Source organism: Oncorhynchus clarkii, chromosome 20 (genome assembly GCF_045791955.1).
Source record: "Oncorhynchus clarkii lewisi isolate Uvic-CL-2024 chromosome 20, UVic_Ocla_1.0, whole genome shotgun sequence".
NCBI lineage: Eukaryota > Metazoa > Chordata > Actinopteri > Salmoniformes > Salmonidae > Oncorhynchus > Oncorhynchus clarkii.
In genome coordinates this window covers 6,827,091-6,966,512 of record NC_092166.1, presented here as the reverse complement: position 1 = coordinate 6,966,512, position 139,422 = coordinate 6,827,091, and the positions used below count along the sequence as shown (strand labels likewise).

Here is a 139,422-nt window from a genome sequence, read left to right as displayed (position 1 = left end):
TGGTAACTCTGTCATGATATAAACAGTGTACATCTAGGGTACAACCGGACATGCAGTTGAATACGAAGAAGAATGAGTGATTGACAGCAAAAGTGTATTGGGAAGTTTACAGCTGCTTACAGTGTTCTTGAAACGTTATAGCCCTAGAAAAGAGCAACATGTCCATCTAGTGTACACACTATGAATTGCTATATGTCAAATCAAATAAATCATCAAATCAAATGTTATTTGTCACATACACATGGTTAGCAGATGTTAATGCGAGTGTAGCGAAATGCTTGTACAAAGCTCCATGTGTCACATTTAAATAAGAACACATTTTCAGTCATTCTTCTCCAGAGGAACTTACAGGAGCAAGTAGGTTTAAGGGCCTTGCTCAAGGGCACATTGATAGATTTTCCACCGAGTCGGCTCGGGGATTTAAACCAGCCACTCTTGATTACTAGCCCAACGCTCTTAAACGCTAGTCCACCTGCTTAAAAGGCTCAATTGTTTTGTAAATGTTGCTGAAGGATGCGATGATTTGATATCATCAGTGAATGAGCACCCAATATAATGGAAACTATAGAGCAAATTGAATTTCTTAATAACACTTCTATATTTGTATTGACACCATGAGAGCAACATTTCTTTTAAAAAACAAAAACATGATTTGAAGCTATACAGCATTTGTTAACAAAGTCTCTTGGATGCACCAAGTTTAGCAAATCTCCTGAATATGCTTTACACATTATTATCCATTTCTAAATGCTTATTCACAAACATTGCAGTATTGTATGTCCTTGTTTTTTATTTATTTGTTATTTATTTATGATAATTTAAGTTGAGTTGTACCTATCTAATCTAACACGATTCCCTATTCTACCTAACAATCATAACGATTTTACTCAAACATACATGCTATACATGCATGCATGCATACATACATACATACATTCAGAAAGTATTCAGACCCCTTGACTTTTTCCACATTTTGTTATGTTACAGCCTTATTCTAAAATAGAATAAATCGTTTTTTCCCCTCATCGTTCTACACAAAATACCCCATAATGACACATTTTGCAAATGTGTGTGTATATATATATATATATATATATATATATATATATATATATATATATTTAAACAAAGACATTTTACATTTACATAAGTATTCTGACCCTTTACTCAGTACTTTGTTGAAGCACCTTTGGCAGCGATTACAGCATTGAGTCTTCTTGGGGGTGTTCATCAAGGATCTCTCTGTACTTTGCTCCATTCATCTATCTCTTGATCCCGACTAGTCTCCCAGTCCCTGCCTCTGGAAAACATCCCCAGAGCATGATGCTGCCACCACCATGCTTCAGAGTAGGGATGGCGCCACCACCATGCTTCAGAGTAGAAATGGTGCCACCACCATGCTTCAGAGTAGGGATGGTGCCACCACCATGCTTCAGAGTAGGGATGGTGCCAGGTTTCCTCCAGATGTGACGCTTGGCGTTCAGGCCAAAGAGTTCAGTCTTGGTTTCATCAGACCAGAGAATCTCGTTTCTCATGTTCTGAGAGTCCTTTAGGTATCTTTTGGCAAACTCCAAGCGGGCCGTCATGTGCCTTTTACTGAGGAGTGGCTTCCGTCTGGCCACTCTACCATAAAAGTCTCATTGGTTGAGTTCTGCAGAGATGGTTGTCTTTCTGGAAGGTTCTCCCATCTCCACAGAGGAACTCTGGAGCTTTGTCAGAGTGACCATCAGGTTATTGGTCACCTCCCTGACCAAGGCTCTTCTCCCCAATTGCTTAGTTTGGTCGGGCAGACAGCTCTAGGAAGAGTCTTGGTAGTTCCCAACTTCTCCATTTAAGAATGATGGAGGCCACTATGTTTTTAGGGACCTTCATTGCTGCAGAAATGTTTTGGTGCCTTTCCCCAGATCTGTGCCTCGACAGAATCCTGTCTCTGAGCGCTACGGATTATTGCTTCAACCTCATGGCTTGGTTTTAGCTCTGACATGGACTGTCAACTGCGAGACCTTATATAGACAGATGTGTGCCTTTCCAAATCATGTCCAATCAATTGAATTTACCGCAGGTGGACTCCAATCAAATTGTAGAAACATCTCAAGGATGATCAATGGAAACAGGATGCATCTGACCTCAATTTCTAGTCTCATAGCAAATGGTCTGAATACTTATGTCAATAAGGTATTTTATATATATATATATATATATATATATATATATATATATTTTATTCTAAAAACCTATTCTAGCTTTGTCATTATGGGGCATTTTGTAGATTGATGAGGAAAACAATATATTTAATACATTTTTTAATGTAACGTAACAAAATGTGTGAAAAAGGAAGGGGTCTGAATACTTTCCGTATGCACTGTCCATACATACATGCTGTACACGATAACGTAACTGCATCTGCTTTGAATGTACAGTTGTTTCCATGTACCAGTAGATGGCGGCACAACACAAGAGAACCCACAGATGAAGCAAAAACTAATATCAACACACATCAGTACGTTTTCTTTGTGCCTTTTTATTGTCTTTAATTGAAAATTACTCTGAAAAATAGTAGTAATTTCAGTGCTGCGTTTTAACTATTTTACTCTCGAAACAGTTCCAACAACTTTGACCCAATCACTAATTTAGACCAAAATAAATATAAATCCAAAAGGATAAATGAAATGGAAACTACTTCTCTAGAAAATGGTAACTGTTTCTCTCTAAATAGTAACTACTACTCTGGATAAGAGCGGCTGCTAAAAATGTAATTTAAAAATGTGAAATAGCAGTTTCAAAGTCATTTCCCCATGATGTATCCTCTGTGTCGGGTGTTACATTTGCAGCGTCCAATGTCCACTATGCTGTGGTTTTCGCATTCATGCAAAGAATAACTTACCTTTGATTAATTTACCTATGCCACTGACTTTGATGAATGAAGTTTACCTACTACCCAGCGAACTGTGTGCAATTCCCCTTTTTTCTAATGTCTAGCCCTGTGTGGCTGAGCACAGACAGAAACATGTTCCTCTATTGAATCCCGTGGCTTATTCAATACAGTGTTAATATATTCAATACAATGGTATTGAACATACTACCACATATGGGGTTCCATGTAGAACACTCTGTGGAAAGGGTTTTGCCTGGAACCCAAAAGGGTTCTACTTGGAACTGAGCAAAGTATAGAGAGAGATCCTTGACGAAAACCTGCTCCAGAGCGCTCAGGACCTCAGGCTGGGGTGAAGGTTCACTTTCCAACAGGACAACGACCCTAAGCACACAGCCAAGACAAAGCAGGATAATTCTCTGAATGCTCTTGAGGGGCCCACCCACTGCCCAGGCTTGGACCCGATTGAACATCTCTGGAGAGACCTGAAATAGCTGTCCAGCAACTCTCCTCATCCAACCTGACAGATCTTGAGTGGATCTGCAGAGAAGAGTGGGAGAAACTCCACAAATACAGGTGTGCCAAGCTTGTAGCAACATGCCCAAGAAGACTCGAGGATGTAATCGCTGCCAAAGGTGCTTCAACAAAGTACTGAGTAAAGGGTCTGAATACTTATGTAAATGTAGTATTTCAGTTTCTTCTTTTTAATAAAAGAGCAAACATTTCTAAAAAAACAGTTTTCGCTTTGTCATGATGGGGCATTGTGTGTAGATGGTTGAGATTATTATTATTATTTTTTAAATCAATTTTAGAATAAGGCTGTAACGTACATATTTTTTTGAAAAAAGTCAAGGGGTCTGAATACTTTCCGAAGGCCCTGTATATCTCAATGTAAGACCTCAGACTGGAATAGAACAGTTGGAGTTTCTAATGTATTCACATCAGACATGGGTTCAATTTAGAATTCCATAAAACTGTTTTGATAATTTATTGGGACAAGTTACTACAATCTTAGAAAAAAGGGTTCTAAAAGGAATCTTCGGCTGTCCCCATAGGAAAACCCTTTTTGATTCCAGGGAGAACCCTTTTTGATTCCAGGGAGAACCCTTTTTGGTTCCAGGGAGAACCCTTTTTGGTTCCAGGGAGAACCCTTTTTGATTCCAGGGAGAACCCTTTTTGGTTCCAGGTAGAACCCTTTTGGGTTCCATGTAGATCCCTCTGTGGAAAGGGCTTTACCTGGAACCCAAAGGGCTTCTACTTGTCTATTGAGACAATCCATCTGGCCGTGCGGTCTTGTGAATGTTGACCTGTTAAAGGTCTTACCCACATCGGCTGCGGAGAGCGTGATCACGCAGTCGTCGGGAACAGCTTATGCTCTCATGCATATTTCAGTGTTACTTGCCTCGAAGCGAGCATAGAAGTTATTTAGCTCATCTGGTAAGCTCGTGTCACTGGGCAGCTCTTTGTAGTCTGTAATAGTTTGCAAGCCCTGCCACATCCGACGAGTGTCAGAGCCGGTGTAGTACAATTTGATTTTAGTCCTGTATTGACGCTTCGCCTGTTTGATGGTCCGTCGGAGGGCATAGCAGGGTTTCTTATAAGCTTCCGGGTTAGAGTCCCACTCCTTGAAAGCGGCATCTCTACCCTTTAGCTCGGCGCGAATGTTGCCTGTAATCCATGGCTTCTGGTTGGGGTATGTAAGTATGGTCTCTGTGGGGACGACGTCCTCGATGCGCTTATTGATAAAGCCAGTGACTGATGTGGTGTATTCCTCAATGCCATCAGAATCCTGGAACATATTCCAGTCTGTGCTAGAAAAACAGTCCTGTAGTTTAGCATCTGCTTCATCTGTCCACTGTTTTATAGACCGTGTCACTGGTGCTTCCTGCTTTAATTTTTGCTTGAAAGCAGGAATCAGGAGGATATAATTATGGTCAGATTTTCCAAACGGAGGGCGAGGGAGAGATTTGCTCTGTGTGTGGAGTAAAGGTGGTCTAGATTTTTTTTCCATCTGGTTGCACATTTAGCATGCTGATAGAAATGAGGTAAAACTGATTTAAGTTTCCCTGCAATAAAGCACAGGCCCCCACCCCGTGTCTTAACCAGAGGCTGTTGTTATATCCTGCCGATAAGAGTGTATAACCCGCCAGCTGTATGTTCTTAATGTCGTCGTTCAGCCACGACTCGGTGAAACATAAGATATTACAGTTTTTAATGTCCCGTTAGTAGGATATACGTGCTTTCAGTTCGTCCCATTTATTTTCCAGCGATTGAACGTTAGCTAGCAGGGTGGAAGGCAAAGGCAGATTAGTCACTCGTCACCTGATCCTCACAAGGCACCCTGATCTCCTCCAGCGAATGACGGTGATCTGGGCCTGGTCGGGTATTCCCTCCCGTCCGACATTGAAGAAAAACTATTTGTTTAATCTGAGGTGAGTAATCGCAGTTCTGATGTCCAGAAGCTCTTTTCAGTCGTAAGAGACGGTAGCAGCAACATAACATGGTTGGTTAAGAGCCGATAAGACAGCTGCCATCCCCTCCGGCGCCATCTTTTCCATTTACATTACCTATAGTATGGTCAAACAAGTTAATGATTCTGACGTTTCTGGGCTACTAAACAACTATTGATTTAGAACCACGGAGAGTTACTGCATGTCGCAAAGAAAACATGAGCGGCCTCCACTATTCCAGCAACATTTCAACCTCAACATTTCAACATCACCAAATCATCTATTCTTAGTCTAATTACAGTGAAAACTAAAAGATACCAAAAACGAATTAGTCCAATCAACGTAAGCTAAATATGATGAGGCTTTCCATGGTACTGATTTCTGTTTAGCCATACTGGGACCTGGAATCATATTGGTTTCATACTTCATAATTCATACTTAAAAATGAACACCACTTGCTTGAGTATGGTGCAATACAACTGTTACCACCCTGTAACATTGACCTACCACCCCTGTCTGTTACCACCCTGTAACACTGACCTACCACCCCTGTCTGTTACCACCCTGTAACACTGACCTACCACCCTGTAACACTGACCTACCACCCCTGTCTGTTACCACCCTGTAACACTGACCTACCACCCCTGTCTGTTACCACCCTGTAACACTGACCTACCACCCCTGTCTGTTACCACCCTGTAACACTGACCTACCACCCCTGTCTGTTACCACCCTGTAACACTGACCTACCACCCCTGTCTGTTACCACCCTGTAACACTGACCTACCACCCCTGTCTGTTACCACCCTGTAACACTGACCTACCACCCCTGTCTGTTACCACCCTGTAACACTGACCTACCACCCCTGTCTGTTATCACCCTGTAACACTGACCTACCACCCCTGTCTGTTACCACCCTGTAACACTGACCTACCACCCCTGTCTGTTACCACCCTGTAACATTGACCTACCACCCCTGTCTGTTACCACCCTGTAACACTGACCTACCACCCCTGTCTGTTACCACCCTGTAACACTGACCTACCACCCCTGTCTGTTACCACCCTGTAACACTGACCTACCACCCCTGTCTGTTACCACCCTGTAACACTGACCTACCACCCCTGTCTGTTACCACCCTGTAACACTGACCTACCACCCCTGTCTGTTACCACCCTGTAACACTGACCTACCACCCCTGTCTGTTACCACCCTGTAACACTGACCTACCACCCCTGTCTGTTACCACCCTGTAACACTGACCTACCACCCCTGTCTGTTACCACCCTGTAACACTGACCTACCACCCCTGTCTGTTACCACCCTGTAACATTGACCTACCACCCCTGTCTGTTACCACCCTGTAACACTGACCTACCACCCCTGTCTGTTACCACCCTGTAACACTGACCTACCACCCCTGTCTGTTACCACCCTGTAACACTGACCTACCACCCCTGTCTGTTACCACCCTGTAACATTGACCTACCACCCCTGTCTGTTACCACCCTGTAACACTGACCTACCACCCCTGTCTGTTACCACCCTGTAACACTGACCTACCACCCCTGTCTGTTACCACCCTGTAACATTGACCTACCACCCCTTTCTGTTACCACCCTGTAACATTGAACTTCTAGCCCTGTCTGTTACCACCCTGTAACATTGACCTACCACCCTGTAACCTTGACCTACCACCCCTGTCTGTTACCACCCTGTAACATTGACCTACCACCCTGTAACATTGACCTACCACCCCTGTCTGTTACCACCCTGTAACATTGACCTACCACCCTGTAACATTGACCTACCACCCCTGTCTGTTACCACCCTGTAACATTGACCTACCACCCTGTAACCTTGACCTACCACCCCTGTCTGTTACCACCCTGTAACATTGACCTACCACCCTGTAACCTTGACCTACCACCCCTGTCTGTTACCACCCTGTAACATTGACCTACCGCCCTGTAACATTGACCTACCACCCCTGTCTGTTACCACCCTGTAACATTGACCTACCACCCCTGTCTGTTACCACCCTGTAACATTGACCTACCACCCCTGTCTGTTACCACCCTGTAACATTGACCTACCACCCTGTAACATTGACCTACCACCCTGTAACATTGACCTACTAGCCCTGTCTGTTACCATATTTAGGGCAGCCGGTAGCCTAGTGGTTAGAGCTTTGGGCCAGTAACCGAAAGGTTGCTAGATCGAATCCCCAAGCTGTCGTTCTACCCCTGACCAAGGCAGTTAACCCACTATCATTGTAAATAAGAATTTGTTCTTAACTGACTTGCCTAGTAAAATAAAGGTTTAATAAAGACATGTGTCATCTGGGAAATGTAGTCCACTCTAACCCAACACACTACACTGCTGAACAAGGGAGAGATTGAAAGCAACCTCAATCTAAGGGTTTCCACACATGGAACTCTCCTGGCTATTACTCAGGAACACTGCACATAGTTATTAGGAAGACACTTGCCCTCTACGTGACTTGCCACTGTCTGCACATTTCATCTCTACCACTTTCACATTGGATAAAGAGTGTAAAGATTGCCCTCCTCTTTGTTGGAAGAGAAGGTGTATAGCATGGATCGGACCAAGATGCGGCGTGGTAAGTGTCATGATGTTTATTTTAAAGACAAACTGAACACTAAAATACAAAAACAATAAACATAACATGAATAACCGAAAGCAAAAACAGTATCGTGTGGTGAACAAACACCCACAAACACACAGTGAAACCCAGGCTACCTAAGTATGATTCTCAATCAGAGATAACTAATGACACCTGCCTCTGATTGAGAACCATACTAGGCCGAAACATAGAAATCCCAAAATCATAGAAAAACAAACATAAACTGCCCACCCCAACTCACGCCCTGACCATACTAAATAACGACAAAACAAAGGAAATAAAGGTCAGAACGTGACAAAGAGGGTATCTGTTCCCCACACCCAAATCTGGTCCTCAGAACATGGATTACCTCTCGCCCCATTATCACCACAACCCTGACCCCTGAAACTCGCCCCTGTTGCCCCAAACCATCTTCAATCCAACCACCCATAATAAGACCCACATAATAAAAGTAAGAGCGACTCGAAGAGGGAATGTTGTGAGTAACATTGGTTACTCTTTCTCACCTTCTCTCTCTTTCTGTCATACTTTCTCTTATTATTTTCCGTCACCATGGGAACAGCTATGGGAAAGGAGGAGGTGCAACTGTACATGAACTTGACCTCAGAGACAATAGGGCTCTATGTTGGTTTATTGGGGAAAATGGAGCTCAATTGGGCTCTATTGGAGGAAATGGGACTCTATGGGGGGAAATAGGACTCTATGGGGCTTGGTGGGACTCTATGGGGGGATGGGACTCTAGGGGGGAGAAATGGGGCTCTATTGGGGCAATGGGACTCTATGCGGCTCTGTGGGACTCTATGGAAGGAAATGGGACTCATGGGGGGAAATGGGACTCTAAGGGGTGGGAAATGGGACTCTAGGGGGGGATATGGGACTCTAGGGGGGGAAATGGGACTCTATGGGGGAAATGTGGACTCTATCGGGAATGGGACTCTATGGGGCTCTATGGGGGGAAATGGGACTCCATGGGTGGAAATGGGACTATATGGGGGGAAATGGGACTCTAGGTGGGAATGGGACTTTATGGGGGGAAATGGGTCTCTATAGGGCTCTTTGGGGGAAATGTAGCTCCAGGCGGTTCTATGGGGCTCTATGGGAGGGAAGTGGGGCTCTACTGTGGGAAATGTGGCTCTATGGCGCTCCATGGGGGTAAATGTGGCTCTATAGGGCCCTATGGGGGGAAATGGGACTGTAGGATGTTTACATAGGATAATATCACATATTACATGGTACTTTTGTTTACCTGAATACATGATGTGCACGTGAATGGCTCAGAATTTGCCAGATCCATCAATTGACATTTGTGGCCCCAAACCCCAAACCGCACCAAAGTTGCCTGTCCCTGTGTGAATACATTTAGAATCCTCATCTTCATAAAATATACATAAAAAGTAGAGAAAAACTCACGGGTGTTCTAGGGCACTGCATCACAGTGCTAGCTGTGCCACCAGAGATCCTGGGTTCGAGTCCAGGATCTGTCGCAGCCGGCTGCGACCGGGAGGCCAATGGGACGGTGCACAATTGGCCCAGCGTCGTCCGGGTTAGGGAGGGTTTGGTCGGCATCCTTGTCTCATCGCGCACCAGCGACTCCTGTGGCGTGCCGGGACCACTCCTGTGGTCGCCAGGTGTACGGTGTTTCCTCCGACACATTGGTGCGGCTGGCTTCCGGGTTGCATGGGCATTGTGTCAAAAAAGCAGTGCAGGTTGGTTGGATTGTGTTTTGGAGGACGCATGGCTCTCGACCTTCGTCTCTCCCGAGTCCTTATGGGAGTTGCTGCAATGAGACAAGACTGTAACTACCAATTGGATACTACGAAATTGGGGAGAAAAGAGGAGTATCTGTCTCTAAGATGTCCCTGAGACGTGACAGAGCATCAGGCCCTAAGATGTCCCTGAGACATGACGGAGCATCAGTCCCTAAGATGTCCCTGAGACGTGACGGAGCATCAGTCCCTAAGATGTCCCTGAGACGTGACGGAGCATCAGGCCCTAAGATGTCCCTGAGACGTGACGGAGCATCAGGCCCTAAGATGTCCCTGAGACGTGACGGAGCATTAGTCCCTAAGATGTCCCTGAGACGTGACGGAGCATCAGTCCCTAAGATGTCCCTGAGACGTGACGGAGCATTAGTCCCTAAGATGTCCCTGAGACATGACGGAGCATTAGTCCCTAAGATGTCCCTGAGACATGACGGAGCATTAGTCCCTAAGATGTCCCTGAGACATGACGGAGCATTAGTCCCTAAGATGTCCCTGAGACGTGACGGAGCATTAGTCCCTAAGATGTCCCTGAGACGTGACGGAGCATCAGTCCCTAAGATGTCCCTGAGACATGACGGAGCATCAGTCCCTAAGATGTCCCTGAGACATGACGGAGCATCAGTCCCTAAGATGTCCCTGAGACATGACGGAGCATCAGTCCCTAAGATGTCCCTGAGACATGACGGAGCATCAGTCCCTAAGATGTCCCTGAGACATGACGGAGCATCAGTCCCTAAGATGTCCCTGAGACGTGACGGAGCATCAGTCCCTAAGATGTCCCTGAGACGTGACGGAGCATTAGTCCCTAAGATGTCCCTGAGACGTGACGGAGCATCAGTCCCTAAGATGTCCCTGAGACGTGACGGAGCATCAGTCCCTAAGATGTCCCTGAGATGTGACGGAGCATCAGTCCCTAAGATGTCCCTGAGACGTGACGGAGCATCAGTCCCTAAGATGTCCCTGAGACGTGACGGAGCATCAGTCCCTAAGATGTCCCTGAGACGTGACGGAGCATCAGTCCCTAAGATGTCCCTGAGACGTGACGGAGCATTAGTCCCTAAGATGTCCCTGAGACGTGACGGAGCATCAGGCCCTAAGATGTCCCTGAGACGTGACGGAGCATTAGTCCCTAAGATGTCCCTGAGACATGACGGAGCATCAGTCCCTAAGATGTCCCTGAGACATGACGGAGCATCAGTCCCTAAGATGTCCCTGAGACGTGACGGAGCATCAGTCCCTAAGATGTCCCTGAGACGTGACGGAGCATCAGTCCCTAAGATGTCCCTGAGACATGACGGAGCATCAGTCCCTAAGATGTCCCTGAGACGTGACGGAGCATCAGTCCCTAAGATGTCCCTGAGACGTGACGGAGCATCAGTCCCTAAGATGTCCCTGAGACGTGACGGAGCATCAGTCCCTAAGATGTCCCTGAGACGTGACGGAGCATCAGTCCCTAAGATGTCCCTGAGACGTGACGGAGCATCAGTCCCTAAGATGTCCCTGAGACGTGACGGAGCATCTGTCCCTAAGATGTCCCTGAGACGTGACGGAGCATCAGTCCCTAAGATGTCCCTGAGACGTGACGGAGCATTAGTCCCTAAGATGTCCCTGAGACGTGACAGAGCATTAGTCCCTAAGATGTCCCTGAGACGTGACGGAGCATCAGTCCCTAAGATGTCCCTGAGACGTGACGGAGCATTAGTCCCTAAGATGTCCCTGAGACGTGACGGAGCATTAGTCCCTAAGATGTCCCTGAGACGTGACGGAGCATCAGGCCCTAAGATGTCCCTGAGACGTGACGGAGCATCAGTCCCTAAGATGTCCCTGAGACGTGACGGAGCATTAGTCCCTAAGATGTCCCTGAGACGTGACGGAGCATCAGTCCCTAAGATGTCCCTGAGACGTGACGGAGCATCAGTCCCTAAGATGTCCCTGAGACATGACGGAGCATCAGTCCCTAAGATGTCCCTGAGACGTGACGGAGCATTAGTCCCTAAGATGCCCCTGAGACGTGACGGAGCATCAGTCCCTAAGATGTCCCTGAGACGTGACGGAGCATCAGGCCCTAAGATGTCCCTGAGACGTGACGGAGCATTAGTCCCTAAGATGTCCCTGAGACGTGACGGAGCATCAGTCCCTAAGATGTCCCTGAGACGTGATCTCTTTCGTAGGAATATTACACCAAGAGTTTCACATCTCTTCATGGGATAGCTAGGTGTTGTATAAGCTCACTAATAAACATTGTTGCTTAGAAATGTTATACATGCTCATTACATTGACATTTCAGTCATTTAGCAAATGCTCTTATCCAGAGCCATGTATAACAATACCAATTCTAATATGCAGTGGTAGCCTACTCAGAGGGAAAATAAATTGAATGATAAATAATTGTTATGACTGTTATAAATGTTATATTGCTTTATTATCATACATGTGTCTATGAACAAATTATGTCTCTTCATCTACAGTATGTCCCACTACGTCATATAGATCAATGGGGACAGAAGCAAATGATGTCATGATGATTTATTTGGTGGATGAATTTGCTAACCATCCAGGGGAGACAGTAACAGAGGCCTTTAGATTATTAAAACATGAGATGTGTTTTGATTCCTGGTCATTGCTTCATGTAGGAGTTTGTGGCGGCAATGTTGTCTTTTGACATTTCACATGTGAACATATTTATTTACATGTGAAAAGATTATAATTTTCTATAAGGGACACACATGTATACACACACGCACACGCATACACACACACACACCTACACACACACCTACACCTACACACACGCACACACACACGCATACACACACACACACACACACACACAATGACCAGAAAAACTCAGTCCCTTTGTGACATGGATTGATTAAAGAAATGACGCCTTTCATTAGAGAAACCTTAATATCCTTCCTGTCATTGTGTGACTACGACCCATGTCAAAGCCTTCCATCTCTGAACTATGCAGTAATGCTAGAGGGTCCACACAGTTGCCATTGGTAACATCAAAGCCTACTTATTAAATTATCCAACTGAATATCAACCAGGATCAGTTCCATGTTGAAGTCAGATACTTATTTTTATCAGGTGGCTTTGTAAAGTAACCGGGAGTAGAGAAACTATGATAAATATTCCTCATAATGGACTGGAAACTAATGAAGCATGAAAAGCTACTGATCTCTGCTGGGGGCCCTGTGGCCATCATCATCCCATTCTCCCTCTTTTTTTTCTCTCTCTCTCTCTCTCTTTCTTTCATTCTTCTCATCCTTCTTTCCCTCCTTCTCCAGATGTATTTCCACTCTCCCCCCGCCTCTCTCCATCTTTCTGTCTCTCTCTCTATCTCTTTGTATCTCTCTCTCTCTCTTTGTCTCTTTCTGTAGTGCGCTGCCAACCCACAGCTCTCTGCGTCCTCCCCCAACAGGACGGGTAGCCTATCCTCATCAGAGAGGTCTTTGAAACCTTTGGAAAATGACTCTCTCTAATTGTTTTATATATTTTTTTACATTTTGTCAGGAAATGCAGCTCCGTCTCGGGTTCTGCTGTGGTGCAGTGGTTGCACAGCCTTTCCTCTACAGGGAGCCAGGTTTTCCTATGTCTACCCAGAAAGGCTCTGCTCACTGAGCCTGTACTTTGTCAAGGTTTTTCTACGGTCTTGGATCAGTAACCATGGCCAAATAGTTTGCCATTGGTGTACTGTCGATTTAGGGCCAGCTAGCACTGCATTTTGCTTTGTGCTTGTGCTTCCCAATAGGTAATATAGTTTTGTTTAACTGTGTTGTAATTTGGTTTATTCTGATTGATTGAATGTTCTGTGTGTTAGGCTTCAGTGTGTTAGTAGAACGGGTTTGTGAACTCTGCCCCAGGACCAGCTGGATGAGGGGACTCTTTTCTTTGCCTAGCTCTCGGCATTGCAGGGCTTGGTAATGATATGAGATTTATGTATTTATGTTTCCAAAACGTAATCGCCCTTTCTTGAGTTTTTATTATTAGTGGATATAGGCTTAATTCTGCCCCTCTATGCATTCTTTGTAGTTTTCCTCTGTATGTAGGGGAATCTTTCAGAACTTTGCATGCATGGTTTCATTGGGGTGTTTGTCCCATTGGGTGAAATCTTGTTTTGCAAGTGGACCCCACACCTGCCATGAAGTGCATTTGGTTCAATGACACATTCAATTAGTTTTAGCCCAATTTTTATAGGCATTAAAAATAAAAAAAATCTTGCAGTTCTGTCCTCTGAGGGCCTCTGCGTAGCTGTGCTGGTCCTGCTTTTGGGCTCCATGGAGTGGAGGGGGGCCAGGTCTGGGCCGGGGGGGCTGCCTCTCTGGTTTGGGAGAAGTGGTGGTCTGGTGTGGGGTAGTAAGCTGGGCCCGGTCCAGTCTGGCTGAACCAATGGAGGTGGTGATGCTGTGGTGGTAGGTGGGACCTGGGGGTGCGCTGGGTCTCGTGTGGCATTGAGGGGGCCTGGGAGTGCGCTGGGTCTGGTGTGGCATTGAGGGGGCCTGTGAGTGCGCTGGGTCTGGTGTGGCATTGAGGAGGCCTGGGGATGCGCTGGGTCTGGTGTGGCATTGAGGGGGCCTGGGGGTGCGCTGGGTCTGGTGTGGCATTGAGGGGGCCTGGGGGTGCGCTGGGTCTGGTGTGGCATTGAGGGGGCCTGGGGGTGCGCTGGGTCTGGTGTGGCATTGAGGGGTCCTGGGGGTGCGCTGGGTCTGGTGTGGCATTGAGGGGTCCTGGGGCTCCTTGGTGGTGTGATGGTCTGGTGAGGGTCTCTGGGGTGGTCCTCTGTCCAGTGCGGAGTGGGGTGTTTGTCTACGAATTGACACGTCTTTTAGAGTCATTCTCTGTCTCTTTGTCTCTTTGTCTCTTTGTCTCTTTGTCTCTCTTTCTCTCTCTCTCTCTCTCTCTCTCTCTCTCTCTCTCTCTCACACACTCTATTGTATTATTACCATTCTTCTTTCTTTTTTTCCTTCGTTTCTCTTATTTCTATTCTCTCTCTGTCCCTCCCTCTTACAGATTTTTCTCTTTTCTGTGTGTCCCTGTGTGTTTTCTCATACCCCACTCACCTTGCCCCTTGCTCTATATCTCTCTCATCACTGCCTCTACTTCTCTCGTCCTTCTTTATTTTACTTTCTGTCTCTTCCTCTCCTCTCTCTTTCCGTCTCTTCCTCTCCTCTCTCTTTCCGTCTCTTCCCCTCCTCTCTCTTTCTGTCTCTTCCTCTCCTCTCTCTTTCCGTCTCTTCCTCTCCTCTCTCTTTCTGTCTCTTCCTATCCTCTCTCTTTCTGTCTCTTCCTCTCCTCTCTCTTTCCGTCTCTTCCCCTCCTCTCTCTTTCTGTCTCTTCCTATCCTCTCTCTTTCTGTCTCTTCCTCTCCTCTCTCTTTCCGTATCTTCCAAACCTCTCTCTTTCCGTCTCTTCCCCTCCTCTCTCTTTCTGTCTCTTCCTCTCCTCTCTTTTTCCGTATCTTCCTCTCCTCTCACTTTCCGTATCTTCCCCTCCTCTCTCTTTCCGTATCTTCCCCTCCTCTCTCTTTCCGTATCTTCCCCTCCTCTCTCTTTCCGTCTCTTCCTCTCCTCTTTCCGTCTCTTCCTCTCCTCTCTCTTTCCGTCTCTTCCTCTCCTCTCTCTTTCCGTCTCTTCCTCTCCTCTCTCTTTCCATCTCTTCCTCTTTCTTCTCTTTCCGTCTCTTCCTCTCCTCTCTCTTTCCGTCTCTTCCTCTCCTCTCTCTTTCTGTCTCTTCCTCTTCCTTCTCTTTCCGTCTCTTCCTCTCCTCTCTCTTTCCGTCTCTTCCCCTCCTCTCTCTTTCCGTCTCTTCCTCTCCTCTCTCTTTCCGTCTCTTCCTCTCCTCTCTCTTTCTGTCTCTTCCTCTCCTCTCTCTTTCCGTCTCTTCCCCTCCTCTCTCTTTCCGTCTCTTCCTCTCCTCTCTCTTTCCGTCTCTTCCTCTCCTCTCTCTTTCCGTCTCTTCCTCTCCTCTCTCTTTCCGTCTCTTCCTCTCCTCTTTCCGTCTCTTCCTCTCCTCTCTCTTTCCGTCTCTTCCTCTCCTCTCTCTTTCCGTCTCTTCCTCTCCTCTCTCTTTCCATCTCTTCCTCTTTCTTCTCTTTCCGTCTCTTCCTCTCCTCTCTCTTTCCGTCTCTTCCTCTCCTCTCTCTTTCTGTCTCTTCCTCTTCCTTCTCTTTCCGTCTCTTCCTCTCCTCTCTCTTTCCGTCTCTTCCCCTCCTCTCTCTTTCCGTCTCTTCCTCTCCTCTCTCTTTCCGTCTCTTCCTCTCCTCTCTCTTTCTGTCTCTTCCTCTCCTCTCTCTTTCCGTCTCTTCCCCTCCTCTCTCTTTCCGTCTCTTCCTCTCCTCTCTCTTTCCGTCTCTTCCTCTCCTCTCTCTTTCCGTCTCTTCCTCTTCCTTCTCTTTCCGTCTCTTCCCCTCCTCTCTCTTTCCGTCTCTTCCTCTCCTCTCTCTTTCCGTCTCTTCCTCTCCTCTCTCTTTCCGTCTCTTCCTCTTCCTTCTCTTTCCGTCTCTTCCTCTCCTCTCTCTTTCCGTCTCTTCCTCTCCTCTCTCTTTCCGTCTCTTCCCCTCCTCTCTCTTTCCGTCTCTTCCCCTCCTCTCTCTTTCCGTCTCTTCCCCTCCTCTCTCTTTCCGTCTCTTCCTCTCCTCTTTTGTTCCGTCTCTTCCCCTCCTCTCTCTTTCCGTCTCTTCCTCTCCTCTCTCTTTCCTTCTCTTCTCCTCCTCTCTCTTTCCGTCTCTTCCTCTCCTCTCTCTTTCCGTCTCTTCCCCTCCTCTCTCTTTCCGTCTCTTCCCCTCCTCTCTCTTTCCGTCTCTTCCTCTCCTCTCTCTTTCTGTCTCTTCCTCTCCTCTCTCTTTCCGTCTCTTCCCCTCCTCTCTCTTTCCGTCTCTTCCTCTCCTCTCTCTTTCCGTCTCTTCCTCTCCTCTCTCTTTCCGTCTCTTCCTCTTCCTTCTCTTTCCGTCTCTTCCTCTCCTCTCTCTTTCTGTCTCTTCCCCTCCTCTCTCTTTCCGTCTCTTCCCCTCCTCTCTCTTTCCGTCTCTTCCTCTCCTCTCTCTTTCCGTCTCTTCCCCTCCTCTCTCTTTCCGTCTCTTCCTCTCCTCTCTCTTTCCGTCTCTTCCCCTCCTCTCTCTTTCCGTCTCTTCCTCTCCTCTCTCTTTCCGTCTCTTCCTCTCCTCTCTCTTTCCGTCTCTTCCCCTCCTCTCTCTTTCCGTCTCTTCCCCTCCTCTCTTTTTCCGTCTCTCCCTCTCCTCTCTCTTTCCGTCTCTTCCTCTCCTCTCTCTTTCCGTCTCTTCCCCTCCTCTCTTTCTAGGGCTTCCCGTTTCATGCCCTTATACACCCCATTCTCTTCAGATCACATGGTTTATTTGACATCTATGTGCTCAGTCTTTGATTCCCACTGTTAGCCAGAGAGTGGGGAAGCCCTAGAAAGAGAGAGGAGGGGAAGCCCTAGAAAGAGAGAGGAGGGGATGCCCTAGAAAGAGAAAGAAGGGGAAGAGATGAGTAGCCCGACAACCACACAGAGATCACATGGAGACAATGAGTAGCCAGACAACCACACAGAGATCACGTGTAGACAATGTGTAGCCAGACAACCACAGAGAGATTACATGGAGACAATGAGTAGCCAGACAACCAGACAGAGATCACATGGAGACAATGAGTAGCCAGACAACCACACAGAGATCACATGGAGACAATGTGTAGCCAGACAACCACACAGAGATCACGTGTAGACAATGTGTAGCCAGACAACCACAAGAGAGATTACATGGAGACAATGAGTAGCCAGACAACCACACAGAGATCACATGGAGACAATGAGTAGCCAGACAAACACACAGAGATCACATGGAGACAATGTGTAGCCAGACAACCACACAGAGATCACATGGAGACAATGAGTAGCCAGACAACCACACAGAGATCACATGGAGACAATGAGTAGCCAGACAACCACACAGAGATCACATGGAGACAATGTGTAGCCAGACAACCACACAGAGATCACGTGTAGACAATGTGTAGCCAGACAACCACAGAGAGATTACATGGAGACAATGAGTAGCCAGAAAACCACAGAGAGATCACATGGAGACAATGAGTAGCCAGACAACCACACAGAGATCACATGGAGACAATGAGTAGCCAGACAACCACACAGAGATCACATGGAGACAATGAGTAGCCAGACAACCACACATAGATCACATGGAGACAATGAGTAGCCAGTCAACTACACAGAGATCACCTGGAGACAATAAGTAGCCAGACAACCACACAGAGATCACATGGAGACAATGAGTAGCCAGACAACCACACAGAGATCACATGGAGATAATGAGTAGCCAGACAACCACACAGAGATCACATGGAGACAATGAGTAGCCAGACAACCACACAGAGATCACATGGAGACAATGAGTAGCCAGACAACCACACAGAGATCACATGGAGACAATGAGTAGCCAGAGAATGTACAATACAAGAAGTTTACACCAATCTATTTAGAAATGCAGACTTATGTATAAAAAAAAACTCACTGAATGTGAATTAGCACTACTAACACAGCGTAGTGGTTTTCTGTTTGTTCAAATACGTGGTCTGAATATATGTGGGAATATGTATTAGATGTTCGCTCCGGTGCATGTCAAGAAAGGAGAGACTCTGGGCGTATGTGAACTCATAAGTTATTTATACGCCACTTCATATCCCATCTTGCTGGAAGCTCACCTATCACACTGCATTAGTGTGTTTGGATGTCTCTGCCCATCAAATTCCCCCTGGCTTGGGTTCAAATTCAAATGAGCTCCCTTCACCTCGCCGCCTGCATGTGCTGCGAAAAACAAAACAAAAAACATGGCAAAATACTTGTAGTACTAGCATAGCTACAACCATGGAAGGTTTACACAGAGTGCTGTTGCACTGCATTGACTTGGAGAAGTGATTCTCCTGTCTTATCTGGTGTCCTGTGTGAATTTATGTATGCTTCTTCTAATTCTCCCTCTCTCTCTCTTTACCTTTCTCTTCTCTCGGAGGACCTGTCCTAGGACAATGCCTCAGGACTACCTGGCCTGATGACTCCTTGCTGTCCCCAGTCCACCTGGTCGTGCTGCTGCTCCAGTTTCAACTGTTCTGCCTGCGGCTATGGAACCCTGACCTGTTCACCGGACGTGCTACCTTGTCCCGGACCTGCTGTTTTCAACTCTCTCTCTACTGCACCTGCTGTCTCTAACTGAATTATTGGTTATGAAAAGCCAACTGACATTTACTCCTGAGGTGCTGACCTGTTGCACCCTCTACAACTCCTGTGATTATTAATAATTTGACCCTGCTGGTCATCTGTGAACGTTTGAACATCTTGGCCATGTGCTGTTATAATCTCCACCCGTCACAGCCAGAAGAGGACTCAGAGCCCGGTTCCTCTCTAGGTTTCTTCCTAGGTTCTCGCCTTTCTAGGGGAGTTTTTCCTATCCACCGTGCTTCTACATCTGCATTGCTTGCTGTTTGGGGTTTTAGGCTGGGTTTCTGTACAGCACTTTGTGACATCGGCTGAAGTAGAAAGGGCTTTATAAAAACATTTGATTGATTGTGTAGTGACAGATGTTGGTAGGATAGCAAAGCATCATGTGGTCGGAGAGGAAGAGAGAGGCCCAACTCCATCCAGCAGGTGAGGTAAGAGAGAGGCCCAACTCCATCCAGCAGGTGAGGTAAGAGAGAGGCCCAACTCCATCCAGCAGGTGGTGTTTTTTGTTGTTTCTTCCACCAAGCAAGGAGGTTTTGTACAGAGGTCAATAAGAGAGTGTCGAATTTGGTCAACTACAAAAAAATGTATGATTCATTTGCTACGTGAGGTTTATTTGATCTAATAGAAGTTTCGTAATGCTTAAATTGTTGCACCCGCTACGCCCGAGTGGTTTAAGGCACTGCGTCTCAGTGGTTCAATTCCAGGCTGTATCACAACCGGCTGGGATTGGGAGTCCCATAGGGTGGTGCACAATTGAACCAGCATCTTCCGGGTTAGGGTTTGGCCTGGGTAGGCCGTCATTGAACCAGCATCTTCCGGGTTAGGGTTTGGCCTGGGTAGGCCGTCATTGAACCAGCATCTTCCGGGTTAGGGTTTGGCCTGGGTAGGCCGTCATTGAACCAGCATCTTCCGGGTTAGGGTTTGGCCTGGGTAGGCCGTCATTGAACCAGCATCTTCCGGGTTAGGGTTTGGCCTGGGTAGGCCGTCATTGAACCAGCATCTTCCAGGTTAGGGTTTGGCCTGGGTAGGCAGTCATTGAACCAGCATCTTCCGGGTTAGGGTTTGGCCTGGGTAGGCCGTCATTGCAAATACAAATTTGTTCTTAACTGACTTGACAAGTTAAATAAAAAAATAAGTAGGACATGTGACATCCCGGCAACTTTGAGAAACGGCTATGCATATTCATGACATGAGGCTAGTAGCATAGCATCTCTCTCTATTTAATATCAGCGGTTAATGTCAACAACCCTCATAGAATATTATTTAAAAAATGATTACAATAATGACATGTATCCACCAATCCAAAAGAAAGGATAGGCGGGAGATAGACATCCTCGCCGTGCCGCTTTGTGGACAAACAACTTCTATTGTTAGGGCGGAGAGACATCTTGTCAGTAGATCCATAATCTTCGATGTAGTGACGTCATCTTTCTGGAGATCTGAAGCTATACTACTATCTTCAGAGCATTAAGCTATTTTTTCTGTAGCGTCATATTGACACTGATACATCACTATAAACATCGTCCACAAGAACAGGTCATTTAATGGTACTTTAAAGTCTTTTAATTCAAACGATTTGCTCACATTGGTAAATTTGCATTATTGAAACCAGTTACTAACCGGTCTCCCCATGAATTTGTTAACCTTTTAATAAAGAATTCCTGTTGTGTAACTGAACTTATCACAAATTATAGCTCTTCTGACAACTCTGTCAGAATGACTTCACATTGGGAGTAAAAGCTCTATTCCTGGCTGTCGCAGGGATTTTGCGTCCCAAATAGCACCTTATTCCCTATGTAGTGCACTACTTTTGACCAGAGCGCATAGGGTATTGGTCAAAAGTAGAGCACTACATAGGGAATAGGGTGCTATTTGGTATGCAGTCAACATATTGATGAAGTGAGAGCCTGACCAAAGGTCACTATAAGGTGACAGCCGGGTGATAAAATATATGCTGGTCCAAAAGATGGATGTGACGCGTTGCTATTTGCCTTGGCACAAATGGGTCATGCATGCTACTGTAGGTCACTCGCACACAGCCAAGATCACCTACAGGGGCCCACCATTCTACTCACTGTTAGACCACCAAGGCCTTTAATATCACTCAAAGCACAGACCACGGTGTCACAGATTAGATTGCCAGATGCCGTGACAGTCTTAGTATTCTGGGTGTTTTATGAAATGCAATTGTATTACTTGGGTCCGGTCTCTTCAAAAAGTAATTAAATTAGCTAGAAAGACAAATAGAACATGGTACGTTATCCATTATTCATAATACTTCCTAGAAGCTCATTAGGTAAAAAGGGACCCTAAAACAATGGCTGTCGGTAGAAAACAATGGCTGCGTCCCCGACGGCATCCTATTCACTATATATTGCACTATTATTTAAACTGAGCCATTTGGGTTCCGTACGGGAGGGACCTGTACGAAAAAAACTAACAAAAAGAAGTACGAAAATGGTTAGTCGTTCTGGATAAAAGCGTCTGCCAAATGACTAAAATGCAAATGTTCAAATGTAAACTCCGGTCCAAAGTAGTGTACGTCGTAGGAAATAGGGAGTCACGGACGTTGTTAGAATGTAAACTCCGGTCCAAAGTAGTGTACGTTGTAGGAAATAGGGAGTCACGGACGTTGTTAAAATGTAAACTCCGGTCCAAAGTAGTGCACGTTGTAGGAAATAGGGAGTCACGGACGTTGTTAGAATATAAACTCCGGTCCAAAGAAGTGCACGTTGTAGGAAATAGGGAGTCACGGACGTTGTTAGAATATAAACTCCGGTCCAAAGAAGTGCACGTTGTAGGAAATAGGGAGTCACAGACGTTGTTAGAATGTAAACTCCGGTCCAAAGTAGTGCACGTTGTAGGAAATAGGGAGTCACGGACGTTGTTAAAATGTAAACTCCGGTCCAAAGTAGTGTACGTTGTAGGAAATAGGGAGTCACGGACGTTGTTAAAATGTAAACTCCGGTCCAAAGTAGTGTACGTTGTAGGAAATAGGGAGTCACGGACGTTGTTAAAATGTAAACTCCGGTCCAAAGTAGTGTACGTTGTAGGAAATAGGGAGTCACAGACGTTGTTAGAATGTAAACTCTGGTCCAAAGTAGTGCACGTTGTAGGAAATAGGGAGTCACGGACGTTGTTAAAATGTAAACTCCGGTCCAAAGTAGTGCACGTTGTAGGAAATAGGGAGTCACAGACGTTGTTAGAATGTAAACTCCGGTCCAAAGTAGTGCACGTTGTAGGAAATAGGGAGTCACGGACGTTGTTAAAATGTAAACTCCGGTCCAAAGTAGTGTACGTCGTAGGAAATAGGGAGTCACGGACGTTGTTAGAATGTAAACTCCGGTCCCAAAGTAGTGCAGTCGTAGGAAATAGGGAGTCACAGACGTTGTTAGCCACATTTGCGTCGTACCATTTTTTTTGTGTTGGGCCTCGGTATGGTTACGTCATATTGCTGAGTCTACCTTTAATTAACAACGCAATTATGACATTAGAAGCACTACTCTTACTATAAATGTGCTATTGGTTTTGAGATTAGAAGCACTACTCTTAGTATAAATGTGCTATTGGTTTTGAGAATATACATAACTACAATAGGCACAATACATTTCTACTAACTTTAAACTGATGCCGACAGTAGAATACATTTACTGTATACAGTGTGTACAGAGACGTGATGGCTGTACCCTGCAAATCACACAGGCATATTTACCTGCTGTACTCTGCAAATCACACAGGCACCTTTGCCATCAATATCAGTTTGACAACATTTTGGCAAAGCAACACTGTGAAGTCAAAAGTGGACCATTTTATCAATTCTGCTTTCCTATCATTATGAATCACTTTGTGAGGGTAAATAACACGTTGAACATATGTAGTATAATTTCAGAATGGGATATTCATTTTTTGCCATAATTAACAAGTACATTTGTTATCTTATACCTTTTTGTGATGGTTCATTGTTTAATGCTCTCCATCTGAGGTATAGTATACAAATGTGTTGTATAATAATAATAATAATAATACTAATAATATACTTATGGTAGAAAAAATCTAAATGTTAAATAAAAATTACTATAAAATCGCGATTGGGAACTACACATAGAGAAGGACTAACTTTCCAAAATTCTTTAGGGCATTGTGTTCACTATCTTAGGGCATTGTGTTCACTGTCTTAGGGCATTGTGTTCAGTATCTTAGGGCATTGTGTTCAGTATCTTAGGGCATTGTGTTCACTGTCTTAGGGCATTGTGTTCAGTATCTTAGGGCATTGTGTTCACTATCTTAGGGCACTTAGGGCATTGTGTTCACTATCTTAGGGCATTGTGTTCACTATCTTAGGGCATTGTGTTGACTATCTTGGGGCATTGTGTTCACTATATTAGGGCATTGTGTTCACTATCTTAGGGCATTGTGTTCACTATCTTAGGGCATTGTGTTCACTATCTTAGGGCATTGTGTTCAGTATCTTAGGGCATTGTGTTCACTATCTTGGGGCATTGTGTTCACTATCTTGGGGCATTGTGTTCACTATATTAGGGCATTGTGTTCACTATCTTAGGGCATTGTGTTCACTATCTTAGGGCACTTAGGGCATTCTGTTAACTATCTTAGGGCATTGTGTTCACTATCTTACGGCATTGTGTTCACTATCTTAGGGCATTGTGTTCACTATATTAGGGCATTGTGTTTACTATCTTAGGGCATTGTGTTCACTATCTTAGGGCATTGTGTTCACTATCTTAGGGCATTGTGTTCAGTATCTTAGGGCATTGTGTTCACTATCTTAGGGCATTGTGTTCACTATCTTAGGGCATTGTGTTCAGTATCTTAGGGCATTGTGTTCACTATCTTAGGGCATTGTGTTCACTATCTTAGGGCATTGTGTTCAGTATCTTAGGGCATTGTGTTCACTATCTTAGGGCATTGTGTTCACTATCTTAGGGCATTGTGTTCACTATATTAGGGCATTGTGTTCACTATCTTAGGGCATTGCGTTCACTATCTTAGGGCACTTAGGGCATTGTGTTCACTATCTTAGGGCATTGTGTTCACTATCTTAGGGCATTGTGTTGACTATCTTGGGGCATTGTGTTCACTATATTAGGGCATTGTGTTCACTATCTTAGGGCATTGTGTTCACTATCTTAGGGCATTGTGTTCACTATCTTAGGGCATTGTGTTCAGTATCTTAGGGCATTGTGTTCACTATATTAGGGCATTGTGTTCACTATCTTGGGGCATTGTGTTCACTATCTTGGGGCATTGTGTTCACTATATTAGGGCATTGTGTTAACTATCTTAGGGCATTGTGTTCACTATCTTACGGCATTGTGTTCACTATCTTAGGGCATTGTGTTCACTATATTAGGGCATTGTGTTTACTATCTTAGGGCATTGTGTTCACTATCTTAGGGCATTGTGTTCACTATCTTAGGGCATTGTGTTCAGTATCTTAGGGCATTGTGTTCACTATCTTAGGGCATTGTGTTCACTATCTTAGGGCATTGTGTTCAGTATCTTAGGGCATTGTGTTCACTATCTTAGGGCATTGTGTTCACTATCTTAGGGCATTGTGTTCACTATATTAGGGCATTGTGTTCACTATCTTAGGGCATTGCGTTCACTATCTTAGGGCACTTAGGGCATTGTGTTCATTATCTTAGGGCATTGTGTTCACTATCTTAGGGCATTGTGTTCACTATCTTGGGGCCTTGTGTTCACTATATTAGGGCATTGTGTTCACTATCTTAGGGCATTGTGTTCACTATCTTAGGGCATTGTGTTCACTATCTTAGGGCATTGTGTTCACTATATTAGGGCATTGTGTTCAGTATCTTAGGGCATTGTGTTCACTATCTTAGGGCATTGTGTTCACTATGTTAGGGCATTGTGTTCACTATCTTAGGACATTATGTTCACTATCTTAGGGCATTGTGTTCACTATCTTAGGGCATTGTGTTCACTATCTTAGGGCATGGTGTTCACTATCTTAGGACATTGTGTTCCGTATCTTAGGGCATTGCATTCACTATTTTAGGGAATTGACTTTAGAATTGACTTTAGTCAACCTACTCTATAACAAAATAACATATACTTCCGGCGCCGACAGAGATGGCCGCCTCGCTTCGCGTTCCTAGGAAACTATGCAGTTTTTTGTTTTTTTACGTGTTATTTCTTACATTAGTACCCCAGGTCATCTTAGGTTTCATCACATACAGTCGAGAAGAACTACTGAATATAAGATCAGCGTCAACTCACCATCAGTACGACCAAGAATACGCTTTTCGCGACGCGGATCCTGTGCTCTGCCTTACAAACAGGACAACGGAGTGGATCCCATGCAGCGACCCAAAAAAACGACTCCGAAAAAGAGGGAAACGAGGCGGTCTTCTGGTCAGACTCCGGAGACGGACACATCGTGCACCATTCCCTAGCATTCTTCTTGCCAATGTCCAGTCTCTTGACAACAAGGTTGATGAAATCCGAGCAAGGGTAGCATTCCAGAGGGACATCAGAGACTGTAACGTTCTTTGCTTCACGGAAACGTGGCTTACTGGAGAGACGCTATCCGAAGCGGTGCAGCCAACAGGTTTCTCCACGCATCGCGCAGACAGGAAAAAACATCTTTCTGGTAAAAAGAGGGGCGGGGGCGTATGCCTTATGACTAACGTGACATGGTGTGATGAAAGAAACATACAGGAACTCAAATCCTTCTGTTCACCTGATTTAGAATTCCTCACAATCAAATGTAGACCGCATTATCTACCAAGAGAATTCTCTTCGATTATAATCACAGCCGTATATATCCCCCCCCAAGCAGACACATCGTTGGCTCTGAATGAACTTTATTTGACTCTTTGCAAACTGGAAACCATTTATCCGGAGGCTGCATTCATTGTAGCTGGGGATTTTAACAAGGCTAATCTGAAAACAAGACTCCCCAAATTTTATCAGCATATCGATTGCGCAACCAGGGGTGGAAAGACCTTGGATCATTGTTACTCTAACTTCCGCGAAGCATATAAGGCCCTGCCCCGCCCCCCTTTCGGAAAAGCTGACCACGACTCCATTTTGTTGATCCCTGCCTACAGACAGAAACTAAAACAAGAGGCTCCCACGCTGAGGTCTGTCCAACGCTGGTCCGACCAAGCTGACTCCACACTCCAAGATTGCTTCCATCACGTGGACTGGGACATGTTTCGTATTGCGTCAGACAACAACATTGACGAATACGCTGATTCGGTGTGCGAGTTCATTAGAACGTGCGTTGAAGATGTCGTTCCCATAGCAACGATTAAAACATTCCCTAACCAGAAACCGTGGATTGATGGCAGCATTCGTGTGAAACTGAAAGCGCGAACCACTGCTTTTAATCAGGGCAAGGTGTCTGGTAACATGACCGAATACAAACAGTGCAGCTATTCCCTCCGCAAGGCTATCAAACAAGCTAAGCGTCAGTACAGAGACAAAGTAAAATCTCAATTCAACGGCTCAGACACAAGAGGCATGTGGCAGGGTCTACAGTCAATCACGGACTACAGGAAGAAATCCAGCCCAGTCACAGACCAGGATGTCCTGCTCCCAGGCAGACTAAATAACTTTTTTGCCCGCTTTGAGGACAATACAGTGCCACTGACACGGCCTGCAACGAAAACTTGCGGTCTCTCCTTCACTGCAGCCGAGGTGAGTAAGACATTTAAACGTGTTAACCCTCGCAAGGCTGCAGGCCCAGACGGCATCCCCAGCCGCGCCCTCAGAGCATGCGCAGACCAGCTGGCCGGTGTGTTTACGGACATATTCAATCAATCCCTATACCAGTCTGCTGTTCCCACATGCTTCAAGAGGGCCACCATTGTTCCTGTTCCCAAGAAAGCTAAGGTAACTGAGCTAAACGACTACCGCCCCGTAGCACTCACTTCCGTCATCATGAAGTGCTTTGAGAGACTAGTCAAGGACCATATCACCTCCACCCTACCTGACACCCTAGACCCACTCCAATTTGCTTACCGCCCAAATAGGTCCACAGACGATGCAATCTCAACCACACTGCACACTGCCCTAACCCATCTGGACAAGAGGAATACCTATGTGAGAATGCTGTTAATTGACTACAGCTCGGCATTCAACACCATAGTACCCTCCAAGCTCGTCATCAAGCTCGAGACCCTGGGTCTCGACCCCGCCCTGTGCAACTGGGTACTGGACTTCCTGACGGGCCGCCCCCAGGTGGTGAGGGTAGGCAACAACATCTCCTCCCCGCTGATCCTCAACACTGGGGCCCCACAAGGGTGCGTTCTGAGCCCTCTCCTGTACTCCCTGTTCACCCACGACTGCGTGGCCACGCACGCCTCCAACTCAATCATCAAGTTTGCGGACGACACAACAGTGGTAGGCTTGATTACCAACAACGACGAGACGGCCTACAGGGAGGAGGTGAGGGCCCTCGGAGTGTGGTGTCAGGAAAATAACCTCACACTCAACGTCAACAAAACTAAGGAGATGATTGTGGACTTCAGGAAACAGCAGAGGGAACACCCCCCTATCCACATCGATGGAACAGTAGTGGAGAGGGTAGCAAGTTTTAAGTTCCTCGGCATACACATCACAGACAAACTGAATTGGTCCACTCACACAGACAGCATTGTGAAGAAGGCGCAGCAGCGCCTCTTCAACCTCAGGAGGCTGAAGAAATTTGGCTTGTCACCAAAAGCACTCACAAACTTCTACAGATGCACAATCGAGAGCATCCTGGCGGGCTGTATCACCGCCTGGTACGGCAACTGCTCCGCCCTCAACCGTAAGGCCCTCCAGAGGGTAGTGAGGTCTGCACAACGCATCACCGGGGGCAAACTACCTGCCCTCCAGGACACCTACACCACCCGATGTCACAGGAAGGCCATAAAGATCATCAAGGACATCAACCACCCAAGCCACTGCCTGTTCACCCCGCTATCATCCAGAAGGCGAGGTCAGTACAGGTGCATCAAAGCTGGGACCGAGAGACTGAAAAACAGCTTCTATCTCAAGGCTATCAGACTGTTAAACAGCCACCACTAACATTGAGTGGCTGCTGCCAACACACTGACACTGACTCAACTCCAGCCACTTTAATAATGGGAATTGATGGGAAATGATGTAAATATATCACTAGCCACTTTAAACAATGCTACCTTATATAATGTTACTTACCCTACATTATTCATCTCATAGGCATACGTATATACTGTACTCTATATCATCGACTGTATCCTTATGTAATACATGTATCACTAGCCACTTTAACTATGCCACTTTGTTTACATACTCATCTCATATGTATATACTGTACTCGATACAATCTACTGTATCTGCCTATGCTGCTCTGTACCATCACGCATTCATATATCCTTATGTACATATTCTTTATCCCCTCACACTGTGTACAAGACAGTAGTTTTGGAATTGTTAGTTAGATTACTTGTTGGTTATTACTGCATTGTCGGAACTAGAAGCACAAGCATTTCGCTACACTCGCATTAACATCTGCTAACCATGTGTATGTGACAAATAAAATTTGATTTGATTTGATTTGATAAATAACAAATATGCAAATGTTTGATGTCTTATATCTGGTATAGTATTAAATCCCACTGCCAGGAACTGAGAATTCCTCTACTGGAAATGTGAGAGATCCATCATCAACCTCTGATCAATGGAACTAACCTAAGATGAGCCAGAATCTTACTCTGTATTGTTGCTATTTGTTTACCGAGTAAGAGGAGAAATTATGAGAACATGTTAACCCATAAGAGTCTAAGCCCTGTCTAAACTGGGATTGGGGGTTCTACTAAACTATATGGAATTGTTTTAAGAAGGTCATACGAAGGATCATTTTGCTATTTGAAGAACCCTTGAAGTATAAAAAATATTTATAACGAAATTATTTGATTACCATTTTTATTTTGCCTTACTGCTATTACCCCATACAAACGCATTGAATAACAGACTCCCTACATGGATCAACAGATATTCCTTACTGCTATTAACCGATACAAACACATTGAAGAAACAGATTCACCACATGGAACAACAGATAATCCTTACTGCTATTAGCCAATACAAACACATTGAAGAAACAGATTCCCTACATGGAACAACAAATAATCCCCCGAAAATATCAAAAGGAAATTTGTTCTGAAGCATCTCTCCTATACCTGAGAAAGATCAGAAAACATTTGTTATTTTGTTGATATGTAAACTCACGCAGTCCACCAATCAGGCCTTTATGGTATAGTGGCCAGACGGAAGCCACTCCTGAGTAAAAGGCACATGACAGCCCACTTCACCTAAAGACTCTCAGACCAGGAGAAACATGATTCTCTGGCCTGAATGCCAAGCGTCACGTCTGGAAGAAACCTGTCACCATCCCTATGGTGAAGCATGGTGGTGGCAGCATCATTCTGTGGGGATGTTTTTCAGCAGCAGGGACTGCGAGACTAGACAGGATCGAGGGAAAGAAGATCGGAGCAAAGTACAGAGAGATCCTTGATGAAAACCTGCTCCAGAGCGCTCAGGACCTCAGACTGGGGTGAAGGTTCACCTTCCAACAGGACAACGACCCTAAGCACCCAGCCAAGACAATGCAGGAGTGGCTTCGGGACAAGTCTCTGAATGTTCTTGAGTGGCCCAGACAGAATCCGGACTTGAACCCGATCGAACATCTCTGGAGAGACCTGAAAATAGCTGTGCAGTGACGCTCCACATCAAACCTGACAGAGCTTGAGAGGATCTGCAGAGAAGATTGGGAGAAACTCCCCAAATACAGGTGTGGCAAGCTTGTGGCAAGCGTATACTGTACCCAAGAAGATTTGAGGCTGTAAATGCTGACAAAGGTGCTTTAACAAAGTACTAAGTAAAGAGTTTGAATAGTTATGTAAATGTCATATTTCCATTTTTTTTGTTTCATAAATTTGCAAAAATTCATAACCTGTAATGTAACAAAATGTGGAAAAAGTCAAGGGGTCTGAATACTTTCCGAATGCACTGTATGTGTTTGTGAGAGTCTTTCAACAGAGGGGTCATATTAGTGTGTAGCCCAAACTGTTCGGACGTTATAGACAGAAGTTGGCAGATGGGCTGTACCGACTGCAGACGAGTCCCAAGACGCTTGTAGGGGTTGTAGAGTAAAACAGAGAACACCATCATGTTCGTAAGAGTCTCATCCATTTTAGGCCAAACCCGTTTGGACACTACAGACGTTTTCGTGAGAAGACCAATTTTATAGTTGTCTCATGGTCTGCCAAACACCGCTCTCTAGCTCTGACCTTTCATCACAGATGTCTAATGGTCTGACAAACACCTCTCTAGCTCTGACCTTTCACCACAGATGTCTCATGGTCTGACAAACACCTCTCTAGCTCTGACCTTTCACCACAGATGTCTCATGGTCTGACAAACACCAATCTCTAGCTCTACATTTCACCACAGATGTCTCATGGTCTGACAAACACCTCTCTGGCTCTGACCTTTCACCACAGATGTCTCATGGTCTGACAAACACCAATCTCTAGCTCTGACCTTTCACCACAGGTGTCTCATGGTCTGACAAACACCAATCTCAAGCTCTGACCTTTAATCACAGATGTCTCATGGTCTGACAAACACCTCTCTGGCTCTGACCTTTCACCACAGATGTCTCATGGTCTGACAAACACCTCTCTGGATCTGACCTTTCACCACAGGTGTGGAAGTGCGACATAGACGGATGCGTTGGATTGAGATGCATCTAGTGCAGAAAAACAGATATCTCTAACTTAAACTGACAGACTTTTATGGGGATTTTTTAAAATGATGCTAATTAGATTTCCCCCGGAGGCACAGACATCAACCTTGTTAACTCAGGACTGCCCCGAATAGAGCTTTTCAAAAGTAGAGACCTAGTTTAGTCCATAAAAAAACACATTTCCAGATAACTCCAGCAGAAGGTGTTCGATTTTGACCACAACATGCTTCCGAATTTGCCAAGCATTAGGTGATGGGATTTTTTTTTTGTGGTAAGATTTCGAATGCAAAATGTCAGCTCATTTTTAGTAGGTTATACAGGACTGCCGAAGGCCACGCATTCATTCATGCTCTCACATATCAACCCAATTCATATTTCCCCTCCTCTGTCTTTGGAAATGTTAAGTCTCATTTGTGTGCTGTTATTAAGCAATAAGGCCCGAGGGGGTGTGGTATATGGCCAATATACCATGGCTAAGGGCTGTTCTTAGGCACGACTCAAAACCCTTTGCCGTGGTATATTGGCCATATACTCCAAACCCCCGAGGTGCCTTATTGCTATTATAAACTGGTTACCAACGTAATTAGAGCAATACAAATGTATATGTCAGCCAATCAGAATTCAGGCCTCGAACCACCCAGTTTATAATGGCAGTTAGAAAAACTTTCAAATTCTCTCTGGCATTCCTTTGCGGAGTTTGTTGACATTACATTTTTTTTATTTAATAAGGGAAGTAAGAACTCTTATTTACAATGACAGCCTACACCAGCCAAACCCAGTTGACAGTAGGCCAATTAAGCAGCACCCTATGAGACTCCCCAAATACAGCCGGTTGTGATAGAGCCTGGATTTGAACCTGGGCATCTGTAGCCTCTAGCACTGAGATACAGTGCCTTAGACCACCGCACCACTCAGGAGCACAAAATCAACTTCCAGCTACAGCTTATTTTACTAAAGCATCTAGAGAGAAATGTGGCATAGTCCTTCACTTGAAATATTGACCTTTTTTTACAAAAAAGTTATACACAAAGAATATACTTCCTATAGACATCGGCTGTAGGATAGCCCTCCAAGAGAAATGATCTGCAGTCTGCTACGATTCCCATTACACAATAGATATTGTCTTGATAAAATGATTTTTTGTTCTGATAGTGTTCACTCAGACACCGCGGGATATTCAGTGGAAAGCAGCACTGTATTGTCATGGTACAATGCCAACGAGCAGAAGCTAAAAGGCTCTTTGGGTTTATCGGGCTGGCTTCGGGCCTGGGACATGCTACTATTTCCTTTAGAGCTAATGGCTTAGCCAAAGATAGCCCTTTCTGAATGGGACGTAAAGGAATGCCAGTCCAAAGAGAATGCAGGAGGGAAGCTACAGTATCTGTTCAATCTCTCCTTTCATCAGGAATCGATTACCCGCTCCAATAAAAATTAATTACCTCCAGACTTGAGTGTAATAACTGACATGATGGCTGTCGCCTGAAATCGGGATTACATTTCGCTGCAGGACAAAGAGACATCAATGTTGGCGAAAGTTCTGCAATGGAATGAAATGGGGGGGAATGATTTTCTAAGAAAGGTGACAAATTCCACCCAATACTTCAATATGAAATAGGGCCTTCGAGTGACTGCCACTCATCTTGATTAAGTCCCATATAGAGTAATGTACATGAACCAATGCCCTCATAATTAAGATTCCATTGCTATATGTTTTTCCCTGACCTGTCTTTATTCCCAACTAGTTTTAATAATATATCTTTAAAACTCCCGGTTACCCTGCACACAGATTAATTAAGCCTAGAGCTTTGGGCCAGTAACCACTGGTTTGAATCCTTGAGCTGAACAGTTGAAATAATCTGTTGCTGTGCCGCTTAACCCCAATTGCTCCAGGGGCACTGGGCATTGGTGACCTCCCTCCCTGTGGGTGTCTCAGGCGGAGATGGGTTATGCAAGAAACATTTCCATTACACTCTTGTACAGTTTGTAACAGGATCAATATAAGCACCCCCTAAATTATTAGTATTGGACTAAACAGCTATTTCAGTTGAGATTCACCACTGAAATAACATTTTAGTACAGGACTGGGCTTTATCTGTGTCTCTGAAACAGGCCCTAATAGATTTAACATACTTATTTGATACAGCTGCATTATGTCTACCATAGCTACCTGGTCCTATGTATTTTACTACTTAGATTTTGGTTCCATAAAGAGAGCTGTCCCCTGCCTGTTTCTCGCCCATGCATCACTCATACACAATGCCCCGAGTTACTGCCCATTACGGTGAGTGAATTATACATATAATCACATCTCCCATTCCACCTCATTAGCTTCCTCACCTAACCCCCTGATTCACTGGCTGGAGAGTACTAATTCAAAACCACGAGTCGCCGTGTTCAGGCGGATGTCCTGTCAGAGTGCAAGTTTAACCGCGGGAAAAATGGTTGCGGACATTGGCTCCGAGACCTGTTAATTAGATTTATCACTGCAGAAGCCTAGGAGCCTAGCCACAAAATGAAATTAATGTGTTGTGGGGGACTCAGGGGTGGAAATAGAATATGTCTCCTTCGATTTGCGAAACAATTCTTGCTGAACCTGAAATATGTAGGCTGCCCCATGGTATGAATAAATAATTGACGGTGTGGAAAGTGCGTCGGCTGAGTAGAAAGGGTTTCCATTTGTTTCTCAGTGGATATTTGTAATACTGACACGTATTCCTAAGAGCATACTCCTTTGTTTCTGTCACTGTAGGCCTATACAATGTATGTACAATGCCAAGTTATACAGTATCTTTGCTTACCTTCCATACAACCTACAGAATGCCAGCCTAAACCAGCGGTTCCCAAACTAGGGGAAGTGGCCCCATGTGGGGTCGCCTGATATGAAAATGGGAGAATTTCCAAACTCGTGAAGAAGAAAAAATATATATTTCTACAAACATTACAATATCATCTTTGCATCTCAAAACCATTGTAATGTGGTTAACCTTAAAAATCTAAATGAAAATGATTCAAACATAAAAATATGAAATCACACGCTATTGCAGAGACTTTGGCACCAAAATGGCATCCTGTTTCCTATGTAGGGCACAATTTATGACCAGAGCTTTATGGTCCCTGGTCAAAAATAGTGCACTACATAACTTTTACAAGGAACTCTCGAGATTTAGTTATTCTCAACCACACCTCTAAAGAGGCCTCTCTAAGTTGTCGTTTTGATGTTGAGGACCCTCTTTAGCATTCAAACAGTGAGGGGCACATCACACAACAATCTCATGCATTGTAATTTAGGGTTATCATTGTGTTATTATGTCTGAACAATTCTACTTTCTGTCTTGGGCTGGCAAACTCTGCCTTTAAGGCAGATAAGAAAGTAATTGAAAACAAGGAAAGTACATTTCCTGAAGAAAATATGGTGTGCTTGCTAGCTTGTTTTAAAGTATTTATCGTTTGTGAAATAAATTATTGTTGTGGTAGTGACTGCACTAGTAATGGTACTGGTTATAGTTTAAATAGTGTGTAGATGTAGATGTAAAGATTGATTGATTGGTTGATTGGATATGATAAGATAGGACAGCCTGAACATGTGAAAGTTGGTTCGGTGTCTCAAGCTTGAAGAGTTACTGTTCAAAAGTTACTGTTGCTGATTTATAGTTGATACAAGTTTTTAAGAACTTGAAGTTGGGTTTGCCTGAACATGTGAATGTTTGTTAGTGAGTTAATTTATGCTAATGTATGCAAATTTATATAGTTCTAGTGGATACAAATATTTTTAAGAATTTGAAGTTAGGATTGCTTGAACATTTGAAAGTTGGTTTGGTGTCTCTAGCTTGAACAGCTCAAGAGTTTATGGAACAGTTTATGCAAATGTATGCAAATGTACAATACCAGTCAGAAGTTTAAACACACCAAAATAAACTCCCACTAAGTGTAACAGTATATGTTGAGATGTGTCTGTTACTTTTTTTGGGCTGCAATCTGATCTGCTAGAGCTGCCCCGGTCAACTGTAAGTGCTGTTATTGTAAAGTGGAAACGTCTAGGAGCAGCAACGGCTCGAATTGGTAGGCCAGACAAACTCACAGAACGAGACTGCCGAGTGGTGAAGTGCGTAGCCCGTAAAAAGTCCTCAGTTGTAACACTCATTACCGAGTTCCAAATTGCAACGTCAGCACAATAACCGTTTGTCCAGATCTTCATGAAATGGGTTTCCATGGCCGAGCACAAGCCTAAGAAATATTCCTGATTTTAGCTCCCCATATGATTTCTGTTTGTTGGCCAACTAGCCACCTTGCCATTGGCATAAAGAGTAAATATATTAATTAGATGTGTGTGGCAAAAGCTAACTAGCTATCACATTTTATTGCCACTAGATAGGCTGGATAAGCTATCTAAGTAGCTGCAGTGTCAACTATATAGCTAGCTAACTTTAGCTAAACCAACCGGTCAGTCCAGTGCAGTATCCTCCCATTCCATTGCTCTCTCTCATTCTGGATTTGTGTGTCTAAATGTCATTCTGTTTTTATGACAAGGCCTATAAGTACATCTGTCATACTGTCAGTGTACAATCTCAGTAAGCGTTTTGTGCCACATACTAAAAATCAACAAAAAAATTGTGTGTGTCTCTTTTTAGTTACAGCTTGTAGCTACACAACTGAGGGGGAGGGGAATGGGCGGCTAAGAAAATAAAACACCCTTCAAAGTGGAAAGGAGAGGTTCAGAAGAGAAGGAGGATGGAATGTAAATCTGGTTTTGTCTAGAAGGGATACAGCTTTTGTCAAAAATGGCTTTTCGTAGCAGGTTAGGTGATTTAAGTCAGGAGGAGTAGGTTAAGGTTAGGAAAAGGGTCAAATTAGCTAAAATTCGACAACAAAAAAATGTACTTTTGACGTCAATTACATTCTATGATGAAATGTGTCAGATTTGCATACTAGTATACTAGTACCATGATTGATAGTGAAATGTTGGTTGTTATTGTTCGACTGTTGGAACACTTACCTGTTCATTCTGAAACATTTGAGTCAATTGGAGGTGTACTTGAAGATGTATTTCAAGGCCTACCTTGACATCATGGGAAAATCAAAAGAAATCAGCCAAAAAAATGTAGACCTTCTCAAGTCTGGATCATCCTTGGGAGCAATTTCCAAACGCCTGAAGGTACCATGTTTATCTGTACAAACAATAGTACGCAAGTATACACACCATACCGCTCAGGAAGGAGACGTGTTCTGTCTCCTAGAGATTAACGTACTTTGGTGGAAAAGTGCAAATCAATCCCAGAAACAACAGCAAAGGACCTTGTGAAGATGCTGGAGGAAATAGGTACAAAGGTATCTATATTCACAGTAAAAACGAGTCCTATATCGACATAACATGAATGGCCACTCAGCAAGGAAGAAGCCACTGCTCCAAAACCGCCATAAAATAGCCAGACTACAGTTTGCAACTGCACATGGTGACAAAGATAGCACTTTTTGTAGAAATGCCCTCTGGTCTGATGAAACAAAAATAGAACTGTTTGGCTATAATGACCATCGTTATGTTTGGAGGAAAAATGGGGAGACTTGCAAGCCAAAGAACACCATCCCAACCGTGAAGCATGGAGGTGGCAGCATCATGTTGTGTAGGTGCTTTGCTGCAGGAGGGACTGGTGCACTTAAAAAATAGATGGCATCACGAGGGAGGAAAATTATGTGGATATATTGAAGCAACATCTCAAGACATCAGTCAGGAAGTTAAAGCTTGGTCGCAAATGGGTCTTCCAAATGGACAATGACCCCAAGCATACTTCCAAATGGCTTAAGGACAACAAAGTCAAGGTATTGGAGTGGCCATCACAAAGCCCTGACTTCAATCCTATAGAAAATGTGTGTGCAGAACTGAAAAAGCGTATGCGAGCAAGGAGGCCTACAAATCCGACTCAGTTTCACCAGCTCTGTCAGGAGGAATGGGCCAAAACTCACCCAACTTATTGTCGGAAGCTTGTGGAAGGCTACACGAAACGTTTGACCCACGTTAAACAATTTAAAGGCAATGCTACCAAATACTAATTGAGTGTATGTAAACTTCTGGCCCACTGGGAATGTGATGAAAGAAATAAAAGCTGAAATATTTCATTATCTCTACTATTATTCTGACGTTTCACATTCTTAAAATAAAGTGATGATCCTAACTGACCTAAGACAGGGAATTTTTTACTAGGATTAAATGTCAGAAATTGTGAAAAACTTAGTTTAAATGTAGTTTAAAAACAAGTTAAATGTATTTGGCTAAGGTGTATGCAAATTTCCGACTTCAACTTCATATATAACGATGGTTGTTGATGTGTATGGATGAATTTCAAAAACATTTTTTGCACATTTGAATGTTGCAGTATTAGGACCTTGGTCTATAGCGTTTGAGCGAGCGAGAGAGAACATTATTTTAAGATAGCGAGCCCTGATCCCAATGACTTAATTGCCCCTGAACGGAGAGAAAGAAAATGGGCACATTTTTGGCAAATCACATGGCTCATTTGAATTTCTTGATGCATCAGGAAAATTCTACGCAACAAAAAAGTGGTCAAGTTAAGATCTGACAACGGCACCTTCACACTGACAGTGAAAAGTTGAATTGGATGAAAATGCATTCATGCCAAGTCAATAGCCATTTCCGCACCTAAATTATATCTCCACAGCGGAAGACAGCGGCTCAACTTCAGGGTGTATGGGTTTGATGGATGAGTGTGTTTGTTTGTGCTCTCTGAAGGCCTCCCTTTGTCTGACACGGAATAACTCTGTTCAGGTTGACCTACTTAAATGTCCAATAAAACGGTATTATTAGTATTATCACATGCACCGCTATCATCCTTGTAAATCATGTGACGCAGGCCCTATGGTCATCATTGACACGCTCCCCACAGAGTGATGAAGTGCCCACAAAACAAAAACTCACAATGACCCAGTTACGAATTTAAGACTGTTGCTCCGACTGATTTTAAAAGTGAAGCTACTTTGGGGATTGCTGCACTTTGAGTTGAACGTGTGCATAGGAAGAGTTTATTATCTCTGTCTTTACTTCACAGATTTTCTCCTGTGGATGAGGTCAATTTACTACACAGATACTCTTCCAATATTTTTCCTCATTATTACCACGCTACGTAGTTTTACCTATTACTACAATCACTAGTATTATCACACAACTAGCACAGCAATACTGTCCTACCTAGCAAAAAGGCAGTAACTCCTCATTTGGTCGAAAATTAGTTAATGTCATTTTTTCTACATTAAATACATGCTAAATCATGTGGACAAGTATCCTGCCTCTATCGTATTGCGTTTTGGAGAAAATGTGGGTCATGTTAGCAGTAACTGTATAAAGTTACTGTGAAACCAAGGTAAATAAAAGCAATTTTTTCTCAGTTCCACGCTACGAGCAGTTACTGTCTTTTTGCTTGGTAGGGCAGAATAGTAATCCCACAATACCAGTTCAACCACTACTTCAGTATTGTATTTAATGAATAGAAGTATTAACATGTTTTAACAAGAGTTGCGACAGAGGTTGGAGTGGAATAATTGTGACTTGTCTGTCTCCAGCAAATCTTTGAGTGCACAGTGGGGACTATGGCTTCTAATGATTTCATTTCACACCCTGCCCATCATACCGGCTATCATCATATTGCAGAAATAATTGCTTGGGTTCCTGTGAAGACTAAGACATGATTTCCCTTTGCCTCTTATCATCAGTGAAACATTAAAAACATCCATCATAAAACTGTGCAAAACTGTATCCCTAGCACTTTGAAATTATTATTATTTTTTAAAAGCTGCTTACCTTGTACTTTGCACATCCATAGTGTGAGTTCAGTACATTCTCCGGTTAGGGGAGGCTGAGTTTAAGTAAAGAAATACTGTACCTCTGATATGTTAAGTCATAATTATTTAATTAAAGTTAGGATTATGGCATTTAATACAACAGGAACTGGGGATATGTTGGTGTGTTATGACAATTACAACAACAAAAACCATAAACCATTAAACTGATGATTCATAATACAAAAAAAGGTAAACAAAATAATAACTCGCACAGAATAAAAATGTATTTAGTCTTGTAATAGTATTTACTGAACATAATACCATTCTGTTTTCGACTGTGTGACTGGGGTTGCTATTTAGGAGGTGGGATTGAGGGGGAGATGAATGGTTGCTGACAGGCCTAACCTCAATCCTTGGCCGGACATGCTGACATTTGAGTTGTCTAGTTTGCAGGGTTTGATGAGTTAGCCAAGGTGCTTGTGTCCAGATGCAGCCACTTTGTCTCTGCAGGAGTTCAGCAAGCTTGAGGCGAGACTCCCCTAGGTGGTGGAAGATGGTTGTAATTCTGGGGGAGCAGTTGGTTTTCATTTCAGTAGCAATGTTTTTTACTCTCCAAGGTACAGATCTATCTGCCAAAGGGTAAGAAGCATAGGATGCGGGAAGACACTAGGTGTGTTCCAGGGGGTCTGTTGTGAAGGCACTGAGATTGTGATAAGGTCACATTGAGTTCACACAGAGTTCAAACCCGAAAAAGTGCCCCATTGTGATCCAAAGAATTGTAGATATAAAGTCACTGTCAATGTCTGAAAAATTGCAGGAATTCTGTGCAGTAGTGCATTAGTTTTGAGCACTTCTCCGTCAAGTTTCCAAATTTTCAGTGATTCAAGTCCAACACATGAACCATTCAGCCAACACAGCCAGTTGAAATATTTACCAAACAAGCTGCAATAACTGAATATCTAGAATGTAATTTTATGCTGCAGTGTTAAGATTTATCTTCACTGGAACTAAGGGGCCCGATCCATGAAAAACAGATCATTATTCCTCCTCCACCAAACTTTTCAAATGACACTATGCATTCAGGCAAGTTGAGTTATCCTGGCATCCGCCAAACCCAGATTCGTCCGTTGGACTGCCAGATGGTAAAGCGTGATTTATCACTCCAGATAATTAATTTCCACGGCTCCAGAGTCCAATGGCAGTGAGCTTTACACCACACCAGCCGATGCTTGGTATTGTGTATGGTGATCTTAAGCTTGTGTGCAGCTGCTCGGCCATGGAAACCCATTTCATGAAGCTCCCAACAAACAGTTATTGTCCTGAAATTGCTTTCAGAGGCAGTTTGGAACTCGGTAGTGAGTGTTACAGACAATTTTTATGCACTACGCGCTTCAGCACTTGGCGGTCACATTCTGTGAGCTTGTGTTGCCTACCACATCGCAGCTGAGGCGTTGTTGCTCCTAGATGTTTCCACTTCACAATAACAGGACATACGGTTGACAGCAGGGCAGAAATTTGACGAACTGAATTGTTGGAAAGGTGACATCCTGTGACGGTACCACGTTGAAAGTCACTGAGCTATTCAGTAAGCCATTCTATGACAAACCATTTTTTATTTTTAACATATCCTTGGTGACTTGATATTGATGAAGTGCTTAATGCATAGACTTGTCCTTTGATTCAAGTGCTCAGAATATATATTCCTTGAGAAACAGTTCAAATAGGCTCTTCAGTAGACAGTCTCGTCTTTACAGAAGTAAAATTGACAGAATGAGATAAACGGCTGGTTAATGCCTGGTAGTTAACATAGCAAGCTGCGATGGCCGAGTGGTTAAGGCGTTGGACTTGAAATCCAATGGGGTCTACCCACGCAGGTTTGAACACTGCTCCCAGAGCTTTGCCAAACCAGTATTTTGAACATATCCTTGGTGACTTGATATAGATAATCTCTTTAATGCATGGACTTGTCCAGTGATTCAAGTGCTCAGAATATATCTGCCTTGACAAACAGTTCAAATCGGCTCTTCAGTACAGATACTGTTGTTTGTGTTAGATTTGCGATGGAAAATCTGAGAGCCAGGTGGTTAAATCCTCAGACTTGAAACCCAATTGCGTCTCCCTGCTCTTTTTAAAATCTTATTCTCAGTAAATAGTCCACTTGTACGTAGCTTTTTGACTTGCACATTAAACTTCCAACATTCACAGCTTTGGAAAGGACCGAGGTTACTTGCCGCAATAAGGTCAATATGTCGTGCCATCAAGTTGATCATTTTGCACCAATGATGTCTGTTTCCAAATCCCAATCCCTTTACTTGCATTCCAACAGCTGCAATGGCCAAGTTCTTTAGACATTGGACCTGAATTTCAATGGGGTCTCCCCACCCATGTTCTTACCTTGCCCGAAGCGTATAGCCCACTTCTGCTTTCTCCTCAACACTTTCCTTAGATTCCTACTGCTGCGATGGCCAAGTGGTTTAAGCATTGGAATCAAAATCCAATATGTTCTCCCTGTACAGTTTTTACAGGGTGATGATAAAGTAGACCTTTAGTAATTGGATCTGTCTCCTCTGAATTTAAATTGTCCTTACTTTATGGGCTCGTCTAACGATTGAAGTGCTCAGAAAATAGCTCATTTTACTTGAAAAATATTTCAACTAGGCATTTGGATACTTTTGTCCTTGTGTGAGCTAACTCAGCAAGCTGTGATTGCAGACTGGTTAAATCGTTGACCTCGAAATCCATTGGGTTCGCCCAGTGCAGTTTTGAACAATCCAGTCTTTATTTGTTACTGATCATTGGGGACTTGATATGGATAATGCTTGGACATGTCCTTTGATTCAAGTGCTCAGAATTTATCTTCCATGACAAACATTTAAAGTAGGCTCTTCAATAGCGATAATATGGTCATTTTAGAGGTAAAATGGACAGAACGAGATAGCGGGCTGGTTAAGGCAGAGTAGCCAACAGGAGATGCTGTGATGGCCGAGAGGTTAAGGCGTTGGGTTTGAAATCCAATGGGGTCTCCCCGCGCAGGTTCGAACCCTGCTCACAGCGCTTTGACAAACAAGTCTTTATTTGCAACATGTCATTTGGGAGTTGATATGGATAATGTCCTTAATCCGTGGACTTGTCCTTTGATTCAGGTGCTCAGAATATATCTTCCAAGACAAAAAGGAGTTCAAATAGGCTCTTCAGAACAGATTGGTTGTGAGATAGTCGAGCTGTTAAGGACTGCAAGATAACAGAGTAAGTTTTGATGGCAGAGTGGACTTGAAATCCAATGTTGTCTTCCTGCGCAGGGTTGAAATCTGCTCGCAGTGCTATGACAAACCAGTATTTTGAACATATGACTTGATAGGAATCTAAGACATGGACTTGTCCAGTGATTCAAGTGCTCGGAATACTTTTTGTCTTTGTCTTTGTGTGAGCTAATTGAGAAAGTTGTGATGGCCGAGTGGTTAATACGTGATTTGGCGCAATAAGATCAATATGTCGTGCCATCAAGTTTACCATTTTACACCAATGATGTCTGTTTCCAAATCCCCAATCCCTTTACTTGTTCCAACAGCTGCAATGGCCGATTCTTTAGACGTTGGACCTGAATTTCACTGGGGTCTCCCCACCCATGTTCTTACCTTGCTCGAAGCGTATAGCCCACTTCTGCTTTCTCCTCATCACTTTCCTTAGATTCCTACTGCTGCGATGGCCAAGTGGTTTAAGCTTTGCAAATGAACTCCAGTGTTGTCAGCCTGTACAGTTTTTAAAACTGCTTGCATCGCATTGACAAACCAGTCTTTAATTGTAAAATAGCATTGGTGACTTGATATTGATGAAGTGCTTAATGCATAGACTTGTCCTTTGATTCAAGTGCTCAGAATATGTATTCCTTGAATAACAGTTCAAATAGGCTCTTCAGTAGACAGTCTCGTCTTTACAGAAGTAAAATTGACAGAATGAGATAAACGACTGGTTAAGGCCTGGTAGTTAACATAGAAAGCTGTGATGGCCGAGTGGTTAAGGCGTTGGACTTGAAATCCAATGGGGTCTCCCCGCGCAGGTTCGAACCCTGCTCACAGCGCTATGACAAACCATTTCTTTTTTTACATATCCTTGGTGACTTGATATTGATGAAGTGCTTAATGCATGGACTTGTCCTTTGATTCAAGTGCTCAGATTATATCTGCCTTGACAAACAGTTCAAATAGGCTCTTCAGTACAGATGCTGTTGTTTGTGTTAGATTTGCGATGGAAATTCTGAGAGCCAAGTGGTTAAGTCCTCAGACTTGAAACCCAATTGCGTCTCCCTGCTCTTTTTAAAATCTTATTCTCAGTGAATAGTCCACTTGTACTTTCTCTGCACATAGTTTTTTGACTTGCACATTAAACTTCCAACCTTCACAGCTTTGGAAAGGACCGAGGTTACTAAAAATATTTCAACTAGGCATTTGGATACTTTTGTCCTTGTGTGAGCTAACTCAGCAAGCTGTGATTGCAGACTGGTTAAATCGTTGACCTCAAAATCCATTGGGTTCGCCCAGTGCAGTTTTGAACAGTCCAGTCTTTATTTGTTACTGATCATTGGGGACTTGATATGGATAATGCTTGGACATGTCCTTTGATTCAAGTGCTCAGAATGTATCTTCCATGACAAACATTTAAAGTAGGCTCTTCAATAGCGATAATATGGTCATTTTAGAGGTAAAATGGACAGAACGAGATAGCGGGCTGGTTAAGGCAGAGTAGCCAACAGGAGAAGCTGTGATGGCCGAGAGGTTAAGGCGTTGGATTCGAAATCCAATGGGGTCTCCCCGCGCAGGTTCGAACCCTGCTCACAGCGCTTTGACAAACAAGTCTTTATTTGCAACATGTCATTTGGGAGTTGATATGGATAATGTCCTTAATCCGTGGACTTGTCCTTTGATTCAGGTGCTCAGAATATATCTTCCAAGACAAAAAGGAGTTCAAATAGGCTCTTCAGAACAGATCCTGTTGGTTGTGAGATAGTCGAGCTGTTAAGGACTGCAAGATAACAGAGTAAGTTTTGATGGCAGAGTGGACTTGAAATCCAATGTTGTCTTCCTGCGCAGGGTTGAAATGTGCTATGACAAACCAGTATTTTGAACATATGACTTGATAGGAATCTAAGACATGGACTTGTCCAGTGATTCAAGTGCTCGGAATACTTTTTGTCTTTGTCTTTGTGTGAGCTAATTGAGAAAGTTGTGATGGCCGAGTGGTTAATACGTGATTTGGCGCAATAAGATCAATATGTCGTGCCATCAAGTTTACCATTTTACACCAATGATGTCTGTTTCCAAATCCCCAATCCCTTTACTTGTTCCAACAGCTGCAATGGCCGATTCTTTAGACGTTGGACCTGAATTTCACTGGGGTCTCCCCACCCATGTTCTTACCTTGCTCGAAGCATATAGCCCACTTCTGCTTTCTCCTCATCACTTTCCTTAGATTCCTACTGCTGCGATGGCCAAGTGGTTTAAGCTTTGCAAATGAACTCCAGTGTTGTCAGCCTGTACAGTTTTTAAAACTGCTTGCATCGCATTGACAAACCAGTCTTTAATTGTAGAATAGCAATGGTGACTTGATATTGATGAAGTGCTTAATGCATAGACTTGTCCTTTGATTCAAGTGCTCAGAATATGTATTCCTTGAATAACAGTTCAAATAGGCTCTTCAGTAGACAGTCTCGTCTTTACAGAAGTAAAATTGACAGAATGAGATAAACGACTGGTTAAGGCCTGGTAGTTAACATAGCAAGCTGTGATGGCCGAGTGGTTAAGGCGTTGGACTTGAAATCCAATGGGGTCTCCCCGCGCAGGTTCGAACCCTGCTCACAGCGCTATGACAAACCATTTCTTTTTTTACATATCCTTGGTGACTTGATATTGATGAAGTGCTTAATGCATAGACTTGTCCTTTGATTCAAGTGCTCAGATTATATCTGCCTTGACAAACAGTTCAAATAGGCTCTTCAGTACAGATGCTGTTGTTTGTGTTAGATTTGCGATGGAAATTCTGAGAGCCAAGTGGTTAAGTCCTCAGACTTGAAACCCAATTGCGTCTCCCTGCTCTTTTTAAAATCTTATTCTCAGTGAATAGTCCACTTGTACTTTCTCTGCACATAGTTTTTTGACTTGCACATTAAACTTCCAACCTTCACAGCTTTGGAAAGGACCGAGGTTACTAAAAATATTTCAACTAGGCATTTGGATACTTTTGTCCTTGTGTGAGCTAACTCAGCAAGCTGTGATTGCAGACTGGTTAAATCGTTGACCTCAAAATCCATTGGGTTCGCCCAGTGCAGTTTTGAACAATCCAGTCTTTATTTGTTACTGATCATTGGGGACTTGATATGGATAATGCTTGGACATGTCCTTTGATTCAAGTGCTCAGAATGTATCTTCCATGACAAACATTTAAAGTAGGCTCTTCAATAGCGATAATATGGTCATTTTAGAGGTAAAATGGACAGAACGAGATAGCGGGCTGGTTAAGGCAGAGAAGCCAACAGGAGAAGCTGTGATGGCCGAGAGGTTAAGGCGTTGGATTCGAAATCCAATGGGGTCTCCCCGCGCAGGTTCGAACCCTGCTCACAGCGCTTTGACAAACAAGTCTTTATTTGCAACATGTCATTTGGGAGTTGATATGGATAATGTCCTTAATCCGTGGACTTGTCCTTTGATTCAGGTGCTCAGAATATATCTTCCAAGACAAAAAGGAGTTCAAATAGGCTCTTCAGAACAGATCCTGTTGGTTGTGAGATAGTCGAGCTGTTAAGGACTGCAAGATAACAGAGTAAGTTTTGATGGCAGAGTGGACTTGAAATCCAATGTTGTCTTCCTGCGCAGGGTTGAAATGTGCTATGACAAACCAGTATTTTGAACATATGACTTGATAGGAATCTAAGACATGGACTTGTCCAGTGATTCAAGTGCTCGGAATACTTTTTGTCTTTGTCTTTGTGTGAGCTAATTGAGAAAGTTGTGATGGCCGAGTGGTTAATACGTGATTTGGCGCAATAAGATCAATATGTCGTGCCATCAAGTTTACCATTTTACACCAATGATGTCTGTTTCCAAATCCCCAATCCCTTTACTTGTTCCAACAGCTGCAATGGCCGATTCTTTAGACGTTGGACCTGAATTTCACTGGGGTCTCCCCACCCATGTTCTTACCTTGCTCGAAGCATATAGCCCACTTCTGCTTTCTCCTCATCACTTTCCTTAGATTCCTACTGCTGCGATGGCCAAGTGGTTTAAGCTTTGCAAATGAACTCCAGTGTTGTCAGCCTGTACAGTTTTTAAAACTGCTTGCATCGCATTGACAAACCAGTCTTTAATTGTAGAATAGCAATGGTGACTTGATATTGATGAAGTGCTTAATGCATAGACTTGTCCTTTGATTCAAGTGCTCAGAATATGTATTCCTTGAATAACAGTTCAAATAGGCTCTTCAGTAGACAGTCTCGTCTTTACAGAAGTAAAATTGACAGAATGAGATAAACGACTGGTTAAGGCCTGGTAGTTAACATAGCAAGCTGTGATGGCCGAGTGGTTAAGGCGTTGGACTTGAAATCCAATGGGGTCTCCCCGCGCAGGTTCGAACCCTGCTCACAGCGCTATGACAAACCATTTCTTTTTTTACATATCCTTGGTGACTTGATATTGATGAAGTGCTTAATGCATAGACTTGTCCTTTGATTCAAGTGCTCAGATTATATCTGCCTTGACAAACAGTTCAAATAGGCTCTTCAGTACAGATGCTGTTGTTTGTGTTAGATTTGCGATGGAAATTCTGAGAGCCAAGTGGTTAAGTCCTCAGACTTGAAACCCAATTGCGTCTCCCTGCTCTTTTTAAAATCTTATTCTCAGTGAATAGTCCACTTGTACTTTCTCTGCACATAGTTTTTTGACTTGCACATTAAACTTCCAACCTTCACAGCTTTGGAAAGGACCGAGGTTACTAAAAATATTTCAACTAGGCATTTGGATACTTTTGTCCTTGTGTGAGCTAACTCAGCAAGCTGTGATTGCAGACTGGTTAAATCGTTGACCTCAAAATCCATTGGGTTCGCCCAGTGCAGTTTTGAACAATCCAGTCTTTATTTGTTACTGATCATTGGGGACTTGATATGGATAATGCTTGGACATGTCCTTTGATTCAAGTGCTCAGAATGTATCTTCCATGACAAACATTTAAAGTAGGCTCTTCAATAGCGATAATATGGTCATTTTAGAGGTAAAATGGACAGAACGAGATAGCGGGCTGGTTAAGGCAGAGTAGCCAACAGGAGAAGCTGTGATGGCCGAGAGGTTAAGGCGTTGGATTCGAAATCCAATGGGGTCTCCCCGCGCAGGTTCGAACCCTGCTCACAGCGCTTTGACAAACAAGTCTTTATTTGCAACATGTCATTTGGGAGTTGATATGGATAATGTCCTTAATCCGTGGACTTGTCCTTTGATTCAGGTGCTCAGAATATATCTTCCAAGACAAAAAGGAGTTCAAATAGGCTCTTCAGAACAGATCCTGTTGGTTGTGAGATAGTCGAGCTGTTAAGGACTGCAAGATAACAGAGTAAGTTTTGATGGCAGAGTGGACTTGAAATCCAATGTTGTCTTCCTGCGCAGGGTTGAAATGTGCTATGACAAACCAGTATTTTGAACATATGACTTGATAGGAATCTAAGACATGGACTTGTCCAGTGATTCAAGTGCTCGGAATACTTTTTGTCTTTGTCTTTGTGTGAGCTAATTGAGAAAGTTGTGATGGCCGAGTGGTTAATACGTGATTTGGCGCAATAAGATCAATATGTCGTGCCATCAAGTTTACCATTTTACACCAATGATGTCTGTTTCCAAATCCCCAATCCCTTTACTTGTTCCAACAGCTGCAATGGCCGATTCTTTAGACGTTGGACCTGAATTTCACTGGGGTCTCCCCACCCATGTTCTTACCTTGCTCGAAGCGTATAGCCCACTTCTGCTTTCTCCTCATCACTTTCCTTAGATTCCTACTGCTGCGATGGCCAAGTGGTTTAAGCTTTGCAAATGAACTCCAGTGTTGTCAGCCTGTACAGTTTTTAAAACTGCTTGCATCGCATTGACAAACCAGTCTTTAATTGTAAAATAGCATTGGTGACTTGATATTGATGAAGTGCTTAATGCATAGACTTGTCCTTTGATTCAAGTGCTCAGAATATGTATTCCTTGAATAACAGTTCAAATAGGCTCTTCAGTAGACAGTCTCGTCTTTACAGAAGTAAAATTGACAGAATGAGATAAACGACTGGTTAAGGCCTGGTAGTTAACATAGCAAGCTGTGATGGCCGAGTGGTTAAGGCGTTGGACTTGAAATCCAATGGGGTCTCCCCGCGCAGGTTCGAACCCTGCTCACAGCGCTATGACAAACCATTTCTTTTTTTACATATCCTTGGTGACTTGATATTGATGAAGTGCTTAATGCATGGACTTGTCCTTTGATTCAAGTGCTCAGATTATATCTGCCTTGACAAACAGTTCAAATAGGCTCTTCAGTACAGATGCTGTTGTTTGTGTTAGATTTGCGATGGAAATTCTGAGAGCCAAGTGGTTAAGTCCTCAGACTTGAAACCCAATTGCGTCTCCCTGCTCTTTTTAAAATCTTATTCTCAGTGAATAGTCCACTTGTACTTTCTCTGCACATAGTTTTTTGACTTGCACATTAAACTTCCAACCTTCACAGCTTTGGAAAGGACCGAGGTTACTAAAAATCTTTCAACTAGGCATTTGGATACTTTTGTCCTTGTGTGAGCTAACTCAGCAAGCTGTGATTGCAGACTGGTTAAATCGTTGACCTCAAAATCCATTGGGTTCGCCCAGTGCAGTTTTGAACAATCCAGTCTTTATTTGTTACTGATCATTGGGGACTTGATATGGATAATGCTTGGACATGTCCTTTGATTCAAGTGCTCAGAATGTATCTTCCATGACAAACATTTAAAGTAGGCTCTTCAATAGCGATAATATGGTCATTTTAGAGGTAAAATGGACAGAACGAGATAGCGGGCTGGTTAAGGCAGAGTAGCCAACGGGAGAAGCTGTGATGGCCGAGAGGTTAAGGCGTTGGATTCGAAATCCAATGGGGTCTCCCCGCGCAGGTTCGAACCCTGCTCACAGCGCTTTGACAAACAAGTCTTTATTTGCAACATGTCATTTGGGAGTTGATATGGATAATGTCCTTAATCCGTGGACTTGTCCTTTGATTCAGGTGCTCAGAATATATCTTCCAAGACAAAAAGGAGTTCAAATAGGCTCTTCAGAACAGATCCTGTTGGTTGTGAGATAGTCGAGCTGTTAAGGACTGCAAGATAACAGAGTAAGTTTTGATGGCAGAGTGGACTTGAAATCCAATGTTGTCTTCCTGCGCAGGGTTGAAATGTGCTATGACAAACCAGTATTTTGAACATATGACTTGATAGGAATCTAAGACATGGACTTGTCCAGTGATTCAAGTGCTCGGAATACTTTTTGTCTTTGTCTTTGTGTGAGCTAATTGAGAAAGTTGTGATGGCCGAGTGGTTAATACGTGATTTGGCGCAATAAGATCAATATGTCGTGCCATCAAGTTTACCATTTTACACCAATGATGTCTGTTTCCAAATCCCCAATCCCTTTACTTGTTCCAACAGCTGCAATGGCCGATTCTTTAGACGTTGGACCTGAATTTCACTGGGGTCTCCCCACCCATGTTCTTACCTTGCTCGAAGCGTATAGCCCACTTCTGCTTTCTCCTCATCACTTTCCTTAGATTCCTACTGCTGCGATGGCCAAGTGGTTTAAGCTTTGCAAATGAACTCCAGTGTTGTCAGCCTGTACAGTTTTTAAAACTGCTTGCATCGCATTGACAAACCAGTCTTTAATTGTAAAATAGCATTGGTGACTTGATATTGATGAAGTGCTTAATGCATAGACTTGTCCTTTGATTCAAGTGCTCAGAATATGTATTCCTTGAATAACAGTTCAAATAGGCTCTTCAGTAGACAGTCTCGTCTTTACAGAAGTAAAATTGACAGAATGAGATAAACGACTGGTTAAGGCCTGGTAGTTAACATAGCAAGCTGTGATGGCCGAGTGGTTAAGGCGTTGGACTTGAAATCCAATGGGGTCTCCCCGCGCAGGTTCGAACCCTGCTCACAGCGCTATGACAAACCATTTCTTTTTTTACATATCCTTGGTGACTTGATATTGATGAAGTGCTTAATGCATAGACTTGTCCTTTGATTCAAGTGCTCAGATTATATCTGCCTTGACAAACAGTTCAAATAGGCTCTTCAGTACAGATGCTGTTGTTTGTGTTAGATTTGCGATGGAAATTCTGAGAGCCAAGTGGTTAAGTCCTCAGACTTGAAACCCAATTGCGTCTCCCTGCTCTTTTTAAAATCTTATTCTCAGTGAATAGTCCACTTGTACTTTCTCTGCACATAGTTTTTTGACTTGCACATTAAACTTCCAACCTTCACAGCTTTGGAAAGGACCGAGGTTACTAAAAATATTTCAACTAGGCATTTGGATACTTTTGTCCTTGTGTGAGCTAACTCAGCAAGCTGTGATTGCAGACTGGTTAAATCGTTGACCTCAAAATCCATTGGGTTCGCCCAGTGCAGTTTTGAACAATCCAGTCTTTATTTGTTACTGATCATTGGGGACTTGATATGGATAATGCTTGGACATGTCCTTTGATTCAAGTGCTCAGAATGTATCTTCCATGACAAACATTTAAAGTAGGCTCTTCAATAGCGATAATATGGTCATTTTAGAGGTAAAATGGACAGAACGAGATAGCGGGCTGGTTAAGGCAGAGTAGCCAACAGGAGAAGCTGTGATGGCCGAGAGGTTAAGGCGTTGGATTCGAAATCCAATGGGGTCTCCCCGCGCAGGTTCGAACCCTGCTCACAGCGCTTTGACAAACAAGTCTTTATTTGCAACATGTCATTTGGGAGTTGATATGGATAATGTCCTTAATCCGTGGACTTGTCCTTTGATTCAGGTGCTCAGAATATATCTTCCAAGACAAAAAGGAGTTCAAATAGGCTCTTCAGAACAGATCCTGTTGGTTGTGAGATAGTCGAGCTGTTAAGGACTGCAAGATAACAGAGTAAGTTTTGATGGCAGAGTGGACTTGAAATCCAATGTTGTCTTCCTGCGCAGGGTTGAAATGTGCTATGACAAACCAGTATTTTGAACATATGACTTGATAGGAATCTAAGACATGGACTTGTCCAGTGATTCAAGTGCTCAGAATACTTTTTGTCTTTGTCTTTGTGTGAGCTAATTGAGAAAGTTGTGATGGCCGAGTGGTTAATACGTGATTTGGCGCAATAAGATCAATATGTCGTGCCATCAAGTTTACCATTTTACACCAATGATGTCTGTTTCCAAATCCCCAATCCCTTTACTTGTTCCAACAGCTGCAATGGCCGATTCTTTAGACGTTGGACCTGAATTTCACTGGGGTCTCCCCACCCATGTTCTTACCTTGCTCGAAGCGTATAGCCCACTTCTGCTTTCTCCTCATCACTTTCCTTAGATTCCTACTGCTGCGATGGCCAAGTGGTTTAAGCTTTGCAAATGAACTCCAGTGTTGTCAGCCTGTACAGTTTTTAAAACTGCTTGCATCGCATTGACAAACCAGTCTTTAATTGTAAAATAGCATTGGTGACTTGATATTGATGAAGTGCTTAATGCATAGACTTGTCCTTTGATTCAAGTGCTCAGAATATGTATTCCTTGAATAACAGTTCAAATAGGCTCTTCAGTAGACAGTCTCGTCTTTACAGAAGTAAAATTGACAGAATGAGATAAACGACTGGTTAAGGCCTGGTAGTTAACATAGCAAGCTGTGATGGCCGAGTGGTTAAGGCGTTGGACTTGAAATCCAATGGGGTCTCCCCGCGCAGGTTCGAACCCTGCTCACAGCGCTATGACAAACCATTTCTTTTTTTACATATCCTTGGTGACTTGATATTGATGAAGTGCTTAATGCATAGACTTGTCCTTTGATTCAAGTGCTCAGATTATATCTGCCTTGACAAACAGTTCAAATAGGCTCTTCAGTACAGATGCTGTTGTTTGTGTTAGATTTGCGATGGAAATTCTGAGAGCCAAGTGGTTAAGTCCTCAGACTTGAAACCCAATTGCTTCTCCCTGCTCTTTTTAAAATCTTATTCTCAGTGAATAGTCCACTTGTACTTTCTCTGCACATAGTTTTTTGACTTGCACATTAAACTTCCAACCTTCACAGCTTTGGAAAGGACCGAGGTTACTAAAAATATTTCAACTAGGCATTTGGATACTTTTGTCCTTGTGTGAGCTAACTCAGCAAGCTGTGATTGCAGACTGGTTAAATCGTTGACCTCAAAATCCATTGGGTTCGCCCAGTGCAGTTTTGAACAATCCAGTCTTTATTTGTTACTGATCATTGGGGACTTGATATGGATAATGCTTGGACATGTCCTTTGATTCAAGTGCTCAGAATGTATCTTCCATGACAAACATTTAAAGTAGGCTCTTCAATAGCGATAATATGGTCATTTTAGAGGTAAAATGGACAGAACGAGATAGCGGGCTGGTTAAGGCAGAGTAGCCAACAGGAGAAGCTGTGATGGCCGAGAGGTTAAGGCGTTGGATTCGAAATCCAATGGGGTCTCCCCGCGCAGGTTCGAACCCTGCTCACAGCGCTTTGACAAACAAGTCTTTATTTGCAACATGTCATTTGGGAGTTGATATGGATAATGTCCTTAATCCGTGGACTTGTCCTTTGATTCAGGTGCTCAGAATATATCTTCCAAGACAAAAAGGAGTTCAAATAGGCTCTTCAGAACAGATCCTGTTGGTTGTGAGATAGTCGAGCTGTTAAGGACTGCAAGATAACAGAGTAAGTTTTGATGGCAGAGTGGACTTGAAATCCAATGTTGTCTTCCTGCGCAGGGTTGAAATGTGCTATGACAAACCAGTATTTTGAACATATGACTTGATAGGAATCTAAGACATGGACTTGTCCAGTGATTCAAGTGCTCGGAATACTTTTTGTCTTTGTCTTTGTGTGAGCTAATTGAGAAAGTTGTGATGGCCGAGTGGTTAATACGTGATTTGGCGCAATAAGATCAATATGTCGTGCCATCAAGTTTACCATTTTACACCAATGATGTCTGTTTCCAAATCCCCAATCCCTTTACTTGTTCCAACAGCTGCAATGGCCGATTCTTTAGACGTTGGACCTGAATTTCACTGGGGTCTCCCCACCCATGTTCTTACCTTGCTCGAAGCGTATAGCCCACTTCTGCTTTCTCCTCATCACTTTCCTTAGATTCCTACTGCTGCGATGGCCAAGTGGTTTAAGCTTTGCAAATGAACTCCAGTGTTGTCAGCCTGTACAGTTTTTAAAACTGCTTGCATCGCATTGACAAACCAGTCTTTAATTGTAAAATAGCATTGGTGACTTGATATTGATGAAGTGCTTAATGCATAGACTTGTCCTTTGATTCAAGTGCTCAGAATATGTATTCCTTGAATAACAGTTCAAATAGGCTCTTCAGTAGACAGTCTCGTCTTTACAGAAGTAAAATTGACAGAATGAGATAAACGACTGGTTAAGGCCTGGTAGTTAACATAGCAAGCTGTGATGGCCGAGTGGTTAAGGCGTTGGACTTGAAATCCAATGGGGTCTCCCCGCGCAGGTTCGAACCCTGCTCACAGCGCTATGACAAACCATTTCTTTTTTTACATATCCTTGGTGACTTGATATTGATGAAGTGCTTAATGCATGGACTTGTCCTTTGATTCAAGTGCTCAGATTATATCTGCCTTGACAAACAGTTCAAATAGGCTCTTCAGTACAGATGCTGTTGTTTGTGTTAGATTTGCGATGGAAATTCTGAGAGCCAAGTGGTTAAGTCCTCAGACTTGAAACCCAATTGCGTCTCCCTGCTCTTTTTAAAATCTTATTCTCAGTGAATAGTCCACTTGTACTTTCTCTGCACATAGTTTTTTGACTTGCACATTAAACTTCCAACCTTCACAGCTTTGGAAAGGACCGAGGTTACTAAAAATCTTTCAACTAGGCATTTGGATACTTTTGTCCTTGTGTGAGCTAACTCAGCAAGCTGTGATTGCAGACTGGTTAAATCGTTGACCTCAAAATCCATTGGGTTCGCCCAGTGCAGTTTTGAACAATCCAGTCTTTATTTGTTACTGATCATTGGGGACTTGATATGGATAATGCTTGGACATGTCCTTTGATTCAAGTGCTCAGAATGTATCTTCCATGACAAACATTTAAAGTAGGCTCTTCAATAGCGATAATATGGTCATTTTAGAGGTAAAATGGACAGAACGAGATAGCGGGCTGGTTAAGGCAGAGTAGCCAACGGGAGAAGCTGTGATGGCCGAGAGGTTAAGGCGTTGGATTCGAAATCCAATGGGGTCTCCCCGCGCAGGTTCGAACCCTGCTCACAGCGCTTTGACAAACAAGTCTTTATTTGCAACATGTCATTTGGGAGTTGATATGGATAATGTCCTTAATCCGTGGACTTGTCCTTTGATTCAGGTGCTCAGAATATATCTTCCAAGACAAAAAGGAGTTCAAATAGGCTCTTCAGAACAGATCCTGTTGGTTGTGAGATAGTCGAGCTGTTAAGGACTGCAAGATAACAGAGTAAGTTTTGATGGCAGAGTGGACTTGAAATCCAATGTTGTCTTCCTGCGCAGGGTTGAAATGTGCTATGACAAACCAGTATTTTGAACATATGACTTGATAGGAATCTAAGACATGGACTTGTCCAGTGATTCAAGTGCTCGGAATACTTTTTGTCTTTGTCTTTGTGTGAGCTAATTGAGAAAGTTGTGATGGCCGAGTGGTTAATACGTGATTTGGCGCAATAAGATCAATATGTCGTGCCATCAAGTTTACCATTTTACACCAATGATGTCTGTTTCCAAATCCCCAATCCCTTTACTTGTTCCAACAGCTGCAATGGCCGATTCTTTAGACGTTGGACCTGAATTTCACTGGGGTCTCCCCACCCATGTTCTTACCTTGCTCGAAGCGTATAGCCCACTTCTGCTTTCTCCTCATCACTTTCCTTAGATTCCTACTGCTGCGATGGCCAAGTGGTTTAAGCTTTGCAAATGAACTCCAGTGTTGTCTCCCTGTACAGTTTTTAAAACTGCTTGCATCGCATTGACAAACCAGTCTTTATTTGTAAAATAGCATTGGTGACTTGATATTGATGAAGTGCTTAATGCATAGACTTGTCCTTTGATTCAAGTGCTCAGAATATGTATTCCTTGAATAACAGTTCAAATAGGCTCTTCAGTAGACAGTCTCGTCTTTACAGAAGTAAAATTGACAGAATGAGATAAACGACTGGTTAAGGCCTGGTAGTTAATATAGCAAGCTGTGATGGCCGAGTGGTTAAGGCGTTGGACTTGAAATCCAATGGGGTCTCCCCGCGCAGGTTCGAACCCTGCTCACAGCGCTATGACAAACCATTTCTTTTTTTACATATCCTTGGTGACTTGATATTGATGAAGTGCTTAATGCATGGACTTGTCCTTTGATTCAAGTGCTCAGATTATATCTGCCTTGACAAACAGTTCAAATAGGCTCTTCAGTACAGATACTGTTGTTTGTGTTAGATTTGCGATGGAAATTCTGAGAGCCAAGTGGTTAAATCCTCAGACTTGAAACCCAATTGCGTCTCCCTGCTCTTTTTAAAATCTTATTCTCAGTGAATAGTCCACTTGTACTTTCTCTGCACATAGTTTTTTGACTTGCACATTAAACTTCCAACCTTCACAGCTTTGGAAAGGACCGAGGTTACTAGATCAATATGTCGTGCCATCAAGTTGACCATTTTGCACCAATGATGTCTGTTTCCAAATCCCCAATCCCTTTACTTGTTCCAACAGCTGCAATGGCCGAGTTCTTTAGACATTGGACCTGAATTTCAATGGGGTCTCCCCACCCATGTTCTTACCTTGCTCGAAGCGTATAGCCCACTTCTGCTTTCTCCTCATCACTTTCCTTAGATTCCTACTGCTGCGATGGCCAAGTGTTTTAAGCATTGGAATCAAAATCCAATATGTTCTCCCTGTACAGTTTTTACAGGGTGATGATAAAGTAGACCTTTAGTAATTGGATCTGTCTCCTCTGAATTTAAATTGTCCTTACTTTATGGGCTCGTCTAACGATTGAAGTGCTCAGAAAATAGCTCATTTTACTTGAAAAATCTTTCAACTAGGCATTTGGATACTTTTGTCCTTGTGTGAGCTAACTCAGCAAGCTGTGATTGCAGACTGGTTAAATCGTTGACCTCGAAATCCATTGGGTTCGCCCAGTGCAGTTTTGAACAATCCAGTCTTTATTTGTTACTGATCATTGGGGACTTGATATGGATAATGCTTGGACATGTCCTTTGATTCAAGTGCTCAGAATGTATCTTCCATGACAAACATTTAAAGTAGGCTCTTCAATAGCGATAATATGGTCATTTTAGAGGTAAAATGGACAGAACGAGATAGCGGGCTGGTTAAGGCAGTGTAGCCAACAGGAGAAGCTGTGATGGCCGAGAGGTTAAGGCGTTGGATTCGAAATCCAATGGGGTCTCCCCCGCGCAGGTTCGAACCCTGCTCACAGCGCTTTGACAAACAAGTCTTTATTTGCAACATGTCATTTGGGAGTTGATATGGATAATGTCCTTAATCCGTGGACTTGTCCTTTGATTCAGGTGCTCAGAATATATCTTCCAAGACAAAAAGGAGTTCAAATAGGCTCTTCAGAACAGATCCTGTTGGTTGTGAGATAGTCGAGCTGTTAAGGACTGCAAGATAACAGAGTAAGTTTTGATGGCAGAGTGGACTTGAAATCCAATGTTGTCTTCCTGCGCAGGGTTGAAATCTGCTCGCTTGCTATGACAAACCAGTATTTTGAACATATCCTTGGTGACTTGATATAGATAATCTCTTTAAGACATGGACTTGTCCAGTGATTCAAGTGCTCAGAATATTTTTGTCTTTGTGTGAGCTAATTGAGAAAGTTGTGAGTGGTTAATACGTGATTTGGCGTAATAAGATCAATATGTCGGGCCATCAAGTTTACCATTTTATACCAATGATGTCTGTTTCCAAATCCCAATCCCTTTACTTGTTCCAACAGCTGCAATGGCCGATTCTTTAGACGTTGGACCTGAATTTCACTGGGGTCTCCCCACCCATGTTCTTACCTTGCTCGAAGCGTATAGCCCACTTCTGCTTTCTCCTCATCACTTTCCTTAGATTCCTACTGCTGCGATGGCCAAGTGGTTTAAGCTTTGCAAATGAACTCCAGTGTTGTCTCCCTGTACAGTTTTTAAAACTGCTTGCATCGCATTGACAAACCAGTCTTTATTTGTAAAATAGCATTGGTGACTTGATATTGATGAAGTGCTTAATGCATAGACTTGTCCTTTGATTCAACTGCTCAGAATATGTATTCCTTGAATAACAGTTCAAATAGGCTCTTCAGTAGACAGTCTCGTCTTTACAGAAGTAAAATTGACAGAATGAGATAAACGACTGGTTAAGGCCTGGTAGTTAACATAGCAAGCTGTGATGGCCGAGTGGTTAAGGCGTTGGACTTGAAATCCAATGGGGTCTCCCCGCGCAGGTTCGAACCCTGCTCACAGCGCAAGTCTTTATTTGCAACATGTCATTTGGGAGTTGATATGGATAACGTCCTTAATCCTTTGATTCAGGTGCTCAGAATATATCTTCCAAGACAAAAAGGAGTTCAAATAGGCTCTTCAGAACAGATCCTGTTGGTTGTGAGATAGTCGAGCTGTTAAGGACTGGAAGATAACAGAGTAAGCTTTGATGGCAGAGTGGACTTGAAATCCAATGTTGTCTTCCTGCGCAGGGTTGAAATCTGCTATGACAAACCAGTATTTTGAACATATGACTTGATAGGAATCTAAGACATGGACATGTCCAGTGATTCAAGTGCTCGGAATACTTTTTGTCTTTGTCTTTGTGTGAGCTAATTGAGAAAGTTGTGATGGCCGAGTGGTTAATACGTGATTTGGCGCAATAAGATCAATATGTCGTGCCATCAAGTTTACCATTTTACACCAATGATGTCTGTTTCCAAATCCCCAATCCCTTTACTTGTTCCAACAGCTGCAATGGCCGATTCTTTAGACGTTGGACCTGAATTTCACTGGGGTCTCCCCACCCATGTTCTTACCTTGCTCGAAGCGTATAGCCCACTTCTGCTTTCTCCTCATCACTTTCCTTAGATTCCTACTGCTGCGATGGCCAAGTGGTTTAAGCATTGGAATCAAAATCCAATATGTTCTCCCTGTACAGTTTTTACAGGGTGATGATAAAGTAGACCTTTAGTAATTGGATCTGTCTCCTCTGAATTTAAATTGTCCTTACTTTATGGGCTCGTCTAACGATTGAAGTGCTCAGAAAATAGCTCATTTTACTTGAAAAATATTTCAACTAGGCATTTGGATACTTTTGTCCTTGTGTGAGCTAACTCAGCAAGCTGTGATTGCAGACTGGTTAAATCGTTGACCTCGAAATCCATTGGGTTCGCCCAGTGCAGTTTTGAACAATCCAGTCTTTATTTGTTACTGATCATTGGGGACTTGATATGGATAATGCTTGGACATGTCCTTTGATTCAAGTGCTCAGAATTTATCTTCCATGACAAACATTTAAAGTAGGCTCTTCAATAGCGATAATCTGGTCATTTTAGAGGTAAAATGGATAGAACGAGATAGCGGGCTGGTTAAGGCAGTGTAGCCAACAGGAGAAGCTGTGATGGCCGAGAGGTTAAGGCGTTGGATTCGAAATCCAATGGGGTCTCCCCGCGCAGGTTCGAACCCTGCTCACAGCGCAAGTCTTTACTTGCAACATGTCATTTGGGAGTTGATATGGATAATGTCCTTAATCCTTTGATTCAGGTGCTCAGAATATATCTTCCAAGACAAAAAGGAGTTCAAATAGGCTCTTCAGAACAGATCCTGTTGGTTGTGAGATAGTCGAGCTGTTAGAGTAGGTTTTGATGGCAGAGTGGACTTGAAATCCAATGTTGTCTTCCTGCGCAGGGTTGAAATCTGCTATGACAAACCAGTATTTTGAACATATGACTTGATAGGAATCTAAGACATGGACTTGTCCAGTGATTCAAGTGCTCGGAATACTTTTTGTCTTTGTCTTTGTGTGAGCTAATTGAGAAAGTTGTGATGGCCGAGTGGTTAATACGTGATTTGGCGCAATAAGATCAATATGTCGTGCCATCAAGTTTACCATTTTACACCAATGATGTCTGTTTCCAAATCCCCAATCCCTTTACTTGTTCCAACAGCTGCAATGGCCGATTCTTTAGACGTTGGACCTGAATTTCACTGGGGTCTCCCCACCCATGTTCTTACCTTGCTCGAAGCGTATAGCCCACTTCTGCTTTCTCCTCATCACTTTCCTTAGATTCCTACTGCTGCGATGGCCAAGTGGTTTAAGCTTTGCAAATGAACTTCAGTGTTGTCTCCCTGTACAGTTTTTAAAACTGCTTGCATCGCATTGACAAACCAGTCTTTATTTGTAAAATAGCATTGGTGACTTGATATTGATGAAGTGCTTAATGCATAGACTTGTCCTTTGATTCAAGTGCTCAGAATATGTATTCCTTGAATAACAGTTCAAATAGGCTCTTCAGTAGACAGTCTAGTCTTTACAGAAGTAAAATTGACAGAATGAGATAAACGACTGGTTAAGGCCTGGTAGTTAATATAGCAAGCTGTGATGGCCGAGTGGTTAAGGCGTTGGACTTGAAATCCAATGGGGTCTCCCCGCGCAGGTTCGAACCCTGCTCACAGCGCTATGACAAACCATTTCTTTTTTTACATATCCTTTTTTACATATCCTTGGTGACTTGATATTGATGAAGTGCTTAATGCATAGACTTGTCCTTTGATTCAAGTGCTCAGATTATATCTGCCTTGACAAACAGTTCAAATAGGCTCTTCAGTACAGATGCTGTTGTTTGTGTTAGATTTGCGATGGAAATTCTGAGAGCCAAGTGGTTAAGTCCTCAGACTTGAAACCCAATTGCGTCTCCCTGCTCTTTTTAAAATCTTATTCTCAGTGAATAGTCCACTTGTACTTTCTCTGCACATAGTTTTTTGACTTGCACATTAAACTTCCAACCTTGACAGCTTTGGAAAGGACCGAGGTTACTAAAAATCTTTCAACTAGGCATTTGGATACTTTTGTCCTTGTGTGAGCTAACTCAGCAAGCTGTGATTGCAGACTGGTTAAATCGTTGACCTCAAAATCCATTGGGTTCGCCCAGTGCAGTTTTGAACAATCCAGTCTTTATTTGTTACTGATCATTGGGGACTTGATATGGATAATGCTTGGACATGTCCTTTGATTCAAGTGCTCAGAATGTATCTTCCATGACAAACATTTAAAGTAGGCTCTTCAATAGCGATAATATGGTCATTTTAGAGGTAAAATGGACAGAACGAGATAGCGGGCTGGTTAAGGCAGAGTAGCCAACAGGAGAAGCTGTGATGGCCGAGAGGTTAAGGCGTTGGATTCGAAATCCAATGGGGTCTCCCCGCGCAGGTTCGAACCCTGCTCACAGCGCTTTGACAAACAAGTCTTTATTTGCAACATGTCATTTGGGAGTTGATATGGATAATGTCCTTAATCCGTGGACTTGTCCTTTGATTCAGGTGCTCAGAATATATCTTCCAAGACAAAAAGGAGTTCAAATCGGTTCTTCAGAACAGATCCTGTTGGTTGTGAGATAGTCGAGCTGTTAAGGACTGCAAGATAACAGAGTAAGTTTTGATGGCAGAGTGGACTTGAAATCCAATGTTGTCTTCCTGCGCAGGGTTGAAATCTGCTATGACAAACCAGTATTTTGAACATATGACTTGATAGGAATCTAAGACATGGACTTGTCCAGTGATTCAAGTGCTCGGGATACTTTTTGTCTTTGTCTTTGTGTGAGCTAATTGAGAAAGTTGTGATGGCCAAGTGGTTAATACGTGATTTGGCGCAATAAGATCAATATGTCGTGCCATCAAGTTTACCATTTTACACCAATGATGTCTGTTTCCAAATCCCCAATCCCTTTACTTGTTCCAACAGCTGCAATGGCCGATTCTTTAGACGTTGGACCTGAATTTCACTGGGGTCTCCCCACCCATGTTCTTACCTTGCTCGAAGCGTATAGCCCACTTCTGCTTTCTCCTCATCACTTTCCTTAGATTCCTACTGCTGCGATGGCCAAGTGGTTTAAGCTTTGCAAATGAACTCCAGTGTTGTCAGCCTGTACAGTTTTTAAAACTGCTTGCATCGCATTGACAAACCAGTCTTTAATTGTAAAATAGCATTGGTGACTTGATATTGATGAAGTGCTTAATGCATAGACTTGTCCTTTGATTCAAGTGCTCAGAATATGTATTCCTTGAATAACAGTTCAAATAGGCTCTTCAGTAGACAGTCTCGTCTTTACAGAAGTAAAATTGACAGAATGAGATAAACGACTGGTTAAGGCCTGGTAGTTAACATAGCAAGCTGTGATGGCCGAGTGGTTAAGGCGTTGGACTTGAAATCCAATGGGGTCTCCCCGCGCAGGTTCGAACCCTGCTCACAGCACTATGACAAACCATTTCTTTTTTTACATATCCTTGGTGACTTGATATTGATGAAGTGCTTAATGCATGGACTTGTCCTTTGATTCAAGTGCTCAGATTATATCTGCCTTGACAAACAGTTCAAATAGGCTCTTCAGTACAGATGCTGTTGTTTGTGTTAGATTTGCGATGGAAATTCTGAGAGCCAAGTGGTTAAGTCCTCAGACTTGAAACCCAATTGCGTCTCCCTGCTCTTTTTAAAATCTTATTCTCAGTGAATAGTCCACTTGTACTTTCTCTGCACATAGTTTTTTGACTTGCACATTAAACTTCCAACCTTCACAGCTTTGGAAAGGACCGAGGTTACTAAAAATATTTCAACTAGGCATTTGGATACTTTTGTCCTTGTGTGAGCTAACTCAGCAAGCTGTGATTGCAGACTGGTTAAATCGTTGACCTCAAAATCCATTGGGTTCGCCCAGTGCAGTTTTGAACAATCCAGTCTTTATTTGTTACTGATCATTGGGGACTTGATATGGATAATGCTTGGACATGTCCTTTGATTCAAGTGCTCAGAATGTATCTTCCATGACAAACATTTAAAGTAGGCTCTTCAATAGCGATAATATGGTCATTTTAGAGGTAAAATGGACAGAACGAGATAGCGGGCTGGTTAAGGCAGAGTAGCCAACAGGAGAAGCTGTGATGGCCGAGAGGTTAAGGCGTTGGATTCGAAATCCAATGGGGTCTCCCCGCGCAGGTTCGAACCCTGCTCACAGCGCTTTGACAAACAAGTCTTTATTTGCAACATGTCATTTGGGAGTTGATATGGATAATGTCCTTAATCCGTGGACTTGTCCTTTGATTCAGGTGTTCAGAATATATCTTCCAAGACAAAAAGGAGTTCAAATAGGCTCTTCAGAACAGATCCTGTTGGTTGTGAGATAGTCGAGCTGTTAAGGACTGCAAGATAACAGAGTAAGTTTTGATGGCAGAGTGGACTTGAAATCCAATGTTGTCTTCCTGCGCAGGGTTGAAATGTGCTATGACAAACTAGTATTTTGAACATATGACTTGATAGGAATCTAAGACATGGACTTGTCCAGTGATTCAAGTGTCAATGGGGTCTCCCCGCGCAGGTTCGAACCCTGCTCACAGCGCTTTGACAAACAAGTCTTTATTTGCAACATGTCATTTGGGAGTTGATATGGATAATGTCCTTAATCCGTGGACTTGTCCTTTGATTCAGGTGCTCAGAATATATCTTCCAAGACAAAAAGGAGTTCAAATAGGCTCTTCAGAACAGATCCTGTTGGTTGTGAGATAGTCGAGCTGTTAAGGACTGCAAGATAACAGAGTAAGTTTTGATGGCAGAGTGGACTTGAAATCCAATGTTGTCTTCCTGCGCAGGGTTGAAATGTGCTATGACAAACCAGTATTTTGAACATATGACTTGATAGGAATCTAAGACATGGACTTGTCCAGTGATTCAAGTGCTCGGAATACTTTTTGTCTTTGTCTTTGTGCGAGCTAATTGAGAAAGTTGTGATGGCCGAGTGGTTAATACGTGATTTGGCGCAATAAGATCAATATGTCGTGCCATCAAGTTTACCATTTTACACCAATGATGTCTGTTTCCAAATCCCCAATCCCTTTACTTGTTCCAACAGCTGCAATGGCCGATTCTTTAGACGTTGGACCTGAATTTCACTGGGGTCTCCCCACCCATGTTCTTACCTTGCTCGAAGCGTATAGCCCACTTCTGCTTTCTCCTCATCACTTTCCTTAGATTCCTACTGCTGCGATGGCCAAGTGGTTTAAGCTTTGCAAATGAACTCCAGTGTTGTCAGCCTGTACAGTTTTTAAAACTGCTTGCATCGCATTGACAAACCAGTCTTTAATTGTAAAATAGCATTGGTGACTTGATATTGATGAAGTGCTTAATGCATAGACTTGTCCTTTGATTCAAGTGCTCAGAATATGTATTCCTTGAATAACAGTTCAAATAGGCTCTTCAGTAGACAGTCTCGTCTTTACAGAAGTAAAATTGACAGAATGAGATAAACGACTGGTTAAGGCCTGGTAGTTAATATAGCAAGCTGTGATGGCCGAGTGGTTAAGGCGTTGGACTTGAAATCCAATGGGGTCTCCCCGCGCAGGTTCGAACCCTGCTCACAGCGCTATGACAAACCATTTATTTTTTTACATATCCTTGGTGACTTGATATTGATGAAGTGCTTAATGCATAGACTTGTCCTTTGATTCAAGTGCTCAGATTATATCTGCCTTGACAAACAGTTCAAATAGGCTCTTCAGTACAGATACTGTTGTTTGTGTTAGATTTGCGATGGAAATTCTGAGAGCCAAGTGGTTAAATCCTCAGACTTGAAACCCAATTGCGTCTCCCTGCTCTTTTTAAAATCTTATTCTCAGTGAATAGTCCACTTGTACTTTCTCTGCACATAGTTTTTTGACTTGCACATTAAACTTCCAACCTTCACAGCTTTGGAAAGGACCGAGGTTACTAGATCAATATGTCGTGCCATCAAGTTGACCATTTTGCACCAATGATGTCTGTTTCCAAATCCCCAATCCCTTTACTTGTTCCAACAGCTGCAATGGCCGAGTTCTTTAGACATTGGACCTGAATTTCAATGGGGTCTCCCCACCCATGTTCTTACCTTGCTCGAAGCGTATAGCCCACTTCTGCTTTCTCCTCATCACTTTCCTTAGATTCCTACTGCTGCGATGGCCAAGTGGTTTAAGCATTGGAATCAAAATCCAATATGTTCTCCCTGTACAGTTTTTACAGGGTGATGATAAAGTAGACCTTTAGTAATTGGATCTGTCTCCTCTGAATTTAAATTGTCCTTACTTTATGGGCTCGTCTAACGATTGAAGTGCTCAGAAAATAGCTCATTTTACTTGAAAAATCTTTCAACTAGGCATTTGGATACTTTTGTCCTTGTGTGAGCTAACTCAGCAAGCTGTGATTGCAGACTGGTTAAATCGTTGACCTCGAAATCCATTGGGTTCGCCCAGTGCAGTTTTGAACAATCCAGTCTTTATTTGTTACTGATCATTGGGGACTTGATATGGATAATGCTTGGACATGTCCTTTGATTCAAGTGCTCAGAATGTATCTTCCATGACAAACATTTAAAGTAGGCTCTTCAATAGCGATAATATGGTCATTTTAGAGGTAAAATGGACAGAACGAGATAGCGGGCTGGTTAAGGCAGCGTAGCCAACAGGAGAAGCTGTGATGGCCGAGAGGTTAAGGCGTTGGATTCGAAATCCAATGGGGTCTCCCCCGCGCAGGTTCGAACCCTGCTCACAGCGCTTTGACAAACAAGTCTTTATTTGCAACATGTCATTTGGGAGTTGATATGGATAATGTCCTTAATCCGTGGACTTGTCCTTTGATTCAGGTGCTCAGAATATATCTTCCAAGACAAAAAGGAGTTCAAATAGGCTCTTCAGAACAGATCCTGTTGGTTGTGAGATAGTCGAGCTGTTAAGGACTGCAAGATAACAGAGTAAGTTTTGATGGCAGAGTGGACTTGAAATCCAATGTTGTCTTCCTGCGCAGGGTTGAAATCTGCTCGCTTGCTATGACAAACCAGTATTTTGAACATATCCTTGGTGACTTGATATAGATAATCTCTTTAAGACATGGACTTGTCCAGTGATTCAAGTGCTCAGAATATTTTTGTCTTTGTGTGAGCTAATTGAGAAAGTTGTGAGTGGTTAATACGTGATTTGGCGTAATAAGATCAATATGTCGGGCCATCAAGTTTACCATTTTATACCAATGATGTCTGTTTCCAAATCCCAATCCCTTTACTTGTTCCAACAGCTGCAATGGCCGATTCTTTAGACGTTGGACCTGAATTTCACTGGGGTCTCCCCACCCATGTTCTTACCTTGCTCGAAGCGTATAGCCCACTTCTGCTTTCTCCTCATCACTTTCCTTAGATTCCTACTGCTGCGATGGCCAAGTGGTTTAAGCTTTGCAAATGAACTCCAGTGTTGTCTCCCTGTACAGTTTTTAAAACTGCTTGCATCGCATTGACAAACCAGTCTTTATTTGTAAAATAGCATTGGTGACTTGATATTGATGAAGTGCTTAATGCATAGACTTGTCCTTTGATTCAACTGCTCAGAATATGTATTCCTTGAATAACAGTTCAAATAGGCTCTTCAGTAGACAGTCTCGTCTTTACAGAAGTAAAATTGACAGAATGAGATAAACGACTGGTTAAGGCCTGGTAGTTAACATAGCAAGCTGTGATGGCCGAGTGGTTAAGGCGTTGGACTTGAAATCCAATGGGGTCTCCCCGCGCAGGTTCGAACCCTGCTCACAGCGCAAGTCTTTATTTGCAACATGTCATTTGGGAGTTGATATGGATAACGTCCTTAATCCTTTGATTCAGGTGCTCAGAATATATCTTCCAAGACAAAAAGGAGTTCAAATAGGCTCTTCAGAACAGATCCTGTTGGTTGTGAGATAGTCGAGCTGTTAAGGACTGGAAGATAACAGAGTAAGCTTTGATGGCAGAGTGGACTTGAAATCCAATGTTGTCTTCCTGCGCAGGGTTGAAATCTGCTATGACAAACCAGTATTTTGAACATATGACTTGATAGGAATCTAAGACATGGACATGTCCAGTGATTCAAGTGCTCGGAATACTTTTTGTCTTTGTCTTTGTGTGAGCTAATTGAGAAAGTTGTGATGGCCGAGTGGTTAATACGTGATTTGGCGCAATAAGATCAATATGTCGTGCCATCAAGTTTACCATTTTACACCAATGATGTCTGTTTCCAAATCCCCAATCCCTTTACTTGTTCCAACAGCTGCAATGGCCGATTCTTTAGACGTTGGACCTGAATTTCACTGGGGTCTCCCCACCCATGTTCTTACCTTGCTCGAAGCGTATAGCCCACTTCTGCTTTCTCCTCATCACTTTCCTTAGATTCCTACTGCTGCGATGGCCAAGTGGTTTAAGCTTTGCAAATGAACTCCAGTGTTGTCTCCCTGTACAGTTTTTAAAACTGCTTGCATCGCATTGACAAACCAGTCTTTATTTGTAAAATAGCATTGGTGACTTGATATTGATGAAGTGCTTAATGCATAGACTTGTCCTTTGATTCAAGTGCTCAGAATATGTATTCCTTGAATAACAGTTCAAATAGGCTCTTCAGTAGACAGTCTAGTCTTTACAGAAGTAAAATTGACAGAATGAGATAAACGACTGGTTAAGGCCTGGTAGTTAATATAGCAAGCTGTGATGGCCGAGTGGTTAAGGCGTTGGACTTGAAATCCAATGGGGTCTCCCCGCGCAGGTTCGAACCCTGCTCACAGCGCTATGACAAACCATTTCTTTTTTTACATATCCTTTTTTACATATCCTTGGTGACTTGATATTGATGAAGTGCTTAATGCATAGACTTGTCCTTTGATTCAAGTGCTCAGATTATATCTGCCTTGACAAACAGTTCAAATAGGCTCTTCAGTACAGATACTGTTGTTTGTGTTAGATTTGCGATGGAAATTCTGAGAGCCAAGTGGTTAAATCCTCAGACTTGAAACCCAATTGCGTCTCCCTGCTCTTTTTAAAATCTTATTCTCAGTGAATAGTCCACTTGTACTTTCTCTGCACATAGTTTTTTGACTTGCACATTAAACTTCCAACCTTCACAGCTTTGGAAAGGACCGAGGTTACTAGATCAATATGTCGTGCCATCAAGTTGACCATTTTGCACCAATGATGTCTGTTTCCAAATCCCCAATCCCTTTACTTGTTCCAACAGCTGCAATGGCCGAGTTCTTTAGACATTGGACCTGAATTTCAATGGGGTCTCCCCACCCATGTTCTTACCTTGCTCGAAGCGTATAGCCCACTTCTGCTTTCTCCTCATCACTTTCCTTAGATTCCTACTGCTGCGATGGCCAAGTGGTTTAAGCATTGGAATCAAAATCCAATATGTTCTCCCTGTACAGTTTTTACAGGGTGATGATAAAGTAGACCTTTAGTAATTGGATCTGTCTCCTCTGAATTTAAATTGTCCTTACTTTATGGGCTCGTCTAACGATTGAAGTGCTCAGAAAATAGCTCATTTTACTTGAAAAATCTTTCAACTAGGCATTTGGATACTTTTGTCCTTGTGTGAGCTAACTCAGCAAGCTGTGATTGCAGACTGGTTAAATCGTTGACCTCGAAATCCATTGGGTTCGCCCAGTGCAGTTTTGAACAATCCAGTCTTTATTTGTTACTGATCATTGGGGACTTGATATGGATAATGCTTGGACATGTCCTTTGATTCAAGTGCTCAGAATGTATCTTCCATGACAAACATTTAAAGTATGCTCTTCAATAGCGATAATATGGTCATTTTAGAGGTAAAATGGACAGAACGAGATAGCGGGCTGGTTAAGGCAGTGTAGCCAACAGGAGAAGCTGTGATGGCCGAGAGGTTAAGGCGTTGGATTTGAAATCCAATGGGGTCTCCCCGCGCAGGTTCGAACCCTGCTCACAGCGCTTTGACAAACAAGTCTTTATTTGCAACATGTCATTTGGGAGTTGATATGGATAATGTCCTTAATCCGTGGACTTGTCCTTTGATTCAGGTGCTCAGAATATATCTTCCAAGACAAAAAGGAGTTCAAATAGGCTCTTCAGAACAGATTGGTTGTGAGATAGTCGAGCTGTTAAGGACTGCAAGATAACAGAGTAAGTTCTGATGGCAAAGTGGACTTGAAATCCAATGTTGTCTTCCTGCGCAGGGTTGAAATCTGCTCGCAGTGCTATGACAAACCAGTATTTTGAACATATCCTTGGTGACTTGATATAGATAATCTCTTTAAGACATGGACTTGTCCAGTGATTCAAGTGCTCAGAATATTTTTGTCTTTGTGTGAGCTAATTGAGAAAGTTGTGAGTGGTTAATAAGTGATTTGGCGTAATAAGATCAATATGTCGGGCCATCAAGTTTACCATTTTATACCAATGATGTCTGTTTCCAAATCCCAATCCCTTTACTTGTTCCAACAGCTGCAATGGCCGATTCTTTAGACGTTGGACCTGAATTTCACTGGGGTCTCCCCACCCATGTTCTTACCTTGCTCGAAGCGTATAGCCCACTTCTGCTTTCTCCTCATCACTTTCCTTAGATTCCTACTGCTGCGATGGCCAAGTGGTTTAAGCTTTGCAAATGAACTCCAGTGTTGTCTCCCTGTACAGTTTTTAAAACTGCTTGCATCGCATTGACAAACCAGTCTTTATTTGTAAAATAGCATTGGTGACTTGATATTGATGAAGTGCTTAATGCATAGACTTGTCCTTTGATTCAACTGCTCAGAATATGTATTCCTTGAATAACAGTTCAAATAGGCTCTTCAGTAGACAGTCTCGTCTTTACAGAAGTAAAATTGACAGAATGAGATAAACGACTGGTTAAGGCCTGGTAGTTAACATAGCAAGCTGTGATGGCCGAGTGGTTAAGGCGTTGGACTTGAAATCCAATGGGGTCTCCCCGCGCAGGTTCGAACCCTGCTCACAGCGCAAGTCTTTATTTGCAACATGTCATTTGGGAGTTGATATGGATAACGTCCTTAATCCTTTGATTCAGGTGCTCAGAATATATCTTCCAAGACAAAAAGGAGTTCAAATAGGCTCTTCAGAACAGATCCTGTTGGTTGTGAGATAGTCGAGCTGTTAAGGACTGGAAGATAACAGAGTAAGCTTTGATGGCAGAGTGGACTTGAAATCCAATGTTGTCTTCCTGCGCAGGGTTGAAATCTGCTATGACAAACCAGTATTTTGAACATATGACTTGATAGGAATCTAAGACATGGACATGTCCAGTGATTCAAGTGCTCGGAATACTTTTTGTCTTTGTCTTTGTGTGAGCTAATTGAGAAAGTTGTGATGGCCGAGTGGTTAATACGTGATTTGGCGCAATAAGATCAATATGTCGTGCCATCAAGTTTACCATTTTACACCAATGATGTCTGTTTCCAAATCCCCAATCCCTTTACTTGTTCCAACAGCTGCAATGGCCGATTCTTTAGACGTTGGACCTGAATTTCACTGGGGTCTCCCCACCCATGTTCTTACCTTGCTCGAAGCGTATAGCCCACTTCTGCTTTCTCCTCATCACTTTCCTTAGATTCCTACTGCTGCGATGGCCAAGTGGTTTAAGCATTGGAATCAAAATCCAATATGTTCTCCCTGTACAGTTTTTACAGGGTGATGATAAAGTAGACCTTTAGTAATTGGATCTGTCTCCTCTGAATTTAAATTGTCCTTACTTTATGGGCTCGTCTAACGATTGAAGTGCTCAGAAAATAGCTCATTTTACTTGAAAAATATTTCAACTAGGCATTTGGATACTTTTGTCCTTGTGTGAGCTAACTCAGCAAGCTGTGATTGCAGACTGGTTAAATCGTTGACCTCGAAATCCATTGGGTTCGCCCAGTGCAGTTTTGAACAATCCAGTCTTTATTTGTTACTGATCATTGGGGACTTGATATGGATAATGCTTGGACATGTCCTTTGATTCAAGTGCTCAGAATTTATCTTCCATGACAAACATTTAAAGTAGGCTCTTCAATAGCGATAACATGGTCATTTTAGAGGTAAAATGGATAGAACGAGATAGCGGGCTGGTTAAGGCAGTGTAGCCAACAGGAGAAGCTGTGATGGCCGAGAGGTTAAGGCGTTGGATTCGAAATCCAATGGGGTCTCCCCGCGCAGGTTCGAACCCTGCTCACAGCGCAAGTCTTTACTTGCAACATGTCATTTGGGAGTTGATATGGATAATGTCCTTAATCCTTTGATTCAGGTGCTCAGAATATATCTTCCAAGACAAAAAGGAGTTCAAATAGGCTCTTCAGAACAGATCCTGTTGGTTGTGAGATAGTCGAGCTGTTAAGGACTGGAAGATAACAGAGTAGGTTTTGATGGCAGAGTGGACTTGAAATCCAATGTTGTCTTCCTGCGCAGGGTTGAAATCTGCTATGACAAACCAGTATTTTGAACATATGACTTGATAGGAATCTAAGACATGGACTTGTCCAGTGATTCAAGTGCTCGGAATACTTTTTGTCTTTGTCTTTGTGTGAGCTAATTGAGAAAGTTGTGATGGCCGAGTGGTTAATACGTGATTTGGCGCAATAAGATCAATATGTCGTGCCATCAAGTTTACCATTTTACACCAATGATGTCTGTTTCCAAATCCCCAATCCCTTTACTTGTTCCAACAGCTGCAATGGCCGATTCTTTAGACGTTGGACCTGAATTTCACTGGGGTCTCCCCACCCATGTTCTTACCTTGCTCGAAGCGTATAGCCCACTTCTGCTTTCTCCTCATCACTTTCCTTAGATTCCTACTGCTGCGATGGCCAAGTGGTTTAAGCTTTGCAAATGAACTCCAGTGTTGTCTCCCTGTACAGTTTTTAAAACTGCTTGCATCGCATTGACAAACCAGTCTTTATTTGTAAAATAGCATTGGTGACTTGATATTGATGAAGTGCTTAATGCATAGACTTGTCCTTTGATTCAAGTGCTCAGAATATGTATTCCTTGAATAACAGTTCAAATAGGCTCTTCAGTAGACAGTCTCGTCTTTACAGAAGTAAAATTGACAGAATGAGATAAACGACTGGTAGTTAACATAGCAAGCTGTGATGGCCGAGTGGTTAAGGCGTTGGACTTGAAATCCAATGGGGTCTCCCCGCTCAGGTTCGAACCCTGCTCACAGCGCTTTGACAAGCCATTTATTTTTTTACATATTCTTGGTGACTTGATATTGATGAAGTGCTTAATGCATAGACTTGTCCTTTGATTCAAGTGCTCAGATTATATCTGCCTTGACAAACAGTTCAAATAGGCTCTTCAGTACAGATACTGTTGTTTGTGCTAGATTTGCGATGGAAATTCTGAGAGCCAAGTGGTTAAGTCCTCATACTTGAAACCCAATTGCGTCTCCCTGCTCTTTTTAAAATCTTATTCTCAGTGAATAGTCCACTTGTACTTTCTCTGCGCATAGTTTTTTGACTTGCACATTAAACTTCCAACCTTCACAGCTTTGGAAAGGACCGAGGTTACTAGATCAATATGTCGTGCCATCAAGTTTACCATTTTACACCAATGATGTCTGTTTCCAAATCCCAATCCCTTTACTTGCATTCCAACAGCTGCAATGGCCGAGGTCTTTAGACGTTGGACCTGAATTTCAATGGGGTCTCCCGACCCATGTTCTTACCTTGCTCGAAGCGTATAGCCCACTTCTGCTTTCTCCCCATCACTTTCCTTAGATTCCTACTGCTGCGATGGCCAAGTGGTTTAACTTCTTGACTATACTTGAGACGCAGATGTCTCAAGTAGACACCTGGAAATGCAAATGCGCTACGCTAAATGCTAAATGTACTCGTTACAACTCAAACCTTGATCAAAATTCACAAGCAGGGTATTGAATTAAAGCTACACTCGTTGTGAACCTAGCCAACAAGTCAGATTTTTAAAATGCTTTTCGGCGAAAGCATGAGAAGGTATTATCTGATAGCATGCACCACCTGAAAATGCCTGAATGCGACGTAAACAAAGACTCTGCTTATCCGACGCAGCACAAAACGCAGAAATAAAATATAAAACATTCATTACCTTTGACGAGCTTCTTTCTTGGCACTCCTATATGCCCCATAAACATCACTATTGGGTCTTTTTTTCGTTTAAATCGGTCCATATATACCCAAAATAGCTTTGTATGGAAGCTGTGTCATTCAGAAAAAAACATCGTTTTTAAACCTTGCGTAATTTTTAAAAATTAAAAAAGTCGACGATAAACTTTCACAAAACACTTCGAAATCCTTTTGTAATCCAACTTTAGGTATTAGTAAACGTTTATAATCTATCAAAATGATTACAGGGCGATGTATATTCAATAGCTCCTCGTTTGCAAATCAATGGCTGCCCATGTCCACATTAACAACATCCGGGTGAAGACTGGAAGAAACGGATGCCAGATAGATGGATTTTCCAACAATTAATTCAATTGAAAATGACGACAATGGCGACATCCTGTGGAATTTGTATGAATTGCATGCAGGTCGATATTAAATTTTGCCCTCTTTTAACAACTCATGGAAGTGACTTATGGAAATTATTTTTAGCTTTCAGAGAGCAGTTTTTCTTGCGTTTTTCAATGAAACACACGATCTGTTATAGTCACAGCCGTGATTTAACCAGTTTTAGAAACTTCAGTGTTTTCTATCCACACATACTAATCATATGCATATACTATATTCCTGGCATGAGTAGCAGGACGCTGAAAAGTTGCGCGATTTTTAACAGAATGTTCGAAAAAGGAAGGGGTAGACTTAAGAGGTTTTAAGCATTGGAATCAAAATCCAATATGTTCTCCCTGTACAGTTTTTACAGGGTGATGATAAAGTAGACCTTTAGTAATTGGATCTGTCTCCTCTGAATTTAAATTGTCCTTACTTTATGGGCTCGTCTAACGATTGAAGTGCTCAGAAAATAGCTCATTTTACTTGAAAAATATTTCAACTAGGCATTTGGATACTTTTGTCCTTGTGTGAGCTAACTCAGCAAGCTGTGATTGCAGACTGGTTAAATCGTTGACCTCGAAATCCATTGGGTTCGCCCAGTGCAGTTTTGAACAATCCAATCTTTATTTGTTACTGATCATTGGGGACTTGATTTGGATAATGCTTGGACATGTCCTTTGATTCAAGTGCTCAGAATTTATCTTCCATGACAAACATTTAAAGTAGGCTCTTCAATAGCGATAATATGGTCATTTTAGAGGTAAAATGGACAGAACGAGATAGCGGGCTGGTTAAGGCAGAGTAGCCAATAGGCGAAGCTGTGATGGCCGAGAGGTTAAGGCGTTGGATTCGAAATCCAATGGGGTCTCCCCGCGCAGGTTCGAACCCTGCTCACAGCGCTTTGACAAACAAGTCTATATTTGCAACATGTCATTTGGGAGTTGATATGGATAATGTCCTTAATCCGTGGACTTGTCCTTTGATTCAGGTGCTCAGAATATGTCTTCCAAGACAAAAAGGAGTTCAAATAGGCTCTTCAGAAGAGATCCTGTTGGTTGTGAGATAGTCGAGCTGTTAAGGACTGCAAGAGTAAGTTTTGATGGCAGAGTGGACTTGAAATCCAATGTTGTCTTCCTGCGCAGGGTTGAAATCTGCTCGCAGTGCTATGACAAACCAGTATTTTGAACATATGACTTGATAGGAATCTAAGACATGGACTTGTCCAGTGATTCAAGTGCTCGGAATACTTTTTGTCTTTGTCTTTGTGTGAGCTAATTGAGAAAGTTGTGATGGCCGAGTGGTTAATACGTGATTTGGCGCAATAAGATCAATATGTCGTGCCATCAAGTTTACCATTTTACACCAATGATGTCTGTTTCCAAATCCCCAATCCCTTTACTTGTTCCAACAGCTGCAATGGCCGATTCTTTAGACTTTGGACCTGAATTTCACTGGGGTCTCCCCACCCATGTTCTTACCTTGCTCGAAGCGTATAGCCCACTTCTGCTTTCTCCTCATCACTTTCCTTAGATTCCTACTGCTGCGATGGCCAAGTGGTTTAAGCTTTGCAAATGAACTCCAGTGTTGTCTCCCTGTACAGTTTTTAAAACTGCTTGCATCGCATTGACAAACCAGTCTTTATTTGTAAAATAGCATTGGTGACTTGATATTGATGAAGTGCTTAATGCATAGACTTGTCCTTTGATTTAAGTGCTCAGAATATGTATTCCTTGAATAACAGTTCAAATAGGCTCTTCAGTAGACAGTCTCGTCTTTACAGAAGTAAAATTGACAGAATGAGATAAACGACTGGTTAAGGCCTGGTAGTTAACATAGCAAGCTGTGATGGCCGAGTGGTTAAGGCGTTGGACTTGAAATCCAATGGGGTCTCCCCGCGCAGGTTCGAACCCTGCTTACAGCGCTATGACAAACCATTTCTTTTTTTACATATCCTTGGTGACTTGATATGGATAATGTGCTTAATGCATGGACTTGTCCTTTGATTCAAGTGCTCAGATTATATCTGCCTTGACAAACAGTTCAAATAGGCTCTTCAGTACAGATACTGTTTTTTTTTTTTTTTTAAACTCTGTTTATTAAGTTTTGAACATACACACATACAGACAAGACAAAGCAATATAAATAATATACTCAACTAGAAAAAAAAAAATACAAATAGAAATACAAATAAAAAAATAGCTTTAAAGATACCATACTTTAGACAAGTTAAACACACCAGGCAGAAGGCTACAGAGGTTAAAGGGCAATCTATAGTACAGGGACAGGGCTAACATCTCACCATTGTTCCTGTAAACAATCAAGGGATAAGGGTGGAGAAATGCAACCACTCACAGAGAGTCATGGCCACAGACCGACCATCCACTGGACAAAAAAAAAGTTTACAATGCTTTAAAATAAAATAAAAAAAAATGATTATTCATGTAGGTGTGAACAAAATGTAAAAATAACTGGGAAAAACAAGCTCACACTTCAGTCTCTGCCTGGGCAAGATGAACAAGGCATCTGCGGACCACAATCAATAAGCACATGGATCTTAGTCCCCCCCCAGCAAAAACACAGAGAGAGACTCCTCCAACCCTTAAGTCACAGACTTATTTTAGTATTAATTGGAATGCCATCAGAGGATGGACTGTTTAAAGTAAGACCGGAATGGAGACCAAGCCTCATCAAACAGTTTGGGGTTCCCACGTGAATTGAATTGAATTTTTTCTAGTTTCAGAGAGCACAACACATCCCTCACCCAATATTTATAAGATGGGGGAGCTGCCATCTTCCAGTTCTGTAGTATTAGCCGTCTAGCTAAAAGAGTTGTATAAGCAACAGTGTTCGACTGGATTCTTGATAGGGGGGTACCCATGGGCAGTACTCCAAAAAGGGCTGTAAGGGGAGACGGATCTATAACAGTGTCATATATATCAGAGAAACATTTAAATATTAATTCCCAGAAACCTGACAGTTTATGACAGCCCCAAAACATATGCAACAGTGTGGCTGGTTCCACCTTACATCTGACACAGGTAGGATCAAAATCAGAGAATATTCTTCCAAGTTTGGCCCCCGACCAGTGGATACGGTGAACCACCTTGAATTGAATGAGGCTGTGTCTAGTGCTAAAAGAGGACGAGTGCACCCTGTGCAGCACAGATTCCCAGGCGTCTTCCCCAAGTTCCTCCCCCAAATCCCTTTCCCATCGAGTCTTTAAAGGCACCAAAGAAGGGTTCTGTAAGTCATGAATGATTGCATATACATCTGAAATTGCACCCCTAGGAAGCTTGTTCAGCTCCAAGATGCTCTCTATAGCTGTATTCGCAGGCCTATTGGAAAATCCAGGTGTATTAGCCCTGACAAAGTTTCTAGTCTGGAGATAGCGGAAAAAGTGGGATTGGGGGAGATTGAACTTTTCCTGCAGCTGAGAAAAAGAGGCAAATGTACCATCAAAGAATAATTGGGCTAGCGAGGAAAGGCCTAGTGAGTGCCAAATGCCAAAAGCCCCATCATTCAAAGATGGAGGAAATAAAATGTTCTGATTGATTGGGCCTGATAGAGAAAAGCCTCGGAGGTTAAAGGCTAAACGGAACTGATTCCAAATTTTAAGAGACTGCTTTACAATTGGGTTGGCACACCTTTTGCCTAGGGACACTGGGAGAGACGAGCACAGCACAGAGGAAAGTGCTGCAGGTTTACACGATTCAGACTCCATCTGGACCCAGAGTGGTCTAGGGCCAGTAGGATCAGTCTGCAGCCAGTACAGAACGGCTCTAAAATTTGCAGCCCAGTAGTATGTCTGAAAATGTGGTAGAGCTAAACCCCCCAATGACCTAGGCTTCTGTAAATGCTTTCTACCAATCCGTGGTACCTTGCCATCCCAAATAAAATGCATGAATGTTTGATCCAGTGAAATAAAAAAAGATTTTGGAATAAAAATGGGTAAACATTGAAATAAATATAGATATTTGGGCAACACATTCATTTTAATGACATTAACCCTTCCGATAAGAGAAAGGGGTAGCGAATTCCAAAAAGTAAAAGATTGTTTCAATCTGTCTGCTAGAGCAACAAAGTTTTCCTGAAACAAATTTGAATATTTCCTTGTCACTTTTACTCCCAAGTAAGTGAATTGATCCCGGACAATCCTAAACTGAGAACTTGTGAAAGAGCACTTTAAAGCAGCCTTGTTTACCGGAAAAAGCTCACTCTTGCCTAGATTCAGCTTGTACCCTGAGATTGATCCAAACTTTTTAAGAACAGATAGGGCACGTGGCAATGAGGTATCGGGATTGGAGATAAACAAAAGGAGGTCGTCAGCATATAGCGAGACTTTCTGCTCCCAGCCAACCCTGATTATGCCTTGAATGGCATCATTAGAGCGTAGTGCAATGGCGAGAGGCTCGATTGCCAAAGCAAACAACAAGGGGGAGAGTGGGCAACCCTGTCTGGATCCGCGGTGCAAGGGAAAATAGTCAGAGGACAAGTTATTAGTCCGTACCGAAGCCATGGGGGAAAAATAAAGAATCTTTATCCACGCAATGAATTTGGGGCCAAAGCCAAATCTATAAAGGGCAGCTGTTAGGTAATCCCACTCAACGCGGTCAAACGCTTTTTCGGCATCAAGTGAGACCACCACCTCCGGGTCCTCCGACGCTGGGGAGTACAGTATATTCATAAGGCGCCTAATATTGAAAAATAAATGTCTATTTCTCACAAAGCCAGTCTGGTCAGAGTGTATTACTTGGTGCAGCAAGCCTTCCATACGGATGGCTAAAAGCTTAGCTAGGATTTTGTAATCACAGTTTAAAAGCGAGATTGGGCGATAGGATCCACATTCCAGGGGGTCTTTGTTTTTCTTTAGTAGTAATGAAATTGAAGCCTGATAAAGACTAGGCGGCAGCTTTGAAGTATTGAGGCACTCTGCAAATAGTCGGGACAAGAATGGGCAAAGCAGACCAGAAAACGTCCTGTAAAATTCGGTTGGAAAACCGTCCGGACCCGGTGATTTACCACTTTTCATTGCGGACACTGCTGTTACAATCTCCTCAAGCGTAAATTCTTCTTCTAGACAGTCATGGGAGTCTGTATCAATTGAAGGCATATTCAAGCCATTAAAGAAGGAGTCAATCAGCAAAGGGTCTTGAGGGGATTCAGAGGTGTATAGCGCAGAGTAAAATTGTTTAAATTGATCATTGATCTCTTTATGTATAACTGTGGTGGCACCAGACGGGGTCCTTATTTGTGGGATTAGCCGTGAGGCCTCAGATTTACGGATCTGATGTGCAAGGAGTTTACTGGCCTTGTCGCCTTGTTCATAGACTTTGTATCGAGCTCGCAAGAGTAACTGTTCAGCTTGCCTGGTAGAAAGCTCATCAAATTCAGATTGGAGTAGTTGGCGCTCTTTATGCAGATCAGAGGAAGGATCCGTAGCATACTTCTCATCCAATGTGGCTATGGACTCGCTCAGGTCCCGAAGTCGCTGGGAGCGAACTCTGTTTTGGTTGGCTGTATAAGAAATAATTTGGCCACGTAGGTATGCTTTGAGAGACTCCCATATGGTAGAGCAGGACATACCTGGTGTTGAATTAGTTTCTAGGAATAAGGCAATTTCAGAAGAAATGAAATTGACAAACTCCTTATCTGAGAGTAAAATGGGGTTGAGACGCCATTGATAACACCTAGGGGGTCGCTGGGGAAACTCTAGTTCAAGCACTAATGGTGAATGGTCAGAGATAACAATACTCTCGTAAGTACACTGCCGAAGGTTAGGCAGAAGTTTTTTGTCCAAAAAAAAGTAATCAATCCGGGAGTATGTTTTATGAACATGAGAATAAAAGGAATACTGTCTATCTGTAGGATGTAGGAAACGCCAGGCCTCAAACATAGCATATTTCTGAAGAAAGGATTGAATAAGTAGGGCACATTTAGATGGGCCTGTATTTATTTGTGAGGACTTGTCCAGAACTGGGGACATTTTACAGTTGAAATCCCCCCCTAAAATCAACAAATGAGAATCTAAATTGGGAATAGCAGACAGAAAGGAAGAAATGAAACTTGTGTCATCCCAATTGGGAGCATAAACACTAGCCAAAACAAGAGGGGTAGAAAACAGTTCACCAGTTACTATGACGTATCGTCCCTTAGGATCAGCAATAACCTCAGAAGCTACAAAGGGAGTAGCTTTATCAACCAGAATAGCAGCACCTCTTGATTTACTATGAAAGTTTGAGTGGAACACTTGACCAACCCAGTCCTTACGCATCCCTCGAATGCTCACCAGTCCTCAAGTGAGTCTCTTGTAGAAATGCAATATTTGCATTCAAACCCTTTAAGTGCGTCAACACCCTCTTACGCTTCACCGGGTTGTTAACCCCTTTCGTATTCCAAGAAATGTACTTGATCGTATTATTTCGGCCCCTCTGGGCATTCCCGTTATTCAACCCTGTCATCAGAGCATAGAATGGAAAAGCAATGAGCGCCCAAAACCCCCAGAATAACTTGTCCCAGAGTAATAATGTACGGTGGTAAATGTTTGGAAAAAGTACAGAAAAAAAACAGAAAAAAAACTAAAAAGACAGAATGACAACATTAGAACTGAACAATTCAACCTGCCCCCCCACCCCCTCCCCCTCCCCCCATCCCAGACAATACCTCCCCAAACGAGGTACAAGCCTAAATAGAACATGTTCTCTTCGCACAGTATGTCTGTGAGAGTGCGGTCTTAAACCTAAACCCACAGTCCCGCTCTTTAAAGTCGTGTTTTGTTAGTGGATCAAGCAGCAAAAAGAAAGATTTGTATGTATTTTTTCAAATAAAAAAAAGGCGAATCCCTTGTGTAAACGGAATGACAAAAGCACCACTTGTAGATGTATATAATTGTATTCACCCGTCTTATAACAGGCATTGAGAGAGAAAATAAATAAAATGTATAAAGGCTCTCAGCCAAAAATCTAATTTGAAGTAAGGAAATCGTAGTTAGACAATCAAAAATAATAGCAATTATAATAGTAGTCTAGTTGAAGCTGAGACAGCTTACAACCAATACCAAAAAACTACGTGTGCGCAACGTTGAACGTTTGCTGGGCATAAATGACGCTCAAAACTTTTAAAATGAAAGTGAGGCCCCAGAAACCGTGTAGCCTCAGGAGACATTTACTGTTTACTGGGTCAATGCAAACGGATGCAGTAAACAAATAACCAAAACTATTTTGAGTCACTGAGACAATGTGTAAACAAACTAAATAGGTGAGCGAGATAAGGCACGCACACTAGATAATCAAAACATTAGATCACATCAAATAAGCCTGAATAGTTTCACCAACTATACAAGACTAGCCTGTTATATCTAAACATAATTGTACCACAAGTGGGGTACTTACAATCCACACTGTGAGCATATTCAAGACTTCTTGATGTGACGTTGAATGTGAGCCATAGCCTCATCCGGAGATTCAAATGTGTGGTCTTTACCCTCATGAGATATCCATAAACGGGCCGGGAATCGCAGTCCATACTTCACACTTGGATGGTCCCGAAGTACTCGTTTGGCCTGTCCGAAAGCTGCGCGCTGCCTGGAAACAGTGGGGGAGTAGTCCTGGTAGATGGAGAAGCTCTGTCCTTGAAAGCTCAGAGTGGTATTGCGGGCTCGTCGGAGGATCTCCATCTTCTCATGAAAAAAGTGCACTCGAAGAATTATGTCACTTATGTCACGGGGCCTCTCCCCATCCCGGGGCTTTGGGCGCAGCGACCGGTGGGCTCGATCAATCAGGGGCTTTTCATCTAAGGCAAGAACATCCTTCAGCAGCCCTGAAACGAAATCTGTGGCGCGATGCATTTCAGCGGACTCTGGGACTGATACAAGTCTCAGATTATTGTGTCGAGAGAGTCCCTCTAAACTCACACAGCACTCCCTCACCTTTTTCAAATCCGCAGCTAGGCGTTTAACTTCAGTCTCCAGGGATGTAGTTAAATCGGAGACATTAGTAGCGGAGGCCTCCAGTGCTGCAATCGTTGTAGTGTGTGACGCAGTTGTTGTTTTGAGTAATGTAATTGCCGGCACAGTCTCGTTCCGCAGGATGGTTAAATCTGCTTTTAAAGTATCAGAAACCTCCTGTATTCTGGCCTCAATCGTAGCAACCACCTGTGTTTTCATTTCAACTATCTCAGAGCGTAGTAGCCTGATGGCCTCGAGAATGTTCATTTCAGCGCCGCCAGGCCAAGCCGCGCCCCCGGGTAAAGTGTGCGTCCCCGGGCCCTCAGACTCAGGGGAGGGCGGTGATGAGAGCGGGTCTTGTAGGCCGGGTTTTCTCAAAGTCATGCTCTTGGCCTTATGTTTGGTTGACATGCTGACATTCGGAAGAAAAGTAGTCTTGGTTTTTACGGAAAGGGATCACCAAATTAATATTTGAAAATAAATACGGTTCTGCTGCAGAATTCACATAAACTTTAAGAATACCACGGGAGCAAACGGAAAACACGTCAGTCACACATGGCGTCCCCTACCATCCCCTAAAGATAATAGATTGTGTTGTTTGTGTTAGATTTGTGATGGAAAATCTGAGAGCCAAGTGGTTAAGTCCTCAGACTTGAAACCCAATTGCGTCTCCCTGCTCTTTTTAAAATCTTATTCTCAGTGAATAGTCCACTTGTACTTTCTCTGCACATAGTTTTTTGACTTGCACATTAAACTTCCAACCTTCACAGCTTTGGAAAGGACCGAGGTTACTAGATCAATATGTCGTGCCATCAAGTTGACCATTTTGCACCAATGATGTCTGTTTCCAAATCTCAATCCCTTTACTTGCATTCCAACAGCTGCAATGGCCGAGTTCTTTAGACGTTGGACCTGAATTTCAATGGGGTCTCCCCACCCATGTTCTTACCTTGCTCGAAGCGTATAGCCCACTTCTGCTTTCTCCTCATCACTTTCCTTAGATTCCTACTGTTGCGATGGCCAAGTGGTTTAAGCATTGGAATCAAAATCCAATATGTTCTCCCTGTACAGTTTTTACAGGGTGATGATAAAGTAGACCTTTAGTAATTGGATCTGTCTCCTCTGAATTTAAATTGTCCTTACTTTATGGGCTCGTCTAACGATTGAAGTGCTCAGAAAATAGCTTATTTGACTTGAAAAATATTTCAACTAGGCATTTGGATACTTTTGTCCTTGTGTGAGCTAACTCAGCAAGCTGTGATTGCAGACTGGTTAAATCGTTGACCTCAAAATCCATTGGGTTCGCCCAGTGCAGTTTTGAACAATCCAGTCTTTATTTGTTACTGATCATTGGGGACTTGATATGGATAATGCTTGGACATGTCCTTTGATTCAAGTGCTCAGAATGTATCTTCCATGACAAACATTTAAAGTAGGCTCTTCAATAGCGATAATATGGTCATTTTAGAGGTAAAATGGACAGAACGAGATAGCGGGCTGGTTAAGGCAGTGTAGCCAACAGGAGAAGCTGTGATGGCCGAGAGGTTAAGGCGTTGGATTCGAAATCCAATGGGTTCTCCCCGCGCAGGTTCGAACCCTGCTCACAGCGCTTTGACAAACAAGTCTTTATTTGGGAGTTGATATGGATAATGTCCTTAATCCGTGGACTTGTCCTTTGATTCAGGTGCTCAGAATATATCTTCCAAGACAAAAAGGAGTTCAAATAGGCTCTTCAGAACAGATCCTGTTGGTTGTGAGATAGTCGAGCTGTTAAGGACTGCAAGATAACAGAGTAAATTTTGATGGCAGAGTGGACTTGAAATCCAATGTTGTCTTCCTGCGCAGGGTTGAAATCTGCTATGACAAACCAGTATTTTGAACATATGACTTGATAGGAATCTAAGACATGGACTTGTCCAGTGATTCAAGTGCTCGGAATACTTTTTGTCTTTGTCTTTGTGTGAGCTAATTGAGAAAGTTGTGATGGCCGAGTGGTTAATACGTGATTTGGCGCAATAAGATCAATATGTTGTGCCATCAAGTTTACCATTTTACACCAATGATGTCTGTTTCCAAATCCCCAATCCCTTTACTTGTTCCAACAGCTGCAATGGCCGATTCTTTAGACGTTGGACCTGAATTTCACTGGGGTCTCCCCACCCATGTTCTTACCTTGCTCGAAGCGTATAGCCCACTTCTGCTTTCTCCTCATCACTTTCCTTAGATTCCTACTGCTGCGATGGCCAAGTGGTTTAAGCTTTGCAAATGAACTCCAGTGTTGTCTCCCTGTACAGTTTTTAAAACTGCTTGCATCGCATTGACAAACCAGTCTTTATTTGTAAAATAGCATTGGTGACTTGATATTGATGAAGTGCTTAATGCATAGACTTGTCCTTTGATTCAAGTGCTCAGAATATGTATTCCTTGAATAACAGTTCAAATAGGCTCTTCAGTAGACAGTCTCGTCTTTACAGAAGTAAAATTGACAGAATGAGATAAACGACTGGTAGTTAACATAGCAAGCTGTGATGGCCGAGTGGTTAAGGCGTTGGACTTGAAATCCAATGGGGTCTCCCCGCTCAGGTTCGAACCCTGCTCACAGCGCTTTGACAAGCCATTTATTTTTTTACATATCCTTGGTGACTTGATATTGATGAAGTGCTTAATGCATAGACTTGTCCTTTGATTCAAGTGCTCAGATTATATCTGCCTTGACAAACAGTTCAAATAGGCTCTTCAGTACAGATACTGTTGTTTGTGCTAGATTTGCGATGGAAATTCTGAGAGCCAAGTGGTTAAGTCCTCAGACTTGAAACCCAATTGCGTCTCCCTGCTCTTTTTAAAATCTTATTCTCAGTGAATAGTCCACTTGTACTTTCTCTGCGCATAGTTTTTTGACTTGCACATTAAACTTCCAACCTTCACAGCTTTGGAAAGGACCGAGGTTACTAGATCAATATGTCGTGCCATCAAGTTGACCATTTTGCACCAATGATGTCTGTTTCCAAATCCCAATCCCTTTACTTGCATTCCAACAGCTGCAATGGCCGAGGTCTTTAGACGTTGGACCTGAATTTCAATGGGGTCTCCCGACCCATGTTCTTACCTTGCTCGAAGCGCATAGCCCACTTCTGCTTTCTCCCCATCACTTTCCTTAGATTCCTACTGCTGCGATGGCCAAGTGGTTTAACTTCTTGACTATACTTGAGACGCAGATGTCTCAAGTAGACACCTGGAAATGCAAATGCGCTACGCTAAATGCTAAATGTACTCGTTACAACTCAAACCTTGATCAAAATTAACAAGCAGGGTATTGAATTAAAGCTACACTCGTTGTGAACCTAGCCAACAAGTCAGATTTTTAAAATGCTTTTCGGCGAAAGCATGAGAAGGTATTATCTGATAGCATGCACCACCTGAAAATGCCTGAATGCGACGTAAACAAAGACTCTGCTTATCCGACGCAGCACAAAACGCAGAAATAAAATATAAAACATTCATTACCTTTGACGAGCTTCTTTCTTGGCACTCCTATATGCCCCATAAACATCACTATTGGGTCTTTTTTTTCGTTTAAATCGGTCCATATATACCCAAAATAGCTTTGTATGGAAGCTGTGTCATTCAGAAAAAAACATTGTTTTTAAACCTTGCGTAATTTTTAAAAATTAAAAAAGTCGACGATAAACTTTCACAAAACACTTCGAAATCCTTTTGTAATCCAACTTTAGGTATTAGTAAACGTTTATAATCTATCAAAATGATTACAGGGCGATGTATATTCAATAGCTCCTCGTTTGCAAATCAATGGCTGCCCATGTCCACATTAACAACATCCGGGTGAAGACTGGAAGAAACGGATGCCAGATAGATGGATTTTCCAACAATTAATTCAATTGAAAATGACGACAATGGCGACATCCTGTGGAATTTGTATGAATTGCATGCAGGTCGATATTAAATTTTGCCCTCTTTTAACAACTCATGGAAGTGACTTATGGAAATTATTTTTAGCTTTCAGAGAGCAGTTTTTCTTGCGTTTTTCAATGAAACACACGATCTGTTATAGTCACAGCCGTGATTTAACCAGTTTTAGAAACTTCAGTGTTTTCTATCCACACATACTAATCATATGCATATACTATATTCCTGGCATGAGTAGCAGGACGCTGAAAAGTTGCGCGATTTTTAAGAGAATGTTCGAAAAAGGAAGGGGTAGACTTAAGAGGTTTTAAGCATTGGAATCAAAATCCAATATGTTCTCCCTGTACAGTTTTTACAGGGTGATGATAAAGTAGACCTTTAGTAATTGGATCTGTCTCCTCTGAATTTAAATTGTCCTTACTTTATGGGCTCGTCTAACGATTGAAGTGCTCAGAAAATAGCTCATTTTACTTGAAAAATATTTCAACTAGGCATTTGGATACTTTTGTCCTTGTGTGAGCTAACTCAGCAAGCTGTGATTGCAGACTGGTTAAATCGTTGACCTCGAAATCCATTGGGTTCGCCCAGTGCAGTTTTGAACAATCCAATCTTTATTTGTTACTGATCATTGGGGACTTGATTTGGATAATGCTTGGACATGTCCTTTGATTCAAGTGCTCAGAATTTATCTTCCATGACAAACATTTAAAGTAGGCTCTTCAATAGCGATAATATGGTCATTTTAGAGGTAAAATGGACAGAACGAGATAGCGGGCTGGTTAAGGCAGAGTAGCCAATAGGCGAAGCTGTGATGGCCGAGAGGTTAAGGCGTTGGATTCGAAATCCAATGGGGTCTCCCCGCGCAGGTTCGAACCCTGCTCACAGCGCTTTGACAAACAAGTCTATATTTGCAACATGTCATTTGGGAGTTGATATGGATAATGTCCTTAATCTGTGGACTTGTCCTTTGATTCAGGTGCTCAGAATATGTCTTCCAAGACAAAAAGGAGTTCAAATAGGCTCTTCAGAAGAGATCCTGTTGGTTGTGAGATAGTCGAGCTGTTAAGGACTGCAAGAGTAAGTTTTGATGGCAGAGTGGACTTGAAATCCAATGTTGTCTTCCTGCGCAGGGTTGAAATCTGCTCGCAGTGCTATGACAAACCAGTATTTTGAACATATGACTTGATAGGAATCTAAGACATGGACTTGTCCAGTGATTCAAGTGCTCGGAATACTTTTTGTCTTTGTCTTTGTGTGAGCTAATTGAGAAAGTTGTGATGGCCGAGTGGTTAATACGTGATTTGGCGCAATAAGATCAATATGTTGTGCCATCAAGTTTACCATTTTACACCAATGATGTCTGTTTCCAAATCCCCAATCCCTTTACTTGTTCCAACAGCTGCAATGGCCGATTCTTTAGACGTTGGACCTGAATTTCACTGGGGTCTCCCCACCCATGTTCTTACCTTGCTCGAAGCGTATAGCCCACTTCTGCTTTCTCCTCATCACTTTCCTTAGATTCCTACTGCTGCGATGGCCAAGTGGTTTAAGCATTGGAATCAAAATCCAATATGTTCTCCCTGTACAGTTTTTACAGGGTGATGATAAAGTAGACCTTTAGTAATTGGATCTGTCTCCTCTGAATTTAAATTGTCCTTACTTTATGGGCTCGTCTAACGATTGAAGTGCTCAGAAAATAGCTCATTTTACTTGAAAAATATTTCAACTAGGCATTTGGATACTTTTGTCCTTGTGTGAGCTAACTCAGCAAGCTGTGATTGCAGACTGGTTAAATCGTTGACCTCGAAATCCATTGGGTTCGCCCAGTGCAGTTTTGAACAATCCAGTCTTTATTTGTTACTGATCATTGGGGACTTGATATGGATAATGCTTGGACATGTCCTTTGATTCAAGTGCTCAGAATTTATCTTCCATGACAAACATTTAAAGTAGGCTCTTCAATAGCGATAATATGGTCATTTTAAAGGTAAAATGGATAGAACGAGATAGCGGGCTGGTTAAGGCAGTGTAGCCAACAGGAGAAGCTGTGATGGCCGAGAGGTTAAGGCGTTGGATTCGAAATCCAATGGGGTCTCCCCGCGCAGGTTCGAACCCTGCTCACAGCGCAAGTCTTTACTTGCAACATGTCATTTGGGAGTTGATATGGATAATGTCCTTAATCCTTTGATTCAGGTGCTCAGAATATATCTTCCAAGACAAAAAGGAGTTCAAATAGGCTCTTCAGAACAGATCCTGTTGGTTGTGAGATAGTCGAGCTGTTAAGGACTGGAAGATAACAGAGTAGGTTTTGATGGCAGAGTGGACTTGAAATCCAATGTTGTCTTCCTGCGCAGGGTTGAAATCTGCTATGACAAACCAGTATTTTGAACATATGACTTGATAGGAATCTAACACATGGACTTGTCCAGTGATTCAAGTGCTCGGAATACTTTTTGTCTTTGTCTTTGTGTGAGCTAATTGAGAAAGTTGTGATGGCCGAGTGGTTAATACGTGATTTGGCGCAATAAGATCAATATGTCGTGCCATCAAGTTTACCATTTTACACCAATGATGTCTGTTTCCAAATCCCCAATCCCTTTACTTGTTCCAACAGCTGCAATGGCCGATTCTTTAGACGTTGGACCTGAATTTCACTGGGGTCTCCCCACCCATGTTCTTACCTTGCTCGAAGCGTATAGCCCACTTCTGCTTTCTCCTCATCACTTTCCTTAGATTCCTACTGCTGCGATGGCCAAGTGGTTTAAGCTTTGCAAATGAACTCCAGTGTTGTCTCCCTGTACAGTTTTTAAAACTGCTTGCATCGCATTGACAAACCAGTCTTTATTTGTAAAATAGCATTGGTGACTTGATATTGATGAAGTGCTTAATGCATAGACTTGTCCTTTGATTCAAGTGCTCAGAATATTTATTCCTTGAATAACAGTTCAAGTAGGCTCTTCAGTAGACAGTCTCGTCTTTACAGAAGTAAAATTGACAGAATGAGATAAACGCCTGGTAGTTAATATAGCAAGCTGTGATGGCCGAGTGGTTAAGGCGTTGGACTTGAAATCCAATGGGGTCTCCCCGCGCAGGTTCGAACCCTGCTCACAGCGCTATGACAAACCATTTCTTTTTTTACATATCCTTGGTGACTTGATATTGATGAAGTGCTTAATGCATAGACTTGTCCTTTGATTCAAGTGCTCAGATTATATCTGCCTTGACAAACAGTTCAAATAGGCTCTTCAGTACAGATACTGTTGTTTGTTAGATTTGCGATGGAAATTCTGAGAGCCAAGTGGTTAAGTCCTCAGACTTGAAACCCAATTGCGTCTCCCTGCTCTTTTTAAAATCTTATTCTCAGTGAATAGTCCACTTGTACTTTCTCTGCACATAGTTTTTTGACTTGCACATTAAACTTCCAACCTTCACAGCTTTGGAAAGGACCGAGGTTACTAGATCAATATGTCGTGCCATCAAGTTGACCATTTTGCACCAATGATGTCTGTTTCCAAATCTCAATCCCTTTACTTGCATTCCAACAGCTGCAATGGCCGAGTTCTTTAGACGTTGGACCTGAATTTCAATGGGGTCTCCCCACCCATGTTCTTACCTTGCTCGAAGCGTATAGCCCACTTCTGCTTTCTCCTCATCACTTTCCTTAGATTCCTACTGTTGCGATGGCCAAGTGGTTTAAGCATTGGAATCAAAATCCAATATGTTCTCCCTGTACAGTTTTTACAGGGTGATGATAAAGTAGACCTTTAGTAATTGGATCTGTCTCCTCTGAATTTAAATTGTCCTTACTTTATGGGCTCGTCTAACGATTGAAGTGCTCAGAAAATAGCTTATTTGACTTGAAAAATATTTCAACTAGGCATTTGGATACTTTTGTCCTTGTGTGAGCTAACTCAGCAAGCTGTGATTGCAGACTGGTTAAATCGTTGACCTCAAAATCCATTGGGTTCGCCCAGTGCAGTTTTGAACAATCCAGTCTTTATTTGTTACTGATCATTGGGGACTTGATATGGATAATGCTTGGACATGTCCTTTGATTCAAGTGCTCAGAATGTATCTTCCATGACAAACATTTAAAGTAGGCTCTTCAATAGCGATAATATGGTCATTTTAGAGGTAAAATGGACAGAACGAGATAGCGGGCTGGTTAAGGCAGTGTAGCCAACAGGAGAAGCTGTGATGGCCGAGAGGTTAAGGCGTTGGATTCGAAATCCAATGGGGTCTCCCCGCGCAGGTTCGAACCCTGCTCACAGCGCAAGTCTTTACTTGCAACATGTCATTTGGGAGTTGATATGGATAATGTCCTTAATCCTTTGATTCAGGTGCTCAGAATATATCTTCCAAGACAAAAAGGAGTTCAAATAGGCTCTTCAGAACAGATCCTGTTGGTTGTGAGATAGTCGAGCTGTTAAGGACTGGAAGATAACAGAGTAGGTTTTGATGGCAGAGTGGACTTGAAATCCAATGTTGTCTTCCTGCGCAGGGTTGAAATCTGCTATGACAAACCAGTATTTTGAACATATGACTTGATAGGAATCTAACACATGGACTTGTCCAGTGATTCAAGTGCTCGGAATACTTTTTGTCTTTGTCTTTGTGTGAGCTAATTGAGAAAGTTGTGATGGCCGAGTGGTTAATACGTGATTTGGCGCAATAAGATCAATATGTCGTGCCATCAAGTTTACCATTTTACACCAATGATGTCTGTTTCCAAATCCCCAATCCCTTTACTTGTTCCAACAGCTGCAATGGCCGATTCTTTAGACGTTGGACCTGAATTTCACTGGGGTCTCCCCACCCATGTTCTTACCTTGCTCGAAGCGTATAGCCCACTTCTGCTTTCTCCTCATCACTTTCCTTAGATTCCTACTGCTGCGATGGCCAAGTGGTTTAAGCTTTGCAAATGAACTCCAGTGTTGTCTCCCTGTACAGTTTTTAAAACTGCTTGCATCGCATTGACAAACCAGTCTTTATTTGTAAAATAGCATTGGTGACTTGATATTGATGAAGTGCTTAATGCATAGACTTGTCCTTTGATTCAAGTGCTCAGAATATTTATTCCTTGAATAACAGTTCAAGTAGGCTCTTCAGTAGACAGTCTCGTCTTTACAGAAGTAAAATTGACAGAATGAGATAAACGCCTGGTAGTTAATATAGCAAGCTGTGATGGCCGAGTGGTTAAGGCGTTGGACTTGAAATCCAATGGGGTCTCCCCGCGCAGGTTCGAACCCTGCTCACAGCGCTATGACAAACCATTTCTTTTTTTACATATCCTTGGTGACTTGATATTGATGAAGTGCTTAATGCATAGACTTGTCCTTTGATTCAAGTGCTCAGATTATATCTGCCTTGACAAACAGTTCAAATAGGCTCTTCAGTACAGATACTGTTGTTTGTTAGATTTGCGATGGAAATTCTGAGAGCCAAGTGGTTAAGTCCTCAGACTTGAAACCCAATTGCGTCTCCCTGCTCTTTTTAAAATCTTATTCTCAGTGAATAGTCCACTTGTACTTTCTCTGCACATAGTTTTTTGACTTGCACATTAAACTTCCAACCTTCACAGCTTTGGAAAGGACCGAGGTTACTAGATCAATATGTCGTGCCATCAAGTTGACCATTTTGCACCAATGATGTCTGTTTCCAAATCTCAATCCCTTTACTTGCATTCCAACAGCTGCAATGGCCGAGTTCTTTAGACGTTGGACCTGAATTTCAATGGGGTCTCCCCACCCATGTTCTTACCTTGCTCGAAGCGTATAGCCCACTTCTGCTTTCTCCTCATCACTTTCCTTAGATTCCTACTGTTGCGATGGCCAAGTGGTTTAAGCATTGGAATCAAAATCCAATATGTTCTCCCTGTACAGTTTTTACAGGGTGATGATAAAGTAGACCTTTAGTAATTGGATCTGTCTCCTCTGAATTTAAATTGTCCTTACTTTATGGGCTCGTCTAACGATTGAAGTGCTCAGAAAATAGCTTATTTGACTTGAAAAATATTTCAACTAGGCATTTGGATACTTTTGTCCTTGTGTGAGCTAACTCAGCAAGCTGTGATTGCAGACTGGTTAAATCGTTGACCTCAAAATCCATTGGGTTCGCCCAGTGCAGTTTTGAACAATCCAGTCTTTATTTGTTACTGATCATTGGGGACTTGATATGGATAATGCTTGGACATGTCCTTTGATTCAAGTGCTCAGAATGTATCTTCCATGACAAACATTTAAAGTAGGCTCTTCAATAGCGATAATATGGTCATTTTAGAGGTAAAATGGACAGAACGAGATAGCGGGCTGGTTAAGGCAGTGTAGCCAACAGGAGAAGCTGTGATGGCCGAGAGGTTAAGGCGTTGGATTCGAAATCCAATGGGGTCTCCCCGCGCAGGTTCGAACCCTGCTCACAGCGCTTTGACAAACAAGTCTTTATTTGGGAGTTGATATGGATAATGTCCTTAATCCTTTGATTCAGGTGCTCAGAATATATCTTCCAAGACAAAAAGGAGTTCAAATAGGCTCTTCAGAACAGATCCTGTTGGTTGTGAGATAGTCGAGCTGTTAAGGACTGCAAGATAACAGAGTAAGTTTTGATGGCAGAGTGGACTTGAAATCCAATGTTGTCTTCCTGCGCAGGGTTGAAATCTGCTATGACAAACCAGTATTTTGAACATATGACTTGATAGGAATCTAAGACATGGACTTGTCCAGTGATTCAAGTGCTCGGAATACTTTTTGTCTTTGTCTTTGTGTGAGCTAATTGAGAAAGTTGTGATGGCCGAGTGGTTAATACGTGATTTGGCGCAATAAGATCAATATGTCGTGCCATCAAGTTTACCATTTTACACCAATGATGTCTGTTTCCAAATCCCCAATCCCTTTACTTGTTCCAACAGCTGCAATGGCCGATTCTTTAGACGTTGGACCTGAATTTCACTGTGGTCTCCACACCCATGTTCTTACCTTGCTCGAAGCGTATAGCCCACTTCTGCTTTCTCCTCATCACTTTCCTTAGATTCCTACTGCTGCGATGGCCAAGTGGTTTAAGCTTTGCAAATGAACTCCAGTGTTGTCTCCCTGTACAGTTTTTAAAACTGCTTGCATCGCATTGACAAACCAGTCTTTATTTGTAAAATAGCATTGGTGACTTGATATTGATGAAGTGCTTAATGCATAGACTTGTCCTTTGATTCAAGTGCTCATAATATGTATTCCTTGAATAACAGTACAAATATGCTCTTCAGTAGACAGTCTCGTCTTTACAGAAGTAAAATTGACAGAATGAGATAAACGCCTGGTAGTTAATATAGCAAGCTGTGATGGCCGAGTGGTTAAGGCGTTGGACTGAAATCCAATGGGGTCTCCCCGCGCAGGTTCGAACCCTGCTCACAGCGCTATGACAAACCATTTCTTTTTTTACATATCCTTGGTGACTTGATATTGATGAAGTGCTTAATGCATAGACTTGTCCTTTGATTCAAGTGCTCAGATTATATCTGCCTTGACAAACAGTTCAAATAGGCTCTTCAGTACAGATACTGTTGTTTGTTAGATTTGCGATGGAAATTCTGAGAGCCAAGTGGTTAAGTCCTCAGACTTGAAACCCAATTGCGTCTCCCTGCTCTTTTTAAAATCTTATTCTCAGTGAATAGTCCACTTGTACTTTCTCTGCACATAGTTTTTTGACTTGCACATTAAACTTCCAACCTTCACAGCTTTGGAAAGGACCGAGGTTACTAGATCAATATGTCGTGCCATCAAGTTGACCATTTTGCACCAATGATGTCTGTTTCCAAATCTCAATCCCTTTACTTGCATTCCAACAGCTGCAATGGCCGAGTTCTTTAGACGTTGGACCTGAATTTCAATGGGGTCTCCCCACCCATGTTCTTACCTTGCTCGAAGCGTATAGCCCACTTCTGCTTTCTCCTCATCACTTTCCTTAGATTCCTACTGTTGCGATGGCCAAGTGGTTTAAGCATTGGAATCAAAATCCAATATGTTCTCCCTGTACAGTTTTTACAGGGTGATGATAAAGTAGACCTTTAGTAATTGGATCTGTCTCCTCTGAATTTAAATTGTCCTTACTTTATGGGCTCGTCTAACGATTGAAGTGCTCAGAAAATAGCTTATTTGACTTGAAAAATATTTCAACTAGGCATTTGGATACTTTTGTCCTTGTGTGAGCTAACTCAGCAAGCTGTGATTGCAGACTGGTTAAATCGTTGACCTCAAAATCCATTGGGTTCGCCCAGTGCAGTTTTGAACAATCCAGTCTTTATTTGTTACTGATCATTGGGGACTTGATATGGATAATGCTTGGACATGTCCTTTGATTCAAGTGCTCAGAATGTATCTTCCATGACAAACATTTAAAGTAGGCTCTTCAATAGCGATAATATGGTCATTTTAGAGGTAAAATGGACAGAACGAGATAGCGGGCTGGTTAAGGCAGTGTAGCCAACAGGAGAAGCTGTGATGGCCGAGAGGTTAAGGCGTTGGATTCGAAATCCAATGGGGTCTCCCCGCGCAGGTTCGAACCCTGCTCACAGCGCTTTGACAAACAAGTCTTTATTTGGGAGTTGATATGGATAATGTCCTTAATCCTTTGATTCAGGTGCTCAGAATATATCTTCCAAGACAAAAAGGAGTTCAAATAGGCTCTTCAGAACAGATCCTGTTGGTTGTGAGATAGTCGAGCTGTTAAGGACTGCAAGATAACAGAGTAAGTTTTGATGGCAAAGTGGACTTGAAATCCAATGCTGTCTTCCTGCGCAGGGTTGAAATCTGCTATGACAAACCAGTATTTTGAACATATGACTTAATAGGAATCTAAGACATGGACTTGTCCAGTGATTCAAGTGCTCGGAATACTTTTTGTCTTTGTCTTTGTGTGAGCTAATTGAGAAAGTTGTGATGGCCGAGTGGTTAATACGTGATTTGGCGCAATAAGATCAATATGTCGTGCCATCAAGTTTACCATTTTACACCAATGATGTCTGTTTCCAAATCCCCAATCCCTTTACTTGTTCCAACAGCTGCAATGGCCGATTCTTTAGACGTTGGACCTGAATTTCACTGTGGTCTCCACACCCATGTTCTTACCTTGCTCGAAGCGTATAGCCCACTTCTGCTTTCTCCTCATCACTTTCCTTAGATTCCTACTGCTGCGATGGCCAAGTGGTTTAAGCTTTGCAAATGAACTCCAGTGTTGTCTCCCTGTACAGTTTTTAAAACTGCTTGCATCGCATTGACAAACCAGTCTTTATTTGTAAAATAGCATTGGTGACTTGATATTGATGAAGTGCTTAATGCATAGACTTGTCCTTTGATTCAAGTGCTCATAATATGTATTCCTTGAATAACAGTACAAATATGCTCTTCAGTAGACAGTCTCGTCTTTACAGAAGTAAAATTGACAGAATGAGATAAACGACTGGTTAAGGCCTGGTAGTTAACGTAGCAAGCTGTGATGGCCGAGTGGTTAAGGCGTTGGACTTGAAATCCAATGTGGTCTCCCCGCGCAGGTTCGAACCCTGCTCACAGCGCTATGACAAACCATTTCTTTTTTTACATATCCTTGGTGACTTGATATGGATGAAGTGCTTAATGCATGGACTTGTCCTTTGATTCAAGTGCTCAGATTATATCTGCCTTGACAAACAGTTCAAATAGGCTCTTCAGTACAGATACTGTTGTTTGTTAGATTTGCGATGGAAATTCTGAGAGCCAAGTGGTTAAGTCCTCAGACTTGAAACCCAATTGCGTCTCCCTGCTCTTTTTAAAATCTTATTCTCAGTGAATAGTCCACTTGTACTTTCTCTGCACATAGTTTTTTGACTTGCACATTAAACTTCCAACCTTCACAGCTTTGGAAAGGACCGAGGTTACTAGATCAATATGTCGTGCCATCAAGTTGACCATTTTGCACCAATGATGTCTGTTTCCAAATCCCAATCCCTTTACTTGCATTCCAACAGCTGCAATGGCCAAGTTCTTTAGACATTGGACCTGAATTTCAATGGGGTCTCCCCACCCATGTTCTTACCTTGCTCGAAGCGTATAGCCCACTTCTGCTTTCTCCTCATCACTTTCCTTAGATTCCTACTGTTGCGATGGCCAAGTGGTTTAAGCATTGGAATCAAAATCCAATATGTTCTCCCTGTACAGTTTTTACAGGGTGATGATAAAGTAGACCTTTAGTAATTGGATCTGTCTCCTCTGAATTTAAATTGTCCTTACTTTATGGGCTCGTCTAACGATTGAAGTGCTCAGAAAATAGCTTATTTGACTTGAAAAATATTTCAACTAGGCATTTGGATACTTTTGTCCTTGTGTGAGCTAACTCAGCAAGCTGTGATTGCAGACTGGTTAAATCGTTGACCTCAAAATCCATTGGGTTCGCCCAGTGCAGTTTTGAACAATCCAGTCTTTATTTGTTACTGATCATTGGGGACTTGATATGGATAATGCTTGGACATGTCCTTTGATTCAAGTGCTCAGAATGTATCTTCCATGACAAACATTTAAAGTAGGCTCTTCAATAGCGATAATATGGTCATTTTAGAGGTAAAATGGACAGAACGAGATAGCGGGCTGGTTAAGGCAGTGTAGCCAACAGGAGAAGCTGTGATGGCCGAGAGGTTAAGGCGTTGGATTCGAAATCCAATGGGGTCTCCCCGCGCAGGTTCGAACCCTGCTCACAGCGCTTTGACAAACAAGTCTTTATTTGGGAGTTGATATGGATAATGTCCTTAATCCTTTGATTCAGGTGCTCAGAATATATCTTCCAAGACAAAAAGGAGTTCAAATAGGCTCTTCAGAACAGATCCTGTTGGTTGTGAGATAGTCGAGCTGTTAAGGACTGCAAGATAACAGAGTAAGTTTTGATGGCAGAGTGGACTTGAAATCCAATGTTGTCTTCCTGCGCAGGGTTGAAATCTGCTATGACAAACCAGTATTTTGAACATATGACTTGATAGGAATCTAAGACATGGACTTGTCCAGTGATTCAAGTGCTCGGAATACTTTTTGTCTTTGTCTTTGTGTGAGCTAATTGAGAAAGTTGTGATGGCCGAGTGGTTAATACGTGATTTGGCGCAATAAGATCAATATGTCGTGCCATCAAGTTTACCATTTTACACCAATGATGTCTGTTTCCAAATCCCCAATCCCTTTACTTGTTCCAACAGCTGCAATGGCCGATTCTTTAGACGTTGGACCTGAATTTCACTGTGGTCTCCACACCCATGTTCTTACCTTGCTCGAAGCGTATAGCCCACTTCTGCTTTCTCCTCATCACTTTCCTTAGATTCCTACTGCTGCGATGGCCAAGTGGTTTAAGCTTTGCAAATGAACTCCAGTGTTGTCTCCCTGTACAGTTTTTAAAACTGCTTGCATCGCATTGACAAACCAGTCTTTATTTGTAAAATAGCATTGGTGACTTGATATTGATGAAGTGCTTAATGCATAGACTTGTCCTTTGATTCAAGTGCTCATAATATGTATTCCTTGAATAACAGTACAAATATGCTCTTCAGTAGACAGTCTCGTCTTTACAGAAGTAAAATTGACAGAATGAGATAAACGACTGGTTAAGGCCTGGTAGTTAACGTAGCAAGCTGTGATGGCCGAGTGGTTAAGGCGTTGGACTTGAAATCCAATGTGGTCTCCCCGCGCAGGTTCGAACCCTGCTCACAGCGCTATGACAAACCATTTCTTTTTTTACATATCCTTGGTGACTTGATATGGATGAAGTGCTTAATGCATGGACTTGTCCTTTGATTCAAGTGCTCAGATTATATCTGCCTTGACAAACAGTTCAAATAGGCTCTTCAGTACAGATACTGTTGTTTGTTAGATTTGCGATGGAAATTCTGAGAGCCAAGTGGTTAAGTCCTCAGACTTGAAACCCAATTGCGTCTCCCTGCTCTTTTTAAAATCTTATTCTCAGTGAATAGTCCACTTGTACTTTCTCTGCACATAGTTTTTTGACTTGCACATTAAACTTCCAACCTTCACAGCTTTGGAAAGGACCGAGGTTACTAGATCAATATGTCGTGCCATCAAGTTGACCATTTTGCACCAATGATGTCTGTTTCCAAATCCCAATCCCTTTACTTGCATTCCAACAGCTGCAATGGCCAAGTTCTTTAGACATTGGACCTGAATTTCAATGGGGTCTCCCCACCCATGTTCTTACCTTGCTCGAAGCGTATAGCCCACTTCTGCTTTCTCCTCATCACTTTCCTTAGATTCCTACTGTTGCGATGGCCAAGTGGTTTAAGCATTGGAATCAAAATCCAATATGTTCTCCCTGTACAGTTTTTACAGGGTGATGATAAAGTAGACCTTTAGTAATTGGATCTGTCTCCTCTGAATTTTAATTGTCCTTACTTTATGGGCTCGTCTAACGATTGAAGTGCTCAGAAAATAGCTCATTTTACTTGAAAAACATTTCAACCAGGCATTTGGATACTTTTGTCCTTGTGTGAGCTAACTCAGCAAGCTGTGATTGCAGACTGGTTAAATCGTTGACCTCGAAATCCATTGGGTTCGCCAAGTGCAGTTTTGAACAATCCAGCCTTTATTTTTTTACTGATCATTGGGGACTTGATATGGATAATGCTTGGACATGTCCTTTGATTCAAGTGCTCAGAATGTATCTTCCATGACAAAAATTTAAAGTAGGCTCTTCAATAGCGATAATATGGTCATTTTAGAGGTAAAATGGACAGAACGAGATAGCGGGCTGGTTAAGGCAGAGTAGCCAACAAGCTGTGATGGCCGAGAGGTTAAGGCGTTGGATTCGAAATCCAATGGGGTCTCCCCGCGCAGGTTCGAACCCTGCTCACAGCGCTTTGACAAACAAGTCTTTATTTGCAACATGTCATTTGGGAGTTGATATGGATAATGTCCTTAATCGTGGACTTGTCCTTTGATTCAGGTGCTCAGAATATATCTTCCAAGACAAAAAGGAGTTCAAATAGGCTCTTCAGAACAGATCCTGTTGGTTGTGAGATAGTCGAGCTGTTAAGGACTGCAAGATAACAGAGTAAGTTTTGATGGCAGAGTGGACTTGATGTTGTCTTCCTGCGCAGGGTTGAAATCTGCTCGCAGTGCTATGACAAACCAGTATTTTGAACATATGACTTGATAGGAATCTAAGACATGGACTTGTCCAGTGATTCAAGTGCTCGGAATACTTTTTGTCTTTGTCTTTGTGTGAGCTAATTGAGAAAGTTGTGATGGCCGAGTGGTTAATACGTGATTTGGCGCAATAAGATCAATATGTTGTGCCATCAAGTTTACCATTTTACACCAATGATGTCTGTTTCCAAATCCCCAATCCCTTTACTTGTTCCAACAGCTGCAATGGCCGATTCTTTAGACGTTGGACCTGAATTTCACTGGGGTCTCCCCACCCATGTTCTTACCTTGCTCGAAGCGTATAGCCCACTTCTGCTTTCTCCTCATCACTTTCCTTAGATTCCTACTGCTGCGATGGCCAAGTGGTTTAAGCTTTGCAAATGAACTCCAGTGTTGTCTCCCTGTACAGTTTTTAAAACTGCTTGCATCGCATTGACAAACCAGTCTTTATTTGTAAAATAGCATTGGTGACTTGATATTGATGAAGTGCTTAATGCATAGACTTGTCCTTTGATTCAAGTGCTCAGAATATGTATTCCTTGAATAACAGTTCAAATAGGCTCTTCAGTAGACAGTCTCGTCTTTACAGAAGTAAAATTGACAGAATGAGATAAACGACTGGTAGTTAACATAGCAAGCTGTGATGGCCGAGTGGTTAAGGCGTTGGACTTGAAATCCAATGGGGTCTCCCCGCTCAGGTTCGAACCCTGCTCACAGCGCTTTAAGCCATTTATTTTTTTACATATCCTTGGTGACTTGATATTGATGAAGTGCTTAATGCATAGACTTGTCCTTTGATTCAAGTGCTCAGATTATATCTGCCTTGACAAACAGTTCAAATAGGCTCTTCAGTACAGATACTGTTGTTTGTGCTAGATTTGCGATGGAAATTCTGAGAGCCAAGTGGTTAAGTCCTCAGACTTGAAACCCAATTGTGTCTCCCTGCTCTTTTTAAAATCTTATTCTCAGTGAATAGTCCACTTGTACTTTCTCTGCGCATAGTTTTTTGACTTGCACATTAAACTTCCAACCTTCACAGCTTTGGAAAGGACCGAGGTTACTAGATCAATATGTCGTGCCATCAAGTTGACCATTTTGCACCAATGATGTCTGTTTCCAAATCCCAATCCCTTTACTTGCATTCCAACAGCTGCAATGGCCGAGGTCTTTAGACGTTGGACCTGAATTTCAATGGGGTCTCCCGACCCATGTTCTTACCTTGCTCGAAGCGTATAGCCCACTTCTGCTTTCTCCCCATCACTTTCCTTAGATTCCTACTGCTGCGATGGCCAAGTGGTTTAACTTCTTGACTATACTTGAGACGCAGATGTCTCAAGTAGACACCTGGAAATGCAAATGCGCTACGCTAAATGCTAAATGTACTCGTTACAACTCAAACCTTGATCAAAATTCACAAGCAGGGTATTGAATTAAAGCTACACTCGTTGTGAACCTAGCCAACAAGTCAGATTTTTAAAATGCTTTTCGGCGAAAGCATGAGAAGGTATTATCTGATAGCATGCACCACCTGAAAATGCCTGAATGCGACGTAAACAAAGACTCTGCTTATCCGACGCAGCACAAAACGCAGAAATAAAATATAAAACATTCATTACCTTTGACGAGCTTCTTTCTTGGCACTCCTATATGCCCCATAAACATCACTATTGGGTCTTTTTTTCGTTTAAATCGGTCCATATATACCCAAAATAGCTTTGTATGGAAGCTGTGTCATTCAGAAAAAAACATCGTTTTTAAACCTTGCGTAATTTTTAAAAATTAAAAAAGTCGACGATAAACTTTCACAAAACACTTCGAAATCCTTTTGTAATCCAACTTTAGGTATTAGTAAACGTTTATAATCTATCAAAATGATTACAGGGCGATGTATATTCAATAGCTCCTCGTTTGCAAATCAATGGCTGCCCATTACCACATTAACAACATCCGGGTGAAGACTGGAAGAAACGGATGCCAGATAGATGGATTTTCCAACAATTAATTCAATTGAAAATGACGACAATGGCGACATCCTGTGGACTTTGTATGAATTGCATGCAGGTCGATATTAAATTTTGCCCTCTTTTAACAACTCATGGAAGTGACTTATGGAAATTATTTTTAGCTTTCAGAGAGCAGTTTTTCTTGCGTTTTTCAATGAAATGGCCGAGAGGTTAAGGCGTTGGATTCGAAATCCAATGGGGTCTCTCCGCGCAGGTTCGAACCCTGCTCACAGCGCTTTGACAAACAAGTCTTTATTTGCAACATGTCATTTGGGAGTTGATATGGATAATGTCCTTAATCCGTGGACTTGTCCTTTGATTCAGGTGCTCAGAATATATCTTCCAAGACAAAAAGGAGTTCAAATAGGCTCTTCAGAAGAGATCCTGTTGGTTGTGAGATAGTCGAGCTGTTAAGGACTGCAAGAGTAAGTTTTGATGGCAGAGTGGACTTGAAATCCAATGTTGTCTTCCTGCGCAGGGTTGAAATCTGCTCGCAGTGCTATGACAAACCAGTATTTTGAACATATGACTTGATAGGAATCTAAGACATGGACTTGTCCAGTGATTCAAGTGCTCGGAATACTTTTTGTCTTTGTCTTTGTGTGAGCTAATTGAGAAAGTTGTGATGGCCGAGTGGTTAATACGTGATTTGGCGCAATAAGATCAATATGTTGTGCCATCAAGTTTACCATTTTACACCAATGATGTCTGTTTCCAAATCCCCAATCCCTTTACTTGTTCCAACAGCTGCAATGGCCGATTCTTTAGACGTTGGACCTGAATTTCACTGGGGTCTCCCCACCCATGTTCTTACCTTGCTCGAAGCGTATAGCCCACTTCTGCTTTCTCCTCATCACTTTCCTTAGATTCCTACTGCTGCGATGGCCAAGTGGTTTAAGCTTTGCAAATGAACTCCAGTGTTGTCTCCCTGTACAGTTTTTAAAACTGCTTGCATCGCATTGACAAACCAGTATTTATTTGTAAAATAGCATTGGTGACTTGATATTGATGAAGTGCTTAATGCATAGACTTGTCCTTTGATTCAAGTGCTCAGAATATGTATTCCTTGAATAACAGTTCAAATAGGCTCTTCAGTAGACAGTCTCGTCTTTACAGAAGTAAAATTGACAGAATGAGATAAACGACTGGTTAAGGCCTGGTAGTTAACATAGCAAGCTGTGATGGCCGAGTGGTTAAGGCGTTGGACTTGAAATCCAATGGGGTCTCCCCGCGCAGGTTCGAACCCTGCTCACAGCGCTATGACAAACCATTTCTTTTTTTACATATCCTTGGTGACTTGATATGGATAATGTGCTTAATGCATGGACTTGTCCTTTGATTCAAGTGCTCAGAATATATCTGCCTTGACAAACAGTTCAAATAGGCTCTTCAGTACAGATACTGTTTTTTTTATTTTTTAAACTCTGTTTATTAAGTTTTGAACATACACACATACAGACAAGACAAAGCAATATAAATAATATACTCAACTAGAAAAAAACAAAAACAAATAAAAATACAAATAAAAAAATAGCTTTAAAGATACCATACTTTAGACAAGTTAAACACACCAGGCAGAAGGCTACAGAGGTTAAAGGGCAATCTATAGTACAGGGACAGGGCTAACATCTCACCATTGTTCCTGTAAACAGTCAAGGGATAAGGGTGGAGAAATGCAACCACTCACAGAGAGTCATGGCCACAGACCGACCATCCACTGGACAAAAAAAAAGTTTACAATGCTTTAAAATAAAAATAAAAAAAATGATTATTCATGTAGGTGTGAACAAAATGTAAAAATAACTGGGAAAAACAAGCTCACACTTCAGTCTCTGCCTGGGCAAGATGAACAAGGCATCTGCGGACCACAATCAATAAGCACATGGATCTTAGTCCCCACCCAGCAAAAACACAGAGAGAGACTCCTCCAACCCTTAAGTCACAGACTTATTTTAGTATTAATTGGAATGCCATCAGAGGATGGACTGTTTAAAGTAAGACCGGAATGGAGACCAAGCCTCATCAAACAGTTTGGGGTTCCCACGTGAATTGAATTGAATTTTTTCTAGTTTCAGAGAGCACAACACATCCCTCACCCAATATTTATAAGATGGGGGAGCTGCCATCTTCCAGTTCTGTAGTATTAGCCGTCTAGCTAAAAGAGTTGTATAAGCAACAGTGTCCGACTGGATTCTTGATAGAGGGGTACCCATGGGCAGTACTCCAAAAAGGGCTGTAAGGGGAGACGGATCTATAACAGTGTCATATATATCAGAGAAACATTTAAATATTAATTCCCAGAAACCTGACAGTTTATGACAGCCCCAAAACATATGCAACAGTGTGGCTGGTTCCACCTTACATCTGACACAGGTAGGATCAAAATCAGAGAATATTCTTCCAAGTTTGGCCCCCGACCAGTGGATACGGTGAACCACCTTGAATTGAATGAGGCTGTGTCTAGTGCTAAAAGAGGACGAGTGCACCCTGTGCAGCACAGATTCCCAGGCGTCTTCCCCAAGTTCCTCCCCCAAATCCCTTTCCCATCGAGTCTTTAAAGGCACCAAAGAAGGGTTCTGTAAGTCATGAATGATTGCATATACATCTGAAATTGCACCCCTAGGAAGCTTGTTCAGCTCCAAGATGCTCTCTATAGCTGTATTCGCAGGCCTATTGGAAAATCCAGGTGTATTAGCCCTGACAAAGTTTCTAGTCTGGAGATAGCGGAAAAAGTGGGATTGGGGGAGATTGAACTTTTCCTGCAGCTGAGAAAAAGAGGCAAATGTACCATCAAAGAATAATTGGGCTAGCGAGGAAAGGCCTAGTGAGTGCCAAATGCCAAAAGCCCCATCATTCAAAGATGGAGGAAATAAAATGTTCTGATTGATTGGGCCTGATAGAGAAAAGCCTCGGAGGTTAAAGGCTAAACGGAACTGATTCCAAATTTTAAGAGACTGCTTTACAATTGGGTTGGCACACCTTTTGCCTAGGGACACTGGGAGAGACGAGCACAGCACAGAGGAAAGTGCTGCAGGTTTACACGATTCAGACTCCATCTGGACCCAGAGTGGTCTAGGGCCAGTAGGATCAGTCTGCAGCCAGTACAGAACGGCTCTAAAATTTGCAGCCCAGTAGTATGTCTGAAAATGTGGTAGAGCTAAACCCCCCAATGACCTAGGCTTCTGTAAATGCTTTCTACCAATCCGTGGTACCTTGCCATCCCAAATAAAATGCATGAATGTTTGATCCAGTGAAATAAAAAAAGATTTTGGAATAAAAATGGGTAAACATTGAAATAAATATAGAAATTTGGGCAACACATTCATTTTAATGACATTAACCCTTCCGATAAGAGAAAGGGGTAGCGAATTCCAAAAAGTAAAAGATTGTTTCAATCTGTCTGCTAGAGCAACAAAGTTTTCCTGAAACAAATTTGAATATTTCCTTGTCACTTTTACTCCCAAGTAAGTGAATTGATCCCGGACAATCCTAAACTGAGAACTTGTGAAAGAGCACTTTAAAGCAGCCTTGTTTACCGGAAAAAGCTCACTCTTGCCTAGATTCAGCTTGTACCCTGAGATTGATCCAAACTTTTTAAGAACAGATAGGGCACGTGGCAATGAGGTATCGGGATTGGAGATAAACAAAAGGAGGTCGTCAGCATATAGCGAGACTTTCTGCTCCCAGCCCGCCCTGATTATGCCTTGAATGGCATCATTAGAGCGTAGCGCAATGGCGAGAGGCTCGATTGCCAAAGCAAACAACAAGGGGGAGAGTGGGCAACCCTGTCTGGATCCGCGGTGCAAGGGAAAATAGTCAGAGGACAAGTTATTAGTCCGTACCGAAGCCATGGGGGAAAAATAAAGAATCTTTATCCACGCAATGAATTTGGGGCCAAAGCCAAATCTATAAAGGGCAGCTGTTAGGTAATCCCACTCAACGCGGTCAAACGCTTTTTCGGCATCAAGTGAGACCACCACCTCCGGGTCCTCCGACGCTGGGGAGTACAGTATATTCATAAGGCGCCTAATATTGAAAAATAAATGTCTATTTCTCACAAAGCCAGTCTGGTCAGAGTGTATTACTTGGTGCAGCAAGCCTTCCATACGGATGGCTAAAAGCTTAGCTAGGATTTTGTAATCACAGTTTAAAAGCGAGATTGGGCGATAGGATCCACATTCCAGGGGGTCTTTGTTTTTCTTTAGTAGTAATGAAATTGAAGCCTGATAAAGACTAGGCGGCAGCTTTGAAGTATTGAGGCACTCTGCAAATAGTCGGGACAAGAATGGGCAAAGCAGACCAGAAAACGTCCTGTAAAATTCGGTTGGAAAACCGTCCGGACCCGGTGATTTACCACTTTTCATTGCGGACACTGCTGTTACAATCTCCTCAAGCGTAAATTCTTCTTCTAGACAGTCATGGGAGTCTGTATCAATTGAAGGCATATTCAAGCCATTAAAGAAGGAGTCAATCAGCAAAGGGTCTTGAGGGGATTCAGAGGTGTATAGCGCAGAGTAAAATTGTTTAAATTGATCATTGATCTCTTTATGTATAACTGTGGTGGCACCAGACGGGGTCCTTATTTGTGGGATTAGCCGTGAGGCCTCAGATTTACGGATCTGATGTGCAAGGAGTTTACTGGCCTTGTCGCCTTGTTCATAGACTTTGTATCGAGCTCGCAAGAGTAACTGTTCAGCTTGCCTGGTAGAAAGCTCATCAAATTCAGATTGGAGTAGTTGGCGCTCTTTATGCAGATCAGAGGAAGGATCCGTAGCATACTTCTCATCCAATGTGGCTATGGACTCGCTCAGGTCCCGAAGTCGCTGGGAGCGAACTCTGTTTTGGTTGGCTGTATAAGAAATAATTTGGCCACGTATGCTTTGAGAGACTCCCATATGGTAGAGCAGGACATACCTGGTGTTGAATTAGTTTCTAGGAATAAGGCAATTTCAGAAGAAATGAAATTGACAAACTCCTTATCTGAGAGTAAAATGGGGTTGAGACGCCATTGATAACACCTAGGGGGTCGCTGGGGAAACTCTAGTTCAAGCACTAATGGTGAATGGTCAGAGATAACAATACTCTCGTAAGTACACTGCCGAAGGTTAGGCAGAAGTTTTTTGTCCAAAAAAAAGTAATCAATCCGGGAGTATGTTTTATGAACATGAGAATAAAAGGAATACTGTCTATCTGTAGGATGTAGGAAACGCCAGGCCTCAAACATAGCATATTTCTGAAGAAAGGATTGAATAAGTAGGGCACATTTAGATGGGCCTGTATTTATTTGTGAGGACTTGTCCAGAACTGGGGACATTTTACAGTTGAAATCCCCCCCTAAAATCAACAAATGAGAATCTAAATTGGGAATAGCAGACAGAAAGGAAGAAATGAAACTTGTGTCATCCCAATTGGGAGCATAAACACTAGCCAAAACAAGAGGGGTAGAAAACAGTTCACCAGTTACTATGACATAGGATCAGCAATAACCTCAGAAGCTACAAAGGGAGTAGCTTTATCAACCAGAATAGCAGCACCTCTTGATTTACTATGAAAGTTTGAGTGGAACACTTGACCAACCCAGTCCTTACGCATCCCTCGAATGCTCACCAGTCCTCAAGTGAGTCTCTTGTAGAAATGCAATATTTGCATTCAAACCCTTTAAGTGCGTCAACACCCTCTTACGCTTCACCGGGTTGTTAACCCCTTTCGTATTCCAAGAAATGTACTTGATCGTATTATTTCGGCCCCTCTGGGCATTCCCGTTATTCAACCCTGTCATCAGAGCATAGAATGGAAAAGCAATGAGCGCCCAAAACCCCCAGAATAACTTGTCCCAGAGTAATAATGTACGGTGGTAAATGTTTGGAAAAAGTACAGAAAAAAAACAGAAAAAAAACTAAAAAGACAGAATGACAACATTAGAACTGAACAATTCAACCTGCCCCCCCACCCCCTCCCCCTCCCCCCATCCCAGACAATACCTCCCCAAACGAGGTACAAGCCTAAATAGAACATGTTCTCTTCGCACAGTATGTCTGTGAGAGTGCGGTCTTAAACCTAAACCCACAGTCCCGCTCTTTAAAGTCGTGTTTTGTTAGTGGATCAAGCAGCAAAAAGAAAGATTTGTATGTATTTTTTCAAATAAAAAAAAGGCGAATCCCTTGTGTAAACGGAATGACAAAAGCACCACTTGTAGATGTATATAATTGTATTCACCCGTCTTATAACAGGCATTGAGAGAGAAAATAAATAAAATGTATAAAGGCTCTCAGCCAAAAATCTAATTTGAAGTAAGGAAATCGTAGTTAGACAATCAAAAATAATAGTCATTATAATAGTAGTCTAGTTGAAGCTGAGACAGCTTACAACCAATACCAAAAAACTACGTGTGAGCAACGTTGAACGTTTGCTGGGCATAAATGACGCTCAAAACTTTTAAAATGAAAGTGAGGCCCCAGAAACCGTGTAGCCTCAGGAGACATTTACTGTTTACTGGGTCAATGCAAACGGATGCAGTAAACAAATAACCAAAACTATTTTGAGTCACTGAGACAATGTGTAAACAAACTAAATAGGTGAGCGAGATAAGGCACGCACACTAGATAATCAAAACATTAGATCACATCAAATAAGCCTGAATAGTTTCACCAACTATACAAGACTAGCCTGTTATATCTAAACATAATTGTACCACAAGTGGGGTACTTACAATCCACACTGTGAGCATATTCAAGACTTCTTGATGTGACGTTGAATGTGAGCCATAGCCTCATCCGGAGATTCAAATGTGTGGTCTTTACCCTCATGAGATATCCATAAACGGGCCGGGAATCGCAGTCCATACTTCACACTTGGATGGTCCCGAAGTACTCGTTTGGCCTGTCCGAAAGCTGCGCGCTGCCTGGAAACAGTGGGGGAGTAGTCCTGGTAGATGGAGAAGCTCTGTCCTTGAAAGCTCAGAGTGGTATTGCGGGCTCGTCGGAGGATCTCCATCTTCTCATGAAAAAAGTGCACTCGAAGAATTATGTCACTTATGTCACGGGGCCTCTCCCCATCCCGGGGCTTTGGGCGCAGCGACCGGTGGGCTCGATCAATCAGGGGCTTTTCATCTAAGGCAAGAACATCCTTCAGCAGCCCTGAAACGAAATCTGTGGCGCGATGCATTTCAGCGGACTCTGGGACTGATACAAGTCTCAGATTATTGTGTCGAGAGAGTCCCTCTAAACTCACACAGCACTCCCTCACCTTTTTCAAATCCGCAGCTAGGCGTTTAACTTCAGTCTCCAGGGATGTAGTTAAATCGGAGACATTAGTAGCGGAGGCCTCCAGTACTGCAATCGTTGTAGTGTGTGACGCAGTTGTTGTTTTGAGTAATGTAATTGCCGGCACAGTCTCGTTCCGCAGGATGGTTAAATCTGCTTTTAAAGTATCAGAAACCTTCTGTATTCTGGCCTCAATCGTAGCAACCACCTGTGTTTTCATTTCAACTATCTCAGAGCGTAGTAGCCTGATGGCCTCGAGAATGTTCATTTCAGCGCCGCCAGGCCAAGCCGCGCCCCCGGGTAAAGTGTGCGTCCCCGGGCCCTCAGACTCAGGGGAGGGCGGTGATGAGAGCGGGTCTTGTAGGCCGGATTTTCTCAAAGTCATGCTCTTGGCCTTATGTTTGGTTGACATGCTGACATTCGGAAGAAAAGTAGTCTTGGTTTTTACGGAAAGGGATCACCAAATTAATATTTGAAAATAAATACGGTTCTGCTGCAGAATTCACATAAACTTTAAGAATACCACGGGAGCAAACGGAAAACACGTCAGTCACACATGGCGTCCCCTACCATCCCCCAAAGATAATAGATTCTGTTGTTTGTGTTAGATTTGTGATGGAAAATCTGAGAGCCAAGTGGTTAAGTCCTCAGACTTGAAACCCAATTGCGTCTCCCTGCTCTTTTTAAAATCTTATTCTCAGTGAATAGTCCACTTGTACTTTCTCTGCACATAGTTTTTTGACTTGCACATTAAACTTCCAACCTTCACAGCTTTGGAAAGGACCGAGATTACTAGATCAATATGTTGTGCCATCAAGTTGACCATTTTGCACCAATGATGTCTGTTTCCAAATCCCCAATCCCTTTACTTGTTCCAACAGCTGCAATGGCCGAGTTCTTTAGACATTGGACCTGAATTTCCATGTTCTTACCTTGCTCGAAGCGTATAGCCCACTTCTGCTTTCTCCTCATCACTTTCCTTAGATTCCTACTGCTGCGATGGCCAAGTGGTTTAAGCTTTGCAAATGAACTCCAGTGTTGTCTCCCTGTACAGTTTTTAAAACTGCTTGCATCGCATTGACAAACCAGTCTTTATTTGTAAAATAGCATTGGTGACTTGATATTGATGAAGTGCTTAATGCATAGACTTGTCCTTTGATTCAAGTGCTCAGAATATGTATTCCTTGAATAACAGTTCAAATAGGCTCTTCAGTAGACAGTCTCGTCTTTACAGAAGTAAAATTGACAGAATGAGATAAACAACTGGTTAAGGCCTGGTAGTTAACATAGCAAGCTGTGATGGCCGAGTGGTTAAGGCGTTGGACTTGAAATCCAATGGGGTCTCCCCGCGCAGGTTCAAACCCTGCTCACAGCGCAATGACAAACCATTTATTTTTTTACATATCCTTGGTGACTTGATATTGATGAAGTGCTTAATGTATAGACTTGTCCTTTGATTCAAGTGCTCATAATATATCTGCCTTGACAAACAGTTCAAATAGGCTCTTCAGTACAGATACTGTTGTTTGTGTTAGATTTGCGATGGAAAATCTGAGAGCCAAGTGGTTAAGTCTTCAGACTTGAAACCCAATTGCGTCTCCCTGCTCTTTTTAAAAACTTATTCTCATTGAATAGTCCACTTGTACTTTCTCTGCACATAGTTTTTTGACTTGCACATTAAACTTCCAACCTTCACAGCTTTGGAAAGGACCGAGGTTACTAGATCAATATGTCGTGCCATCAAGTTGACCATTTTGCACCAATGATGTCTGTTTCCAAATCCCAATCAATTTACTTGCATTCCAACAGCTGCAATGGCCGAGGTCTTTAGACGTTGGACCTGAATTTCAATGGGGTCTCCCCACCCATGTTCTTACCTTGCTCGAAGCGTATAGCCCACTTCTGCTTTCTCCTCATCACTTTCCTTAGATTCCTACTGCTGCGATGGCCAAGTGGTTTAAGCATTGGAATCAAAATCCAATATGTTCTCCCTGTACAGTTTTTACAGGGTGATGATAAAGTAGACCTTTAGTAATTGGATCTGTCTCCTCTGAATTTAAATTGTCCTTACTTTATGGGCTCGTCTAACGATTGAAGTGCTCAGAAAATAGCTCATTTTACTTGAAAAATCTTTCAACTAGGCATTTGGATACTTTTGTCCTTGTGTGAGCTAACTCAGCAAGCTGTGATTGCAGACTGGTTAAATCGTTGACCTCGAAATCCATTGGGTTCGCCCAGTGCAGTTTTGAACAATCCAGTCTTTATTTGTTACTGATCATTGGGGACTTGATATGGATAATGCTTGGACATGTCCTTTGATTCAAGTGCTCAGAATGTATCTTCCATGACAAACATTTAAAGTAGGCTCTTCAATAGCGATAATATGGTCATTTTAGAGGTAAAATGGACAGAACGAGATAGCGGGCTGGTTAAGGCAGTGTAGCCAACAGGAGAAGCTGTGATGGCCGAGAGGTTAAGGCGTTGGATTCGAAATCCAATGGGGTCTCCCCGAGCAGGTTCGAACCCTGCTCACAGCGCTTTGACAAACAAGTCTTTATTTGCAACATGTCATTTGGGAGTTGATATGGATAATGTCCTTAATCCGTGGACTTGTCCTTTGATTCAGGTGCTCAGAATATATCTTCCAAGACAAAAAGGAGTTCAAATAGGCTCTTCAGAACAGATCCTGTTGGTTGTGAGATAGTCGAGCTGTTAAGGACTGCAAGATAACAGAGTAAGTTCTGATGGCGAAGTGGACTTGAAATCCAATGTTGTCTTCCTGCGCAGGGTTGAAATCTGCTCGCAGTGCTATGACAAACCAGTATTTTGAACATATCCTTGGTGACTTGATATAGATAATATCTTTAAGACATGGACTTGTCCAGTGATTCAAGTGCTCAGAATATTTTTGTCTTTGTGTGAGCTAATTGAGAAAGTTGTGAGTGGTTAATACGTGATTTGGCGTAATAAGATCAATATGTCGGGCCATCAAGTTTACCATTTTATACCAATGATGTCTGTTTCCAAATCCCAATCCCTTTACTTGTTCCAACAGCTGCAATGGCCGATTCTTTAGACGTTGGACCTGAATTTCACTGGGGTCTCCCCACCCATGTTCTTACCTTGCTCGAAGCGTATAGCCCACTTCTGCTTTCTTGTCTTCCTGCGCAGGGTTGAAATCTGCTCGCAGTGCTATGACAAACCAGTATTTTGAACATATGATAGGAATCTAAGACATGGACTTGTCCAGTGATTCAAGTGCTCGGAATACTTTTTGTCTTTGTCTTTGTGTGAGCTAATTGAGAAAGTTGTGATGGCCGAGTGGTTAATACGTGATTTGGCGCAATAAGATCAATATGTCGTGCCATCAAGTTTACCATTTTACACCAATGATGTCTGTTTCCAAATCCCCAATCCCTTTACTTGTTCCAACAGCTGCAATGGCCGATTCTTTAGACGTTGGACCTGAATTTCACTGGGGTCTCCCCACCCATGTTCTTACCTTGCTCGAAGCGTATAGCCCACTTCTGCTTTCTCCTCATCACTTTCCTTAGATTCCTACTGCTGCGATGGCCAAGTGGTTTAAGCTTTGCAAATGAACTCCAGTGTTGTCTCCCTGTACAGTTTTTAAAACTGCTTGCATCGCATTGACAAACCAGTCTTTATTTGTAAAATAGCATTGGTGACTTGATATTGATGAAGTGCTTAATGCATAGACTTGTCCTTTGATTCAAGTGCTCAGAATATGTATTCCTTGAATAACAGTTCAAATAGGCTCTTCAGTAGACAGTCTCGTCTTTACAGAAGTAAAATTGACAGAATGAGATAAACAACTGGTTAAGGCCTGGTAGTTAACATAGCAAGCTGTGATGGCCGAGTGGTTAAGGCGTTGGACTTGAAATCCAATGGGGTCTCCCCGCGCAGGTTCAAACCCTGCTCACAGCGCAATGACAAACCATTTATTTTTTTACATATCCTTGGTGACTTGATATTGATGAAGTGCTTAATGCATAGACTTGTCCTTTGATTCAAGTGCTCATAATATATCTGCCTTGACAAACAGTTCAAATAGGCTCTTCAGTACAGATACTGTTGTTTGTGTTAGATTTGCGATGGAAAATCTGAGAGCCAAGTGGTTAAGTCTTCAGACTTGAAACCCAATTGCGTCTCCCTGCTCTTTTTAAAAACTTATTCTCATTGAATAGTCCACTTGTACTTTCTCTGCACATAGTTTTTTGACTTGCACATTAAACTTCCAACCTTCACAGCTTTGGAAAGGACCGAGGTTACTAGATCAATATGTCGTGCCATCAAGTTGACCATTTTGCACCAATGATGTCTGTTTCCAAATCCCAATCAATTTACTTGCATTCCAACAGCTGCAATGGCCGAGGTCTTTAGACGTTGGACCTGAATTTCAATGGGGTCTCCCCACCCATGTTCTTACCTTGCTCGAAGCGTATAGCCCACTTCTGCTTTCTCCTCATCACTTTCCTTAGATTCCTACTGCTGCGATGGCCAAGTGGTTTAAGCATTAGAATCAAAATCCAATATGTTCTCCCTGTACAGTTTTTACAGGGTGATGATAAAGTAGACCTTTAGTAATTGGATCTGTCTCCTCTGAATTTATATTGTCCTTACTTTATGGGCTCGTCTAACGATTGAAGTGCTCAGAAAATAGCTCATTTTACTTGAAAAATATTTCAACTAGGCATTTGGATACTTTTGTCCTTGTGTGAGCTAACTCAGCAAGCTGTGATTGCAGACTGGTTAAATCGTTGACCTCGAAATCCATTGGGTTCGCACAGTGCAGTTTTGAACAATCCAGTCTTTATTTGTTACTGATCATTGGGGACTTGATATGGATAATGCTTGGACATGTCCTTTGATTCAAGTGCTCAGAATGTATCTTCCATGACAAACATTTAAAGTAGGCTCTTCAATAGCGATAATATGGTCATTTTAGAGGTAAAATGGACAGAACGAGATAGCGGGCTGGTTAAGGCAGAGTAGCCAACAGGAGAAGCTGTGATGGCCGAGAGGTTAAGGCGTTGGATTTGAAATCCAATGGGGTCTCCCCGCGCAGGTTCGAACCCTGCTCACAGCGCTTTGACAAACAAGTCTTTATTTGCAACATGTCATTTGGGAGTTGGTATGGATAATGTCCTTAATCCGTGGACTTGTCCTTTGATTCAGCTGCTCAGAATATATCTTCCAAGACAAAAAGGAGTTCAAATAGGCTCTTCAGAACAGATCCTGTTGGTTGTGAGATAGTTGAGCTGTTAAGGACTGCAAGATAACCGAGTTTTGATGGCAGAGTGGACTTGAAATCCAATGTTGTCTTCCTGCGCAGGGTTGAAATCTGCTCGCAGTGCTATGACAAACCAGTATTTTGAACATATGATAGGAATCTAAGACATGGACTTGTCCAGTGATTCAAGTGCTCGGAATACTTTTTGTCTTTGTCTTTGTGTGAGCTAATTGAGAAAGTTGTGATGGCCGAGTGGTTAATACGTGATTTGGCGCAATAAGATCAATATGTCGTGCCATCAAGTTTACCATTTTACACCAATGATGTCTGTTTCCAAATCCCCAATCCCTTTACTTGTTCCAACAGCTGCAATGGCCGATTCTTTAGACGTTGGACCTGAATTTCACTGGGGTCTCCCCACCCATGTTCTTACCTTGCTCGAAGCGTATAGCCCACTTCTGCTTTCTCCTCATCACTTTCCTTAGATTCCTACTGCTGCGATGGCCAAGTGGTTTAAGCTTTGCAAATGAACTCCAGTGTTGTCTCCCTGTACAGTTTTTAAAACTGCTTGCATCGCATTGACAAACCAGTCTTTATTTGTAAAATAGCATTGGTGACTTGATATTGATGAAGTGCTTAATGCATAGACTTGTCCTTTGATTCAAGTGCTCAGAATATGTATTCCTTGAATAACAGTTCAAATAGGCTCTTCAGTAGACAGTCTCGTCTTTACAGAAGTAAAATTGACAGAATGAGATAAACGACTGGTTAAGGCCTGGTAGTTAACATAGCAAGCTGTGATGGCCGAGTGGTTAAGGCGTTGGACTTGAAATCCAATGGGGTCTCCCCGCGCAGGTTCAAACCCTGCTCACAGCGCAATGACAAACCATTTATTTTTTTACATATCCTTGGAGACTTGATATTGATGAAGTGCTTATGGAATAGACTTGTCCTTTGATTCAAGTGCTCAGAATATATCTGCCTTGACAAACAGTTCGAATAGGCTCTTCAGTACAGATACTGTTGTTTGTGTTAGATTTGCGATGGAAAATCTGAGAGCCAAGTGGTTAAGTCTTCAGACTTGAAACCCAATTGCGTCTCCCTGCTCTTTTTAAAATCTTATTCTCAGTGAATAGTCCACTTGTACTTTCTCTGCACATAGTTTTTTGACTTGCACATTAAACTTCCAACCTTCACAGCTTTGGAAAGGACCGAGGTTACTAGATCAATATGTCGTGCCATCAAGTTGACCATTTTGCACCAATGATGTCTGTTTCCAAATCCCAATCCCTTTACTTGCATTCCAACAGCTGCAATGGCCGAGGTCTTTAGACGTTGGACCTGAATTTCAATGGGGTCTCCCCACCCATGTTCTTACCTTGCTCGAAGCGTATAGCCCACTTCTGCTTTCTCCTCATCACTTTCCTTAGATTCCTACTGCTGCGATGGCCAAGTGGTTTAAGCATTGGAATCAAAATCCAATATGTTCTCCCTGTACAGTTTTTACAGGGTGATGATAAAGTAGACCTTTAGTAATTGGATCTGTCTCCTCTGAATTTAAATTGTCCTTACTTTATGGGCTCGTCTAACGATTGAAGTGCTCAGAAAATAGCTCATTTTACTTGAAAAATCTTTCAACTAGGCATTTGGATACTTTTGTCCTTGTGTGAGCTAACTCAGCAAGCTGTGATTGCAGACTGGTTAAATCGTTGACCTCGAAATCCATTGGGTTCGCACAGTGCAGTTTTGAACAATCCAGTCTTTATTTGTTACTGATCATTGGGGACTTGATATGGATAATGCTTGGACATGTCCTTTGATTCAAGTGCTCAGAATGTATCTTCCATGACAAACATTTAAAGTAGGCTCTTCAATAGCGATAATATGGTCATTTTAGAGGTAAAATGGACAGAACGAGATAGCGGGCTGGTTAAGGCAGAGTAGCCAACAGGAGAAGCTGTGATGGCCGAGAGGTTAAGGCTTTGGATTTGAAATCCAATGGGGTCTCCCCGCGCAGGTTCGAACCCTGCTCACAGCGCTTTGACAAACAAGTCTTTATTTGCAACATGTCATTTGGTAGTTGGTATGGATAATGTCCTTAATCCGTGGACTTGTCCTTTGATTCAGGTGCTCAGAATATATCTTCCAAGACAAAAAGGAGTTCAAATAGGCTCTTCAGAACAGATCCTGTTGGTTGTGAGATAGTTGAGCTGTTAAGGACTGCAAGATAACAGAGTAATTTTTGATGGCAGAGTGGACTTGAAATCCAATGTTGTCTTCCTGCGCAGGGTTGAAATCTGCTCGCAGTGCTATGACAAACCAGTATTTTGAACATATGATAGGAATCTAAGACATGGACTTGTCCAGTGATTCAAGTGCTCGGAATACTTTTTGTCTTTGTCTTTGTGTGAGCTAATTGAGAAAGTTGTGATGGCCGAGTGGTTAATACGTGATTTGGCGCAATAAGATCAATATGTCGTGCCATCAAGTTTACCATTTTACACCAATGATGTCTGTTTCCAAATCCCCAATCCCTATAACTGTTCCAACAGCTGCAATGGCCGATTCTTTAGACGTTGGACCTGAATTTCAATGGGGTCTCCCCACCCATGTTCTTACCTTGCTCGAAGCGTATAGCCCACTTCTGCTTTCTCCTCATCACTTTCCTTAGATTCCTACTGCTGCGATGGCCAAGTGGTTTAAGCATTGGAATCAAAATCCAATATGTTCTCCCTGTACAGTTTTTACAGGGTGATGATAAAGTAGACCTTTAGTAATTGGATCTGTCTCCTCTGAATTTAAATTGTCCTTACTTTATGGGCTCGTCTAACGATTGAAGTGCTCAGAAAATAGCTCATTTTACTTGAAAAATTTTTCAACTAGGCATTTGGATACTTTTGTCCTTGTGTGAGCTAACTCAGCAAGCTGTGATTGCAGACTGGTTAAATCGTTGACCTCGAAATCCATTGGGTTCGCCCAGTGCAGTTTTGAACAATCCAGTCTTTATTTGTTACTGATCATTGGGGACTTGATATGGATAATGCTTGGACATGTCCTTTGATTCAAGTGCTCAGAATGTATCTTCCATGACAAACATTTAAAGTAGGCTCTTCAATAGCGATAATATGGTCATTTTAGAGGTAAAATGGACAGAACGAGATAGCGGGCTGGTTAAGGCAGAGTAGCCAACAGGAGAAGCTGTGATGGCCGAGAGGTTAAGGCGTTGGATTTGAAATCCAATGGGGTCTCCCCGCGCAGGTTCGAACCCTGCTCACAGCGCTTTGACAAACAAGTCTTTATTTGCAACATGTCATTTGGGAGTTGGTATGGATAATGTCCTTAATCCGTGGACTTGTCCTTTGATTCAGCTGCTCAGAATATATCTTCCAAGACAAAAAGGAGTTCAAATAGGCTCTTCAGAACAGATCCTGTTGGTTGTGAGATAGTTGAGCTGTTAAGGACTGCAAGATAACCGAGTTTTGATGGCAGAGTGGACTTGAAATCCAATGTTGTCTTCCTGCGCAGGGTTGAAATCTGCTCGCAGTGCTATGACAAACCAGTATTTTGAACATATGATAGGAATCTAAGACATGGACTTGTCCAGTGATTCAAGTGCTCGGAATACTTTTTGTCTTTGTCTTTGTGTGAGCTAATTGAGAAAGTTGTGATGGCCGAGTGGTTAATACGTGATTTGGCGCAATAAGATCAATATGTCGTGCCATCAAGTTTACCATTTTACACCAATGATGTCTGTTTCCAAATCCCCAATCCCTTTACTTGTTCCAACAGCTGCAATGGCCGATTCTTTAGACGTTGGACCTGAATTTCACTGGGGTCTCCCCACCCATGTTCTTACCTTGCTCGAAGCGTATAGCCCACTTCTGCTTTCTCCTCATCACTTTCCTTAGATTCCTACTGTTGCGATGGCCAAGTGGTTTAAGCATTGGAATCAAAATCCAATATGTTCTCCCTGTACAGTTTTTACAGGGTGATGATAAAGTAGACCTTTAGTAATTGGATCTGTCTCCTCTGAATTTAAATTGTCCTTACTTTATGGGCTCGTCTAACGATTGAAGTGCTCAGAAAATAGCTCATTTTACTTGAAAAACATTTCAACCAGGCATTTGGATACTTTTGTCCTTGTGTGAGCTAACTCAGCAAGCTGTGATTGCAGACTGGTTAAATCGTTGACCTCGAAATCCATTGGGTTCGCCAAGTGCAGTTTTGAACAATCCAGCCTTTATTTTTTTACTGATCATTGGGGACTTGATATGGATAATGCTTGGACATGTCCTTTGATTCAAGTGCTCAGAATGTATCTTCCATGACAAAAATTTAAAGTAGGCTCTTCAATAGCGATAATATGGTCATTTTAGAGGTAAAATGGACAGAACGAGATAGCGGGCTGGTTAAGGCAGAGTAGCCAACAAGCTGTGATGGCCGAGAGGTTAAGGCGTTGGATTCGAAATCCAATGGGGTCTCCCCGCGCAGGTTCGAACCCTGCTCACAGCGCTTTGACAAACAAGTCTTTATTTGCAACATGTCATTTGGGAGTTGATATGGATAATGTCCTTAATCGTGGACTTGTCCTTTGATTCAGGTGCTCAGAATATATCTTCCAAGACAAAAAGGAGTTCAAATAGCCTCTTCAGAACAGATCCTGTTGGTTGTGAGATAGTCGAGCTGTTAAGGACTGCAAGATAACAGAGTAAGTTTTGATGGCAGAGTGGACTTGATGTTGTCTTCCTGCGCAGGGTTGAAATCTGCTCGCAGTGCTATGACAAACCAGTATTTTGAACATATGACTTGATAGGAATCTAAGACATGGACTTGTCCAGTGATTCAAGTGCTCGGAATACTTTTTGTCTTTGTCTTTGTGTGAGCTAATTGAGAAAGTTGTGATGGCCGAGTGGTTAATACGTGATTTGGCGCAATAAGATCAATATGTTGTGCCATCAAGTTTACCATTTTACACCAATGATGTCTGTTTCCAAATCCCCAATCCCTTTACTTGTTCCAACAGCTGCAATGGCCGATTCTTTAGACGTTGGACCTGAATTTCACTGGGGTCTCCCCACCCATGTTCTTACCTTGCTCGAAGCGTATAGCCCACTTCTGCTTTCTCCTCATCACTTTCCTTAGATTCCTACTGCTGCGATGGCCAAGTGGTTTAAGCTTTGCAAATGAACTCCAGTGTTGTCTCCCTGTACAGTTTTTAAAACTGCTTGCATCGCATTGACAAACCAGTCTTTATTTGTAAAATAGCATTGGTGACTTGATATTGATGAAGTGCTTAATGCATAGACTTGTCCTTTGATTCAAGTGCTCAGAATATGTATTCCTTGAATAACAGTTCAAATAGGCTCTTCAGTAGACAGTCTCGTCTTTACAGAAGTAAAATTGACAGAATGAGATAAACGACTGGTAGTTAACATAGCAAGCTGTGATGGCCGAGTGGTTAAGGCGTTGGACTTGAAATCCAATGGGGTCTCCCCGCTCAGGTTCGAACCCTGCTCACAGCGCTTTAAGCCATTTATTTTTTTACATATCCTTGGTGACTTGATATTGATGAAGTGCTTAATGCATAGACTTGTCCTTTGATTCAAGTGCTCAGATTATATCTGCCTTGACAAACAGTTCAAATAGGCTCTTCAGTACAGATACTGTTGTTTGTGCTAGATTTGCGATGGAAATTCTGAGAGCCAAGTGGTTAAGTCCTCAGACTTGAAACCCAATTGTGTCTCCCTGCTCTTTTTAAAATCTTATTCTCAGTGAATAGTCCACTTGTACTTTCTCTGCGCATAGTTTTTTGACTTGCACATTAAACTTCCAACCTTCACAGCTTTGGAAAGGACCGAGGTTACTAGATCAATATGTCGTGCCATCAAGTTGACCATTTTGCACCAATGATGTCTGTTTCCAAATCCCAATCCCTTTACTTGCATTCCAACAGCTGCAATGGCCGAGGTCTTTAGACGTTGGACCTGAATTTCAATGGGGTCTCCCGACCCATGTTCTTACCTTGCTCGAAGCGTATAGCCCACTTCTGCTTTCTCCCCATCACTTTCCTTAGATTCCTACTGCTGCGATGGCCAAGTGGTTTAACTTCTTGACTATACTTGAGACGCAGATGTCTCAAGTAGACACCTGGAAATGCAAATGCGCTACGCTAAATGCTAAATGTACTCGTTACAACTCAAACCTTGATCAAAATTCACAAGCAGGGTATTGAATTAAAGCTACACTCGTTGTGAACCTAGCCAACAAGTCAGATTTTTAAAATGCTTTTCGGCGAAAGCATGAGAAGGTATTATCTGATAGCATGCACCACCTGAAAATGCCTGAATGCGACGTAAACAAAGACTCTGCTTATCCGACGCAGCACAAAACGCAGAAATAAAATATAAAACATTCATTACCTTTGACGAGCTTCTTTCTTGGCACTCCTATATGCCCCATAAACATCACTATTGGGTCTTTTTTTCGTTTAAATCGGTCCATATATACCCAAAATAGCTTTGTATGGAAGCTGTGTCATTCAGAAAAAAACATCGTTTTTAAACCTTGCGTAATTTTTAAAAATTAAAAAAGTCGACGATAAACTTTCACAAAACACTTCGAAATCCTTTTGTAATCCAACTTTAGGTATTAGTAAACGTTTATAATCTATCAAAATGATTACAGGGCGATGTATATTCAATAGCTCCTCGTTTGCAAATCAATGGCTGCCCATTACCACATTAACAACATCCGGGTGAAGACTGGAAGAAACGGATGCCAGATAGATGGATTTTCCAACAATTAATTCAATTGAAAATGACGACAATGGCGACATCCTGTGGACTTTGTATGAATTGCATGCAGGTCGATATTAAATTTTGCCCTCTTTTAACAACTCATGGAAGTGACTTATGGAAATTATTTTTAGCTTTCAGAGAGCAGTTTTTCTTGCGTTTTTCAATGAAATGGCCGAGAGGTTAAGGCGTTGGATTCGAAATCCAATGGGGTCTCTCCGCGCAGGTTCGAACCCTGCTCACAGCGCTTTGACAAACAAGTCTTTATTTGCAACATGTCATTTGGGAGTTGATATGGATAATGTCCTTAATCCGTGGACTTGTCCTTTGATTCAGGTGCTCAGAATATATCTTCCAAGACAAAAAGGAGTTCAAATAGGCTCTTCAGAAGAGATCCTGTTGGTTGTGAGATAGTCGAGCTGTTAAGGACTGCAAGAGTAAGTTTTGATGGCAGAGTGGACTTGAAATCCAATGTTGTCTTCCTGCGCAGGGTTGAAATCTGCTCGCAGTGCTATGACAAACCAGTATTTTGAACATATGACTTGATAGGAATCTAAGACATGGACTTGTCCAGTGATTCAAGTGCTCGGAATACTTTTTGTCTTTGTCTTTGTGTGAGCTAATTGAGAAAGTTGTGATGGCCGAGTGGTTAATACGTGATTTGGCGCAATAAGATCAATATGTTGTGCCATCAAGTTTACCATTTTACACCAATGATGTCTGTTTCCAAATCCCCAATCCCTTTACTTGTTCCAACAGCTGCAATGGCCGATTCTTTAGACGTTGGACCTGAATTTCACTGGGGTCTCCCCACCCATGTTCTTACCTTGCTCGAAGCGTATAGCCCACTTCTGCTTTCTCCTCATCACTTTCCTTAGATTCCTACTGCTGCGATGGCCAAGTGGTTTAAGCTTTGCAAATGAACTCCAGTGTTGTCTCCCTGTACAGTTTTTAAAACTGCTTGCATCGCATTGACAAACCAGTATTTATTTGTAAAATAGCATTGGTGACTTGATATTGATGAAGTGCTTAATGCATAGACTTGTCCTTTGATTCAAGTGCTCAGAATATGTATTCCTTGAATAACAGTTCAAATAGGCTCTTCAGTAGACAGTCTCGTCTTTACAGAAGTAAAATTGACAGAATGAGATAAACGACTGGTTAAGGCCTGGTAGTTAACATAGCAAGCTGTGATGGCCGAGTGGTTAAGGCGTTGGACTTGAAATCCAATGGGGTCTCCCCGCGCAGGTTCGAACCCTGCTCACAGCGCTATGACAAACCATTTCTTTTTTTACATATCCTTGGTGACTTGATATGGATAATGTGCTTAATGCATGGACTTGTCCTTTGATTCAAGTGCTCAGAATATATCTGCCTTGACAAACAGTTCAAATAGGCTCTTCAGTACAGATACTGTTTTTTTTATTTTTTAAACTCTGTTTATTAAGTTTTGAACATACACACATACAGACAAGACAAAGCAATATAAATAATATACTCAACTAGAAAAAAACAAAAACAAATAAAAATACAAATAAAAAAATAGCTTTAAAGATACCATACTTTAGACAAGTTAAACACACCAGGCAGAAGGCTACAGAGGTTAAAGGGCAATCTATAGTACAGGGACAGGGCTAACATCTCACCATTGTTCCTGTAAACAGTCAAGGGATAAGGGTGGAGAAATGCAACCACTCACAGAGAGTCATGGCCACAGACCGACCATCCACTGGACAAAAAAAAAGTTTACAATGCTTTAAAATAAAAATAAAAAAAATGATTATTCATGTAGGTGTGAACAAAATGTAAAAATAACTGGGAAAAACAAGCTCACACTTCAGTCTCTGCCTGGGCAAGATGAACAAGGCATCTGCGGACCACAATCAATAAGCACATGGATCTTAGTCCCCACCCAGCAAAAACACAGAGAGAGACTCCTCCAACCCTTAAGTCACAGACTTATTTTAGTATTAATTGGAATGCCATCAGAGGATGGACTGTTTAAAGTAAGACCGGAATGGAGACCAAGCCTCATCAAACAGTTTGGGGTTCCCACGTGAATTGAATTGAATTTTTTCTAGTTTCAGAGAGCACAACACATCCCTCACCCAATATTTATAAGATGGGGGAGCTGCCATCTTCCAGTTCTGTAGTATTAGCCGTCTAGCTAAAAGAGTTGTATAAGCAACAGTGTCCGACTGGATTCTTGATAGGGGGGTACCCATGGGCAGTACTCCAAAAAGGGCTGTAAGGGGAGACGGATCTATAACAGTGTCATATATATCAGAGAAACATTTAAATATTAATTCCCAGAAACCTGACAGTTTATGACAGCCCCAAAACATATGCAACAGTGTGGCTGGTTCCACCTTACATCTGACACAGGTAGGATCAAAATCAGAGAATATTCTTCCAAGTTTGGCCCCCGACCAGTGGATACGGTGAACCACCTTGAATTGAATGAGGCTGTGTCTAGTGCTAAAAGAGGACGAGTGCACCCTGTGCAGCACAGATTCCCAGGCGTCTTCCCCAAGTTCCTCCCCCAAATCCCTTTCCCATCGAGTCTTTAAAGGCACCAAAGAAGGGTTCTGTAAGTCATGAATGATTGCATATACATCTGAAATTGCACCCCTAGGAAGCTTGTTCAGCTCCAAGATGCTCTCTATAGCTGTATTCGCAGGCCTATTGGAAAATCCAGGTGTATTAGCCCTGACAAAGTTTCTAGTCTGGAGATAGCGGAAAAAGTGGGATTGGGGGAGATTGAACTTTTCCTGCAGCTGAGAAAAAGAGGCAAATGTACCATCAAAGAATAATTGGGCTAGCGAGGAAAGGCCTAGTGAGTGCCAAATGCCAAAAGCCCCATCATTCAAAGATGGAGGAAATAAAATGTTCTGATTGATTGGGCCTGATAGAGAAAAGCCTCGGAGGTTAAAGGCTAAACGGAACTGATTCCAAATTTTAAGAGACTGCTTTACAATTGGGTTGGCACACCTTTTGCCTAGGGACACTGGGAGAGACGAGCACAGCACAGAGGAAAGTGCTGCAGGTTTACACGATTCAGACTCCATCTGGACCCAGAGTGGTCTAGGGCCAGTAGGATCAGTCTGCAGCCAGTACAGAACGGCTCTAAAATTTGCAGCCCAGTAGTATGTCTGAAAATGTGGTAGAGCTAAACCCCCCAATGACCTAGGCTTCTGTAAATGCTTTCTACCAATCCGTGGTACCTTGCCATCCCAAATAAAATGCATGAATGTTTGATCCAGTGAAATAAAAAAAGATTTTGGAATAAAAATGGGTAAACATTGAAATAAATATAGAAATTTGGGCAACACATTCATTTTAATGACATTAACCCTTCCGATAAGAGAAAGGGGTAGCGAATTCCAAAAAGTAAAAGATTGTTTCAATCTGTCTGCTAGAGCAACAAAGTTTTCCTGAAACAAATTTGAATATTTCCTTGTCACTTTTACTCCCAAGTAAGTGAATTGATCCCGGACAATCCTAAACTGAGAACTTGTGAAAGAGCACTTTAAAGCAGCCTTGTTTACCGGAAAAAGCTCACTCTTGCCTAGATTCAGCTTGTACCCTGAGATTGATCCAAACTTTTTAAGAACAGATAGGGCACGTGGCAATGAGGTATCGGGATTGGAGATAAACAAAAGGAGGTCGTCAGCATATAGCGAGACTTTCTGCTCCCAGCCCGCCCTGATTATGCCTTGAATGGCATCATTAGAGCGTAGCGCAATGGCGAGAGGCTCGATTGCCAAAGCAAACAACAAGGGGGAGAGTGGGCAACCCTGTCTGGATCCGCGGTGCAAGGGAAAATAGTCAGAGGACAAGTTATTAGTCCGTACCGAAGCCATGGGGGAAAAATAAAGAATCTTTATCCACGCAATGAATTTGGGGCCAAAGCCAAATCTATAAAGGGCAGCTGTTAGGTAATCCCACTCAACGCGGTCAAACGCTTTTTCGGCATCAAGTGAGACCACCACCTCCGGGTCCTCCGACGCTGGGGAGTACAGTATATTCATAAGGCGCCTAATATTGAAAAATAAATGTCTATTTCTCACAAAGCCAGTCTGGTCAGAGTGTATTACTTGGTGCAGCAAGCCTTCCATACGGATGGCTAAAAGCTTAGCTAGGATTTTGTAATCACAGTTTAAAAGCGAGATTGGGCGATAGGATCCACATTCCAGGGGGTCTTTGTTTTTCTTTAGTAGTAATGAAATTGAAGCCTGATAAAGACTAGGCGGCAGCTTTGAAGTATTGAGGCACTCTGCAAATAGTCGGGACAAGAATGGGCAAAGCAGACCAGAAAACGTCCTGTAAAATTCGGTTGGAAAACCGTCCGGACCCGGTGATTTACCACTTTTCATTGCGGACACTGCTGTTACAATCTCCTCAAGCGTAAATTCTTCTTCTAGACAGTCATGGGAGTCTGTATCAATTGAAGGCATATTCAAGCCATTAAAGAAGGAGTCAATCAGCAAAGGGTCTTGAGGGGATTCAGAGGTGTATAGCGCAGAGTAAAATTGTTTAAATTGATCATTGATCTCTTTATGTATAACTGTGGTGGCACCAGACGGGGTCCTTATTTGTGGGATTAGCCGTGAGGCCTCAGATTTACGGATCTGATGTGCAAGGAGTTTACTGGCCTTGTCGCCTTGTTCATAGACTTTGTATCGAGCTCGCAAGAGTAACTGTTCAGCTTGCCTGGTAGAAAGCTCATCAAATTCAGATTGGAGTAGTTGGCGCTCTTTATGCAGATCAGAGGAAGGATCCGTAGCATACTTCTCATCCAATGTGGCTATGGACTCGCTCAGGTCCCGAAGTCACTGGGAGCGAACTCTGTTTTGGTTGGCTGTATAAGAAATAATTTGGCCACGTATGCTTTGAGAGACTCCCATATGGTAGAGCAGGACATACCTGGTGTTGAATTAGTTTCTAGGAATAAGGCAATTTCAGAAGAAATGAAATTGACAAACTCCTTATCTGAGAGTAAAATGGGGTTGAGACGCCATTGATAACACCTAGGGGGTCGCTGGGGAAACTCTAGTTCAAGCACTAATGGTGAATGGTCAGAGATAACAATACTCTCGTAAGTACACTGCCGAAGGTTAGGCAGAAGTTTTTTGTCCAAAAAAAAGTAATCAATCCGGGAGTATGTTTTATGAACATGAGAATAAAAGGAATACTGTCTATCTGTAGGATGTAGGAAACGCCAGGCCTCAAACATAGCATATTTCTGAAGAAAGGATTGAATAAGTAGGGCACATTTAGATGGGCCTGTATTTATTTGTGAGGACTTGTCCAGAACTGGGGACATTTTACAGTTGAAATCCCCCCCTAAAATCAACAAATGAGAATCTAAATTGGGAATAGCAGACAGAAAGGAAGAAATGAAACTTGTGTCATCCCAATTGGGAGCATAAACACTAGCCAAAACAAGAGGGGTAGAAAACAGTTCACCAGTTACTATGACATATCGTCCCTTAGGATCAGCAATAACCTCAGAAGCTACAAAGGGAGTAGCTTTATCAACCAGAATAGCAGCACCTCTTGATTTACTATGAAAGTTTGAGTGGAACACTTGACCAACCCAGTCCTTACGCATCCCTCGAATGCTCACCAGTCCTCAAGTGAGTCTCTTGTAGAAATGCAATATTTGCATTCAAACCCTTTAAGTGCGTCAACACCCTCTTACGCTTCACCGGGTTGTTAACCCCTTTCGTATTCCAAGAAATGTACTTGATCGTATTATTTCGGCCCCTCTGGGCATTCCCGTTATTCAACCCTGTCATCAGAGCATAGAATGGAAAAGCAATGAGCGCCCAAAACCCCCAGAATAACTTGTCCCAGAGTAATAATGTACGGTGGTAAATGTTTGGAAAAAGTACAGAAAAAAAACAGAAAAAAAACTAAAAAGACAGAATGACAACATTAGAACTGAACAATTCAACCTGCCCCCCCACCCCCTCCCCCTCCCCCCATCCCAGACAATACCTCCCCAAACGAGGTACAAGCCTAAATAGAACATGTTCTCTTCGCACAGTATGTCTGTGAGAGTGCGGTCTTAAACCTAAACCCACAGTCCCGCTCTTTAAAGTTGTGTTTTGTTAGTGGATCAAGCAGCAAAAAGAAAGATTTGTATGTATTTTTTCAAATAAAAAAAAGGCGAATCCCTTGTGTAAACGGAATGACAAAAGCACCACTTGTAGATGTATATAATTGTATTCACCCGTCTTATAACAGGCATTGAGAGAGAAAATAAATAAAATGTATAAAGGCTCTCAGCCAAAAATCTAATTTGAAGTAAGGAAATCGTAGTTAGACAATCAAAAATAATAGTCATTATAATAGTAGTCTAGTTGAAGCTGAGACAGCTTACAACCAATACCAAAAAACTACGTGTGAGCAACGTTGAACGTTTGCTGGGCATAAATGACGCTCAAAACTTTTAAAATGAAAGTGAGGCCCCAGAAACCGTGTAGCCTCAGGAGACATTTACTGTTTACTGGGTCAATGCAAACGGATGCAGTAAACAAATAACCAAAACTATTTTGAGTCACTGAGACAATGTGTAAACAAACTAAATAGGTGAGCGAGATAAGGCACGCACACTAGATAATCAAAACATTAGATCACATCAAATAAGCCTGAATAGTTTCACCAACTATACAAGACTAGCCTGTTATATCTAAACATAATTGTACCACAAGTGGGGTACTTACAATCCACACTGTGAGCATATTCAAGACTTCTTGATGTGACGTTGAATGTGAGCCATAGCCTCATCCGGAGATTCAAATGTGTGGTCTTTACCCTCATGAGATATCCATAAACGGGCCGGGAATCGCAGTCCATACTTCACACTTGGATGGTCCCGAAGTACTCGTTTGGCCTGTCCGAAAGCTGCGCGCTGCCTGGAAACAGTGGGGGAGTAGTCCTGGTAGATGGAGAAGCTCTGTCCTTGAAAGCTCAGAGTGGTATTGCGGGCTCGTCGGAGGATCTCCATCTTCTCATGAAAAAAGTGCACTCGAAGAATTATGTCACTTATGTCACGGGGCCTCTCCCCATCCCGGGGCTTTGGGCGCAGCGACCGGTGGGCTCGATCAATCAGGGGCTTTTCATCTAAGGCAAGAACATCCTTCAGCAGCCCTGAAACGAAATCTGTGGCGCGATGCATTTCAGCGGACTCTGGGACTGATACAAGTCTCAGATTATTGTGTCGAGAGAGTCCCTCTAAACTCACACAGCACTCCCTCACCTTTTTCAAATCCGCAGCTAGGCGTTTAACTTCAGTCTCCAGGGATGTAGTTAAATCGGAGACATTAGTAGCGGAGGCCTCCAGTGCTGCAATCGTTGTAGTGTGTGACGCAGTTGTTGTTTTGAGTAATGTAATTGCCGGCACAGTCTCGTTCCGCAGGATGGTTAAATCTGCTTTTAAAGTATCAGAAACCTTCTGTATTCTGGCCTCAATCGTAGCAACCACCTGTGTTTTCATTTCAACTATCTCAGAGCGTAGTAGCCTGATGGCCTCGAGAATGTTCATTTCAGCGCCGCCAGGCCAAGCCGCGCCCCCGGGTAAAGTGTGCGTCCCCGGGCCCTCAGACTCAGGGGAGGGCGGTGATGAGAGCGGGTCTTGTAGGCCGGATTTTCTCAAAGTCATGCTCTTGGCCTTATGTTTGGTTGACATGCTGACATTCGGAAGAAAAGTAGTCTTGGTTTTTACGGAAAGGGATCACCAAATTAATATTTGAAAATAAATACGGTTCTGCTGCAGAATTCACATAAACTTTAAGAATACCACGGGAGCAAACGGAAAACACGTCAGTCACACATGGCGTCCCCTACCATCCCCCAAAGATAATAGATTCTGTTGTTTGTGTTAGATTTGTGATGGAAAATCTGAGAGCCAAGTGGTTAAGTCCTCAGACTTGAAACCCAATTGCGTCTCCCTGCTCTTTTTAAAATCTTATTCTCAGTGAATAGTCCACTTGTACTTTCTCTGCACATAGTTTTTTGACTTGCACATTAAACTTCCAACCTTCACAGCTTTGGAAAGGACCGAGATTACTAGATCAATATGTTGTGCCATCAAGTTGACCATTTTGCACCAATGATGTCTGTTTCCAAATCCCCAATCCCTTTACTTGTTCCAACAGCTGCAATGGCCGAGTTCTTTAGACATTGGACCTGAATTTCCATGTTCTTACCTTGCTCGAAGCGTATAGCCCACTTCTGCTTTCTCCTCATCACTTTCCTTAGATTCCTACTGCTGCGATGGCCAAGTGGTTTAAGCATTGGAATCAAAATCCAATATGTTCTCCCTGTACAGTTTTTACAGGGTGATGATAAAGTAGACCTTTAGTAATTGGATCTGTCTCCTCTGAATTTAAATTGTCCTTACTTTATGGGCTCGTCTAACGATTGAAGTGCTCAGAAAATAGCTCATTTTACTTGAAAAATCTTTCAACTAGGCATTTGGATACTTTTGTCCTTGTGTGAGCTAACTCAGCAAGCTGTGATTGCAGACTGGTTAAATCGTTGACCTCGAAATCCATTGGGTTCGCCCAGTGCAGTTTTGAACAATCCAGTCTTTATTTGTTACTGATCATTGGGGACTTGATATGGATAATGCTTGGACATGTCCTTTGATTCAAGTGCTCAGAATGTATCTTCCATGACAAACATTTAAAGTAGGCTCTTCAATAGCGATAATATGGTCATTTTAGAGGTAAAATGGACAGAACGAGATAGCGGGCTGGTTAAGGCAGTGTAGCCAACAGGAGAAGCTGTGATGGCCGAGAGGTTAAGGCGTTGGATTCGAAATCCAATGGGGTCTCCCCGAGCAGGTTCGAACCCTGCTCACAGCGCTTTGACAAACAAGTCTTTATTTGCAACATGTCATTTGGGAGTTGATATGGATAATGTCCTTAATCCGTGGACTTGTCCTTTGATTCAGGTGCTCAGAATATATCTTCCAAGACAAAAAGGAGTTCAAATAGGCTCTTCAGAACAGATCCTGTTGGTTGTGAGATAGTCGAGCTGTTAAGGACTGCAAGATAACAGAGTAAGTTCTGATGGCGAAGTGGACTTGAAATCCAATGTTGTCTTCCTGCGCAGGGTTGAAATCTGCTCGCAGTGCTATGACAAACCAGTATTTTGAACATATCCTTGGTGACTTGATATAGATAATATCTTTAAGACATGGACTTGTCCAGTGATTCAAGTGCTCAGAATATTTTTGTCTTTGTGTGAGCTAATTGAGAAAGTTGTGAGTGGTTAATACGTGATTTGGCGTAATAAGATCAATATGTCGGGCCATCAAGTTTACCATTTTATACCAATGATGTCTGTTTCCAAATCCCAATCCCTTTACTTGTTCCAACAGCTGCAATGGCCGATTCTTTAGACGTTGGACCTGAATTTCACTGGGGTCTCCCCACCCATGTTCTTACCTTGCTCGAAGCGTATAGCCCACTTCTGCTTTCTTGTCTTCCTGCGCAGGGTTGAAATCTGCTCGCAGTGCTATGACAAACCAGTATTTTGAACATATGATAGGAATCTAAGACATGGACTTGTCCAGTGATTCAAGTGCTCGGAATACTTTTTGTCTTTGTCTTTGTGTGAGCTAATTGAGAAAGTTGTGATGGCCGAGTGGTTAATACGTGATTTGGCGCAATAAGATCAATATGTCGTGCCATCAAGTTTACCATTTTACACCAATGATGTCTGTTTCCAAATCCCCAATCCCTTTACTTGTTCCAACAGCTGCAATGGCCGATTCTTTAGACGTTGGACCTGAATTTCACTGGGGTCTCCCCACCCATGTTCTTACCTTGCTCGAAGCGTATAGCCCACTTCTGCTTTCTCCTCATCACTTTCCTTAGATTCCTACTGCTGCGATGGCCAAGTGGTTTAAGCTTTGCAAATGAACTCCAGTGTTGTCTCCCTGTACAGTTTTTAAAACTGCTTGCATCGCATTGACAAACCAGTCTTTATTTGTAAAATAGCATTGGTGACTTGATATTGATGAAGTGCTTAATGCATAGACTTGTCCTTTGATTCAAGTGCTCAGAATATGTATTCCTTGAATAACAGTTCAAATAGGCTCTTCAGTAGACAGTCTCGTCTTTACAGAAGTAAAATTGACAGAATGAGATAAACAACTGGTTAAGGCCTGGTAGTTAACATAGCAAGCTGTGATGGCCGAGTGGTTAAGGCGTTGGACTTGAAATCCAATGGGGTCTCCCCGCGCAGGTTCAAACCCTGCTCACAGCGCAATGACAAACCATTTATTTTTTTACATATCCTTGGTGACTTGATATTGATGAAGTGCTTAATGCATAGACTTGTCCTTTGATTCAAGTGCTCATAATATATCTGCCTTGACAAACAGTTCAAATAGGCTCTTCAGTACAGATACTGTTGTTTGTGTTAGATTTGCGATGGAAAATCTGAGAGCCAAGTGGTTAAGTCTTCAGACTTGAAACCCAATTGCGTCTCCCTGCTCTTTTTAAAAACTTATTCTCATTGAATAGTCCACTTGTACTTTCTCTGCACATAGTTTTTTGACTTGCACATTAAACTTCCAACCTTCACAGCTTTGGAAAGGACCGAGGTTACTAGATCAATATGTCGTGCCATCAAGTTGACCATTTTGCACCAATGATGTCTGTTTCCAAATCCCAATCAATTTACTTGCATTCCAACAGCTGCAATGGCCGAGGTCTTTAGACGTTGGACCTGAATTTCAATGGGGTCTCCCCACCCATGTTCTTACCTTGCTCGAAGCGTATAGCCCACTTCTGCTTTCTCCTCATCACTTTCCTTAGATTCCTACTGCTGCGATGGCCAAGTGGTTTAAGCATTAGAATCAAAATCCAATATGTTCTCCCTGTACAGTTTTTACAGGGTGATGATAAAGTAGACCTTTAGTAATTGGATCTGTCTCCTCTGAATTTATATTGTCCTTACTTTATGGGCTCGTCTAACGATTGAAGTGCTCAGAAAATAGCTCATTTTACTTGAAAAATATTTCAACTAGGCATTTGGATACTTTTGTCCTTGTGTGAGCTAACTCAGCAAGCTGTGATTGCAGACTGGTTAAATCGTTGACCTCGAAATCCATTGGGTTCGCCCAGTGCAGTTTTGAACAATCCAGTCTTTATTTGTTACTGATCATTGGGGACTTGATATGGATAATGCTTGGACATGTCCTTTGATTCAAGTGCTCAGAATGTATCTTCCATGACAAACATTTAAAGTAGGCTCTTCAATAGCGATAATATGGTCATTTTAGAGGTAAAATGGACAGAACGAGATAGCGGGCTGGTTAAGGCAGAGTAGCCAACAGGAGAAGCTGTGATGGCCGAGAGGTTAAGGCGTTGGATTTGAAATCCAATGGGGTCTCCCCGCACAGGTTCGAACCCTGCTCACAGCGCTTTGACAAACAAGTCTTTATTTGCAACATGTCATTTGGGAGTTGGTATGGATAATGTCCTTAATCCGTGGACTTGTCCTTTGATTCAGCTGCTCAGAATATATCTTCCAAGACAAAAAGGAGTTCAAATAGGCTCTTCAGAACAGATCCTGTTGGTTGTGAGATAGTTGAGCTGTTAAGGACTGCAAGATAACAGAGTAAGTTTTGATGGCAGAGTGGACTTGAAATCCAATGTTGTCTTCCTGCGCAGGGTTGAAATCTGCTCGCAGTGCTATGACAAACCAGTATTTTGAACATATCCTTGGTGACTTGATATGGATAATCTCTTTAAGACATGGACTTGTCCAGTGATTCAAGTGCTCAGAATACTTTTGTCTTTGTGTGAGCTAATTGAGAAAGTTGTGATGGCCGAGTGGTTAATACGTGATTTGGCGCAATAAGATCAATATGTCGTGCCATCAAGTTTACCATTTTACACCAATGATGTCTGTTTCCAAATCCCAATCCCTTTACTTGCATTCCAACAGCTGCAATGGCCAATTCTTTAGACGTTGGACCTGAATTTCAATGGGGTCTCCCCACCCATGTTCTTACCTTGCTCGAAGCGTATAGCCCACTTCTGCTTTCTCCTCATCACTTTCCTTAGATTCCTACTGCTGCGATGGCCAAGTGGTTTAAGCTTTGCAAATGAAATCCAGTGTTGTCTCAACGTACATTTTTTAAAACTGCTCGCAGCACATTGACAAACCAGTCTTTATTTGTAAAATAGCATTGGTGACTCGATATTGATGAAGTGCTTAATGCATAGACTTGTCCTTTGATTCAAGTGCTCAGAATATGTATTCCTTGAAAAACAGTTCAAATAGGCTCTTCAGTAGACAGTCTCGTCTTTACAGAAGTAAAATTGACAGAATGAGATAAACGACTGGTTAAGGCCTGGTAGTTAATATAGCAAGCTGCGATGGCCGAGTGGTTAAGGCATTGGACTTGAAATCCAATGGGGTCTCCCCGCACAGGTTTGAACCCTGCTCACAGTGCTATGGCAACCAAGTTTTTATTTTTTTTACATATCCTTGGTGCCTTGATATGGATAATGTGCTTAATGCATGGACTTGTCCTTTGATTCAAGTGCTCAGAATATACACTGCTCAAAAAAATAAAGGGAACACTAAAATAACACATCCTAGATGAATGAATGAGATATTCTTATTAAATACTTTACATAGTTGAATGTGCTGACAACAAAATCACACAAAAATTATCAATGGAGTCACACTCAAAATTAAAGTGGAAAACCACACTACAGGCTGATCCAACTTTGATGTAATGTCCTTAAAACAAGTCAAAATGAGGCTCAGTAGTGTGTGTGGCCTCCACGTGCCTATATGACCTCCCTACAACGCCTGGGCATGCTCCTGATGAGGTGGCGGATGGTCTCCCTAAAGTACAGGCAAGGAATAATCAAAAGGCATCCTTAGTTAGGCAGAAAAAACCAATCATACACAGGAGTACATCACGGGGAACCCCAGCACTCCGAAAGATATGTGTCACAAAACAAACAATACCTCACAGTGATGGGGTGCAAAGAACTTAACTAAGTAGTGTGTGATAATGACCTACAGGTGTGTGAACAGGTGATTAGAATTCAGGTGATTGGGATCTGGAGAGTGAGCTGCGTTCAGGAGATCTAGGTGTTTTGAGAGTGTGAGCTGGGAAAGGGAGTTCCGTTCAGGTGATCTATGTGTTTCAGGGAGTGAGCTGGAAAAGGGAGCTGCATTCAGGGGATCAATGTGTTTTGAGAGTGTGAGCTGGGAAAGGGAGCTGCGTTCAGGGGATCTATGTGTTTTGAGAGTGTGAGCTGGAAAAGCGAGCTGCGTTCAGGAGATCTATGTGTTTTGAGAGTGTGAGCTGGAAAAGGGAGCTGCGTTCAGGGGATCTATGTGTTTTGAGAGTGTGAGTTGGGAAAGTGAGCTGCGTTCAGGGGATCTATGTGTTTGAGAGTGTGAGCTGGAAGCAGATGTTACAAGAAGAGGTAAACTACAGCAAAGCCATAGAGGCACAAAAAAAGTGCATACTAAAAGAAGTGCATACTAATAGAAGTGCATACTAAAAGAAGTGCATACTAAAAGAAGTCCATACTAAAAGAAGTGCATACTAAAATAAGTGCATACTAAAAGAAGTGCATACTAATAGAAGTGCATACTAAAAGAAGTGCATACTAAAAGAAGTGCATACTAAAAGAAGTGCATACTAATAGAAGTGCATACTAAAAGAAGTGCATACTAATAGAAGTGCATACTAAAACAAGCACATACTAAAAAAAGCGCATGAGCATTCTACCAATTTGGCTGGAATATGTGAAGAGCTAATAGGGAATTCAGGGATATAATTGACAATAAAAGAAGATAAAACCGAAAAAATCAAGATTAGTAGATGTACTCAGCGTAATCTCACTAACTAACTATTTGTTAAGTCATTTCAGTATGTACAGTAGAAACAAATTCTTTATTTTAACTAATTGTGACATATTTTTGGTTGCGTTATCCTTATGAACCGCATAGCATATCATTGCATCAAACTTGATAATATATTAACTATATGCAATCCAACGTTCATATCGACTTGACTATTCACGTCATTCTTAGCTTAGCTAAATGGTATAGTTGTTGTGCGACATTGTTAAATGGGGTGCTTTGTAAATTTGCTCTGGCAATTTGTTTGAATTTCAGAGTACTCGTCTGAATGTACCAGAGTGCAGAATAACTGATGAATTTACCAATGCTCAACCCATTGCCGGTGTCAGTAAACGTTAGGGAAAATAACATAATATAAATTATTGCCAGCAGCAGTTAGTCACCAACACTTTGAATAACATGATAAAAATTCTAACCAGCTCTGCTGGATGAGTAGAATGGAGAGTAAAGATACGTTCTCGTGTCTCTTGTGTCTGGAAGTAGTGTTAGCCAGTTAGCTAGCCAACTTTAGCCAGTTAGCTAGCCAACTTTAGCCAGTTAGCTAGCCAACTTTAGCCAGTTAGCTAGCCAACTTTAGCCAGTTAGCTAGCCAACTTTAGCCAGTTAGCTAGCCAACTTTAGCCAGTTAGCTAGCCAACTTTAGCCAGTTGCTTGACTGCCTGTGCGAGCCAAGAAAAGTATTATGCGATATGAATCAGAAAGCTTGGATCAACGATGCCCCTTGGCAGATTTTGGGGTTGAATAATCTTTGTCAGAATCAAGGACAGTGGATATTAGGTAATATATTACAATTGTCAGTATATATGGGCGAGAGCACGAATTATGTTTACAAATAGTCAAACTTTGTATCACGCCACATTTAAACAAATCACTAAAGATGTACATTTGAGGGTTCTGTGTTGATACAAGATGGAGTGAATTTTTTGGGGGGCGTAAAAAGACCAATTCACTCGTATGCCAAACATCACCATATTAGTAAACTATTTGGTAGTGCAGGGTCACAAGGCATCATATGGGAAAGAGAGAACATAGTAATTAAAGTGGCCTTCCCGTGAACAGAAGTTATTTGTTTTGACTATAATGAAGAAAATAAATTCACCTGGTATAGTAATGTTAGACGGAAAGACAGAGGTAGAGTACAGTAGAGATGTAGAGGGATTTCTGAGTTTAAGGAAACAGAGATGTAGACTAGTGAGGTATTTTAAAGGGGCACATACATGGAATTTTCAGGAGGTCTTTATTTTCTGAGTTTTAATTAAACACGTGAATTATTTTGATAAGAAATGTACTGAAGAAACTTAATGTAAGTGTATTAATGTATGAAATGTTTGACTGTTTTAAAATAATTTGTCTAATAGAGAAAGTCCTGCAACCTTTACCAACCGTTCTTTTGTATTTTTTTTTACCATCATCTTTGAAATGCAAGAGAAAGGCCATAATATATTATTCCAGCCCAGGTGCAATTTAGATTTTGGCCAGTAGATGGGAGCAGTGTATTTGCAAAGTTTCAGACTGATCCAATGAACCATTTAATTTCTGTTCAAAATGTTGTATCAAGACTGCCCAAATGTGCCTAATTTGTTTATTAATAACTTTTCCTGTTCAAAATTGTGCACTCTCCTCAAACAATAGCATGGTATTCTTTCTCTCTAATAGCTAATGTAAATTGGACAGTGCAGTTAGATAAAAAATAATTTTGGCATTCTGCCAATATCAGATATGTCTATGTACTGGGAAATGTTCTTGTTACTTACAACCTCATGCTAATCACATTAGCCTACGTTAGCTCAACTGTCCAGTGGAAGGGACACCGATCCCAAAGAAGTTAAATGCTCTACAACAAAGCTTTCTTAGTGTCCAACAAGCTTTCTCTACCCTTAACCTTGTTCTGAACACCTCCAAAACAAAGACCATGTGGTTTGGTAAGAAGAATGCCCCTCCTCCCACAGGTGTTATTACTACCTCTGAAGGTTTAGAGCTTGAGGTTGTCACCTCATACAAGTATTTGGGATTATGGCTAGATGGTTCACTGTCCTTCTCTCAGCACATATCAAACCTGCAGGCTAAAGTTAAATCTAGACTTGGTTTCCTCCATCGTAAATCACTCCTCTTTCACCCCAGCTGCCAAACTAACCCTGATTCAGATGACCATCCGACCCATGCTAGATTACGGAGACATACATTATAGATCGGCAGGTAAGGGTGCTCTTGAGCAGCTAGATGTTCTTTACCATTCGGCCATCAGAATTGCCACCAATGTTCCTTATAGGACACATCACTGCACTCTATACCCACTGGTTGATGCTTATTTATAAAATGCTCTTAGGCCTCACCCCCCATATCTGAGATATCTACTGCAGCCCTCATCCTCTACATACAACATCCTTTCTGCCAGTCACATTCTGTTAAAGGTCCCCAAAGCATACACATCCCTGGGTCGCTCCTCTTTTCAGTTCGCTGCAGCTAGCGACTGGAACGAGCTGCAACAAACACTCAAACTGGACAGTTTTATCTCAATATCTTCATTCAGAGACTCAATCATGGACACTCTTACTGACAGTTGTGGCTGCTTTGTGTGATGTATTGTTGTCTTTACCTTCTTGCCCTTTGTGCTGTTGTCTGTGCCCAATAATGTTTGCACCATGTTTTGTGCTGATACCATGTTGTGTTACTACTATAATTTGTGTGGTCATGTGTTGCTGCCTTTCTATGTTTTTGTCTTAGGTCTATATTTATGTAGTGTTGTGTTGTCTCTTGTTGCGATGTATGTTTTGTCCTATATTTATATTGTCTTTATTTACATTTTTTAATCCCAGGCCCCCGTCCCCGCAGGAGGCCTTTTGTCTTTTGGTAGGCCGTCATTGTAAATGAGATTTTGTTCTTAACTGACTTGCCTTGTTAAATAAAGGTAAAATAAATATATTTAAAAAAATAAACATTCATTTGAAAGGTTTGAATGACCTCTGTCCTGAATTTCTAGTGTGGTTTGAAAGCCCTCACTGGGAGATGGTTGGATGATGATTTGAAGGTAATTTGTAATACTGATAATTACGGAGAGGTGTATAATTAATAGGACCACGAGAAGGATAGAAATGTCTCTAGTCTATTTTTATTTATTTCTTGAATCAATTTATGGGTACAATTTTTATGGAGTTAAGGGTAGTAATTCGAATTTGATTTGCAGTGTTGTTTTTACACATTACTCACATGGCCTGCATCACTTCTTTCGAGAGAGTCTAAGCCAGAAACAGGTGTAGAGCATCTAGTTGAAGCTATCAACTGCCTATTCTCTCATGCCTTTTCTTTCAGGAGTACAAAAGAAGTTCACGTGGAGAGAGATCCGTTCCAAAGCTTCTCATGTTGATGGTATACTGGTTGATAAATGGACAAGACATAATAAGAGTTGTGGTGGGGCTCAGGTGAGACATTGCAATTGGGACAAGTGCGCCAAATCATTTCGATCCTTTCCAAAGCTGTGAAGGTTGGCCAGTTTACTGTTCAAGTCCACAAAAAATGTGTAGAGAAAGTAAAAGTGGGCTATGTCCTGAGAGTAAGATTCAAATATGCACAGGGGGACCTAATTGGATTTCAAGTCCAAGGTATTATTAACCAGTCGGTTATCTCAGCTTGACAAAAATAAGAGTATCTGTACTGCATAGCCTATTTGGACTGTTTGTAAAGGAAGATGCAAACAGGGTTCAAACCGGCGCAGGGAGACTACCACTAGACTTAACCACTCAGCCATCACAGCTTTCTGAATTAGCTCACACAAAAACTAAAGTATCCAAATTCAATAGCATAATTGAAAATAATTTTCAAGCGAACTAAAATAAACATTTTTTCTAAGCACTTTCAATCATTGGACGAGCCCATAAAATAAGGACAATTTCAATTCGGAGGAAATAGTTCAAATATTTAAAGGACTATTTTATCATTGAGGTGTAAGCAGTGTTAAAAACTGCACGGGAAGACTACATTGGATTTCAATTTCAACGCTTAAACCACTTGACCATCATAGCCGTGGGAATACAAGGAAACTAATCGGGAGAAAGCACAAGTGGGCTTTTTACAGTGTGTGCAAATGGAGTAAGGAGGTAAGGCAATAAATAGGCCATAGTAGCGAAGTAATTACAATTTAGTAAATTAACATTGGAGTGATAGATGTGCAGAAAATGATGTGCAAGTAGAACAACTGGTGTGCAAAAGAGCAAAAAAGTCAATAAAAACAATATGGGGATAAGGTAGGTAGTTGGATGGGCTATTTACAGATGGGCTGTGTACAGTTGCAGAGATCGGTAAGCTGCTCTGACAGCTGGTGCTTAAAGTTAGTGAGGGAGATATAAGCCTCCAACAAAAAATGTGCAATTTGTTCCAGTCATTGGCAGCAGAGAACTGGAAGGAAAGGCGGACAAATTAGGTTTTGGCCTTGTGGATGACCAGTGAGATATACCTGCTGGAGCGCGTGCTACGGGTGGGTGTTGTTATGGTGACCAGTGAGCTGAGATAAGACAGAGCTTTACCTAGCAAAGACTTATAGATGACCTGGAGCCAGTGGGTCTGGCGATGAATATGAAGCGAGGGCCAGCCGAACAAGTCGCAGTGGTGGGTAGTATATGGGGCTTTGGTGACAAAACGGATGGCACTGTGATAGACTGCATCCAGTTTGCTGAGTAGAGTGTTGGAGGCTATTTTGTAAATTACATCGCTGAAGTCGAGGATCGGTAGGATAGTCAGTTTGACGAGGGTATGTTTGGCAGAGTGAGTGAAGGAGCCTTTGTTGCAAAATATGAAGCCATTCTAGATTTAATTTTGGTTTGGAGATGCTTAATATGAGTCTGTAAGGAGAGTATACAGTTTAGCCAGACACCTAGGTATTTGTAATTGTCCAAATATTCTAAGTCAGAATTGTCCACAGTAGTGATGCTAGTCGGGCGGGCGGGTGCGGGCAGCAATCGGTTGAAGAGCATGCATTTAGTTTTACTAAAGAGCAGTTGGAGGCCACGGAAGGAGTGTTGTATGGCATTGAAGCTCGTTTGGAGGTTTGTTAACACAGTGTCCAAAGAAGGGCCAGATTTATACCGAATGGTGTTGTCTGCCTAGAGGTGGATCAAGGAATCACCCGAAACAAGAGCGACATCGTTGATATATACAGAAAAAATAGTCGGCCCGAGAATTGAACCCTGTGATACCCCCATACAGCCTGCCAGAGTTCAGGACAACAGGCCCTCCGATTTGTCACACGGAACTCTATCTGAGAAGTAGTTCGTGAACCAGGCGAGGTACCAGTAGCAGTAAATGGTGGAAGTACTGCCTGTGTAAAATGTAAACAGGGGAATCTATAGAACAGCAGGAAGTGTCAGAACTATATGGCTTTCAAATATTTGTGTACATGATTTGGGCATGGAGGTCGTGTCACGTTAATCGTGGTTTTTATGGCAAGCATCCTTTTGTTTACGCACTCGATTTCTCTTCCAAGGTAGAAGGACTCGGGTTGATATTTGGACTCAAAACACAGTGTAGTCATTTGCCAAGTAAGATGCCATGCATGTAATCAAAAGCAAACCTTGCAATCATGTTGAAAACAGTAATAAACATGAATGGAGATGGGTGGACTCTACCACGTGGTCAACCTCTCTGCGCTGTTCAGTGTTTGTGCGTGGCTCTGGCTCTCTCAAGCATATACACTCTATTGAACCCATTTCCCCTTTCTACCACTTCTCCTTTGTGATAGCACCAGTTGTTCACCATTGCATTGTTTGATATTGTCACGGATTCCTCCGGAACTTTCATTACGCACACTTGCCCCCTAATTCCCACTGATCAGTACTTGTATAAGTGTGCCCTTTGGTGTCCATAGGGGCGGGCAATTATTGTTACAATGTCCGTTGGTGCATGTGAGTACCTGTGCTGTGTGGTTTGGGCTTTCGTGCCCTAGTGGATTGTGCAGATGATTACGGGTCTCGTCCCATGTGTTAATCATTATGCGCTTGTGTACTTATTCAAGCTACTCCTCACTATTTTGTTTGGGTTTCAACCCTGTGTTTTGTGTACGCGTTCGTTTGGTCTTCGTCCCCGTGCCTTTACATGGCACGCCGTAATTTGGGTGCATACCTGCGCCTGTCTCCCGAATCATTCATACCAACGTGACAGATATTCTGTCCTCTTCCAGCGAGCAGGGGAATCCCAAATACATAGTAAACTGTAACACAATCATCCACAAAGGATATAATTCATTTCTTGGGCTCTTTGGCCCCACAGGAATGATGGTGCTTCACTCTTAGGTTCGGGGGAAGTTCATTATCTGTGACTTGTAAGGGAGAGGACTTGAATATTAGAACTTGAACATTACATGAGAGTTAAAGGTTCATTAAATCAGTGCCATTAAGGCCATGTATTGACATTAATAGTCCACCATCATAGTATAGTATAGTATAGTGCACCATCATAGTATAGTCCACCATCATAGTATAGTGCACCATCATAAATGTATAGTATAGGGTACCATCATAGTATAGTGCACCATCATAGTATAGTGCACCATCATAAATGTATAGTATAGTGCACCATCATAGTATAGTGCACCATCATAGTATAGTCCACCATCATAGTATAGTATAGTGCACCATCATAGTATAGTATAGTGCACCATCATAGTATAGTGCACCATCATAGTATAGTCCACCATCATAGTATAGTATAGTGCACCATCATAGTATAGTGCACCATCATAGGAAAATCTTTATACTCTCTTTGGATAATTCATTCCAATCATTTAAAAGTTAACAGCAGGTATTTTGCATGTCCACCATCATAGTATAGTCCACCATCATAGTATAGTATAGTATAGTGCACCATCATAGTATAGTCCACCATCATAGTATAGTCCACC

The 139,422-nt window shown here is 42.3% G+C and overlaps 63 non-coding genes across 63 annotated transcripts; all 63 read left to right on the top strand.

The window, feature by feature from the left end:
* The first annotated feature begins 40,332 nt into the window (after positions 1–40,332).
* On the top strand, positions 40,333–40,416 carry trnas-uga (transfer RNA serine (anticodon UGA)). The gene has a single exon. It is a non-coding gene; the product is annotated as a tRNA-Ser (tRNA).
* Positions 40,417–41,491: 1,075 nt separating this feature from the next.
* trnas-uga (transfer RNA serine (anticodon UGA)) lies at positions 41,492–41,573 on the top strand. Its single transcript has one exon. It is a non-coding gene; the product is annotated as a tRNA-Ser (tRNA).
* Positions 41,574–42,515: 942 nt separating this feature from the next.
* On the top strand, positions 42,516–42,597 carry trnas-uga (transfer RNA serine (anticodon UGA)). The gene has a single exon. It is a non-coding gene; the product is annotated as a tRNA-Ser (tRNA).
* A 677-nt stretch (positions 42,598–43,274) lies between these two features.
* trnas-cga (transfer RNA serine (anticodon CGA)) lies at positions 43,275–43,356 on the top strand. Its single transcript has one exon. It is a non-coding gene; the product is annotated as a tRNA-Ser (tRNA).
* Positions 43,357–44,294: 938 nt separating this feature from the next.
* Positions 44,295–44,376, top strand: trnas-uga (transfer RNA serine (anticodon UGA)). The gene has a single exon. It is a non-coding gene; the product is annotated as a tRNA-Ser (tRNA).
* A 677-nt stretch (positions 44,377–45,053) lies between these two features.
* trnas-cga (transfer RNA serine (anticodon CGA)) lies at positions 45,054–45,135 on the top strand. The gene has a single exon. It is a non-coding gene; the product is annotated as a tRNA-Ser (tRNA).
* A 938-nt stretch (positions 45,136–46,073) lies between these two features.
* Positions 46,074–46,155, top strand: trnas-uga (transfer RNA serine (anticodon UGA)). Its single transcript has one exon. It is a non-coding gene; the product is annotated as a tRNA-Ser (tRNA).
* A 677-nt stretch (positions 46,156–46,832) lies between these two features.
* On the top strand, positions 46,833–46,914 carry trnas-cga (transfer RNA serine (anticodon CGA)). Its single transcript has one exon. It is a non-coding gene; the product is annotated as a tRNA-Ser (tRNA).
* Positions 46,915–47,852: 938 nt separating this feature from the next.
* On the top strand, positions 47,853–47,934 carry trnas-uga (transfer RNA serine (anticodon UGA)). The gene has a single exon. It is a non-coding gene; the product is annotated as a tRNA-Ser (tRNA).
* A 677-nt stretch (positions 47,935–48,611) lies between these two features.
* trnas-cga (transfer RNA serine (anticodon CGA)) lies at positions 48,612–48,693 on the top strand. The gene has a single exon. It is a non-coding gene; the product is annotated as a tRNA-Ser (tRNA).
* Positions 48,694–49,631: 938 nt separating this feature from the next.
* trnas-uga (transfer RNA serine (anticodon UGA)) lies at positions 49,632–49,713 on the top strand. The gene has a single exon. It is a non-coding gene; the product is annotated as a tRNA-Ser (tRNA).
* Positions 49,714–50,390: 677 nt separating this feature from the next.
* Positions 50,391–50,472, top strand: trnas-cga (transfer RNA serine (anticodon CGA)). The gene has a single exon. It is a non-coding gene; the product is annotated as a tRNA-Ser (tRNA).
* Positions 50,473–51,410: 938 nt separating this feature from the next.
* On the top strand, positions 51,411–51,492 carry trnas-uga (transfer RNA serine (anticodon UGA)). Its single transcript has one exon. It is a non-coding gene; the product is annotated as a tRNA-Ser (tRNA).
* Positions 51,493–52,169: 677 nt separating this feature from the next.
* trnas-cga (transfer RNA serine (anticodon CGA)) lies at positions 52,170–52,251 on the top strand. The gene has a single exon. It is a non-coding gene; the product is annotated as a tRNA-Ser (tRNA).
* Positions 52,252–53,189: 938 nt separating this feature from the next.
* Positions 53,190–53,271, top strand: trnas-uga (transfer RNA serine (anticodon UGA)). The gene has a single exon. It is a non-coding gene; the product is annotated as a tRNA-Ser (tRNA).
* A 677-nt stretch (positions 53,272–53,948) lies between these two features.
* Positions 53,949–54,030, top strand: trnas-cga (transfer RNA serine (anticodon CGA)). The gene has a single exon. It is a non-coding gene; the product is annotated as a tRNA-Ser (tRNA).
* Positions 54,031–54,968: 938 nt separating this feature from the next.
* trnas-uga (transfer RNA serine (anticodon UGA)) lies at positions 54,969–55,050 on the top strand. Its single transcript has one exon. It is a non-coding gene; the product is annotated as a tRNA-Ser (tRNA).
* Positions 55,051–56,129: 1,079 nt separating this feature from the next.
* trnas-cga (transfer RNA serine (anticodon CGA)) lies at positions 56,130–56,212 on the top strand. The gene has a single exon. It is a non-coding gene; the product is annotated as a tRNA-Ser (tRNA).
* A 945-nt stretch (positions 56,213–57,157) lies between these two features.
* Positions 57,158–57,239, top strand: trnas-uga (transfer RNA serine (anticodon UGA)). The gene has a single exon. It is a non-coding gene; the product is annotated as a tRNA-Ser (tRNA).
* Positions 57,240–58,372: 1,133 nt separating this feature from the next.
* On the top strand, positions 58,373–58,454 carry trnas-cga (transfer RNA serine (anticodon CGA)). Its single transcript has one exon. It is a non-coding gene; the product is annotated as a tRNA-Ser (tRNA).
* Positions 58,455–59,353: 899 nt separating this feature from the next.
* Positions 59,354–59,435, top strand: trnas-uga (transfer RNA serine (anticodon UGA)). Its single transcript has one exon. It is a non-coding gene; the product is annotated as a tRNA-Ser (tRNA).
* A 691-nt stretch (positions 59,436–60,126) lies between these two features.
* On the top strand, positions 60,127–60,208 carry trnas-cga (transfer RNA serine (anticodon CGA)). Its single transcript has one exon. It is a non-coding gene; the product is annotated as a tRNA-Ser (tRNA).
* Positions 60,209–61,146: 938 nt separating this feature from the next.
* On the top strand, positions 61,147–61,228 carry trnas-uga (transfer RNA serine (anticodon UGA)). The gene has a single exon. It is a non-coding gene; the product is annotated as a tRNA-Ser (tRNA).
* A 677-nt stretch (positions 61,229–61,905) lies between these two features.
* On the top strand, positions 61,906–61,987 carry trnas-cga (transfer RNA serine (anticodon CGA)). Its single transcript has one exon. It is a non-coding gene; the product is annotated as a tRNA-Ser (tRNA).
* Positions 61,988–63,304: 1,317 nt separating this feature from the next.
* On the top strand, positions 63,305–63,386 carry trnas-uga (transfer RNA serine (anticodon UGA)). The gene has a single exon. It is a non-coding gene; the product is annotated as a tRNA-Ser (tRNA).
* Positions 63,387–64,465: 1,079 nt separating this feature from the next.
* On the top strand, positions 64,466–64,548 carry trnas-cga (transfer RNA serine (anticodon CGA)). Its single transcript has one exon. It is a non-coding gene; the product is annotated as a tRNA-Ser (tRNA).
* A 945-nt stretch (positions 64,549–65,493) lies between these two features.
* trnas-uga (transfer RNA serine (anticodon UGA)) lies at positions 65,494–65,575 on the top strand. The gene has a single exon. It is a non-coding gene; the product is annotated as a tRNA-Ser (tRNA).
* A 916-nt stretch (positions 65,576–66,491) lies between these two features.
* Positions 66,492–66,573, top strand: trnas-uga (transfer RNA serine (anticodon UGA)). The gene has a single exon. It is a non-coding gene; the product is annotated as a tRNA-Ser (tRNA).
* A 1,093-nt stretch (positions 66,574–67,666) lies between these two features.
* On the top strand, positions 67,667–67,748 carry trnas-uga (transfer RNA serine (anticodon UGA)). The gene has a single exon. It is a non-coding gene; the product is annotated as a tRNA-Ser (tRNA).
* Positions 67,749–68,689: 941 nt separating this feature from the next.
* On the top strand, positions 68,690–68,771 carry trnas-uga (transfer RNA serine (anticodon UGA)). The gene has a single exon. It is a non-coding gene; the product is annotated as a tRNA-Ser (tRNA).
* A 1,133-nt stretch (positions 68,772–69,904) lies between these two features.
* On the top strand, positions 69,905–69,986 carry trnas-cga (transfer RNA serine (anticodon CGA)). The gene has a single exon. It is a non-coding gene; the product is annotated as a tRNA-Ser (tRNA).
* A 905-nt stretch (positions 69,987–70,891) lies between these two features.
* Positions 70,892–70,973, top strand: trnas-uga (transfer RNA serine (anticodon UGA)). Its single transcript has one exon. It is a non-coding gene; the product is annotated as a tRNA-Ser (tRNA).
* Positions 70,974–73,097: 2,124 nt separating this feature from the next.
* On the top strand, positions 73,098–73,179 carry trnas-cga (transfer RNA serine (anticodon CGA)). Its single transcript has one exon. It is a non-coding gene; the product is annotated as a tRNA-Ser (tRNA).
* A 940-nt stretch (positions 73,180–74,119) lies between these two features.
* trnas-uga (transfer RNA serine (anticodon UGA)) lies at positions 74,120–74,201 on the top strand. Its single transcript has one exon. It is a non-coding gene; the product is annotated as a tRNA-Ser (tRNA).
* A 7,548-nt stretch (positions 74,202–81,749) lies between these two features.
* Positions 81,750–81,831, top strand: trnas-cga (transfer RNA serine (anticodon CGA)). Its single transcript has one exon. It is a non-coding gene; the product is annotated as a tRNA-Ser (tRNA).
* Positions 81,832–82,744: 913 nt separating this feature from the next.
* On the top strand, positions 82,745–82,826 carry trnas-uga (transfer RNA serine (anticodon UGA)). The gene has a single exon. It is a non-coding gene; the product is annotated as a tRNA-Ser (tRNA).
* Positions 82,827–84,951: 2,125 nt separating this feature from the next.
* On the top strand, positions 84,952–85,033 carry trnas-cga (transfer RNA serine (anticodon CGA)). The gene has a single exon. It is a non-coding gene; the product is annotated as a tRNA-Ser (tRNA).
* Positions 85,034–86,190: 1,157 nt separating this feature from the next.
* trnas-cga (transfer RNA serine (anticodon CGA)) lies at positions 86,191–86,272 on the top strand. The gene has a single exon. It is a non-coding gene; the product is annotated as a tRNA-Ser (tRNA).
* A 905-nt stretch (positions 86,273–87,177) lies between these two features.
* Positions 87,178–87,259, top strand: trnas-uga (transfer RNA serine (anticodon UGA)). Its single transcript has one exon. It is a non-coding gene; the product is annotated as a tRNA-Ser (tRNA).
* A 1,078-nt stretch (positions 87,260–88,337) lies between these two features.
* Positions 88,338–88,419, top strand: trnas-cga (transfer RNA serine (anticodon CGA)). Its single transcript has one exon. It is a non-coding gene; the product is annotated as a tRNA-Ser (tRNA).
* Positions 88,420–89,324: 905 nt separating this feature from the next.
* trnas-uga (transfer RNA serine (anticodon UGA)) lies at positions 89,325–89,406 on the top strand. The gene has a single exon. It is a non-coding gene; the product is annotated as a tRNA-Ser (tRNA).
* Positions 89,407–90,484: 1,078 nt separating this feature from the next.
* Positions 90,485–90,566, top strand: trnas-cga (transfer RNA serine (anticodon CGA)). The gene has a single exon. It is a non-coding gene; the product is annotated as a tRNA-Ser (tRNA).
* Positions 90,567–92,626: 2,060 nt separating this feature from the next.
* On the top strand, positions 92,627–92,708 carry trnas-cga (transfer RNA serine (anticodon CGA)). Its single transcript has one exon. It is a non-coding gene; the product is annotated as a tRNA-Ser (tRNA).
* Positions 92,709–93,620: 912 nt separating this feature from the next.
* trnas-uga (transfer RNA serine (anticodon UGA)) lies at positions 93,621–93,702 on the top strand. The gene has a single exon. It is a non-coding gene; the product is annotated as a tRNA-Ser (tRNA).
* A 1,078-nt stretch (positions 93,703–94,780) lies between these two features.
* trnas-cga (transfer RNA serine (anticodon CGA)) lies at positions 94,781–94,862 on the top strand. The gene has a single exon. It is a non-coding gene; the product is annotated as a tRNA-Ser (tRNA).
* A 912-nt stretch (positions 94,863–95,774) lies between these two features.
* Positions 95,775–95,856, top strand: trnas-uga (transfer RNA serine (anticodon UGA)). The gene has a single exon. It is a non-coding gene; the product is annotated as a tRNA-Ser (tRNA).
* Positions 95,857–96,930: 1,074 nt separating this feature from the next.
* trnas-cga (transfer RNA serine (anticodon CGA)) lies at positions 96,931–97,012 on the top strand. Its single transcript has one exon. It is a non-coding gene; the product is annotated as a tRNA-Ser (tRNA).
* Positions 97,013–97,940: 928 nt separating this feature from the next.
* Positions 97,941–98,022, top strand: trnas-uga (transfer RNA serine (anticodon UGA)). Its single transcript has one exon. It is a non-coding gene; the product is annotated as a tRNA-Ser (tRNA).
* Positions 98,023–100,481: 2,459 nt separating this feature from the next.
* trnas-uga (transfer RNA serine (anticodon UGA)) lies at positions 100,482–100,563 on the top strand. The gene has a single exon. It is a non-coding gene; the product is annotated as a tRNA-Ser (tRNA).
* Positions 100,564–107,861: 7,298 nt separating this feature from the next.
* Positions 107,862–107,943, top strand: trnas-uga (transfer RNA serine (anticodon UGA)). Its single transcript has one exon. It is a non-coding gene; the product is annotated as a tRNA-Ser (tRNA).
* Positions 107,944–109,023: 1,080 nt separating this feature from the next.
* trnas-cga (transfer RNA serine (anticodon CGA)) lies at positions 109,024–109,105 on the top strand. The gene has a single exon. It is a non-coding gene; the product is annotated as a tRNA-Ser (tRNA).
* A 1,326-nt stretch (positions 109,106–110,431) lies between these two features.
* On the top strand, positions 110,432–110,513 carry trnas-uga (transfer RNA serine (anticodon UGA)). Its single transcript has one exon. It is a non-coding gene; the product is annotated as a tRNA-Ser (tRNA).
* Positions 110,514–111,593: 1,080 nt separating this feature from the next.
* On the top strand, positions 111,594–111,675 carry trnas-uga (transfer RNA serine (anticodon UGA)). Its single transcript has one exon. It is a non-coding gene; the product is annotated as a tRNA-Ser (tRNA).
* A 938-nt stretch (positions 111,676–112,613) lies between these two features.
* On the top strand, positions 112,614–112,695 carry trnas-uga (transfer RNA serine (anticodon UGA)). Its single transcript has one exon. It is a non-coding gene; the product is annotated as a tRNA-Ser (tRNA).
* Positions 112,696–113,775: 1,080 nt separating this feature from the next.
* trnas-uga (transfer RNA serine (anticodon UGA)) lies at positions 113,776–113,857 on the top strand. The gene has a single exon. It is a non-coding gene; the product is annotated as a tRNA-Ser (tRNA).
* A 1,159-nt stretch (positions 113,858–115,016) lies between these two features.
* trnas-uga (transfer RNA serine (anticodon UGA)) lies at positions 115,017–115,098 on the top strand. The gene has a single exon. It is a non-coding gene; the product is annotated as a tRNA-Ser (tRNA).
* Positions 115,099–116,249: 1,151 nt separating this feature from the next.
* On the top strand, positions 116,250–116,331 carry trnas-cga (transfer RNA serine (anticodon CGA)). The gene has a single exon. It is a non-coding gene; the product is annotated as a tRNA-Ser (tRNA).
* Positions 116,332–117,259: 928 nt separating this feature from the next.
* Positions 117,260–117,341, top strand: trnas-uga (transfer RNA serine (anticodon UGA)). The gene has a single exon. It is a non-coding gene; the product is annotated as a tRNA-Ser (tRNA).
* A 2,459-nt stretch (positions 117,342–119,800) lies between these two features.
* trnas-uga (transfer RNA serine (anticodon UGA)) lies at positions 119,801–119,882 on the top strand. Its single transcript has one exon. It is a non-coding gene; the product is annotated as a tRNA-Ser (tRNA).
* A 7,525-nt stretch (positions 119,883–127,407) lies between these two features.
* trnas-cga (transfer RNA serine (anticodon CGA)) lies at positions 127,408–127,489 on the top strand. Its single transcript has one exon. It is a non-coding gene; the product is annotated as a tRNA-Ser (tRNA).
* Positions 127,490–128,815: 1,326 nt separating this feature from the next.
* trnas-uga (transfer RNA serine (anticodon UGA)) lies at positions 128,816–128,897 on the top strand. The gene has a single exon. It is a non-coding gene; the product is annotated as a tRNA-Ser (tRNA).
* Positions 128,898–129,977: 1,080 nt separating this feature from the next.
* On the top strand, positions 129,978–130,059 carry trnas-uga (transfer RNA serine (anticodon UGA)). Its single transcript has one exon. It is a non-coding gene; the product is annotated as a tRNA-Ser (tRNA).
* A 955-nt stretch (positions 130,060–131,014) lies between these two features.
* trnas-uga (transfer RNA serine (anticodon UGA)) lies at positions 131,015–131,096 on the top strand. The gene has a single exon. It is a non-coding gene; the product is annotated as a tRNA-Ser (tRNA).
* Positions 131,097–139,422: the final 8,326 nt, after the last annotated feature.